The sequence below is a fragment of the Talpa europaea genome (assembly GCF_964194135.1).
Source record: "Talpa europaea genome assembly, chromosome: 6".
NCBI lineage: Eukaryota > Metazoa > Chordata > Mammalia > Eulipotyphla > Talpidae > Talpa > Talpa europaea.
Genome location: NC_140072.1, coordinates 32,266,523 through 32,410,701, shown reverse-complemented (window position 1 = coordinate 32,410,701; position 144,179 = coordinate 32,266,523).

The window sequence follows — 144,179 nt, the reverse complement described above, 5'->3', positions numbered from 1 at the left end:
TCTTAGTAAAGATGGTTTTGCCTCACAGTATTACTTATGTAAAAATATGTATGAGGGTTTATTTTCCATTATTTGAACAAGAGTCATGTTTGTTCTTGCATAAGATAAACATCTACTCCTAGATTATGAAAAACAAAACACAAACAAAAACATCAAACTAAATAGTAAATGTAGTTTAAGTTCACATTGGATGTATACTTTTTGTAGAAAATTGACTAAGAATCTGCACAGAATAATAATCTAATCCCTTTGTACCCATGTTGCAAGAAGTATGTCAATGTAATATAGTTTCCTCTTATATGAGTATTTTACTTGGGCTCATGATATAAATGGGGTGAAAGGTATTTCCAGTTAAAATTTTACATTTAATTTTTAATTTAATACTAATATTAAATTTATTTAACTTTTTAAAAACTTTACTTACTGACATACTGACAGCGATTTGTATATTGACACACAATATCAATCTTTACTGGAGTGTTGACTCCAGAAAACTTAAAATACATTATTATTATTCTCAGGATAATCACAGGGCACAAACTGTTCTGTGGATGTGAATGATGCAAAGAAACCATTTTTGTATGGAGTCCATCATCTTCATTTCAAAACCAACTAATTCTCAACATTGAAATAATTACTAGTAATATTATTACTATTATACTAGGTCAAAAGAGATCCCTGGCTGATGGTAGAAAACATTTCAAACTTACAAGGTTTCAGAAAGTTAGTTACAGCTCAATTTCTGGCTCATTATCTCAAAGCTATAAGAAATCAAATTATTCTTAAAGAAATCATTAATTAAAAAAAAAGAAATCATTAATTCTATTCAAGATCATGTTGCTAGAGACTCCTGACACTGTGCCTCTTTGGAACTCTGAATTTTAGAAGTTTATTCCTGTATGTGTATTACGGAATTTCTTATCTCATTTGTGTGGCTGAACTTACACTTATTATCCTGCCCTTGGATGCTACAGCTGAGAGAATGTTTCCTTTTGGCAAATTGTCACCTCACTTAGTCTGAAGAGGCCTTGACTGGTAGCATAGCTGACATTCTGATCTGATCCCAGCAGGGAAAGACAGACAAGCTGTCACCCTCTCTGTAAAACGGCTGCTATGCAGAACAATTCTGTCTGGTGGGAAAATGCTAGATTTCCCTGGAGAGAGACTACTGCATGTGGGTTTATATTTATTGCAGATTCACTTGATTTGGTAGATAGATTTGGATGGAAATTCTTATTATTAGTCAGCCTGATGTTTCTTTAATGTTCCTCGGTGGTATTCCCCCGTAGCTATGTCTTGGCTGTGCAAACACAAAATCTCAGTTTAATGATTGGTAACCTCCCTGGAGATTTGCATTCTCCTCCCTACCCTGCTCCTGGAATTATCTATAACCTTGTGGAGCAAACCAAGTCAGCACTTAGAGTACGTATGTACGTATGCTCTCAAGAGTTTCAGATAGCTTACAATAATATTATCAATTGGAGGCAAAAGAATATTTGAATATTCAAAAGAATTTAGGTATCACAGTTGTTTGATTTCAAAAGTGGACATGCTTTGCTAGAAGCATCAAAGTATGTTTCACATTGAACCAGTTATGGGACAGAGGACTTAGAAGACTTAGGTGCACATCAAAAGGCAGTAGTGTACAGGTCAGGAGGCAAATTCTCACCAGGAACCAAATCTGCTGATGCCTCATTTTTTGACTTCTCAGGCTTCAAAACTGTATAAACAAATGCCACCAAGCTCATGCAATCTTGTTACTGTAGCAATAGTTGACTAAAACAGTTACCTTTATTTCCTTAAGCACCTTGCTGAACTATAACTGGCTCCATGTGTTTTCTGAGATAATAAATTCCTAGGGAGTAGAGAATGTGTTTAATCATTCTTTTGTATTACTAATTTTGGCAAAGTGTTTACCAAAACAAAAATTTCATTTTATAACAGTAGTTACAGTTATAACCTCTATAATTACATTATTTGTCTTGAAATCCTGACCTTGCCACTTCTTACCTATATGACCTTGGGCATATTACTTTCCTGTTTCTCAGCCTTATCATCTGTATAAAAGGACAAGGAGTGCTGCATTATCACCACCATCATCATTGTGGTGAATCACTCGTAGATTGTTCTGAAGGTCAAATGTATTAATTATTGCAAAGTACAAGGAACAGTATCTGGAGCATTGTATGTACTCATTTCATATAAACTATTGTTTTTATTAGTGTTATTATTATTATTTTACATTATGTACCGAAAGAATGCTATAACATACTCAGACTTTAAGAGGTATACATAAAATTACCTTGAGACTGAAATTTAAAAACATCCAATTATATTACATTTAGCTAATAGAATTATGTAATTATAGATTTGGAAGGAATCTTATAAAATGCCTCATTCAAAGTCCACAAACTTAGAAAAAATGTAAAGGATATATTTTTTAAATGACCCAAATCAAGTGATTAGTTTGTGGCAGGAGAATCTAATTTGACATTTGTTTTTTTTTATTTTAAAACTGGGCATTTGGATTAACTATAAATCCATTATTTTTCCATATCAACTCATAATAATAAATGAGGTAATTATCTCACTTTGCGCACAGTGAAATAGTTATGTACTAATAAAAAATGTTAAATGTGATTACACAGAAGATATAGAATATACCTAATAAACTTTGAATTTGGTGAAGAATTTGAAGCAAAAATATTTTCAGTCCCAAATGACTCCTTTCAGTTGTTTATGATAAGCAGAGGCAAATAGATATTCTGGCAGAATATAAGGAACTATACAATAGCTCTAGCCAGCAAGTTTCTCAAAGTAAGAAATGCCTTGGGACAAAGATCAGTCTGACACAGTGTCAGTAAAACGTGGCCACAAGGTCAAGATCAAATCCATGGTGGGTCTGCAAGATTTTGACAAGGTTAAGGCAGAGACTCATAGACCTCCTCAGCAAATCAGGCTTTCTAAGACTCTTAGGGAAGTTGCTCAAAGCACCCTGACTAGCAGCCCAAATAGACAGGAGTCTCTCTCAAAGAGGACTTTTGTACATGTGGCTTTACTTAATGGAGTAGGTCATAAGTTCACATATATAAAACCCACTGAGTTTTTTAAAGGATTGTATCCACTTGGAGTAAAACTGATAAGAGAAAATTCAAAATGAAAGGAAGAATGCTGAGACTCTGACTCAGCTATAAACATAACACAGAGTGGAGTCAAGAGCCATTGAGAAATACTCTCAGTGACCAAAACAGCATCATCCAGTAACATTTCCTATCCCCAGAGCAAAAGAAATTGGTGCCAAATGCCCAGTTGGATTTCACAGTTGATGTAAACTAGTGGCTACTCTGTGCCTCCCTTTCCCCCATACTTGAACAGTAGTATCTATCATGGTTATCCTGTCACCATCTTCTCACTGAGTGCTGCTGTATCCTTTGAGGGATGGGTGCAGTCTCATGTCCATTTAGTTTCTAAGTCTTCAGAATGAGAAGAACCATAGGGGTGGATGACACCTCAGGACATAAACGAAAGAATCTGGATCTGATCTATGTAATCCTTAGTATTGAGCCTGAGTCTGATATTGGAATGGAATCAGACAGTGGAGGATTGTTATCATGCATGGAGAGATGGGTTATAGGTAGTATTGTGTCCCAAAAAAAATATGACATTGCAATCCTAAACACCAGTAGCTCAGAATGTGACCTTATATGGAAATAGGGCTGTTGCAGATGTAACTATAGTTAAGATGAAGTGGCACTGGAGTAGGATGGGTGGGCAGATAACCCAATACTTTTTTGAAGAGAAACACAGAAAAAAGATATCCATCTGATGATAAGGGCAGAGATTAAAGTACCTAATATCTGAGGATCGCCAAAGATTTCTAGCAAACTCCACAAAGTAGAAGAGGCACTAAAGGATATTCCTTTATAGGTTTCAGGGGAAGCATGGCCCTGCTGACACCTTGACTTCTTGTATCTAGCCTCTATGATTATGAGATCACACATCTCTGTTGTTTTAAGACACTCAGATCGTGGTACTTTTTTTTATGTCATCCCTAGGAAACTGATAAAGCATGCATGTATTTTTGCCTGTGTGAATGATATAAATAATTTTTAGCCAGAGGGAGAACTATGGTCTACTAAAAGTGGCACACCTTTCAGTGGGGGTGTAGTTTATCCTTTCCTTGAATCTAGGCTGACCTTATGATTATATTTGAACAATAAAGAACAAAATGATTCTGCATAATTCAAGAATTTGACCTTAAAGAGATTATCAGTTTGTTTTTGTACACTGTGGATATATTTTTTTGAAGATTTATTTATTTTTATACAAGAAATGGGGTATAGGCCAGATGCGGGGAGGGTGAGAGGATTCACCAGAGACAGAGTGGGGAACAGAACAGGCAGAGTGACAAAATACACTGCTAAGGGGAGCAGCAGGTGAGACAGGAGAGGTCTGTTTAACCATGTGGGATTCTTGCCAGCCGGCCGGGATCGAACCTACGCTACAGAGGCTGAGGACAGCTTCACAGCGCAGCGCTCAACCACTTGTGCCACCAGGGAGGCCCTGGATATTTTCTTTTAACATGTCAAACAAGCTCAAGTCACATAGAAAGACCATAGGTGTTCCGGTTGACAACCCCAGATGAGTTCCAGACTGACACACTAGTATTAACTATACAGCAATCCAACAAACAAGGGATCTAGGATGTTCCAACCAACCAAAGCACAAGAGGACTTAAAAGCATGCAGACAGGGACTCCCGGGTGGTGCAGCGGGTTGAACACAGTGCTGTGAAGCTGTCCGCAACCTCTGCAGCGTGGGTTCGATTCCTGACTAGCCAGGAAGATTCCCACATGGTGCCACAGACCTCTCCTGTCGTGCCCGCTGCTTCCCTCAGCAGTGCTTTCAGTCTGTCTGCCTGTTCTGTTCCCCACTCTGTCTCTGGTGAATCCCCTCACCCTCTCATGCCACTGGCCTGTACTCTAGCTATTGTATAAATAAAAAATAAATCTTAAAAAAAAAAAGATTGGAGTCCTTAAAAAAAAAAAAGCATGCAGATACCTGAAAGTTGATAAGTGATTATTTTGTAAGGTATTGATTTGGAGCGCGTTGTTATAGAACAAGAGCAACCAAAATATTTCCATTTATTGAGTGCTCATTAAGTACCAGATAATATGCTAGAAATTTGGCATACTATGCTGGAATTTATCATGCTAAAACTTCACCAAAATTTATGGTTTAGATATTAATACCATTTTAGATATGAAGAAATTGAAACTCACTGAGGTTAAGTAAGAACATCTTCCAGCTACAAAGGAACTGAGAAAGGAATCTGACAGAGAGATGTCAGAATAACCTGTGTACATACATAGGTTAATATAATTTTATTAAGTGACTGAATGACCTGGTGAATCATTGACTCACATTGTGAACATATTTCTCATTATATTAGGATATAAAGTACCTTGTGTATACTAAAATCTGACATACATAGCTATGACACTACTATTTAAGTTATGTATCTTAGTGATATGTTTAAAGCATAAGAACTTTGGTTTTAAAAGGGAAATGAGGTATCTCCTATTGTAATGTTTTCATTCATGCACTCATTATTCCTTTAATTTTGTGTATATATTTTGTCATTGGTATTGGTGAGAAGACTTACATCTAAAGAACAATTTCTTTAGTTATATCTAAAGAACAAAATAATCCTCCAATCGAAGGCAAAGACAAACTCAGAGGCATCGGAAATGCTTTAATTTGTTTTTTATTGCCTGTTTGTATATTCACAATATGCATTAACTTTCAGGTTGTATTTTTAACCACAACCAATGGATATTGTGTGTTAGCTTGATTTTTACGGAATTCATTTCTTCAAACCACATCCCTGTTTTTTTCTAGAGCCAAACCACCAGAGATAAAGGCATTTTTGTGGTAATAAACCCCCCCACACACATCCACATAACTACACAGCATTAGGGAGATGGAAAGGAGCATAATTCAGAGTAGAATGTGTCAGATAGCCAACTGAAACCTGGTGCTAAGGATATGGTTTCTCCGTGTGTTCCCAGGAGACAGGTAGTTACTGAAATGTATTCACCCAAGGAGTATTTGTTTTTTCAGGAAAGCAGTCAGCTTAAAAAGGCATAGTTTTTACAGTTTCCAATTGCAACAATATAAGACAATATACTAACATGTTGAAAACCAATTATTTTTAGTACCTCTTTGGTGCCATGGTTCAGTTTCATAAAAATAGAACATCATCATACATTAGACCAAACAGGTTATATTTAATGGAGTAAATAGGTTAAAATATACAAATATGTGTATATTTGTAGGTACAGAGATATGTACAGACATTAGGATAGATACAGAGATAATGAAATGGATGACATAATCAGAGACAAATCACTATAATAATATCCTCTCACTAGTGCATTATACTAGTTTTTTTTTTTTTTTCTCCCAAACTGGCTCTTCACACTGATAAGCCCTTAACCAAAACTTGCTCCTCTTGTCAAAGTTTAGGATCAACCTAATCACATTGATGGAGAGTGTCTTGTTCAGTCAAGCTTCAAGTTGACCTCCTTATATTTCCTACAAATATCACCTGTGCCAATCTAAATAGATTTCTCATTGTCCCTCAGAAAAATCATGTATGATTTTACCTATGTGAGTTTGTTCCCTTCAGTGTATTCTCCTTACCTGGAATGACCTATTTGCAACTCTGTAATTGTGCAAGACAAACTGAATTCAAGCTCCATAAAGCCTGCAATAAATGTTCTCTCTGTGAGTTTTTTGCTTCTCTGAAATACTGTAGCATTCGTTGCCTCAACTATTTTCTTGGCATTTTGCCCTGCACTTTCACTTATCATTTTATGTATGGATCCTGTCACACCAAAGAGCTTGTCAGGCCTTTAAAAGCAGAAACCATGTCTCAAAACTATTTATCTTCATTGTCTAATATAGAAAGCCCTGTGGGTAGTGTACTCATGATTAATACTTGACGCTGATGATTTTAATAAATTTTAGTTATGCACAGATCATATGTTATACTTAACTTCCTGGTCTGTCACAGTCTTGGCATTAGGAAGAGTTCTTATTTGTCATGATTGTGTGCTAACTTAGGCAAAGCAACTGTAGACACATTGGTCCAAAATAATATTTCTTATAATAAACTATTAAAAAAAAAGTCAAACGGAAGAATTATTGACTAAACAAGACAACGTTTTCAGAAATGGCATAGCTTCATTGAATTCAAGTCAGAGAGCAGTTGTCTAAAAGAAAGAAACTGGGGCTAGAAATGCTATGGAAATAAACCTCTCATTTGCTTTTATAGCTCACCTTAAGTGGCCTTTCCTAGAAGGACTAAACACTAGAGAGTTTGTGATGTGTCAGACAACACCGCACTGTCAAAGAAATGGGCGTTGTGGAGCAAGCTGTTACAGCAGGATGCAGCCGAGAAGGCAAAACCTGGCCTTTTTATTGATTGAATGATTTTATAAAATCAATTACTCGGGGCAGGCAAACAAAGAGAAAAAAGTTAGAAGGAAGCAAATGTATGCTTAGGCTAGTTAGGAGATGAGTGTGCAGATCTGGAATAGTTTTATGGCCCTTGTTTAAAGGTCGAAATCAAGCTTCCGAACCCACTCGTTGTTCCGATCTTATTAACAAAGCATTCTGCTGATCTCAGTCCCTGGGACGAAAAGTTTCATAAAAGTTGACGGCTCCCCATGTGTTCCTGGTCGTGCCTCGTGGTGTATATGCATGGTCCCAGGGTATTAAGCATCCTGCTTTTGTTTAACTTGAGGGGAACCTTTGCAGAGTTGGTGGTTTGCATTCTTTAAGTTTAGGTAATTGATTGGGCCAAATGAACTTTGTGCTGGAAAGGTAGAACTGTGTGGCCAGAATGGTGGCTTAAGCAGCCATGTAAGCATAATAGGCCCACAAATTTGACTTTTCTGTGTAGATTGACCTAGAACCCACGGGAAAATGACTGTGTCCTTTTCCTCTTAAGACAAACACACAATCATACATGTTCTTCCTCGAAGCACCAAAATTTTTGCTGCAATTTCACTCCTATCCATGACTGCCTACATAAGAATTCTTTAAAACACCATTCTAGTGTGATATAATATGCAGAATGATAATCCAAAGATTTTTACTTCCTAATTCCCAGTATTTGAGAATTTATTAGATAATAGGGCATCAGAGCTAGAGGTAAGTTTGCTAATCAGCTAATTTTCAGATGGAAATTTGATGCTGGATTATCTGGTTAGGTTCAATAAAATCAAAGTACTTATATGTGGGAAACAGAGGCAGAAGACAGAGCCAGACTGATAGCAAAATGGAAAAGACTCAGTCTCATGCTACTGGCTTTGAACATGGAAAAAATAGAACCCTGAGCTAAGGAATGCAGGAAACTTCTAGGAGCTAGAAAAGGCATGGAAATAAGATCTCCCTTAGTGCCTCCAGAAGGAACGCAGCCCTGCCAACACATTGATTTTAGCTCTGTGAAATCCATTTGTGACTTCTAACCTCCATAACTGTTAGAAAATAAATTTTTGTTGTGTTGTTTTAGGTCACTAAATTTGTCGTAATCTGTTATAGCAGCATTGGGAAACTAATACCGGTGGTGATTTCACTGATCCTAACGGAAGGAGAAAGAACCTAGTTCCCATTTCACAGAAGGTCTTACATAGCTTAGCATTTTTCATTAAATTCCAGCTCCTCACTGTATGTCTAGTACTTCTGTTCTATAAAAATTTTTCATATCTCTTATCTCACCTCATGGCTGCCTAGTTGCTATTACAGGGATTATTATCTGCTATTAACTGCTAAAGAAACTGAAGGTATAGAGGATCAATAACTATTTTCATGATATAGTAAAGGAAACATACTGCAATCTAAAACCAAAAGCAGGGGTAAATGAAACAGAATATCAAATATTATTTGCTCTTCATTCTTGAGTCACATCCAAATGTAGGTAAACCTTGGTCATTTTTATACCAATGAATAATTCATAAAATTGGAGTTACGATTTATATTTAGAAGCTATGAGAGAGATTATTTCTATAAAGAATCTTAAAAGCTACAAAGGGAAATGAGTAATTTGACATGATCTCTAGTCATTTTAGAAGTCATACAGGGACCATCTTTCTCTTCCTCTTAAACCACATTTCCTACTCTTCTTTCTTGTCTGTTATGATTTCTTCCACACCGGTCTTCTATGTTTTGACCCACTTTTACTGACCTCAGTGATTATACACTTAAAGCTCCTTCTGTTCAGATGTTTTTACCCCTATTTTTCCATACCCAATTTTTCTTACATTTTAGCTTAAATTTCACCACTTGGGACCTTCCTGATCACCCAGTCTAGAATGGACAATACTTTTTCCATACATGTTTGATTTTCTTCTTAGTGCTTACGATGCATTGCCATTTATTCCTTTGTTTTTATTTTTTATCTCCCCTTTTTAGTCTATGGAAGCAAGAATCTCATTTATGCTGTTGACCATTATCTTCTCAATACCTAAAATATTTCCAGAAAGATATTTATTCTTGTTGAAGTAATAAATAGTTGTCACCATTCCTGATACTTCTACTACTATCATCAAATCCACCAGACTGAGCTGAGGAGCAGGATTCTAGGGAATAAAGACAATCAGCTGAGAAAAGTCCAATATTAGGAACCGAGTACTGTGACAAAAGCTTGGGCATTAGAAACAGTCACTCACTTCTTTGCATTTTGTTTTTGTTATAATCTGAACATTGAATTTACTTTTACATACTAAGTGTATAAGGGACTCAAAACTTTTGAGTGCTATCCAGCACAAACATGAAGGATGTTGCTTCAGAAACATTGATTTGTATATGGTGATTTACCTGTCTCTACCATATTTTGAAATCATTTCAAAATAGTAACTTCCTTCGTGTTGCAAAAATAAGACATTATTTTGGAGAGAAGTCATAAAATACAATTATTTGGAGAACATAGTCGTACTCATTTACATTACTGAGTGAAAACTGACATCATTTTGATGCAAAATCTGGCAATCTGTATTCTCTTTAGATATGCACATGCATACACAAGTACATTTATGTATTCCTAAAATGTAATAATAGATACATTTTAGAATTTTTCTGTATTAATTAATGAAGGAAAAATGACTACTGGTGAGCCCAATCTCAAACTAAGACTACAGATTGCTGCAAAGACAAGTCATTTGTTTCATTTAAACTGCTGTACTATTTCATTACTCCTTTCAGTCTCATTTTCTTTGGCTACTCCAACAAGTCCTAGGCTTTTGATTTTTCGGTTTAGTTCTACTTAAATGCGAGAAGTTCCAAAACACAATCTGGAAAAACTAAAGCCTATTGAAATATGACACAAAATAATAGAGCTGGATTTCTCATCACATCTTTTCTAAGGAAAGTATTCATTTTAATTAAAAAAAATCTTATCTCAGTAAATGCAAAATAAGTATTTTAAAAAATCAACATTATTCATACACTTTCTGAAATAACTAGGAGTAGAAATGAATTTCCACAAAATAAAATGGAACATCTTTGGAAAGCTTTCAGTTAGCATAGAAATAATTGGTGAAAAACTTAAAATTTTCCTCTAAACTTGGAAAATTTATAAACAAGCAAGATTGGTCACTTATCACTTTTATTCATCATTGTGCTGGTGGTACAATGTAAGTAAAATAAATAGAAGGCATAGAGATTACAAAAGGAGAAGTAAAAGCCAATTCTACATGCAGATGGTTATCTATAAAAATCATTTTCTCTAAATTAATTTACAGTTATAATTAATCCAAGTAAGAGGACCAAACCGCATTTTTCTTGGTAGAAATTGACACGGTGATTCTCAAATTTATATGGAAAAGCAAAGAACTTGTAGAGGGAAAAAAATCTTAAAAATAAAGATCAAGGGTAAAAACTCTACCTGATATCAAGATATAGCACAAAACTATACCAATTAAGACAGTGTGTCACTGATGCAAAAATAGACTAATTGATACATGGAACAGAATGAAGAAACTAAAATTTAAGTTGCATACATTTTATTTTTTTATTATTTTTTTTTTTAGAGGCATGTTTTATTTATTTGTTTGTTTGTTTGTTTTGGTTTATACATGCACTAGGTACAGTCAGAAGCGCGGGAGGGTGAGAGAATTCACCAGAGCCAGAGCAGGGAGCAGAGCAGGCAGAAGGACCGAAGTACACTGCTGAGGGGAGCAGCGGGCGGCAGGAGAGGTCTGCGCGCCATGTGGGACCCTCCTCCGGTGGCCGGGGTGCAGCCGGGGATCGAACCGGTGCCGCAGGGCCGCGGGCAGCTTCGCAACCCAACACTCAACCGCTGAGCCACCGGGAAGGCCCTAAGTTGCATACATTTTAGGCAATTCATCTTTGACAAAGATATAAAGATGATTCAAGGACAGGGTGGGGGAAAGAAAGTCTCTTAAATAAGTTATACTGGATCAATTGCATATCTGTATCTATATGATGTCTGCCTTGCATCATACAAAAAATAAATTAATTTGGGATAGTTCCATGACCCAAAGGAGTTAAAGTACTAATCTTTTAGACAAAGACATAAAACAATGTTTTCATCATATGTAATTAAGAAGTTTCTTAAACTTAAAAAACCAGGGAGTAATAACTAGAAGTAAAAAATAATTGCTGAAATGATACTGATCAAAATTTTTAAGTTTTTGCTATTAAAATAAAAATCATCAAGAAGAACAACAATAATAAAAAGAATAGAACAGTTCAATCACAGACAAGGAGAAAACATTCACAAACATAACTAACAAAGAATTCATTTGCAGGATATATAATAACTGCTACAAATAAACAATAAAAAGACCATTAACCCAATCACACAGAGCAAAGGACTTGAACAGACCCTTCAAAAGAAAAGAGTACAAGTGGCCAATAAACAAATACAAAAATGCTCAACATGATCTTTAACCTGAGAAATACAAATTAAAATGATAAAGAAACATTGCTATATACTCTCCAGAATGAATGATATTCAGTGACTGATAATACCAAATGTTGGAATTGATATGGAATAATCTGAACTTTCATATAATTCTAACAGAGTAAAATAATTCAATCATATTGGAAAATGTTTTGGTATTCTTTTATAGTTAAACATATGCAAGGTATATAACCTAGCATTCCACTCTTAGCTATTTACCTAAGAGAAATGTAAACATATGTCCACAAAAACACTGTTACACATTTATTCATAGCAGCTGTAGTCACAGTGGCAAAGCAAAAAGAAAAAGAAAAAAAATGAAATTAAAAAAAAAAACAAATGTTCATTAACAGGTAAATAGATAAACAGACTATATTTATACACAAGAAGAAGAGGTTGCCTGCTTCGGGTGCAAGGCAAAGACTCAGCAGTAAGTTACATGACGGAATTTCTTGGGATGATGACAAATTTCTGGGTGTCAATCAAGGTAAGGATGTATGCATTTGTTATAAACTCATCAAACTATACATTTAGCATTAGAGCATTTCACTATATTCAAATTATATCTCAATTTATAAAAAAAATTAAATGGAGGCCAGTATTTTAAATGAAGAGGTTCATATTGTCTCTATTGATATATTTCATGACACATAATTGAATTATATACTTTCAAGATAGTAAACGGAATAACAATAGAGTTCAACAATATTGTCTTCGTGTGTATCAGGGTTGCTTTGGGCACAAATAACAGAGAACTTAATAAGGAACTTTTAACAGTGAAATGGGGGTAATCAGTTCAAGTATGATTCAGTTTAAAATCTCAGATTCTCTCAGTTTCAAAATATGGTTGGTGCTCCTCCAGGCAGCAACATCAAAAAGGAAAGAATTAAGAGCAAAAATTCTGCTATAGAAGTCTTTGTTTTTATCAGAGAGAGGAACACCTCAGTGAAAAAATTTCCCTCTGACTAGGAGATGTTTGCCCATACCTAGACCAATTTCAAATTAAACAGACTAGGATTATTACAACTGAGTTGAACCATGCTTTCAGCCCTCTGTAGGTACTTCCCTTTCTGATCAAGGCATTTCTCATCTTACCTATAAATCAGGGTTTATTTCATAGGAAAGAATTGAAGATGGGAATAGCTGTTGGTTGACAATGAACAGTGCTTGACTCACATATTCCTTTCCTTATTTCTGTTAAAATGAGATAATTATTTTTCACTTCTGATATATTTTTCCCCACATGGAAAGAAATTATCTGATATAATATCTTCATAATCCCTCTTCACCATGTAGTGTGAAGTGATTTAGTTGTTGGGTAAGGCTGGGAAATATAAACAGGCCAGAGAAAGGACATGGCCTGCTGCTCCAACAGAGGAAGACTCTGGCACAGTGAAGAAGGGGTTTAAAAATAGAAAGTTCTTTTCAGTGTTCTGGTATCAATACTGTTTAACTACACCCAATTCTGGGGTTCAGTGAGAAAGTCAACTGAGCTCTTAGACCCATGCTAATGTTTCTAACCTGGCACTTACAAAAAACGAAGTTGTTAGCTACTCTTTATATTAATTTTCAATGTGTTTAGAACTTGAGAATGGAACTGAGAAGCTGTTTAATTAAATCTCCTAAGAGGCCTCAGCATTTGGTGGATTGGCAAGTGGAAAAGAGAATCAGCCAAGAAGTAGATTTGTGGGGTGGGGGGAAGGGAAGGGTGTTGAAAAGTAGACTGGAGAATGTTCTGATGGGACCATGACTACAGTATGTCATTGGACCTTGGGCTTTTTTTGCTTTGCCACAGTGTTCTGACCTTAGAAATTTTAAAGGCTTATAATAAATGTTTAACTCTCACATCTTGACCTCACATTGCAGGCTAGACTGAAATTGGTGGAATTTACAAGGTCATAGAGGCCATAAGGAAGGACACAAGAAAGTCTGGCAAAAAGAGTCCTATAGTAGTATTACAGCTCACATGGGTGTTCTCAGCAAAGGTGCAAGGGGATCACAAAGTTGACTGGGCCAAGGTTCTTAGCTGTGTGACAAGGGTCCTGGATGGGCTTCTAACAGGTGTGTGTGTGACCACAGTTTCATTCATAGACTGGGTTTTTCATTATAGACATACCTGTGGCAAAGATTATATAACAGGAAAATTAATCTTTATATGTTTCCTTGGTATCAGCAGGCATAAAATATTTGCTCCATTTAAACATTAAGGAAGCCAAGTTCCTATAGTTTATGATTTACAGTTCACAAAATCTAGTTTAAAGTCTCAGTGCCAGGCAAAGATAGGCATTGCCAGATAACTGTTTCAAATTCTATCATATATTCAGAGCCAAGGAGATACTGCTAGAGAAATTAATCTCATCTTAAATGCATCTTGTTTTTATAGACGTAAGAATGAATAATTCTAAAAGAATTAGTGATGTTTGAATTATTATGGGCCTGTACCCTGAGAAGATATTTCATAAGTATGTAGAATTGAAAAGTGCAAGTATCTTAAAGAACATAAGGCAGAAGTATATTCTATTCTAATTCCCTAGGACAGGGATCATTAAACTATAGCCAACAGGCCAAATCAGGTTGTCAACTATTTTTGTAAATAAAGTTTTATTGGAACATGGCCATACTTATTAGCCTAAAATGACTATCTCCAAGGAGGCAGAATTGAGTAGTTGTAGTAAAGACTCACAGACTTTTTAAAGAAAAAGTTTGCCAATATCTCCTAAGGGAGAATGAGTCTCAAGGGTAAGCGTGCATCAGAATAACCTGGAGAATTTGTTAAACAGATTGTCAGGCCTCGTTTTCAAAGTTTATGATTCAGATATTTCCATTGGGCCATGATTTTCGTTTCTAGCAAATTCCCAGTGGTACTGATGATGCTGATCTGACCACACTTTGAGAACCCCTTCCCTAAGGCAAGCTTCAGAAGCAACAACAGCAGTGTCTATAGTTGTTAAAGGGTGATTTGCGGTTACACCAAATGAAGAAATGTGGTGAAAGTCTTTATTCTCAGTATTTATATCAAGAACTAGTGGCAATAACTGAAAAGGAAAGAGAAGAAAAGGACAAAAAAGTGAAAAATGTAGATAAATAAATAACAGTATGCCATTAGTCTTCACCCTTTCTCAAGTACAAGGAGTCAAAACTCATACAGCACCATGGGGAAACAACAGTAGAAAATTTAATAAATATTAATTGCATGAAAAAGAAAGGCTCCCCTAATTCTTTCTCTCCCTATTTCCCCAAAATATAACCTGTATAAAGAGTCAAGAATGAATCACAGCCTGGAAGATTTTGCTGAGTTGTTTGTTTTAGTTTGGAGAGGGGCTGCCAAATTATTTCATTTGAAAGAACAGTACAAATGCAGAACATAGGTAGGTAAGTAGACACTCTAGTACAACTAACAGAAATACTTACATTTATAGAAAAGATAAAATAATCCAGATATGCAAGGACAACATCAGTGTCCACGTACACCTTCCTCAGCTGAGCTCTAGATATCATTTGTCACAGACATTGGGTCAAGCCAGGAGGGCGGCTCAGGGGATCACGTGGGAGGGGGAGGGGATTTGGACCAGAATCTGGAGGGGACAGTTCCTTCCGTTGCGCGCAGGCTGGTTACAGGGTCCTCCAATTCTTCGATGGCTTTTACCTCCCTGTTCCTGCAGGGCATGAGTCTCAAGGAAGTCACACACGTGGAAGTCCTTCGTGTCAGTGGCCAGTTTGTGCAGTTCCAGTAGTGACTGATTCACACTAGTTTCCAAGCATCGGGGGAGCTCAGTCGCCTTCAGCTACTGTCCACTCTGCTCCTCCGTATCTCCAGGGAAGAGTCCTCTACCTCCGTGGGTCTACAGCTTCTTCCGTTTCTCAGCAAATTCCTGTTCCTCAGGAGTCGAAGAAAACAATTACTGGGCAAAGTTCTTCAAATCCACAGCTTCTGGGTCAAAGTAGTAGGCCATCGACAGGAACCGTTGGGTTGCCGCTGACTGGCGGTTGGAGGCGCCTCGAAGTCTGGAGGGAGAAGCGGATGGTGCAGGTGGCCCCGTTGGGCACCAGCACGGTGCGCTCAGACAGCAGCCCTCTCCCGTGCCGCGGCCGCCTGCGAGCCAGGAGCATCTGGCCTCTCCAGCATTTTTGCGTCCTTCAGTTGGGATTTCTAGACATTTTAGCTTCACCAGCAACGGCATCTCAGCAAGGCTGAAAGTGTCCAGACCTCCGCCTCCCTTCCCTATGGCCATCTCAGCACAAAGTACTGGCTTCTGGCCACGTGGTTTTGCCCGCCCATCCCTAGTAGTTATGTATGTCCGATTCACTCACTGGAATGTTTAAAATTGAAATATATCAGAGAAGCTAGGTGATCATTTATAATCCCAAAGGAATGAAGTCCTTTTTCTGAAACTGCTTAAAGAATCCCATTTCCTCATGACCAGGCTTTTGTTGAAAAGGATCAGGTTTGGATTTAAGGATGTGGGGATTTGTACTTTACACTCCAAAGAACAAAATAATTTGAGCCCTCATATTTAGGCATTTGAACTTCAATACTTTGGGTTTTTGTTTGTCTCTTCTTGCCAGAGGACTAAGCTGTTCTCCCTTGTAATTTGATGAGTTGAGAATGTTGTTACTCATTTTGGGATGTCCCTATGTTTGTGGCCTTATTCATTATTGAAATGTATTTAATGTCAATACAGAATTTCTGGAATGCTCTGTGAATGGTGTGTTTGGTTATCATTTGGAATGGCAAAATGACACAAAATGACAAGAAATGGATTTTTACTCTTGGGTACAGAGGTGGCCTTGGAGCTGGTTTAGATAATATGTTAATCCTCCCAATTTTAGCAAAATCTAAAATGACTAGTAGTGATTCTAGGATGATTCCCAAAGAGCAGTAGTTTGTAATGGAGAGGCAGCCTGATGAAGATGGGACAAGGTTTCCTCCAGGAACACTCCTGCTTGACCGTGGGTTTTAGGAAACAACTTAATGGATTTTGAAGAATAAAGGGAGGGAATTTTATAGGGAATACATAATCCTCACTCTTATGGTTTGTAAAAGGAAGTCAATCTTTCCCTTCAGGGGCGGTGGTATGATATATCTAACTGATAAAACTGGGAAGAAAAAATAGGCATATCTGCTATCTATCTGCTCAGTTCAGAGCTACCACTTCTTCCTCTTTGAAGGAAGCTGTCTGCCAGGAACACACGTTGTTTGGTTTTTCAAGGTAGTTTTTTTTTTTTCCCTCTGACCATGAGAGACACTGGGTAGGTAAGTGCCAAAATAAGTGGTGAAGAAGGATGCTAATTAATTGGGTAATGTGTTAGAGGTTCTCCCTCAGAAAGTACTGCAGTTTCTACCCTTACTCTTATAGTTGCACACAACAGTTGTTAAAATAATGGATAGACTTTGTCAATTAAAAAAAAATAAAAAAGTGTGGGCTACTGATATCTGTGGATATTTACTTTTTTTCCACAATAAGTGAAAGTGACAGCATCACTGAGAACAGGTGTATACATTTACATTAAATAAATTATTCATTTACTAATATTGTGGAATTGTTTTATAGCAGATGAAAGTAAAAGAAAGCCAAAATAACACTGTTCCTCGCATTATGCATTGCAACATTCAGAAACTTTTTTTTTTTTTTTCAGGAAATACTCAACAAACAGATTCTCTTTTCAGTCCCTAAGGTACTGTAGTGAGTAACAGAATAAAATCCAACAACAAAAAAAAATGTTGAGTTTATTTTCGTTCTTTGCCGTCACCTTTAGTTAATGGTGTATAGGTTTCAATTTCTAAGCACATGGAATATGGTTTGGCTGGATTGAATTTATTATTTTGATTTCCTTTGCTAAGTTAGAGTATGCTGCCTTCCCTTTTGTTCATTTTAAGAAAACTTTGTACACTTTTTCTTAGAGTTTGAAAACTCCCCTATGTAGTGGGTGTTTTGGGATTTTACTCATATAAGAATAACTCCTTGGAACCTCTGCTGTTCTGCATTCCAAACTCATTGATTTACCCTCCTAAATAATATCAATGTATACTTACTGCCTGTACCATTCAGTTCACTTATTTTAATTATTATTTTTATTCCCAGTGTGCATTTACATGAATTTAAATTTAATGCAGGCTTCTTAAGATAAAGACCAACTTTATTACTTTGTGCATCAGTCCATATATTGTGTTTTGCAACTCTTGGGCCCTCAATAATTTATGAATGTAACCAACTTTTCTAATGGAAGAAAGCATTGTCTTTTACTTTTTTTGTTTTAAAGATTTATTTATGTATACAAGAACTGGGGTATAGGCGAGAGGTTTGGAGGGTGAGAGGATTCACCAGAGACAGAGTGGAGAGCAGAACAGGCAGATCCACTGAAATACACTGCTGAGGGGAGCAGCGGGCCAAACAGGAGCGGTCTGCTGCATCAAATATGGGCTAACTCCCTGGCTGCTCCCTGGCCAGGGATGAAATTCATGCCACAGTGGCTGGTGACAGCTTGATAGTGCTAAGACTTTAACCCCTGCACCACCAAGGAGGCCCGGAAGAAAGCATTTACAAGGAAGATGACACCTTTAGAGCTCCTACTAAGGATGCAAAGCAATTTATTGTTTCTTTTCTAAAATCTATAATATTAATAACTGAAATTGTGTCTAAAATTTGAACAACTTGTTCACAAATAAGAAGCTTAGGTGTTATTTTTCACATGTATGAAATTAATAAACTGTTTAGTCACAACTCAATTTTATCGAGGTATACTTAGCATATAATAAAATGCATGCATTTAAGAGTACAGCTCAAAGAGCTTGGAATTATATCCAAATAACACCAGTGCATTCAACATACAGAACTTGAACTTTTCCTTAAAACAAGTACAAGTTGTTTGTGAAACTTCATTCTAAAGCCCACATTCTAGGTACTTTTTTTCTGAATGTTATCTTTTTCAGAACCTTCAAATGTTCACTCCAATGCCTGGTACCAGTTTCCTATCTTGTGCATTACTTGTTTTCTTGGTGAAGGAAAATGAAATACACTTATTGTCTTCACCTTTCCTGGGAAAGCTTGTTGAAAAGCTGAAGCTTCAATATAGGATTCCTATTTCCAAAACCAATTTGCTTTCCATCATGTGAAATTGATGAGAGACTAGGAACTATACCTCCAACCATCTCTGCATGACTAAATCCTAAATTATGCATTGCAGTATAACTCTAATTCCATTAAGCATTTCCCTTTCTTCTATCAGAGCGCAGGCTCTAGAAGTAAACAAAAGCACATTATGTCCTGGCTTTTCCCTGACCAACGATGCAACTTTGGATAAGTAACTTAACATTTCTGAACCGCAGTGTCCCCATCTGTCAAATGAAAATAAAGGAACCACCCTCTCATAGGGTTGTTGCAGTAAAGCTAGTAATAATTCTGTGAACATTAGTTCCTCTGCAAGGATCTCAATCAGCCTTTTATCATGGCTAAAATAATATGGTTCCCTTATACAATTATAGAGGTCAAGGACATTTAGATATTATCGTTATAATTTTTCAGGTAAAAACCCTGAAGTTCTGAGGCTCAGTGATTTTTCCACAGAGCACTGATATAGCTAGTATGGTAGGAATTAGCCAGGCCTTAATGAAGCGATGATCTTTAAGGGTGAATGTCATAATATTCCAAGTGGGTAAGAGGGTAAGCTCAGCAGCTCATCTGGCCAGGAAGACTTAATTCACTACTTGATTTTAGTTTACCTGCTTACTTTCTGCCTAAAGACAAGGCAGGAGAGAAGGGGAATCAGAGCCATAGTGAGAACAATGGCAGCTGGGCTGATGTCACGTGAAATACTCAGGAGACTGTCCTTAATTCTTATCTAGGATAGGCTGCTAGATAAAAGATGTGAATTATTTTAGTGTTAATAAGAAGACAGGCATAAGATATATTAAATCCCCACAGTCCATCTTTGCCCTTCCCTTCCAAATGCCAATTTGCTCTACCTTAGTGACCTATTTTCTAATACTTAATACATTGATGCTAATACAGAGATCTTCTTAAACTTCTTCTGGTCTTTGGGTTGAGACAAAGTGTTCATTCTGATTCTGTGATGTTCAGGCAGAATTGAATAGGCAGTGGAATGGATTTGCCATGCACTGCTGCTACTCTGCTTATTGAACATGCAGTCAGCCTCTTGGCTTTCTTGGGTGCTCATTTTCAGAGATAGGGCTCCAATTCACCATTTTTTTTCTTTTTTGCTTTTAATAAATTAACTGCAAATAAAACTGCTGAAACTTGATTTTTCCCTGCCCCCGACCACTTCTTTCTTTTTTTTTTAATTTATATCTTTGATTTCTTTCATTAGTTTTGTTTTTGTTTTTTGTTTTTTTATTTTTTTGGTTTCTTTTTTTTAAGATTTGATCTATATTTGCATAGAAGAACTGGAGTCTAGCCAGAGGTGTGGGTGAGAGGACTCACCAGAGGCAGAGTGGGGAGCAGAACAGGCAGATCGACTGACATACACTGCTGAGGGAAGCAGTGGGCAAGACAGGAATGGTCTGTTGTGCCATATGTGGGTTAGCTCCCTGGTCAGGGATCACTCAGGCCATTGTGGTGGTAGCCCTGAGACTAAACCCTTAGGCAACCAGGGACCAACTTGGTAAAAATTTTTCTTTTCTTTTTCTTTTTTTTTAAAGATTTTTTTTATTTATTTATACAAGCACTGGGTACAGTCAGAAGCATGGGAGGGTAAGAGAATTCACCAGAGCCAGAGCAGGAAACAGAACAGGCAGACTGATAAAGTACACTGCTGAGGGGAGCAGCGGGCGGCAGGAGAGGTCTGCGCGCCATGTGGGACCCTCGCCGGCGGCCGGGGATAGAACCATAGAACTGGTGCTGCAGAGGCTATGGGCAGCTTCGCAGCCTAGTGCTCAACCTCTGCACCACCGGGGAGGCCCTAAAAATTTTTCTTACATAATTTATTGTCTTAACTTTTATTGTAACAGGATAACTTTTAAATTTCTTGCAGATATTTTGTTGTTAGTGTCTAGAAATATCATGTTGTTTTTGATATCTATTTTTATTAAGTAATGGTATTTTTAAAAAGATTTATTTATACAAGCATGGGGGTACAGGCCAGATGTGTGGGAGGGTGAGAGTATTCACCAGAGACAGAGCAGGGAGCAGGACAGGCAGACGGACCAAAGACACTGCTGAGGGGAGCAGTGGGCGAGACAGGAGAGGTCTTCCACGCCATGTGGGGATCTCCCTGGCCAGCTGGGATCTCCCTGGCCAGCTATGGACAACTTCACAGCACTGCAGCCAACACGCTGCACCACTGGGGAGGCCCAATAATGGTATTTTTTTTAAATAATAAATTTTATTTTTATATTCCCCATACAATTGCAACCCCCCATTCTGACCCCAATCCCTCCCCTCCGGCCCCCCACCCCCCAAAGAGTGTCTCTATTTCATAGCTTTTTGTTGATTTTGATTTTCACTTTCTTATAGTTATTCATTTTCCTGGTCCCTTATTTAAGTTTTCTAGATTCCTGCTATGAGTGAGACCATCCGGTATTTTTCTTTTTATTTTTGGCTTATTTCGCTGAGCATGATCCCTTCCAGTGCCATCCATGTTGCTGCAAATTGCATGTGTCTATCTTTTTTGAATGCTGAGTAATATTCCATGGTATGTATGTAGCACATCTTCTTGATCCAGTCATCTATTTTTGGGCATTTGGGCTGTTTCCAAAGCTTAGCTATTGTAAATAGTGCTGCTATAAACATAGGGGTGCAGGTGTTCTTTGGAATTGATGTTTCTGTGTCCTTTGGGTAAATACCTAGGAGTGGAATTGCTGGATCATATGGAAGCTCTATGTTTAGTAGGTCCAGAAATCTCCACACAGCTCTCCATAGTGGTTGGACCAGTTTGCACTCCCACCAACAGTGCAGAAGAGTTCCTTTTTCTCCACACCCTCGCCAAGAAAGCTTTAGACAAAGCGCAACACGCATTCATTATAAAAGCCCTTGAAATTCTTGGGATACAAGGAACATACCTCAACATCATAAAGGCCATCTATGACAAGCCAACAGCCAGTATCATTCTCAATGGTGAAAAGCTGAAAGCAATTCCATTACGCTCTGGAACAAGACAAGGATGTCCACTCTCACCACTGCTTTTCAATATAATACTGGAAGTCCTAGCCAGAGCAATAAGACAAGAGAAAGACATCCAAGGAATCCAAATAGGAAAAGAAGAAGTCAAACTAGCACCATTTGCAGATGAAATAATGGTATTTTTTTAATGATCCTATCATTCCAGAAATGTTGGGAAGTCAATCCCTTAATTCCTTATAATGGATATTAAAACTCCTAAGGTAATAGTATCAAACCATTTCCCTTTTCAAGTGTTTTTATAAATATGAGCAAGCATATGATATAATCTGGGGCATATGTCATAAAGAGTGACTTTCCATGTGTGTCCCAATTCCCATACAGTTCTGGATGTTGCCTTTGAAGCTGGTACAGTTCTTTATTTTTTTTTTCCTTTAAAAAATTTATTTATTTATGCAGACAAGAACTGGGGTACCAGCAGGAGGTGTGGGGGTGAGAGGATTAACCAGAGACAGAATGGGGAGCAGAACAGGTAGATCTACTAAAATACACTGCTGAGAAGAGCAGAGGGTGAGTCAGGAAAGGTCTGCTGCACCATGTGGGTAGCTCTCTGCCCAGGGATTGAACCGCTGCAGTGGTTGCAGATTGCTTCATAGAGCTGCGTCTTAATCCCTTGTGCCACCAGGGAGGATTGTTACAGTTATTTCTTTACAATGAAGGAAAGCACAATACTGAATTCATGGACATGAATGGCATGGCAGAAAGAGAATATCCTGAGTGTGTGTTCACACCATTGACTCACTGAATAAAGCAATCTCGGAATTGCCTTTTCTACGAGCTTCTTTTAATTTGAGATAATATGTTCTAAATGTAAAGACCATCTTTAATTAGGTTTTATATTGTATAGTATCTAAAGAGCCCTGACTAATTACGAAGAAGTAGAGTAAGAATCTAACTTATCATAGGCCACACCTCACAAGGATTACTAATGTAATTCCTTCAACAAGAGAAAGATGAGAAAGAAAATAGGCAGTGGGAGTATTTATCAGGTGAGCAAAAGTACACGTAAGAACTTATCTGGAATAATGCACAACTCATGACAATCATAACCAGATGGTTGACAGGCTTGGGATAATTTTAAATTTGGGTGTGTGAAAATTCTCTGGTTATATTTTTTCTTCCACCACCATCCCTTATTTCCTTCTCCTCCTTCTCAACCTCAGAAATTTCACTTGTGTTTTTGGTCATGCACTTCTTCCATAGGATACTTCTGCATCAGAGGCACGAGGGTCTCCAAGGAGGATAGCGTTGGCCTTTTTTTTTAAGGAACCGTAGTTCTGCTCCTGGCATTTCAAAAGTAGTTCTATGAACAAAACATCTGCTGCAAAAACTACTTTTGGATTTTTTCTTTTAAATGAATATATCAGGAGGGCAAGGACTGGGAAAAGATGCTGCTGAAGATATTAGGGAATGGAATCAAGCCTGTGTCTATTCAAAATTTTTGAGTGAATGAAGACAATCTTCACATCATCAGCCTTCTTATACATTATACTTCTAAACCTCATTAACCAAGTATCCTATAAATTACCATATTCCCTACAAAATCTCAGGAAAGAATCTAAGAAATGAAATCACATTCAGCTTGAAATGACTAATCAAACTTTCAATATTAACCCTAAATGGTGTGGCTGAACTTAGATACATTCTCAAGCTAAATTAATGATGCTCCAGTGATATATTCAGAATTACAGTTTTAATCCTTATTTGGAAAAAAATCCTAAGCTAATTAATACATATCTAGTTTTGTGTAAAACTGTATTAAATATGGATCACTGCTTACTTTGACAGCTCTTTCTAATGAAATCTTCCTCATTCATTTCAGAAACCAATGAATGATCCTACTCTACTCACTATGTCCACAGTCAATTGGACCCTGAGAAGGAAATGCTCCAAGATCTCATTTATTAAGTTGGCTGTATTGACGGATTATATAACTTGGCATACTAGGATGATCTGGGCCGAAGAGATTCCTCTCTGGGCAAGGAACTTCATTGTTTCTCTCCCTTCCCCCAACAATACTGACTCATGGTCTAGAGAGGTAGGGTCCTGGATCTTATTATCATTGCCTCCACTCATTGATTTCTTTTGCTAAGATGTCCTCATGGCAACAGTACATGCTGTTTAGGTTAAGGAGCTCAAAAAGAGCAATGAAACTAAAGGGGATCCATTTTGTTTTTGTCAGTACTTGGCATCATATCCAAATTCTACCCACTGCCTCATAAGTCACCATTTTTGAATCCCCAGGATATCTTTGATGAATTTTAAGATCATTTTTATTTCTTTCCCTATTAAGAAAGGGCACTTCGTTTTCCCTAACAGAGAAAATACATCTACTTATTCAAACACTTATTTCACATGCTGTGTTTCATAATTCTCAGTCATAAAATCTGGGAGAATGAACAAGAAGAACAAGATTTCCCTCAAATGCATCATTTCCTTTGTGGGGTCTTTGCACGGACCATTTCCCCTGCCTAGCCAGCTCCTCCTCTGTCCAGCCCTGTCCTCCTCCTCCTTCCTTTAACCCAGTCAATTCACACTGATTGTTTCTCTCTCAGCTCAAATATTACTTCCTCAGAGGAATGTCTATCAGCCACTGAGACTGGATTAGACCCCACTGCTTTTCATTTTCACAGTTCCTTTTAGATCTTCAATATATTTATCATAGCTGATGATTACATGTTTTTGTTTGTTTATTTATTTATTTATTTATTTATTTACTTATTTATTTATTTATTTATTTATTTATTTTTGTGGGACCCTTGCCGGCAGCTGGAGAATGAACCAGCGCTGCAGAGGCTGCAGGCAGCCTCTCAGCCCAGCACTCAACCACTGCACCACCAGGGGAGGCCCCTGTTTTTGTTATTTAAATAATGCCTTTTTTCCCACAGAGGCTTTGAGTTACCAAAGGCAGGGAACCTGGTTCTTTGGTTTATTATTGAAATCTTAACAAGGCCTTCCCCTGGCACAGTGGGTTGGGTTGAGCGCAGCACTGTGGGGCTGTCTGCAGCACGGGTTCAATTTCTGGCCAGCCAGGGAGATACCCACATGGCGTGGAAGACCTCTCCTGTCTCACCTGCTGCTCCCCTCAGCAGTGTTTTCAGTCTGTCTGCCTGTTCTGCTCCCTGCTCTGTGTCTGGTGAATCCTCTTACCCTCCCATGTCTCTGTCCGTACCCTAGCTCTTGTATAAATAAATAAATCTTAAAAAAAAAAAAAAGAAATTTTAACAACAAATAGGTTTGATAAATATTCATTCATTGACTGGATACCAATGTTTAATTTCGCCCTTCTTTTTCTTTCTTTCTTTCTTTATTTTTAATAGAGGCATGTTTTATTTATTTATTTGTTTGTTTGTTTTTGTTTATACATGCACTGGGTACAGTCAGAAGTGCAGGAGGGTGAGAGAATTCACCAGAGCCAGAGCGGGGAGCAGAGCAGGCAGAAGGACTGAAGTACACTGCTGAGGGGAGCAGCGGGCGGCAGGAGAGGTCTGCGCGCCATGTGGGACCCTCCTCTGGTGGCAGGGGAGCAGCCGGGGATCGAACCTGCGCTGCAGAGGCCGCGGGAAGCTTTGCAACCCAGCGCTCAGCCGCTGCGCCACCTGGGAGGCCCAACCTTCTTTTTATTTTTTTAAAGGTGTTTATTAATACTGTGTAGAAGAACTGGGCTATAGGTTACAGATGTGGAGGGTGAGAGGATTCACCAGGGACAGAGTGGGAAGCAAAACAGGAAGATCTACTGAAATACACTGCTGAGGGGAGCAGTGGGCAAGACAGGTTAGCTCTCTGGCCAGGGATCATACTCATGTTGGCAGTGGCTAGTGATAGTTTGTTAGCACTGTGACTTTAACACCTGTGCCACCAGGGAGGCCCAATTTCTCCCTTCTTAAATCTAGAATCAAGATGACAGTTTACCTGGAATGTATTGGTCAGTGTAGGATGTCCTAACAAAGTTCCAGATGACTGGGTAGCTTAAAACAGAAATTTATGTCTCATAGTTCTGGGTGCTGAGAGATTACAACAATCAAAGGGTGACCATTGATTCAGTTCCTGGAGGGGACTCTCCTTGGTTTGCAGATGGCCACCTTTCCCTTTGCCTCAGAATCCACTACTGATATATATATATATATATTATTTATTTATTTACTTTTAAAGATTTATTTATTCATTTATACAAGCACTGGGTACAGTCAGAAGCGCGGGAGGGTGAGAGAATTCACCAGAGCCAGATTGGGGAACAGAACAGGCAGACTGATGAAACACACTGCTGAGGGGAGCAGCGGGCATGTCAGGAGAGGTCTGTCGTGCCATGCAAGACCCTCGCCAGCGGCCGGGGATCGAACCGGCACTGCAGAGGCTGCAGGCATCTTCGCAGCCCAGCGCTCAATTGCTGCGCCACCAGGGGAGGCCCCTACTGATATTTTAATACAGTAAACATATTTCCAGTTAAACCTTGTTTATGCTACTGAATATGGCTAGGCTTTCATTTTCTTTTCTCTTGCTTTTGTTTTTCTCCTGCTCATATCCTTGACGGAAAGTGAACCCTGATCTTAATAATCTGCCTTCACAGAAAAGTCTGGTATTTGTCTGCAAGTGCACTATTTAATTTTTAAAATCATTTTTATTACTCTGTATACAGGAGTCATCCAGAAATAGCATTCCTTAATAAACTGCCCTTGACAAATATTATTTTTTCTTGTGAGAAAAGATACTTTTCCTATTTTTCTTCTTCAAATAGCCATTGGCAGTACTCTGAGAATACAGAGCTACTAGAGGAGCAGTTCTTGTCTAGTGAAAGTGTTTATTTTTAAAAAATTCTTCTTGCTTTTATGTTATATTTAATCGAAAGTGCACCATTTTTTCTTCCCTTTTCTCTAAATTTTTGTCCAAATTCCTTTTCTATAATTGATTTTCAGTTTTCATTGAACTTGCAAATGAATGCAAATATCTGTTAAAAGAAAAAGAAGCTCTTAGTTTATTAATTCCCTGCTGGGTTAGCTGGTCATTTCTGAGAAACTAAGAAAGTTGCATCAGGTGCAAACCAGGTGTGTGAACAAGCTACTTGAATACTGATTTTTGAAGGTCCGTAGTGAATAACATTCCTTTTGAAAAAGCAGTTTCAGGCTAACTTAATGCATTAATGAGACTGTCATATTGATTAGACTTGTGAAACAAGAAATAAGCCTCTTTCATTGCCACTTTACCCTATTTGAATTTCATGACAGTCCAGACTCTTAGATGTCCATTTTCAATGGAGGGGTTTTACATTTTTCTAATCCACTCAGAGTAGAGCCAGGGGCATTTATGACAAAGGTGACCAAGTAAATGGCAATAATGTAAAACAGGGTAAAATTCCATCACCTAGCTGTGCTGATTTATTTCCTGCCCATGTGAATCCATTTATTAACTTAGACAGCATCAAGGACCAATTTATCTATTAAAGTGTTAGCAGTAAAATGTTATTTTTTTTAAGCTTAGAGTATTGAGTATCTATTTATGCTTCAGAAGATGATGGGAAAATGCAGTCAATAGATTATAGCTTTTGCCTTCAACGATGTTATAGTCTACTAAAATAAAACACACAGAAAGAGAGAGGGAGGAGAGAAAAAGAGAGGGAGGGAGGAAGGGAGAGAGTTTGCATGATATGTTATTATGGGAGAATCCTGAGATTCAGAGGAGGGAGTGATGGTTGTCATATGTGGAAATGCTTGAGGGCTTTTCAACCTAGAGGTATTGGTACTGCCATCTAATGGATTGATGATAACTGGACAAATTGCAAAGCTGAAAGTGGGTATTTTGGGCAGAGGAAGGACAAAGACACAGATATAAGAAATAACACAATCATTTGCTTCCTAAATAGATTGAGAGGCTGAACTGGAAGAAAAAAAAGAAAGCAATGTAAGTCATATTTTAGACAATATTCTGAAGATCTTGGGGGGATTTGAAATAGAGTAGCATAAAAAGAGAGGAAGAGTTTGCAGAAAGCTATATTGTATAGGTACAACTGATTAGTCTTGACAGCATGTTAAATGGCAAAAAACTAACAGTCAAACTCGAATCTGTAGTTTTAATCCTGGATAACTGGGGGAATGATATCCATCATTTTTTTTTTAAGATTTATTTATTTATGCAAACAAGAGCTGGGATACAGGCCAGAGGTGGGGGGTGGTGAGAGGATTCACCAGAGACAGAGTGGGGAGCAGAACAGGCAGACTGACTGAAATACACTGCTGAGGGGAGCAGCGGGTGAGTCAGGAGAGGTCTGCTGTGCCATATGGATTGCCCTGAGGATCGAACTTGTGCTGCAGAGGTTGCAGATAGCTTCATAGGTTGTGTCTTAACCCCTTGTGCCAACAGGTGAGGCCCATGATATCCTTCATTGAAAGAGAAACTTTCAACTTTTTAGAAGCAAAGTTTTTTGGGTATATATTTGATTTTGAGGGACATATTTGATTTCAGAAGTAAAAGAATGTTCCTGTAGGATCTCCCCAAGTCCCAATACATAGGAATATATAGCTTTTGAGGAAGGTATATACATAATGCTTCTGAATACAATTTTCAGAACTTCATCTTTGAGACAAATTTGTAAAATTACTTTGGTGCCAGTGGATATCCTTTGTTGTCTTCTATTTTGTTAAATGAGATTATATGATAATTTACTATTTGTATATATTTTGTTTTCACCCAATATGCAATCAAAATAGAAACAGTTGAGTCTGAGTAAAGAATTTTTTTTTTTTTTACTTTTAACTAATTTTAATTTTACAAAGAGCTTTTACATACCCTTTTTCCAGTTTCTCCTAATGTTAATGTTTTTGTTTTTCTTTTATGTTTTACAAGTCTTTGTCCCCTTTTCTAGTTTTTTTTTTTTTTCAGGTTTCCCAGTTTTCTTTTTTAAATAAAATTTATTTTTATATTCCCCATACAATTGCAATCCCCTTATTTTGACCCCAATCCCTCCCCTCCCTGCACCCCCACCCCCCATAGAGTGTGTAAAGAATTTTTTTTAAAAGACCATAAAACAAAAGTCAGAAAAACTTAATTACAAAAATGAAAGGGGGCGGGCCTCCCTGGAGGCACAAGGAGTTAAGCACTGCACTATGAAGCAATCTGCAGCCTCTGCAGCACAAGTCTGATCCCCGGCCGGCCAGGAGGCAACCCACATGGTGCAGCAGTCCTCTCCTGCCTCATCCACTGCTCCCTCAACAGTGTACTTCAGTCAGTCTGCCTGTTCCATTTCCCTTTCTGTCTCTGGTAAATCCTCTCACCCCCTGCTTGTCTGGCCTGTATCCCAGCTCTTGTATGCAAAAATAAATAAATCTTAAAAAAAAAAAAATAAAAGGGGGGCCTCCATGGCGGTGCAAGGGGTCTGAAGCTATTCAGTCACTGCAGCATGAGTTAGAGTCCCAGCCAGGGAGCTACCTATATGGTGCAGCAGACCTCTCCCGACTCACCTGCTGCTCCCCTCAGCAGTGTATTTCAGTGGATCTGCCTGTTCTGTTTCCTACTCTGTCTCTGGTGAATCCTCTCCCCACCCCCCACACCTCTGGCCTGTACCCCAGTTCTTGTATGCATAAATAAAATCTTAAAAAAAATGAAAGGGGAGTGTAGCTCAATAATAGAGCATTTGACTGCAACGTGAAAGAAAACATGTTGGGAAGCAAATGGAAACTCAATTGAAGATAGGAGGTGATAATGGTAGAAAACATTGATAATCTAATTGGATCTATTTGATGATGCGGGTCTCTGAAACATAAGACTTAGCACTTTGAACACAGTCTCTACAGGACCATTTTTACAGACCTAGAGAGCTCTTTTAACTGATGTCCAAGCTCTACATTTTTTGAAGCGTCTGAGTAATAACATATGGTAGTATGTCATTTCTGCAATATATGGAAACTTCACTGGAAAAGGCTGTGTTTGGGGTGTGAAAATGGTTGCATGGAAGAGTCTCAATGTTTTTCTTAATATGGAAGGAGAGGGGTGTGTATGTGTGTGTGTGTGTGTGTTTAACAATTATTTTTTTAAAAGAGAAGGAAAAAAAAAACACTTTGTTCCAATTTCTCAATTTATTTAGCTTTTGACCTAAATCCCAGTGAGATATTCTGTCTTTTAATCACAAAACCATTAAAGAGTACTTGAGCTCTGTTCAGCAAGATTTTTTAAAAGTGAATTTCAATTGCCTTTAAGAAAGTAATAACAACAGAGAATCAAATAGCACTCTCTCCTTTGCTCATATAACATGATTAGTGGGCTAGTTATTTATGGTATTGTATAGGCACAATAGCTATAAGTTGTTTCAGGCATGTTTGAATCTCTTATTTTCTTTAAATTCTCAAGTTCAGATAAGACATATTAATATCTACGTTCATGTTTTCCCAGTTCATGTTTAAAAATCTCCACTTTTATTTTGAATTTTGTTGTAAATATATGGAAATCTAATGAAACAATATGGTGAAGTACTGGTTGGTAAGCCTCCTTTTTCCTTTCTTACATCTAGTAAGTAGTGTGAATCTTGAATTTCTTTGAAAGTAGAATCAAATCCAAGTAGATTGGAATATTCAGAAAAATCTTATGAAACAGTTTAGATGAGTAGGACTCTAAATCCCAGGCAAGCAAATTGAGGAATAATGAGCTAGAAACAACTAGAGACTGGTTAATGAGAAATTATAGGAAAATCAAGTAGGAACTACACACAACAAAGGAATTTGATTAGTCAATGTATCTGTCTAGGTTAGGAGTTTCTTATATATTTCATGTCAGAGAAGTATAGTTCTTTCAGGACTGAAATTTGAGGGGAGTGAAGTGGACAAGAAATGCAGATGCAAAGTTATTGCTACTAGTGAAATGATGCTTTCTTTTAAAAAATTAAATAAAATTGTGTATTTCAAGGTGTATAACATGATTTCTGACATGCATATATGTAGTGAAATGATTAATAAAGTCAAGCTAATTAATAAAGGTTGTTCTTATGCCGTTACCATTGTGATTGTGTATGTGTGTGCGTAGGGCACTAAAAATCAACTATATTAGTATATTTCCAGTACTCAATTATTTGTTATCTATACATTAAATGTCTAGATTTATCCATCCTATGAAACTATAAATTTTACCCTTGACCAACATTCTCGATTTTCCCTACCTCCCGAACCTCTATTAATTTATCTTTCTAGTTTTGCTTTGAGGCATGAAATTTTTTTAGATCACATATTTAAGCAGTTAAGTGAGACCATGCAGTTTTCTATGTCCAGCTTATCTGACTTAAAATAATGTCTTCCAGGTTCAGTCATGTTACAAATAGCAGAATTGCCCTCTTTTTTAAGAATAATAGTTCATTTTATATATATATATGTATATATATATATAGTGTGTGTGTGTTTCCTATATTTATATGTTATATATCATCACAATTGCCTCATTTATCTGTATATTAGATTATTTCCATATCCAGTTTTCTGTGAATATTGCTTTAATGAATGTGAGAGCATAGCTATCACTGAAAAGTATGATTTTGTTTTATTGGAGTATGTACCTACGAATAGGATCCTGAGTCATATGGCAGTTCTACTTTTAGTTTTCTGAGGAACATCTAAGTTATTTCCCATAGTGCCTGCACCAAGTTACATTTCACCCACACTATATTAGGTTTCCTTTTTTCCGTTTTCCATATCCTCATCAACAATTTTGTAATACAGTAACCATCCTGACAAATTTGAGGTAGTTTTGATTCATTTGCATTTTCCTGATGATTAATGGTACTGAGAATATGTCTGTTGGTCAATTGTATGTCTTTTTTGGAGAAACATCTATTCAGGACCTTTGCCCATTCTTTAATCAAGGTGTTTGATATAATACTTTCTGTGCTAGCCATCCACATAATTTTTTATCCATGAAAAAAAGATATCATGTAAAACATTAGCAATTCATGTTGTAGCTTACTGATCAACTGAATTCTAATAATTATTCTCATTTGGCAATCACTTCTTTAGCATGATCTCTTTGAAACAATTAAATTACACATAAAGCCATAGAAACATAAGAGCTTCTCATCTATTCATTATAAGTGACTAGGGAGACATATTCCCTGGGAGATACATGCTTCTTGTTCTTAGTATTAATGTCTCAGTAGTAGGGATATTTTGCTAATTCTAGACCATTCTATGTTTGCTTATTCTAACTAATTGGTTGGATCTAATATCAGTTGATATTGCAAATGATGACAGCAACCAATTCCAGCTTTTCCCTACTGTGATCCAACTAGTAGCTGATATCACCACTCCATTACTTGCTAGTAGTGGCAAAACAATTATCAGGTACTTGGAGTGAATAGTAAACATTTGGTCCAGAACTGAAAGTAGGAGGATCCTTCCACTCTATAAAAATCATAAGGTTAATCCAAACAAATAAATTATGGAAGTTGACAGGGTCATTTCTTCAGATCTATATGTAACCTCCTGAAATCAATATTTTGACACTATCCTGAAATTTTAGAAGCCAGATTTTTGACTACTGACTGGAATGGCAGGAAATAAGATTAAGGATTTCCCCCTTGCTATCTCATGACATAACTAAAAACTGGTGCCTATATTTATTGTTTAATATATTATTTCCTTTCTATGGTAGCTTTTTGAATTGAAAATAATGAAGTTCCTCATATTTCAATACTGATGTCTGACTAAATTAATTTTGATTTTGGTAGTTCAATGAGGTAGTACCTCAAGTGTTGTCATTAGTTCATTATTAATACTGGAAAAAAAATTCTTAGTACTTGCCTCTTAATATCTAGTCCCTTATTATATTATAGAAAGTTGAACTATTTTAATATGTGCCTGAAAGTCTCTCTAGGTTGAACAATTAGGATTCTGACTGTGAAATAAGCTTTAGCCCATGGACTGAGGAGAAAATCTCTTAAATCAGTCTTAGAGTGAAGAGGAAGATGAATCATCTCTCCAAATAGTATGCTGGAACTCATAAAACAAGAATAAGTCACAAAGGTCCGAGGGATGAGAAATGTAAACTTCTTTAAATTGCTCAGAAAATTCTAGGAGGGTAAAGATTACTCTTTTCTATTGCACAACAAAGTAGAAGGTCTTTTCCACCTATCAGAGTGTGTTTGGCCTTTGAAAATCACATTTTTTAAAAATAAAACTAGCAAGCAACTATAAATCAGAGACATTCTGCAGGGGAGGGGGAAGAAAGATCAAAACAGGGGAAGGAAGAGCACAAGGGACTATAGTGATGGTTCATGAGTGAATTGGTGGTGGGAGTTTCATGGGGACTACACCTGAGAGGAGAAAGCAAACATTGTGCAAAAAATGAACAATGATGTAAAATATATGTATATGTACACACACATACACACACACACATATAAAATAAAGATACTTCAAGTACAAAATAAAAAAAAATAGTAAAACTTCTTCAACTTTTGAAAATAGAAAAAAGAAAATCACATTTTTTTATCTTTTGGTGTTTTCCAGGGTATAGGAAAAAAATTCCCACTGACACAATGGTGTAAAGATCTTTTGACTCCAGCCTTCAACCCTTCAACTCAGCAGGCCTTGAGTGTGATATGCCACATACCTTCCTGCTATAGAAATGGCCAACCCTCACCCATATGAATGCTAGTAACATTAGTCACCAGCATTGAAAGCTGACTAGAACTTTCAGTCCATTTCCTCCCTTGTTTCCTATCTATAGAACTTATTTTAAGTCAGGCTATAAATTAAAAGCAGAGTTAACTCCTAGAAACCAAAAACTAGAAAAAAAAAAAACCCTAATAGTTTGATACTCAAAATAAGTTCAATGATCCCAAGTGAGAGGTGTTAAGACTAAATATTCCTAAATTCACATTAGAAAATATTTTTGAATATATTGTGGCTTTGGTTATATAACTTTCCCATATCTAAACTTCTTCTTTCATCTAAGGAATATTAACATTCACTTGAATTCTTCCGGAATCATTAAGTTCACAACATGCTTCAAAATTCTTCTGTAAGAACTGAGATGAGGTTTTAATATAAAAGTCAAAGTCATAAAATAAAAATACTGTTTAGCCACTTTACATTTTATCGGAGATAGTGGCATCTTGCATATTGAACTCTTTGATGAAAGCATTGAGTCCTTCTATCTTAACAGTCTTAAAATACTGAACTTATATTACACAGCCAGCAATTATTTAGAATACATTTTTTTCACACAACTGGCAATCATATCATTGTTGCATGAGTAAATCCAAAGGACAAAATGTCAGGAGTGAGGTAAGACTACTTATACTAAGTCACATTTGTGATTTTTGTCTTCATAGAACTGTACTTTCTCTTTTAAGACGAATTCTTGGAGCCAGGAGCACAATACAAAAAGGAATATGGCTAATGCTCATATCACTGCTGTCCACTCAGTCTGTCTTTCCTCTTCTATTAAAGCTATAGAAACAGTCCTTATTAGTGTCCTCTGTCCTCTGTACTGGCCCCATTGTGGTTCAGAATGAGAAAATGTGTAAAAGGGTGAAAACAATTTATTTGACTTACTGAGCAACTCATTCCTCAGGGATTCATCCCTGACCTTTTCAAGGTCAATATTTCCATAAATAAATTGGGGCTTTGTTTTTCCCCTTGAGGATAGTTAATCCAAACTCTGAAGACATTTGAATGCTAAAATCACTTTACTGTTCTTTTGTTTTAATGATTTAGATTGAATGACATTGTGCAGTCAAGCTTAGCAGGTAATTGAGCAAATATGTGCTTTATTTGATGATATAGTCATGGCTCCTTAAATATCAATGACCATGGTTTGGAGTATAAAATAATAGTTGGCAAATAATGTAGTCATTATGAATATGAAACACAACACTATAAAAATTTGTTATTTTGAAATTAATGGGTAAATTAATGGTTTACTTAGAGTAAGTTATGTTTCTTAAAAGTTAGTTTTACAATTATGAATTTTAGGTTTCTCTTAGAGAGCAAGTAATGTATTAGGACCATGGGTTTAAAAATTTTTCTTTTTTTCTTTTTTTTAAAAGATTTATTTATTTATTTATACAAGCACTGGTTACAGTCAGAAGTGCAGGAGGGTGAGAGAATTCACCAGAGCCAGAGCAGGGAACAGAACAGGCAGAGTAACGAAATATACTGCTGAGGGGAGCAGTGGGCACGGCAGGAGAGGTCTGCGAGCCATGTGGGACCCTCGGCCGTGGCTTGGGATCAAACCAGCGCTGCAGAGGCTACAGGCGGCTTCGCAGTCCAGCGCTCAACCGCTGCGCCACCAGGGGAGGCCCTAAAAAAATTTTATTAAGGTAACATTGGTTTGCAATACTGTATGTGATTGAGAGGTGTAAGCTCACTCATCCTCCATGCATGTAACGATGGCCGGGAAAAGTAACTATCATAAAAATAATTGTTTCACTTCTTCACTGAGGTTTCTATTTGGAATTCAGTGGTCATCATGACATATTCATAACCTCTTTCTGTTTATTTTTCTGTGTATCCATTATGTGTACTGTTATGGAGCGAATTGTCTTCAGTAAGACACACATTTTTGGTTTTGCATGTATGTGTGAATCAGATTTGGTTTAGCTGATGAATTTTCAACTTGTCATCCAAAGTTTCTAGTGGCTCCTGTACTTGTGCAGTAGCTGGCCAGATAGGCAGTATATCTTTTATCATTTATCAATGAGAAAAAGAAGGGAAGTAAATTGAATTGAATGATTTTACTTCTGTGTAGGTGGTGATAGAACACTGACTATGTGTGCCATACTCAGTACTCTAAATACATTATATCATCTCATATTTACAACTACTCTTTGAAATAGACATTAAAACCATCATTTCACAATTGAGGAACTCAATGGATTGACACATCATTAAATAGATCAGTAACTGGAACAGACCTGTGTTTCCCTGAATATGTTTTGCAGAACAGAGTCAAATGAGATGAATCCAGAACAAAAGTACACACACAAATACAAGTGCTGAATAAATAGAAAAATGGGAACTCACTTTTGTTTAAATTCAACTAATATTTAACATGTGCTTAGTTTTTCGGTCTGTACTGATTTGTTTTCACATATGTTATTCATTCACTTTATTATCTGATGACATTTAATTATTCTCATTTTATCTATAAAAGTTAGAGACACAGAAAAAGTCCAAGTAAATTTACCAAGGTGAAACTAAGTAAACTAAGGAACAGGTGCCCTCTATCAGTTTCTCTCATGCAGTAGCCACACTTCACATAGCTTCCCTGACCCCAATTCTCACATTTTGCCTGAAAGTTCTGTATCATTTTATTTTTTAAAATATGAAGTATTTTTTTCTGTACAGATAGAACGTGGTATTTTTCATAAACTGATAAAACTCCTGATATGTTACTTCATTTTGAAGTCTGGCTTTTGAAAGAGTTTGGAAACTGAGGTCTTCTTAAATTATTCTCTCAATTAAGAAGTACTATAGAAAATATTATATTATTTAAAGACCAGTTAAAATGCATTTTGTAACATATCTGAAAAGGTGTGATCCTATACTTCTGAATCATATATAGTATTGTAAAACAACATGTTACCACAATAAAAAAAAAGAAATGAAAAATATAAAGTTCTTTTTTATGGAATTATAAAACAGATTTTGATTCAAAAATTGTACAGAATGGGACAAATATCAGACGATTCCATTTACATTTAGAATATAGTTAAAGTAAACCAAAAAACAGAAAATCAAATCCTAGAAATGTAACCATAGTGTCTCGATACGACATGTGGCGGCAGAATGAAAATGAATTACTCGGAGTCCATGTCTAGAATGAGAAACCTAGAGGGACTACACTGAAAAGTGCAGCCCAGCTCCAAGGGCAGTCTCATTTTTATTTAGAATCAGAAAATAAAAAGATCAAAGAAGCAAGAAGGCAAATGGGGAATGCCAAGTGTATAGGGGATGTGTAACCAGCTGCACCAGCCAAGGTTGAGAAGTAAAGAGAAAGCCAAGGAAAGTCTCAAAGTCTTAGTGTTTATGCTACTCTAGCCATAACACCTACTGCTGTTTCTGGACATGCTGTTTTCAGCATGTATAGACCCTCACACTGGGACTTTTGCCCTGAGAGGTTCCCTATCTTAAACTGTCCCTGTCTCTGCACATGCTGTTTTCAGCATGTATGGATTCTCATACCAGGACTTTTGTTCTGGGAGATTTCTTTTCCCAAACTCTCCCTGTTTCTGCACATGCTGTTTTCAGCATGTATAATTCCTCATACCAGGACTTTTGCCTGGAGAGGTTCCCTACCAACTTTCCCTGTTTCTGCACACTGAGAGGCACAGAACAGTCAAAGCAAAGGATAATCAAGGCAAAGACACAGAATGGTTGAGGCACTTAATTATACAAGTTCCCATACCATAGAATTGAAGCTACTAGAGGGGGTATGGGAAAGGAGTGGAGCAAAGTGGAGAGAAGACCTATGAATTATGGTAGAGGATCATGGGTGTTTTGGTGGTGGTTATGATATTGTTATATACATCTGAAGAAATGTGAATCAATACCCCAATTCATATACAATACCATAAACCACTGTTATTTCAATAAAAATACAAATTTTAAAATTTGTACAGAGTAGGAAACAGGCTACATTATTGACCCCTACATTTATTCCCTCAGATTATTTTTCTGTCCAATATATTTAGGCCCTATAGGAAATAGTATTGTAAAAGCTGAGGATTTTTTTTTCTTTTATGCCTTATGTTAAATAGACTTTAAAGACTTTAAATACTCAGTGGTGGCAATGGTGTGGGAAAATGATCACTATTTTACACAATAGCTGGAGAAATATATTGGCACTGTGATTCTGCAAGGCATTTTGAAAAAAAGTGTCAAATTTAATAAAGTCATGTTCTTTTCTTGAAATGAATCTATGTAAGAATTTCTAACAGTATTGTTTATAGTTGTGACCACACTGAAACAGTCTAGATACCCTAAAAATAAGGTGTTTGGTTAAATATATTATAGTACATGTATGTATTTCATTATTCTGATGTGGTAAATCTATTTTCCAGATTTACATATGATGAAAGAAGTTATAATATAACATAAAATGGAGGAAGAAGTCACAAATAGTCTATAATTATTAATCATTTAGTAATATACAACTATAAAAAAAATACATTCACCAAAATATTCACATTTGTTAGTTCTAGGTAGGAGTATTACATTTTGCCTTACTTTTACTTTCTACACTTTTTTTGTATAATATTTAAAAAATAGAAATACACATATCTAAATTACTATTTTCAAAATAATATAGCCAAATGTATTTTGGAATTGAAAGAAATTTTTAAAATTTTGGATGTGTGCATAGTATATACTGCCAATGTGTCTGAGGCAGATCCTGTATTCAAGAAGAGAAATATTTTGTGGAAAACGGTGGCTATTCACAATAAGCAACACTAATAACAGCCTTATGTCAACTCAAGTCATGTTGACTCTTTTTACTGCTCTTTTTTACTACTTTTTGAAATTTCATATAATAAATTGTATACCCTTATTAGTTTTATAATCAGTGAAGAACATACTAGAAATATTTATTTACAAAAAGATGTGGAACCTGTCATCCTAGGTGTAAGCCATGTGCCTCCACTGCCAATGTTAACATGTCTGTTGATAGGCAGGTGGGTATGTGAAAAATGAATTCCTCTTAAGAGGCTTCTTCCCCTTTCTCTCTAACTGCAGGATGCAAAATTGATATTAAAGTTTTTAGATCCTAATGAAAAATTACTTAGACTGAGTTAAATCAGCTCCTGACAGCTGTCTAACACTAGCTTAAAATGGAGGGAGAAATAGTGTTAACTAAGTATGGGCTATTAAAAAGAAGACGGTATGAGTGATTTTGGAAAATTGTCTTCTGCAACTGACATGTCAACAAATTGTCTCCTGGAAAGAAAGCAGTTTTCCAGGCTCTTCCCCAGTCTAACTGCATGCTTAGCTAGGTGGGGGGTTAATAGACAACATCTGACAGTGGCAAAAGTATTCTGCCACACATCCTACCATTCATTTCAAGATTGCAAGCATCTGTTTTCACTGGGATCATTTTGGTAATTTACTTTTCAAAATGGGCCTGGGTCTATAAACAGAAGCCACTTTTTCACATAGATAGAGTTTCAGAATGATTTTTATGTCACCTGCTATGTGTTCTAGAATAAATCCAAATTGGTTACTCAGGCTCAAACTGCCCCTCAATCTATGGAAACAAGATTGAATAGCATGTTTCTCTTTGTTTTGCTTCTTAATAACTCCTTCTGAGACATTTCTTTACATACACTAACATTTTTGGGTTTCCTGTGGAATAAGGGGAAAACATAAGAGAAAAATTTAAACGAATATCAAGATCACCCATTATATTTTTGCTCAAAAGTTTTACACTTACTTTTGTGTTCTTTGGTATTTGTATGTTGTCTGTGTGTGTATGGGGTGAGGGGCCTAGCAGTTACATAAATTTTACATATTCTGCTTTAAACCTATTTCATATATTAACACATGTAATCTGTCCAACAGCCTTGTGAATTTGGTATTTTTGTTATTCCTATTTTATAACTGATGAACATATAATTTGAACCTGCTGTACATAGCTACACATAGTATTTTAAAATCTTTCCCTATTCTTAAGACTATGATAACTTCAATTTCTATATCATTCATCACTTTTTGGAAACTACACTGTTTTGCATAATGTAATATGCAAATTGGCTACATAATATTCATGATATTAATGTACCATAATTTAACAAGTTAACAATTATTTTATATCAGAGGTACATTCAAATTTTTCATTTCTATAATATAATCACTGCATATTAATATTTCTGTATTTGATTATTTCCTTCCACAACATTCCTGAAAGTGGAATTATGGGTAATCTCTGATAAAAATGTTTAAGGAGGTGGAGTACAGAGATATAGAAATCAGTTTCTAGAGACAGGCATTTAAAGCCTAGCAACTCCACTTTTGAATTCAGGGTAATACACCATGTTATTTCAATTTTCCAGTGATCATAGTGAATAAACCTCTTAAAATTCTGTCTCAAAATTATAGCAACAATACATCAAAAATACTTAGCAATAGAAGAATGTGTAAAAAAGTGCACTATATGCAATGGAATATTATTCAGGCATGCAAAGGAATGAAGTACTGATGCATGCTACCACATGGATGAACTTTGAAAACATATTACAAAGACCATGCTATGCATAATATCATTTCCAGAATAAGGATATCTATGGGGACAGAAAGCAGATACTTGGTTGCATAAATCTTGAAAACAGTATGCTAAATGAAAGAAGTCAATCACAAAGACCAGTACTGCCTGATACCATTCACATGAAAGTCCAGAATAGGGAAACAAATAGAGACAGAAGGCAGGTTAGTTTTTGCATAAGTCTGGGAGGTGGGAAAAGGAGTGATGAGGGTACAGGACTTTTCTTAGAGATAATAAAATTGTTCTCAAATTTACTGCAGTAATAGTCACAAATTTCTGAATTTATTAAGAATGATTTACTTTTATAATTTAAGTAGGAAGATTTTAAGGAACATAAATTATAAGTAAAGTGGCAATGAGGTCTAGAGGAATCAATCACTTTTATTGCTGGGTTGAAATCTGACTATCTGTTCAGATATAGCTGTTTAACTTTAAGTTGTACATTTCTAGCCTTGGAGAAGATGTAAAGGTTATCATGAGCAAATCAAACAGGCATCTAAAAAATATTTTCATTACTATTCATTTTTCATTAAAGAATTTTAGGAAGAATAATGTCCAAATCATCATGGAAGATACAGACAATGTCAGATTCTGATTTTAGGCTTGTACCCAAAATCTGGAATAAAATCCTCCCCAAATTGTCATGTTATGGTAACAGAGATTAGTCACTGGAATATATCAGACTGTGTGTTATTTCAGTTTTCATCTTTATTCTCTCTTCATGTTGATTGTTCTGGAACAATCTGGGTGGTTAACAAAATTATTTTTCCATTTAATCTTAGGCATTCTCATTTTATTTTTTTAAGATTTATTTATTTATTTATACAAGCACTGGGTACAGTCAGAAGCACAGGAGGGTGAGAGAGAGAATTCACCCGAGCCAGAGCGGGAAACAGAACAGGCAGACCGACAAAATACACTGCTGAGGGGAGCAGCGGGCGGCAGGAGAGGTCTGCAGGCCATGCGGGACCCTCACCCGGTGGCCGGGGATTGAGCCAGCGCTGCAGAAGCTGCGGGCAGCTTTGCAACCCAGTGCTCAACCGCTGCGCCACCGGGGAGGCCCCCACATGCATTCTCATTTTTTTTTTTATTTTTTTTTATAAATTTTATTTTTATATTCCCCATACAATTGCAATCCCCCCATTCTGACCCCAATTAACTGGAGATAATGTGAAGAAAGGTTATTTTGTCCATTTAATGAGCCTTTGATTTCAGTGCTAAAGTTAATCACTTCTGAGTATGGTTTTCCAGTAATGTAAAACATGTGGAAGAAATGGATATTTGCTTTGGCAATTATCAACTATTTTTTAAATCAGATATATTGAGATATATTTGCCATAGAATTCACCCATTTATAATGAACGATTCAATGATTTTTTAAAAAATATATTCCCAGAATTGTACAATTTTAGGACTTTTTATCATACTTAAAGGAAATCCCATAACCACTAGCTGTCACTTCCTATTTCCCCTTAAGTCTTCTAGTTCTGAGCAGCCACTAATCTGCTTTTTGTCCTTATTGAATTGCCCATTCTGGACTTTCATATAAACAGAATCATATAATACGTGTAGGTCTATCATCCATTATTTTAATCACAGAAATTTTATTTAATTTTATTTTTTTAAGATTTATTTATTTATTTATACAAGCACTGGGTACAGTCAGAAGCACGGGAGGGTGAGAGAATTCACCAGAGCCAGAGCAGGAAACAGAACAGGCAGACCAACGAGACGAAATTCACTGCTGAGGGGAGCAGCAGGTGTGGCAGGAGAGGTCTGTCGCGCCATGTGGGACCCTTGCCGGTGGCCGGGGATCGAACCAGCACTGCAGAGGCTGTGGGCAGCTTCGCAGCCTAGTGTTCAACCGCTGCACCACTGGGGAGGCCCATCACAGTAATTTTATTAAGCATAATTGTCAGTAAATATTGTTTTAACTTTTGAATTTTTTAAAATTTTCAAAATAGTAATTTTATATGAAAGAAATAATATTAGGAAGCCATGGTTTTTTTGGGTTTTTTTGTTTGTTTGTTTTTTTAAAGATTTATTTATTTATATAAGCACTGGGTACAGTCAGAAGCGAGGGTGGGTGAGAAAATTCACCAGAGCCAGAACAGGGAGTAGAACAGGCAGAAGGACCTAAGTACACTGCTGAGGGGAGCAGTGGGCGCTGAAGGAGAGGTCTGCGCGCCATGTGGGACCCTCGCCCAGTGGCCGGGGATGGAACAGGTGCTACAGAGGCTATGGGCAGCTTCGCAATCCAGCGCTCAACCACTGCGCCACCGGGGAGGCCCAGGAAGCCATGGTTTTGCACATATATTTTGAGCCAATTTTTTATTAAGATATTATTTTTTTTAGATTTAAAATATTTGGATAGTTTTGATGATGTGAAGAAATAAGAAGAAATAATCAGTATTCAGAATCTATACTCTTTTTTTTAAAGATATATTTATGCACATAAGAGCTGGAGTACAGGCCAGAGGTGTGGGGGGTGAGAGACAGAGTGGGGAACAGAACAGGCAGATTGACCAAAGTACACTGCTGAGGGGAGCAGCAGGCAAGACAGGAGAGTTCTGCCTTGCCATGTGGGTTGCTCCCTGGCTGGCCGGGGATTGAACTTGTGCTGCAGAGGCTGCGGATAGCTTCATAGTGCTGTGCTTAACCCCTTGTGCCACCAGGGAGGCCCCAGAATCTATACTTTAGATACTAGCATCTTCTCAGAATCTACTTTATTCATTTGAGAGGCATCTTTTCACCCTGTTCTGGTAGTGAGCTTGAGGTAAGTTAACAAAGTGTATATATTCCCAGGAGAAAGACATAATATTAACACATAAGACAAGTCAGCCACAGAACAATTATAGAATATGCTTTTTTCTTTACAAGTGCTGTGTTAAAATGTATGTTTTGAACAAAAGATATGGGTATTCCTTGGCTTATCTAAACTGATTGATTAGTTCCTTGGTTAAATGTTTCTATTTATCTCTCAAATCTGTATAGATTTCTATTGGAGTTATACATTGATTTTTAATGTGTGTGTGTGTGTGTGTGTGTGTGTATATATATATATATCTTATTATCAATGGCATTAGCTTTAAACTGATTAATGCCCATGACTATTCAGGAGTTTGGTGGTCTAGACTTGAAATATTACTTCCTTTCTAATTATATATGAATTTACTTGTATTTATCATAAGAACAATGCAGAAGTAATAATTAGACATAGAAGCAAGAGAGCAAGCTTTAATTATTGTTTAAAATAGCTGTTTGGGGGCCCCCCTGGTGGCGCAAGGGATTAAGACGCAACCTATGAAGCTCACAGTAGCCACTACAGCATAAGTTCCAACCCCAGCCAGGCAGGAGACCCACATGGCGCAGCAGACCTCTCCTGACTTGCCCACTGCTCCTCTCAGCAGTGTATTTCAGTTGATCTGCCTGTTCTGTTCCCCATTCTGTCTCTGGTGAATCCTCTCACCCCCAAAAAATTCTGGCCTGTACCCCAGTTCTTGTATGTATAAATAAATAAATCTTTAAAAATAAATAAATAAAACAGCTCTTAGTTGGTTTTTCCAAACATGCTCAATAGTCCTCAGGATGGCAGGTTCTACCCACTAACCACAGTTGGTATAATGAGTTATTATTGATAAAAATTTATAATTGTCCATGTAATCGATTTTAGGGCCACAACTCTTCAAAGAGGGACAGAAGTGGTTATGAAATGTTACATTTTGTTTTATTAATCTTGGAATGTCATGACAAACTGGGAGACATATAGATATTTTATAGAATTTGCCAGCTTTGATCTGAGAAGGATTTGATTTTGATTTTACAAACTCCATTTTTTTTTTTTTTTAATCAAGGAACCACCTCACAACCTGAGAAATGTCTTTGGCAACAGAAAGCTGTCAATAGCTATAGGCCAAGGGTCACTTCAGCATCACCTTTCATGCAAAGTGAGCAGAGTGAGAGAGTGGGACATCCATAAAAAGGGTGAGAACAGAGATTGAAAGCATCATCTGTATGCATCAACTAGAGACCACGCTGTGGTGATGGCTTTTAAACCAAGTTCCCAGTGTATGAAGCACTCTAAGATATTTCTGAAGCCCACTATAAGAAGAGACAATTGGTGACGGTCAAGGCTTCCCATTTCTGCTCACACTAGTGCAGTTCTTAAATCTGCGAAATATTTGGGGCTCCTATATAAGAAACAGTTACATGACTTAATGTTATTTGAATATTCTTATATATTATTAATGTAAAACAACAAATCTTTAAGTCAGTCTCCTCTTGCATACTGTTTTGTCATAGTCAAAACACTAAGCACTACAGAAAGCAGCAGAAAAACAACTTGACATACTACTGAACCATAACTAATAGCTATATATTTACATAGGAAAAAATATTGGAGCAAATATATACCCAAAATGTTGTTCATATCTAAGAGACGTGAGTATCACCAGCTTATATTTTGTTTTATTTTTAAAATAATTTTTAAATCTCTAAAGTAAAAAGAAACATGATTAACTTTGAATATGAGAGAAATGTCATTAGAATAAGAAGAGTCCCATTATCCACAAATATTAAGAAGGTTGAGTTGCTAATTTTGCATCTTTTACTAACAATTTGCAAATTTTATTCTAGTCACTACCTGTGATCTTCAGACTCTTAAAATAAAAAAGTGGAAAAACAGATAATGAGTCTAAACAATTTGTAAGTACTTTCTAGATCTAAATTCTGAAAACTATAATAGGATAAATTTCTACAAATATTTACATTGAATTACATCAAGTATTTGTTCTTCACAAAGTAGCACTTAGGAGAGAAATAGCCTCTTTAAAGCAGAGCAGGTATTGTTAGGGGGAAAAGGCGGTCCCAAAGCTATTTCCATACAGGCTTTGTGGACTCCACCCCCACCCCAGGTCAAAGCCAAAGACACTGGGAACTCCAAATCCCATCACCACCAAAGGGAAGGTGGCTGGGACCTGAGGGTGGGGTTAAGCAGCCAGGTGGATACAAAAGGCAGACACGTGGGCTTTGGGGGGGCTCTCTCCATTTTGGGCTCTTGGCCAGCAGCAGCGTCCGGTCAGCTCTGAGAGTGACTTTGGGGTTTCCAGGTCGTCGGATCGGGTAGGACGCATTAAAGACTTTATTTCCCTATTTTCTCCCTGAGTTGTACATTTTCCTTATTTCCTTTCCTCTTGTAAATAAACCTTTTATTAACCCTTTTGTGTGTGTCTGTAGTAGAGTATTCATAAGTCCCTTTAAAGCGCGCGGGTGAGGACCCACAGCCAGGAACCCGTTTAATATCGGGGTTGCTCTATAACAGTATGATCCCTTAGCTCTAGATTTTGAGCACAAATCACATAAACCAATGTACACATTTTATGGATTCAGCATGGTACTGCATATTTGGTGGTACAAAATAATGTAAAATGAATTTCCCTATAAAGAATGAATAATACTGCTATATGAATGGGGAGGTATTTGTGAAATAATAGAATTTAAAATGGCATTCTGTATCATTATAGCCAATAGGATACTAGATAATATTATCACAATCAATAAGCAAAAGTGAAATAGAAACATGTAATAGAAACACATACTGGTAAGCCCAAGGACAGATATCCACTAAGCCTTAGGAGGAAATCTTGAAGAAAAAAAAAAAAAGGTGGGAACTTTTCATGTTTGTTGTTTTTACTGCAAGTGTTTGAAAGCTGAGGGCAACAGAACCAGCACTTGCATGAATCTGCCAGAGAAAATCTGCCTATCCAGAAAGCTGAGAGAAGAGAACTCTGTAAGAGAAAGGACATTTTCACAAAGAAAATCCTCAGTGGTATTCTTCTCTTTAAATAATTCTCTTTCTCCAGGGTTATTCTGTTGTTGTTCATTATTTTTATCTTTTGCCTTCTTCACAAGCATCATATATAGTATTGTGAAATTTTCCTGAATGACGTGCTTGTCACATTTCCTTAAGAATGCTTTTCTTTTCTTTTTTTTTTTAGAATCAGGAATGCTAGTTGACTTCTTATTTATTTAGGTTTATTCTTGTATAAAAAGTTATTAAGAGAATGTACAAACTGAAATTAAGGATGTTACAAGGAAATTTCACATATTCTATGTCTGCCAGTGTCCCATGCCATATATGATGGTAATGGGTGAATTTCAGAGTTCCTATTATAGCAAATGTGTAGTTTGTGTTTGGGTAGAGTAATAAACTGGCTCTGTCTCATTACATGACTAACTTCATAATAGCAAAACTATACACACGGTTTCTGTCAATTAAATCCTCATTTACTTGCTCAGACACTAATTAAGAAGTCCTTATCATTCAGGTAAGGATAAATAATAGAAACAATTACTGTCAGATATAGACATATTTAATAAGCTTGGACAACCCACCTGTCTACTTTTGGAGACAACCTTTTACTTTCAGCCTCAGAGTCAGAGGTTCATGTTTTCATTTGAGTGAAGGCTGGCATCAAGAATTAAGTAAGCTGCTGCTTTCTGCCAAATTCTTCATTAGCTAAGCAACTTTGTTGACCTATTCCTCTGTGCATTGAAGAGGACTACATAGAAACTCCTGAAATGTCATAGAGGAAGTAAAGTCCCTATGTGCTCTAATATTATTAAGTTGGCAGATAGTAAAACTGCATTTTGGCAATTCAACGTTATAGTCTGTCAAGGTTTCCTCAGAAATAAGTCAAGAGACAAGGTGGACAGCTGGGTTGCTAGTATCATTGCTTCTTGAATTGATGTAAGCATCTTGTCCACACGCAGTCCTCTGTAGTCTCTCAGAATTTCCTTCATATTCAAATACCCTTACGTTTGCTTTGAGGCCAGCCTGCAAATTTTTTTTCCCGACTGCTGCTTGACAAAATTGCTGGGCATTACTCAGCCGTTCATAATTCTCTTTCTTGCCTCTTTAGCCCAATTGGTTGAAAATGAGTATGTTAGGCCAATCTATTGTGAATTAGGACTGGACACATTGAGTGTGTAATGAGAGATTTTGTGCCTCTGTGGTAAGATTATTTTTCATAATCCTCTGCCATTTCTCTTCATTATACACTATTTTTGGCCTTAAAAAATACCACTAGACTAGAAACTGCCCACTCAAAAGTAAGATGGATGTTCTGATTGTCAAGAAATTTGATCCAATTGGGAACTCTAAGTATACAGAGAAAATTCAATGAATGACCTCAATAAGATTTTGGAATTACTTAACAATTTTTTGGTTAAACTTGAAATGTCATACTTTGAAAATCTTCAACTATAAAGAATTCCATTAAAATATACCCATGATTTTTTTCCATATTGGTGGGTGAGGGGAGGAGGTAGGGTTTTATTTGAAAAGTGGAAAAGTTACTTATTGTAAGAAATATTTATTCACATAAATAGATGTTGGCATATTCCTAAGATATTATTTTTTTAAATTTATTAATTTTTTTTTTAAGATTTATTTATTTATACAAGCAGTGGGTACAGTCAGAAGTGCGGGAGGGTGAGAGAATTCACCAGAGCCAGAGCGGGGAGCAGAGCAGGCAGAAGGACCGAAGTACACTGCTGAGGGGAGCAGAGGGCGGCAGGAGAGGTCTGCACGCCATGTGGGACCCTCCTCCGGTGGCCGGGGAGCAGCCGGGGATCGAACCGGCGCTGCAGAGGCGGCGGGCAGCTTCGCAACCCAGTTCTCAACATATATTATTATATATGTTTAAACATATATTAAACATATATTATTATATATGTTTAAAAATTGTATTAATGTTATTCTGATAATGTTGGTTTATAACACTGTATAAGATTCAAGGATATAGGTTCCCACCTCTTCAGATGTTTGTTACCACAGTACATGCACCACCATAACACCAACAATCCTCCACCATAGACCAATGGGCTCCCTTCCCTCTTTATTCCTCACCCCAAACCCTCGCCATTTGGTGGCCTTAAGTCTGCAGATTCCTAGGTTTTTTGTTTAGTTCCTTCTCTTCCTTTGTTTCGTTTCTTTATATTTCTCATAGGAATGAAAACATCTGGTATTTGTCTTTCTCCTTCTGACTTATTTCACTTAGCATAATCCCCTCCAGTCCTAACCATATTGTTGCAAATGACAAGATTTTGTCTCCTTTTAGAGCTGGATAGTATTCCATAACATAAGGAATCTTCTTTACCTACTCATCTGTCCTTGGATACATAGGTTTTTTCCTACTGTAATACTGCTGTGATGAGCATAGGAGTGCATATATCACTCTGAATTAATATCTTTGTATTCTTTGGGTAGATATCTAGGAGAAGAATTATTGGATCACAATTTTTAATATTTTGAGAAAACTCTACATCATGCACCTGACAGGTAGCCAATATCCAAGATCTCCAAAGAACTCACACAACTCAACAAAAAGAAAATTTAAAAAAAATAAAAAAATAGAAGTAAGCAGACATTTCACCCAAGACAAACCAAAAGGCACATGAAAAAATGTTCATCCTCACTTATCATCAAGGAAATGCAAATGAAAACTACTATGAGATACTATCTCACTTCTGTGACAATGGCCCACAGCAAAAAGCCCAGAAACAAGTGTCACTGGGGTGTGGAATAAATGGAACCCTCATTCAATGCGAATGCAGTACAGATTGGCCCAGCCCCCATGCAAAACATTATGGAGGTTTCCTAGAATATTAAGAATGGAATAATTTTACAAATATATAAATAGTCCATATAAAGTTAGATATAACTTTAGTGATGGTCTCAATCAATTCTTAAAATACGGTTGTAAATATGTGATTATATATAGATACTAAGAAAGGACAACACTGATTAAGGAGTATGCAAGAAAGAATTTTACAATGTGAAATGGTGGACATTAGTTTCTTATATGTAAAAATGATATAGTTGAAGAGATCTTAGCTTCTCTGTCCTGTGCTTTTTAATTCATTAGTGTTCCATTTTAATAAATAGCTTTTAGGAACAAAATACAGAGTTGGAACTCTACAGAGTTCTACACTACAATTAGAGCACTACAGAGTACTACAATTAGCTTGATATGGTTTCAAATTTGAGCTCTGCCATTTGCCAACTGTGAGCACTTCTTGAGAAATATATTTAAATTTTCTGAGTCTCAGTTCCTGCATCTATAAAAATTAAGATAAATTAAGTGGTTACTTTGGGTGGCTTATAGTGAGAATACCAATTAATCCTTATCAGTCATGTTTTATGTGCTGGGCATTCTTGTAAGCATATTACATTAATGTATTGAATTTTCACAATAATTCTATAAGGCAGGAGCTAGTAAAATTCTTATTTTTTAGATGAGAAAAGTGAAGGAGAAAGGGGTTATACAATTTACCCAAATTATAGAAAACATAATGTTTAAGATTGGTTTTTGTTTTTTAAATGTGATTCTGATCACATTTTTAAAAAAGATATATTTATTTATGCATATAAGAGACTGGGTGCAGGCCAGAGGTGGGGGGGTGAGAGGACTCACATGAGACAGAGTAGGGAGCAGAATGGGCGGATTCTGAAACACACTGCTGAGGGTGATGGAGGACAGAAATAGAAAAAAAATTGAAAGGAGGCATGGTAAGAACAGAAACCTGGTTCACACAAGGAGGTGGGGGTAGAAAAGATTAGCATAGCCATTGACACAGCTATGGAAACAAAGTTCCTCAGGTGCCAATGCCCAGATTACAAAAAATAAAATCCAAGCAGGTATCAGACTGCTGTAGGGAGTGTCTAGAGAACAGGCCCAAGGGTAAAGATATGGAGATTGAGCCCAACAGACCCCAAAGGTAAAGTTATGGAGATTAAGCCAATTGAGGAATCCCTGGCCCCTTTCAGAGTCTACATAGTTATCCAAAATCAGCAAAGAACCTGGAAGGCTCACAAGGAGTGAGACCCTCTCAGCAGAAGACTTTATCAGTGCAGTCTCTGCACAGGCTCAGGGCAGCACTTTGTCTGCCCACTTGTGACTATGCAGGTGCTTCTTTACACTAATTTTCCTCTGCAGGGCAGCAGATTTCTGCCTGCTGGTGACCTGTACCATGCCGGGACATCTCTTCACTGACCTCCCTCAGCGGAGGCAGCTCTCCTCAATGCCGCCCATCTGCAACCATGCAGCCCTTTCTCAGCAAAACTGTCCCTTTCGGGGCAGTTCTTTCTGCCCACTTGTGTATATGCAAGTGTCTTTTACTCTTCTGTCCCTTTCCCTAATAAACCACCCTTTAAATATAACCAATGTCTCTGTCTTGTGGAGAAACTTGCCTTGGAAACTCGCCGCATGTCACTGAAAGGGGAGCTCTGGTGAAACTGTAATAGGGTGGGCCCCAGGAAAAGGGGAGGTTCCAGGTTCCCTGCCCCACCCAAATGGAAGGTGGAGCTGAGCAGGGAGAGGAGAAGCTGAAGAGGAGACTAAGGAAGGAAGCAGGATGGAGACAGAAAGAGACCTGGAGGAGGCACACGGAGCCTAGAGACACGTGAAGAAACTGTGCTTGCCTTTTGGTCATGGACTGGGTGACACAGATGTGGGTGAGACCCGTGGGGAGGTGACAATGGAAGCTTTTATCTTGATGTTGATTTTGCTCTTTTCCTTCCAGGCTTGTTGGGTTGTTTGTGACCCTTTTTTGTGGGTCCCCACTGGAAGATGCTTTAGACTTGTGGCAGGCTTTGGGGCCTTGCTCTGGGCCAATTCCATATGGATGGACTTTTACCCACGAGGGGACGGGTAACTTTGGGTGCTTTATTTAGAAACTAGATTCTTTGCCTTTCCTGTATTGTTTCCTAGTTTTATTAAAGTTCCTTCCCGTTAAAGTCTCACAAGTTTTTGTTTTGATGTGGCGGATGCAGAACCCATTTAGAATAGGCAGGTTTGCAGGGTTTGGACTGCCCCTCTCCCTGTCCTGTAACAAAACCTTTCCCAGCATGAACCCAAGTGTTAACAGGGCAGGGAGAGGGGCACCCCAGACCCTGCAAACCTGCCTGCTCTAAAAAGGTCCTGCCATCCACCCCATCAACACAAAACAAATGAGACTTTAGTGAAAAAGAACTTTAATACAATTAGTAAACAATACAGGAAAGGCAAAGAATATAGTTTCTAAATCAAACACCCAAAATCACCCATCCCTTTGTGGGTAAAAGTCCACCCAAGCAGGATTGACCCAGAACAAGGCCCCAGAGCCTGCCACAAGTCTAAAATATTTTCCAGCGGAGACCCACAGAAAAGGATCAGAAACAACCTTTTCCTTCCTCTGGTAGGAAAAGAGCAAAATCAAAATCAAGACAAAAACCGCCACTGTCACCTCCCACAAGTCTCACCCACATCTGTGTCAATGAGTCCACGACCAAAAGGCAAGCATAGTTGCTTCACGTCTCTCTGCTCCATGTGCCTCCTCCAGGTCTCCTCCTGGCTCTCCATCCTACTTGCTTCCTTCCTCAGTCTCCTCTACAGCTTCTTCTCTCCCTGCTCAGCTCCACCCGCCTTTTGGGTGGTGCAGGAAACCTGGAAACTCCCCCTTTCATGGGGACCACCCTGTTACACAAGGACCCTGCACTCCAAACCCACAGACTCCAAAAACGACATCAAGTGAAGCAGTGGGCAAGACAGGAGAAGACTGCTGCACCATGTGGGCAGCTTCCTGGCTGGCCGGATATTGAACTCGTGCCGCAGTGGCTGAGGATCGCTTCATAGTGCTGTGACTTAACCCCTTTTGTCACCAGGGAGGCCCCTAAGATTTGAATCCAGGCTTTCTGCTTCCAGAATCTGGGCAATTGGCAACCAAACTATAATACTAAGTATTTCATATAGTATCTAGGCCCATAAATGTTATCTTTGGTTGCTATCAGTGGTAAGTCGTTAGAGGCCTATAAATAACACTGGTGTTCCTTTCATGAGTTCAAAATCAGTGAAAAGATAAACATAAAGGTCAAATGGAAACCTGAATGTTATTGAAAACATCACTGGAAAACATGACTTTAGAGCTCTAGCTAAGTAAATGTGATACTATTTTATTCTTGGATTAATAATGATTCTTCACCTGGATAATAAAGGGCTGCCAGATGAGGTAGTTTCCTACCACACAGCAGAAAGGGAACCAGAATGCATTGGCTCTGTGAATAGGTAGGAGGCTCTAGGTGATCTCACTAGGAATGAGGAAGGCTGGGAGTTCTCCTGCTTCACATTCCTCCTTTATCACAGAAGGACACAAGGGACTCTCTGGAGTGCTGTCAGAGTAAACAGGAGAAGAGGAAAATTGTTCTTCAATCCATGAAAAGTATAGTAGAGAAAAAAAAAAAAGACAGCTCCCTGTGCTTTTGTTAGTCTCCTTTCATTTAATTTAAAGCTGTGACTTATCAGGAAACCATTTAGTGCTCTCAGACTAAATGGAAAATTCAAGCCCCTAGCACCCTGATAAAGTTCATTGTTTCAAATAAGTAAGTGCATCCTTTCAGTGGCAATTTTACCACTCTTGAGACCAAGTTACACAAGTCTGCTGTTTTTAGACTTCCCTCAAGGATGAGGTTAAAGGGTAGGTATGGGTTGACTAGACTTTTAGCCTCTAGCTCTTAGCAGAATCCACAATTCACACTGAGTCCTTTCCTTGAGGACTCAGCAGCTCAAATTCCTTTCTTTCAAGGGTTTACAGCAGCACCTCAGAGGCATTGTGATAATTTTTTCCCCATGAGGTTTGCTGTATTATTACTTCCATCTTAGATGTCTTTAATGCTATGCATCTGCATGCATAATTGTTTTAGAGGATAATCAATTGTTTTGACAATTATAGGGCAAGACTTTCAATACAGAGCAGCATTAAATTTGGGGTTAGTAAAACAACTAGAGCTAGGCTTTGAAAGTGCATATAATATCTAGGTCTACCACTTGCTTAGTGGCTTATTGTTTTAAAGATTGGACTTGAGATCCAATCACCTTTTGGTTCACATCCTCAATATAATGGCATCATCTAGCACACCATTGCAGACTTCCTGGCTTCATGTCTCTAGGTTCACTGCCAGACTTTCTGTGAAACAAAAATCACTTAATTTGATGAAATGTTGCAGTTGTGAACATATCCATCTGACTCTTGTGTAAATGTATCTCAGGGAAACAGATAAGAATCAACTCTAAGGAGAAGATATTTTACCCCATAATTATGGCCTTATGCCATAATTATGGTACTTCCAAAGACAGCTGTGTTGATGTGATCAATAGAGCAATTCCTCTGTTAATGAAGGTGGTTTATAGTTATTCATTCTAATAGATATAATCTTACATGAGCTAGAAGATAGAAGTCTAGTGATGGTATCTAGAACAAGATTATCACTCCTTCCATTTTTCCCTCCAGGTAGGGCTAGTGGCTCCACCCCCGCCCCACACTCTACCCCCAATATATGCAGTCCTATAAAGGCAGTGCCCCTGCCTCACAGCCATCCACAGCTCTTTCATCAGTTGGGCTAGTAGCAGCATAAATTACTCCATTTCAGTTATACCCATTTCCTTCCAATGTAATGTATTATTACATTATCAATACATCTAATAAAAACTCCAAGAAGTTACATCATTTGGCCAAGATTACATGTATTCTGTGGTAAAATTGAGAATAAAACCCACAGGTGTGGGACCCACTATGCCAGGAATTTATCTTGAACTAACTATATCCAACTTGTCACATATAAAACTTGCCTCAGGATATTAAATCACAATCCTGGTGCAGAGATTGAACATTAATATACAGAAACCCTAATTCAATGAGGTCAAGTGGGCTAGAGAGTTCTGGCACCCTCTCTAGCCCACTTGATGTATAAACAAGCAAGGTACAGGGCCTAACACGCTTTGCACCTCCCACAGGAGGTAGTTTATGTTCCCATCTGGCAGAACTGAGAGGGAGCTCTTCCAGAGAATCTACAAGGTGATGCTAGCATTGGATTTGGGGAAGTGTACATGGGTCTCTCATGAATGCGGATTCTATTCTGTCCTGTTGTTTGTTTCCAAATAAACACAGCATATTGTTGAAATAACTGATTGCTTTTGTTTGAGGTAAACAAATGCTCATAAACTTTGTAAAATAAAAACTCATTGACTTGAGAAAGGTAGAAGCTAACTTTCTATAGCTTAGTTGAATGTGTGACTTGAGTTAGTTGAGAGAGAATGGGAAAGAATGGTTCTTTTTTTCTAAATCATGCCTATACCTTGTATTAGAGCTCTCAAGTCAAAAGAACATTGGTCTTCCAAATTATAATTTCTTAGAAACTCTCAAATTTCATCTTACCCCATCTAATAGAAAGTAATAGTTTCTTGAGAAGAAGAAATTTAGGGCCTCTCTGGAGGTGCAAGTGTTAAAGTCTCAGCACTATCAAATTATCATTAGCCACTGTGGCTTGAGTTCTACACCCTGCCACAGAGCTTTCCCACATGGTACTGAAGACCACTCCCGTCTTGCCCTCTGCTCCCCTCAGCAGTGTATTTCAGTAGATCTGCTTATTCTGCTCCCCACTCTGTCTCTGATGAATCCTCTCCCTAACCCCTGCACCTCTGGCCTACATCTAGTTCTTGTTTGCATAAATAAATAAAATGAATCTTTGTTTAAAAAGAAGAAATTTAATGCAGTCTAGATATAGTCTACAAATTATATTTTTTCCAGTTGCTTCATGAACTATTTTTTCCATTAAGAATTTCTTGTGAATTTGAATATATTCCTCTGCACAAATGATTGGTAAATATGTATTGCTCCACTTTAATAAGTATTTACTTCTTGGACATCTTTAATAAATGAATACTTTTACATACTTGATTCCAAGTGTTAAAATTGTGAATGAGGAATTGCAGCACACCATGATACAGCAGAGAAGGTCATAAAGCATATGGCTTGCTAAACAATTAGTCTGGCTCCAGCACACTTTCTGAAATTCGTTTGTTTAGTTGTACAATTGAGATTTTTCTCTCTCTTTCTCTATCTTTGCAAATATTGCTCACTCTACGTGGACAAACAGGACAGATTTCACAAGGGTGTTGAGGTAAAACAACAGTTTGGGGGGCACAGCAGAAAGGATCTAAATGCCTAGTCAACAGGAATTGGAAATGGCAGATTTTTGTGGCTTCTAGTGATACAGTGGTTTAATAGCTGGACTCTCTGGAGAGAGGGCAAAACTGTTGAGAAGTGAATTGATGTCTGATTGTGAGTAAGTTGTACTCAACTTGAAACCAGGATAGAGGAGAGGACATAGAGAAGAGACCAACAAGGAGAAAGTAAGAAATAGGAACATTTGAGAGGGGTTTGGAACTGAGCAAAGGATGGAATAGAGAGATAATACTTAAGAATCTACAAGTCCAACATACACAAATGAACTCAGTGTCAAGTTTTGACTCCCCAGAAAGGCTATTAGCTGCTCAAAAGCAGTGAACAGTATCTCACAGTTCTCTTCTATTCTTCATAGTACGTACCTTGGCACAAGGCATAATTATTTTACAAATAATTGCTGCTTTATTGAGTATCTTCCCAGGAAAATGTAAAAGAGTTTACCAATGAGAACTTAAATGACTGACTCTTTTTGAAAAACATTTTTCAGATTATAAAATGAAAATATTCATAGTTTAGTCACCAAGCGCTTTCCTTCTCTCTAATTATTATAAATCATAGCCCGAACATTTGAATTATTCAAGTTTTCAGTTTTTTTCCTAACTTCCTCCAGCATGAAATCCAATCAAGCATTTACTTGCTGCTGTTTTCTACATCCGCCTCCAAGCACCAATTGTAACATATATACTAATTATGATTATTTCTAATGATTGCTTCAAGTACACAGTTGTTTTAGTACAAGTTGTTTTTAATACAAAGCTCTAGATTAGCATGGCATATCCCATTATTTATAATTGCATCAGTTATGTTTCTACCAGCTTCCAAAAATAATTAAACATTCTTTTTGATAGGTAGTCAGGCAGTATTAACCTATTGTAGCAATTGACAGCTAATGGTCCTCTCTCACTTAACCTTGTCCAGAATCCAGTTAGCCTCTTCCCTAACACTTAGAAAACACAAAATTCTTTGTAATTTTTTTATCTCGTGCTTCCCACTACTGTATGAACTCCATGCTCCTCTTTCTCCAAGGCTCTATCATTTTGACTTTGGGCAGTGACAAGACCCCTCTGCTAGTTGTCTGGATGGGAAACCTGACTACAGGGATCATTTGTTTTATCTGGTGTTATACATTTTTCAAAATCATTTTGTCTGGGTCACCTGTCTTCAATTCCTTCCCCAAACTAACAAATTTCCAGTGTCCCAAACTTTTGCTCAAAATATATATTTTGGAAGGTCTTAGCCTGTGAGTTGAGGATGAGCTTTAAATTTCTCTGATACATTGTCCCTCTAGCTATAAATTTTGTGTCTGAAAGACTTTCTGGAAGGTTGAAATCATCTGCCATTAACTCAGATGCTTTGCCTATGACCTCTATTTTTTCTCAGTTAACCTCATATGCTGAACAATATCACTTGCTCCTGGCTATCTCTTATTTCCCAGGTTGATCCACATTTTTATTAAACTCAGGATTTGAGAATTCTTTTTTGGACTGTAATTATTTCTGCATGATTGTTTCTCTATCCCCAGTGTAGGTCACTTTTTACTTTGCACTGGAGCTACCTGAATAAAACAATTTTGCTTTTTAGGCCTTTGAATGGAAAATATCTTTCATTATCAATTTCAAAATGTAGTCTGAGCATTAAGTAAGACATTCATGGCTATTCAATATGGAGGTTAGATTTTTGTCAACTTCAGACTTTTGGAGAGAACTTTGAAGTTAAGAATAAAGATATTAGGACAAAAAAAAAACAAACCAAAAACCTATAGAGTTATTAAACATTGTAGTGTCATAGCTTTAGAGCATGCAAAATCAATTATCTCAAGCCATCACAAAAATTCTGTATATGGTCCAGTATATTTGCTTTAAGAAGGCAATAAAGTACTTAATGTACTTTAAAATGCTCCCATTGTTAATGTTTACAAAACTTTAAAGTTGTGTTAACATGTGAATAATAATAGCTACTCTTCTTCAGATCCTACTATTAGACAGTTACTTAAGTATATTGTCCCATTAAATCCAGTCAACAAGGTAGATGTTACTTTCTTGAATTCGTAAATGAGGAGATGGCTCTGTGAAAAATAAGTATTTGCGCCTCTCTGGTTGCAAAAGGGGTTAAGATGTAACCTATGAAGCTGTCTGCAGCTGCTGCAAAGCGAGTTCGACAGGCCAGGGAGATAACCACATGGTGCAGCAGACCTTTCCTGACTCACCCATTTCTCCCTTCAGCAGTGTATTTCAGTCAATCTGCCTGTTCTGTTCCCCACTCTGTCTCTGGCAAATCCTCTTACCCCCCACACCTCTGGCCTGTACCCCAGTTCTTGTATGCATGAATAAATAAATCATTAAAAAGAAAAAAAAAAGAAAAAGAAGTATTTGTCTTTCTTATCTGCAGAGCTAGTTGGAAGTCTTTGTATAGATATCCAAGCTCCTTGGGAAAAGATTGTTCAGAAAAATTTTGAATGTGTTCTAATAGTGTTTATTTTTATTTTTATTTTTTAAATTTTTACTTTCTTTTCTTTTCTTTTTTTTTTTTAAATTTATTTATTTATTCATACAAGCTCTGAATTCATACAAGCACAGAATTCACCAGAGCCAGAGTGGGGAACAGAACAGGCAGACTGACAAAGTACACTGCTGAGGGGAGCAGCGGGCGGCAGGAGAGGTCTGTGCGCCATGTGGGACCCTCGCCCGGCAGCCGAGGATCGAACCGGCGCTGTAGAGGCTGCGGGCAGCTTCGCAACCCAGCACTCAACTGCTGCGCCACTGGGGAGGCCCTCGTGTTTCTTTTTAAATGTCTGGGCTTATTAAAGTCCTTTGCAGAATTCTTTAGCAGTTAGACCATTTTTCATAATTCTGATAAGACAAAGAACTTTGTTCTCTAAATAGAAATAAAAGATCCCTCATCAGCTTGTACTAGCGTTTCTCCATGTCTACCAAGAGCCAGATAGGTTGGTAAAGATAAGATGTGGGGAGGACCAGCTTTCTCTCAGTTTGTTTTTTCTTTTGAGATCATGTAACCCCATTCTGGACCTTCAAACTATACGTCATTTTTCTTGATGATAGTGGGTAAATGAACCACCAAGGAAAGGGCACATGTTTTCTATAGTTAATCAAACCCCACTATTGAGATGTAGAAATTTAGTGTGTGTGTGTGTGTGTGTGTACATGCATATGCAGCCAGTATGAGAGAGACCTACTCTTAATATATAACTCATACATTACAGCTTAAAATCAATAACTTGACATTCAGAATATTTCTCTCATAGAATTTGATTTGCTGGAAATAATTCAGCTATATGAATCCACAAGTTGGGAGAAGTATATAGTTGCAAGTATATAGTTGTCCCTAGGCATCCAGGTTATTGAAACAGAGACTTTTCTCTGTAGAAGAGAATTTTCTTTATAACTTTAGTTTAAATGTCATATGCACACTGTAATTTCATATGCAGATTGTAATTTCTTACATACATAAATAATAGAATTTATCTTAAAACTTTGTTCTGAATTAATACTAAAATTAGGAAAAGAGGATGGGGTGGAAGGGAGAAGTCAAAGATAAGACCTTTGAATAACAATGTTTAGGAATATAAGAGCAAGTCAGAAGAACTAGGATATCAACCAACTGAAAACACTGATTGCATGAGGCTTAATTTCAAAATATTTGTTTGTGGCCTGCCTTGTTCATTTGCAGGTTTTCTGCAGTTTAGTTTCTAAATTACTCCAAGAAAAAAAAAGAATAAGGTAGTTCTCTCAAGATACTCATGTGTTGGTCATCTAGTATTTTAAAGTTTTTTTTTTTTTCTTAGTAAATCATTAAAGAGCAAGAAGAGCAAGGTTGTACTTTTCCTCCATTATCAGTGCAAAGAAAGAAGATGAGGAAGAAAAAGAAAATAAGAATGTGACTTGATTGCTAAAATTGTTCTTCTTTTGCCATTTAGTTTTGATTGGATTGCCATAAAGAATAAGATACTGATAGAAATCATATATAAAATATTAACTTATAAATGAGACTTTAGTTGGTTAAGAAAAAACTCAATTTAAAAACCAAGTGTATTCTAACAGGGTATATGGATTATTAACTTCATAAACATGAAACTGAAGAAGGCATGTTTGACCAGTTTAGTCAATCTGGCATTAAATGTTCTTCCAAAAATATAATCCAAAGAGCTGCTGAATTAACATGATGCTTGTGACAAAGGAAGCAGGAAAGTCAACACCAGTGATAAGAACAAATATGATCTTAGAATCAATATATCTATAAATGTTGATCATTTTTAGATTAAATCCAAGGATTCCATGACCAGTCATTGACTTCCACTAATTAATTGATAATTAGATAGAGTCCTTCAGCTATTATGATTTGGGAAATAATTATATTATACTTCATAGTCTAGGAAGATAGCAAGAATGTCCAGAAGGAAAGTGTAGGTTACACGACAATCCATAAACTTATGCCATGTCTTTATCTATCTTTGGAGTAGTGAAATTCTTTTTGACTTTATTGCAACTTTTTGCATGATGAGAACATAGTTGGATGGCTCTTGGTATGAATCATTTACTGCCACTTCATCTATTACCATTAATTCACTAGATAAACTCTGAAGAACAGATTTATGATTTGATTTTTGTCTTCATATGTTAAAATTGATCTATTTCTGGCAGGTTATATCCAGACATAAGTGTTATGGATCAACTAGGCTCAATCCCCAATACAATACAAAGAGAACATCTCATCACTCTGCATGTCTGCCCAGGTACAGTGTTGAGACAGTTACTCTCAACAAAACAAACACATATCTATTGCAAATAGAGTAACATTTTCCCCTGAAGTATCATTTCATATTCATATTTATTTTATTAATACAAATATATTTTTTCCCAATTGTATGTTCATGCCAGACAGTTTGAGGATTAACTTTTTTTAGGGTATGAAAATTCAGTTATGCACACTAAAAATAAGCATGATTTAGTCCCGAATGTAATAAAATAGTTTGTCACCTTTCTGAGACTTTTTAAGAGTTGAAGTCCTGTATGGCTGAGAAGACATTGCAGGCATTAGACAAAAATGTTTAAGAATTCCTTCTTACTATGAATAACATTTTGCTGCTCTTATGTCCATAAGATGTGTAGTGGAGGGAATATTTTTGCTCTACCTTTTTCTACTCTTTAACTGTCTAATAATTAAGTTGAAATAAGACACATTAACAGGAGGAAAAAAATTGATTTCATATGTATATTAAAGCCCATAAAAACCTGTGTCTCCCTCGCAGGTAATTGCAGTTTATATGGCATCCTGAGCTAAGGAGTAGAGGAATAAGGCCTGGTGCTTCAGGATAAAGGAAGACAATAAGAAGATAGGAAGAGCAAATGATTGGTAATCAAATATTTTTCATGCCATGCAGAGAAAAAGGAGCACAGAGAGGATTTTAAACAAACCTTGCTAAGTTCTCTCCTGTCTACCACAATTAGCTCAAATTCTTTGTAGCTAATTCTAGTGATAGAGTGCTTCAAGAAACAGACCCTCTACATAAATTACTTTACATAGCTAAAAGAAAGGTAAGAAAAAAATATTCCTGAGTTTGCCAGGTCTTAATTGCCTTCACCTCAAAACAGTCCACATACCGAAAATGCCCATTTTGGGATGGCCTATTTGCTCCTCTGCAATTCAAAGCATAGGCTTTTATAATGGTTATGGATAATTTTACAAAATACATAATAAGAATGATGTAATCAACTGCTAGCATACTGAAAGCTGGACATTTTATAAAGCATTATATATAGAAACTTTTGAAATAGGTGCTACTCTAATAGAAAATTGAGAGTTAGAAAGGTCTCATGTAGAAAAATCAAGGTAACTATCTGACTTCAGAGTTCAAATTCTGAATCTTTATGAAATGACAATATTAGCTAACACTTACAGAGCTAATATTATGTGCTGCTTTTAATCTATGTTATTTTTATGTATTTATTCATGATTTACTTATAATCCTTACAACAACTCTATGGAGATAGGTAGTAGTATTTCTATTTTATAGATAAGAAATTTAAGTTAAAGGGAGTTATATAGCTTTCCCAATTCCAGGCACTAAGCAAGTTGTGGTTTCAGAATTAGATCTATGCAGTCTGATTCTAGAGGCCCCATAATTAACCACTATGTTTCACCACCTGGAATTTTCTAAATTCACTGGAGCTTGATGACTAAAAATTTTGACCCAGCAAGAATGTGCATTGTTGTGTGTTGACTGTGTCCTTGCATTTTCTTGCAGAACAAGAGAGCTGTGCTTATCAAACCCCACCCACTGGAGTGCAGAAATTCAAGTGGTTCAAGTAATTTAATTTCTCAAAACTTCATTTAAAGCAATAAGTAATTCATAAGTGCCACTGACAATGGTCCTATGAAACTCCTCAAATGAAAAGACAAAATGACTTCTTTGAACCCTGGTTAGCACTCTTATGTCTCTTTCCCATTTCTAGGACAACTTAATTGACTATTATAGGCAGTCAAACTTGTCTAACAGAAAGGGAAAACCTTTATCATATGTTGGTCTAGCAATGAAGAAGCCCTAGTCTTGTCATAGCTGACCTTTTTATGATCTTGCAGTCTCCATAAGTCCTATTATCTAGCAAATCTTCCAAATATATATTGAATCGCTGTCTCTAGGTTTTGTAATAAAAATTAACCAAAAAAATCCATGAATTTTCTCCTCCCTTGATTTACATGTTTGAGTACTTGTTCCTTAAAGTCAAATGCCTCCTCTATGGAGCTAATTCACAGGTTTGACCCATACTACTTACTGTTTGTGCTACAGTCTTGACATTTGTATCACTTCACAATGTTCTTTTTTCCAAGGAATCTTAGTACTTTTCTATTCTGGAAAGCTAGTACATTTCCTAGAAGGTAAAACACACATTAAAAAAAAACAAGATAGTTGATCAAGAAACTTTCCTTTCCTGAGTGTTTTTAATCAGATCTCCAGTTTTCATTTCAATTTTCAAACAAATGATTATCATTTTCTATATACCTTAGAGGATGGTAATTCCTTTGATTACTAGAGGCATTTTTGAAGTGTTTCTGCATAATCCAAACTGAATGTAGTATTCAGAAACTGGCATTATCAGGGTATATGTATTAATTATTCATATGCAAATTAAGAATCATGGGACCTAGCACCACTGGAATATGTAACTTTTGCTGCCTTTTCTAAAGTAGTAGATTTCTTATACCTCTGTGTTAAAATTTCTTTGTATAACATTTTCCAGTTTACCCAAACAAATGGCTAATCATATTAAAATCTTAACTTCTGCATTAGCGAAGGCAATTACAAATATAAGAATGTGGAAATTGTTAATGTAAAATGATTAGACTTTATGGTTCATCTTTTTCAGTTCCCAGAAGCAGAAGTATATGTCTTTTTGGGTGTTTTTCCTTTGTGAATTATATATTTCAAACATTTCACCTCTAAGGCTACTTTTCTCATACTTGAACATTTTCTATTTATACCCATTGATTTTTCCCTAAAGTAATATACAGAGAAACATAATTCGAACCTAAAGATACAATAAGTGTTCACCTGATCATCACTTCCAACCTTACAATCCTCATTTCTACTGTGTGACCTCTTCACTGATGGAGATCAAGGGAATATAGATAAAGACAGAGGAGTAATCATTAAAAGCAGCAGTCTCAGGATACATTACATTTTAAATATCAAAAGCAGACTTTGAAGTAGATTTAGAGGTGAAACTCTTCACTTGAACTTTGGAACCAGAACGATGTCTCATTCTTTACATAATGAGTCATCATAGACCATGAGTCCCGGAGACAGGGAATAATAACAGGAGATGCTTTAGCCTGTATCCCTGGAAGACTTACATGACAATCTCCAACTCTAAGTCAAGGATAACAAGAAGGGAAAGAATGTTAGAATATCAGCTTGTGAACCTTCTGTTTCAAGCAGATATATTTACAGAAATGCTGGATAGTAACTGGACTCACTGTTCACCTATATGGAGTTTACCTAAATAGAAGTTGGTCTTTGACGTCAATATAACTGTTGTTCTACTTTGTATACGCATTCCCTCTCCCCTTAAGGTGCCATGCCAATTCCCCAAATCTTTAGCCACATTAACTTCCCTTCTTTCACCACCATTCTCCTATGAAAACCTATACTTCAAAAAGATTCATATTTAGACATTTAGAGTAAAAATCAGATTGAACACATAATAAAAAAGAAAATATCTTCAAAAATAAAAAAGGAAGGGAAGAGGTAAAAATGTGTTGTTTTTATTGTATGAAGGCCTTAAGTTATCAGATTCTCATCAACAGATCACAATTTCCTTCCTGAGGTTTTGGAGTTAAAGGTTAACTTTAACAATTGAAAAGTGCACCCCAAACACTCCAAACATGAGGTGCTCTGACATGATTTTTGTTGTGTGTTGTTTCCAGTATTATATCTTGCATTTTCCCTGAGATTTTGTGGAGATTGCATTAGTTTAATTTTTTTTTAATATCGCCGATATCAAAAGTACAGCTGTGCTTTGATTTACCCCATAACTAGACACAATGTCTACAAGCAATGTGAACTGGAGAGAGGAACAATTAGCTACTGCATATTATCCCTGAAGCTACTTTTCTCCTAGTTGTTTCTTGTATCATGGTTATCAGAGAAATTACTTCCTCCTCTCTAGTGTATAGCTGCCATATCTTGGTCCCTGTGGCACAAATGTGTAATAAAATGGTCTTGGGGTGTTAGGATTTTATAGGTAGGAAAACAAAGCATTTGATTAGATCCCTAAAATAAAGGCATTAATTTTATGTATATGATATCTTGTCTGAAAGCTACCACAGTGGATATTTGCAATTTCTGACAGGACTTTTCAAATGATGTCTTTGAATGTATTTTCAGTGGTGAGATGAAAAAGTTTGAATTTGTGTTTCAGTCACTATTTTAAAATGGGATAGAATCCTCATCATGTAAAATGTGGTTCAGATGTCAATACTGATGATACTACACACATACCAAATAGGTACAAAGAGGTTTACTACTACATAATGAGTTCTCTAGGGAGAACAGGGTGACTTCTAAGCAAGTCAAAAGTTTCTAGAAAGAGCAGCAAAGGAGACTGTCTTGGGATTTATGATGGCAGTTAAGAAGGATGGTTTGGGATGAAGAAATGGGGTGAGTGCCAGCAGGGCTTGTGTGGTTTAAACTTCTTGTAAGAGGAGCACTGGTTTTCCTTATCCACACTCAGTGTAGGGCAGAAGGCGGAGGCAGGGCTACAGCTTAATGACTGCAAGAGTCAGGCATCTAAAATGAAATAAGACTTTATCGTAATTTGCATATAATATTCTCTTTGTAATGAGTATTTGGTATCAACTTACTGATCATAATTTGCAAGGTTTCTAGAATTCATTCATTTTCATTAGTCTTCTTACCTAGCTGTTGACTAAGACTGATTTTTTTTAATAGATGGGGTATTTATTAATATAGCTTATCAAATAGAAATAAATGATATGGAAGTTGTTCTCCATAATAATGATTAGCTTACTGTACTATTTTTATTTTTTAGACTGTCTATTTTTGCCTATGTTAATATAAAGCATTGCTTTTTAAACTTTGGTGTGCCTAAAAATCACCTAAAATTATTGTTAAAAAACAGAATGCTGCCCCCCCCCCCCTTAGCATAAGGGTTAAGTCTCAGAGCTATCACCACCAAGCACTGAGTTTGATCCCTGGCCAGGGAGCTAACCCACATAAGGTACAGCAGACCCCTCCTGTCTCAACCACTGTTCCTGTTAGCAGTGTATTTCAATAGATCCACCTGTTCTGCTCCCCACATTGTCTATGGTGAATTCTCTCACCCCTACACCTTTAGCCAACACCCCAGTTCTTCTATGCATAAATAAACAAAATCCTTAAAAATAAAAAAAAAAAAAACAGAATGCTTGACCCCATCCCCAGAGGTTCTAACTTAACAGGTCTAAGGTAGGGCTTAAGATTTCTAGCAAGTTCCTTGATGATGTTGACTCTGCTGATGTAGAGCCCACACTTCAAGAGGGAGGTTGAATAATATCTTTAATGACTAAACTACTGTTTAAATAGTCTGGGGATGAATAACAATTACAAGTAACAAATAACAAAATTGGAACCCATGCTTCAGGGCCCATGTCCACATGTGTAGATTTATTGAGAGGGCATACCCTTGTCAACTTTCACCAAGGAAGTGGATTCACAGACAATACAGAGACAAGTATTTAGAACAAAAGAACTGGAACAACATTTCAGGTGAGTTATAGTTGGAGAGTGGAGAGTGAACTGAGGAACTGAGATACAACTGTTAGATTTTTTACAGAAGTTGCCTTCTGTCTACTCATAATGGTTTTTAGGCTTATACTTCAGAGGGCACATAAGGGTTAATGTTGTAACATTCTGTAAATGTTAAATTCTGTAACATTCTGTTAATGTTGTAACATTCTGTAAATGTTCATATACAGAAGGCAATGACCCAGAGACAATGATCCAGGCAGAGGAGGTCCTGGGAGGTTAAAGAACAGTAAGGTACTCTAGGGAGTCATCACAATTTTTATAACACCACGTTGATTCTCTTCTCCACTCTTAGGTTGTCTTATTATTTTTCCTCAGTCTTCCTTCAATCATACACGAAAATGTATTTTTCCTTTGAATTATCTCTCCTTACAGAACTTGGGTTCTTTGTATGTGTGGTGAAGGTCAACAATATGTCTTAAAGATTTTCTTGTAACTATATACCTGTACTAACATGAAAATCAGTACTCAGTAAATGATAAATACCTTAGTAAATATTTTTAAATAATCATAATAGTCTAGTGAATTAAAGTAAATTGAAAGATGCATGTTTTCCTCAGTCCAACATTTTCAATTTTCGCTTTAATTTTGGTCTAGACCTAATATTAGTATTACGACCTCCATGAAATCATGAGGCCAGAAGTCTAATTTGTTATCCTCTAGGGACTCTTCCTCCATTCACAAGAATTAGATATCTACTGCAGTATTTCTAGTACAGGACATAAGCTGAAAGGGAAGGCTTTTAATCTGACATTACAGTTAAATTCAAAGTAGGACATGTTTTTCACGTTGTATAATAGGATTCTTATTTGAGTTTTTAAGTATATTTTTGCACAAAGGGCCAAAATGTGATATTTATATTATATTTTAAATCTTGAATTTGCTATGCATATCCATTTCTACTAAAATATGAGATAATTATATGTAATTAACTTTTCCACATAAATGTCCCTAATTTTAGATCCTGACACAATGTACATTATTAGTGTAAGAACTGTTTTGATTCATCAGAGGCATGTCAAGATCTAAGAATGTTTGTTGTCTCCCTAAATATAATCTACATAAATAACAATACAAAGGCAATTGAGTGTCAAATTATTGAAGATTTTAAATATTATTGGTCATAAGAGATATTCTTTCCAGTCTTTCTATCTTGATTTCCTCAGTATTTTTGTCTCAGTAAGTTTATCCTAACCTGAAACTGTGATCCTTTTCCTTGACTAATATTTTTCAGTGTTTATATATTGCCAAAAAAGTGACATCCAAATAAATTTCACATCATCCAATGCCCTTCACAATATAGCTTTTACCACTGTATTCATTCTTATCCCCCACCATTACTGTCTCCTTATACTTCATAACTGAAAAACATTGAATTGAACTGCTTTACATTAAAAAAAAATGCTATTTCCAAATTCCTTTCCAATGAGTATATTATTACTTCCACTTGAAATTATTTTCATACTGAGCAACTACATATTTCTGAACCTTTCTTTCCATTTTTGTTCAAATGTTTTGCCTTCTTTGAAACATTATGCCACCTCTTATTCAATAAATGGTGCTGGGAAAACAGGGTCACTACATGCAAAAGAATGAAGCTTGACTACTACCTAACACCATGCACAAAAACCAACTCAAAATGGATTAAAGAACTAGACATAAAACCTGAAACCATAAAATATATAGAAGGAAATATAGGCGAAACACTCCATGATATGCACATCAAAGACATCTTTACAGACACATCACCCAAAGCAGGGATAGTGAAGGCAAAGATAAACAGCTGGGACTACATCAAATTAAAGAGCTTCTGCACAGCAAAAGAGACAATAACAAAAACAAAGAGAAACCCCACTGACTGGGAGAACATTTTTGCACACAACACTAATGATAAAAATCACAAAAATCTACAAAGAGCTGATGAGACTCAACAAAAACAAAGAAAATAATCCAGTCAAAAAATGGGCACAAGAGCTAAAAAGAAACTTCTCTGAAGAGGAAATGCAAATGGCCAAAAGGCATATGAAAAAATGTTCAACATCACTTGTAATCAGGGAAATGCAAATCAAAACTACAATGATACCATCTGACACCAGTGAGAATGGCACATATTAAAAGAACGAGCAACAACAAATGTTGGCAAGGTTGTGGAGAAAAAGTAACTCTCCTGCACTGTTGGTGGGAGTGCAAACTGGTTCAACACTATGGAGAGCTGTGTGGAGATTTCTGGACCTACTAAACATAGAGCTCCCATATGATCCAGCAATTCCACTCCTAGGTATTTACCCAAAGGACACAGAAACATCAATTTCAAAGAGCACCTGTACCCCTATGTTTACAGCAGCACTGTTTACAATAGCTAAGCTTTGGAAACAACCCAAATGCCCAAAATTGGATGACTGGATCAAGAAGATGTGGTACATATACACCATGGAATATTACTCAGCATTCAAAAAAGATAAACACATGCAATTTGCAGCAACATGGATGGCGCTGGGAGGGATCATGCTCAGCGAAATAAGCCAGAAATAAAAAGAAAAATACCGGATGGTCTCACTCATAGCAGGAATCTAGAAAACTTAAATAAGGGACCAAGAAAAAGAATAACTATAAGAAAGAAAATATCAAAATCAACAAACAACTATGAACCAGAGACACTCTATGGGGGGTGGAGGGCAGGGAAAGGAGGGGATGGGGTCAAAATAAGGGGGTTGTATTTGTATGGGGAATATAAAAATAAAATTTAAATAAAAAAAGAAACATTATGTCACCTCAACTGATAGATTAGTTTTTCTTTGTTTCCATGATTTTAGAATAAGTTCAATTTTTTCAAATAAGTATTTCAAATTTCAATAATTTCAGAAATTGAAAAATTTGAAAACATTTCTTTCACAATTTATATTGTGAAAAAGTTTTCTATGGTTTTATCAGATTTCTGCATGGTGTAGAACTTCTGAGCAAAGGGCATTGTAAAGATGTTTGTATAACAGACAGCCCTGAAAGCTTGATATTGTGCCCTTAAAAAGATAAAATCTCACTCTCTAGAGATGACTTCTTGCTCTCTGTCTGAGAAGATTTGTTTAATGAGTAATCTCTCTCTGTAGGAAAGTATGGGCAGGTGTGCCAACAGCCTTCAAGCGCTGAGTCACCTAATTTAGGTATCCTTCCCTATAATGCAAATCCACTTCAGGCACAGATAAACATTGACCTTCACTGCATTGCCCTGTTATATAGAGGCTTTGGAAACCAGAATTGATATTGTCCTTATTGCTGATTTTTGCTGAAAGTAATAAATTATGTGTGTTTCTGACCCAATGAATGGTGTACGTATAAGCACATGATACTGACAAGCTAACTCCTTAACTTTACAGTTTCTAACTTTATAAATTTGAGATCTGGCACAGTGCCTAAAATGCAGTAAATTTTTAATAAATATGTACTAACTGAATGGTTAGGCTTGTCAGTGAAGGCTAGAAAAAAAGACTTTCAGTGATATACCCAATATTATTTAAAAATGTGAATGATAGTGAAAGTAACCATAAAGATTACTGATATCCCATCTAATTCAGCATACTGGGATATTCACACCTTTCATTGTCTGAGGAGAATGCAAATGAAATTGGTCCTGTGGATATTGACCAGTTTTACATCTGTGATATGTATTTCCAGTATACATTATTACATATATATTACAATATACAAATATTATATACATTATTATCATTGTGCTTTAATACAAATGACATATCCTTAACATCCTTAACATCATGAAGTTTTGTATAGTTTGTCTGTGTGTGCATGAAAGAACCATCCCATTTTGTTGTTTTTTTCTTTTCTTGGCATTTTTTGAATCTATACATCAGATAATGTCTATAATGATAGCAATATTTATTTCACCCTGTGTTTTTAGTATTGGCTACAGAATTGGTAACATTGAAATGGTCCTGGAAAAAATGTATACATGATCAAGTAGACAAAAGAACCTTCAATCCTGGGCAACCATTTGCATTGTAAATCTGAATAATACAGGTTGTAAGTTTGTAACATAAATAAATGAACATTTGTTTTTATACTTTTTAAAGGAAGTCTAAATATACTCAGCTTTGGAAATATCTTAGTAGAATTAGTCATACCCTTGTATGACATGCCCAGGCACCCAGAAGGCATGAACATTTGCACAGCTGCTGAGAAGATTCATACTACCGACTTCAAATCTTGCCAAAAGGAAACTTACTTCAGGAAACTGTGAATTTCTTTATTCCAAGTTCCTTTAAGTGTAAAAATGGAAAATAATTTTTTCCACAGACGGTTTTTTTCAGAACATGAGATTAGAGTGAGAAAGTCCTTAATCACTGTTACTATACAGATTTATCCTTCTGTTAATGATAAATCAATCCAACAAAAATGGAAACTGAAATATGCAGAAAATGTGTTACATTGTAAAATAACAGCAATAAAAAATAACCACTTTAAAAAAAACTAGTGACTATTCATATTTCATCAGTTTTTCACTAAAAATTTATCTATTACAGGATCCAATTCAGAATCACAAATTGCGTTTAGAAATCTGTCTTCTGAGTCTTCTCTAGAATGTAACAGTTCCTTAATCTTTCATTGTCTTTCATGACCTTGATATTTTTGAAGAGTACTAGTCTGATATTTTGTAGAATATTCTTCATTTGGTATTACTGTGTGATGTTTTCCATGATTAGACTGACTGATATGCATATATCTGTACATGCCATATATTACTGGAAAGAATACCACAGACGTGATATGACCTCATTTCATCATATCATGTAGTAGATCATGATAATGTGTTTTTTACTAGTGATTTTTAATCTTGAATGTTTATAGTAGAGTCATCTAGGTTTCTTCACTCAATCATTAGTATTATACCTTTTATAATTAGGGAGATCCATATTTTAAGAAACATAATTTGAATTGATACAAATATCCCATTTCCTTATAAAACTTTGATCTACTATTTTTTAGCATCTCTTGGTTGATTTTGCCTGTAGTCCACATTGCTGAAAATTTTACTTGTGATTTTATATTTTCCTTGTTTCTTCTATAAATATTAAATGGAATTCTTAAACTTTGTCCCATTCCATCTCTTATTTGTTTGTTTATTTATGCAGTTACTTATGGATATTTTATTTTTTGAGGTGTAATCCAGTATTATAAAGTGCATTTTATTGCTCAAATGGTTCCATACTTTCCATTTGTATTTCCTTCAAGTCGATCCCTGTGCCTTTCAACCCTTGGCCTTTTTTCTTAGTACCAGAATAAGCTCTGGGATCATCTTATAGTTTCCCTGACTGGGTCTGAAATCAATTACTTCTCCAAAGAGTCCAGATTCTTTTATTAGAGTATGGCAAATATCTTTTTAAAAATTAACTGATTTCATAAATATTTCACTTCAAGACTTTCTATAAGAATTTCCAAATGTTTCATTAAGTGAATGTGATTTTATTAAGATGTCTCATATGTTTCCATTAGAAAAAACATAAATAGATTAACATAAATGAGGAGGTATCTGATATTGTGTTCTGTGAGACAATGTACTCTTCAAGAACCAAAGCAATAGGGAAAAAGAAAGATTATGATTTTCCAGAAGGGCAGCCAGTACTTCTTGAATTGTAACTTATAAAGCATACTGTGGGAAGTGCTACAATAAGTAAAAGATGTGACCACTGCCCTTAAGATGCTGTGCTGTCACAGTGAGATCAGGATAAACATTTAACAAATGAATAAGAATTCGGGTACCATGGGATCACATAGATCACACACTACATTTTACTTCCATGTCTCAACATCATACATCTCCTTCCATTATTTTTATTGAATCTCCTCTATGGTCAAAGAAAGCCCAAGCTTTTGAGCAACATCTTAAATCCAATTTCCTCAAGAATTTTTCTTTCATGATTTGTTTATTCCTTCAATATTTATTGAATATCAACCATGGTAGCAACAAGGCAACTAATATATCTTCCTTGATTTTATGAAAATTTTAGGCCACAGAAACCCTACCTCCCTGACTAATCTAGCTCACACTGTCTTGTTTTGTTTTTGTATGTGTTTCATTTTTTAAATTCTGAAAATACCTATGTGAAGAAATAAACTTATGAGAATATGTGTAGTATTTTCTGTTTGCATTGTTTTCTGGTTAGTTCATGTTTGTTTACCTCAGCTAATCACCTTAGAAGCTTAATTTGTTTCAGTAAAAGGTCTGTATCATTATTTCTTGTATCCTCACAACACTGACCATATCAAATGCATCTACTACACAGATTATAAGTCTCTTGGCTTCAAAAATCTGCTCTACCTTTCTAATTGCTAAAAACTGATCGTACTTCATACTGGTATTGTGAGGATGAAATAAGCTTCCACATACGAGTAGCATTTTGAAAGGAACTTGGAACATAGTACATTTAATGTTATTCATTTTAAAGTGAATTTATGTGTAACATTGATATTATATATCACACAGAGCATGTATGATGTTATGGGTAGCACTGAAAAGGAGAGTTATGCAATCAGATTTGGATAACTGAATCTTAATTATGGACCAAATGCCAACATTACCCTTTGACTGACAACACTTCTGTCTTTGTTCAATATTCTCAAACAAATTTAATTTTCTTTCTGCAAAAGCACTTGAAGAAATATATTTTTAAATATAATTATTTTAAGTTGCTTATCATCCTTGAGTTCTACCTAATTAGTGAGAAATCAGTGCTGTTAGGCTCCAAAGGCAACAGGGAATGCCTTCATCCTTCTAGTTGCCTCCCTCCATAGGGTTTGGGCTGTCTGTCCAACTGAGAGTTTCAAAGATGCACAAAAATGGCATTAAATATTAAATGTCTTTTAATTATTGCTATTGAGTTTTTTAATATACCAAAATATTTATAAAATATACTCAGAGTATGAAGAACAATCACATATTGCCTAATTTAAGCAAGCAAGAAATACCATGAATTTAAAGTCATTTGTGTGCCCTATCTTCATGCCATTGTTTTCCTTCTCTACCCAAAATACCATTTCCCCAATTTGTGATTTCATTATTTCACTATTTTCCTCATAGATTTAGAAATCATATTGTGTTCTTCAATTTGTCAAGTACTTCATAGTCTGTAACCTTGGATAAATGAAAAACATTCTGAATGTGTACTGTTGACTTCTTTTGTTCCCTAAAATAAAAATGTCAAAATTTATCCATTTTGCTATCTGCAACTATATTTTATTCATATTACTGCTATGAAAAAAATCTAATATATGGCTATACCCTGGCTTATTTTTCCAATATATTAGTCATAGGAATTTTCTGTTCTTTTGAATTTGCTTTTGGTTTATCAGTCATCCTGTATGATTTTAGTACCAATGGATAAGGGCTTTATGGTGAACGAGTAGAAGTAGTATTATAAGAATAAGTTATCCATCTCTATAACATACTGTGTTATACCATGTCTTTTATGACATGTAAAGTCTCTCATACTTTGCAAATGTAAAAAATTTACTAAATTGGACAGGCTGATATTATAAGGTGTTAAGTTGTACCAGCTTCAATGTTTAGCTGAAGTCAGCCTCATATTCAGAACCTGGGGTTGGGCAGTATGGACTGGATCCCCCTCCCTGGAAAAAAGGATATATGCAATTCCTTTCACTGAGAATTCTGATTGTCTTATCAAATAGAAATTTCAAACCAAGATTTTAATATGGGACTAGTTTCACATCTACCCAGTTGTCAATTTCTTTAATTATTTTTATTTTTTTAAATGAATCTCTTTATTGCCTGAATTGGTTTTGTATCTTGTCACTATCTTTTTCTTCAATCACTACCCTGTAATCACTTTAATTTTAATTTGTAGTCAGCAGTGGTTTGCAAATCATTCCTTGGTAGGGATGTCAAATAAAATACTAGTCAGTTAAATGAAAATTCGAGATTAACAACAAATAATTTATTAATTATTTTTTAGTAAATATTTGGAACAGAAAAATTAATCATTGTCTCTCTGGAATTCAAATTTAACTGGATCTACTTTATTTTTATTTGATGAATCTGGAAACCTAATCTTTGACATAGATTTCCAGAAACTATTGTGTAAGTTTTGCTTTTCTTAATAATCAGTTTTACTCCCATTTTTATAGACTCAAGTTTTTTTAATTTAAATTTTATTTTTATATTCCTCATACAATTACAACCCCCTTATTTTGACCCCAGTCCCTCCTTTCCCCACCCCACACACCCCATAGAGTGTCACTGGTTCATAGTTGTTTGTTGATTTTGATATTTTCTTTCTTATAGTTATTCTTTTTCCTGGTCCCTTACTTAAGTTTTCTAGATTCCTGCTAGACTCATTAAGTTTAAAACACAGTTATTCTTACCCTTTTTTCCTCTGGCACAGTACACATCCTTGTGAAGGTGTTCAAGGAATATTCATTTTCTGAAATTTCGATATGAGAACTTAAACGATGTCAGCCTCCATATCAGTTTGGAAAGTGTACAGTTGTTGCACTGGTTGATGTGAGACTCTAGGAAAATAAAGAATGAAAACAATACAAGAATTCACTGGAAGGTAAATCATACCTCTAAGTCTTTCATGACATAACATAATGTCACATGGAAGATAGGTACCTCTCACTATTTCACCAAAAGTGACTAGTTGGAGAGTGACTGTTACTACTTTCTTTCTAATGGTAAGATATTCATATTCCTATATTACATTTGGTTTATGCAATATTTCTACTGAGGGAGCATTTTGGACCTATGTTGAGCAAGCCTTCTGTTAAGATGTTCAGAAGCTGTTGCTTCTCCATTCTAGGCAGGTCATGCTCTGCTGGGTGCGGATTGCAAGGCCCCTCATCAGGGGTTAAAAGCCATGCTTCATTAGTAGGCTCACCCCGCCAGGGTTCTCACCTCTGCTCTCCCCAGTTTAAAATGCATGCAGACTATCTAGTGGCTCTGATTCCTGAGTAGCATTTATATGCTTGATTTAAGAGAGTAATGACAAGGAGAGTGATCTTTAGAATACATTACAGACAAAATACAGGACAGTCAAGGAGACAGACCCCAGAACCAAAACAACTTTAGAAATGGAATCTGAGATTTGAGGAATTTACTGATATTACCTCTGTGAAGCCTGAAACTCTTCAAATAATCCCAGAGTTACTTCTCTTGGGATTTCAGATAAGCGTTGGAGGGATGGTCTAGGAATCAATATTCTTTCTAGAAGCAAGTGAAATCACCTTCAAATGACTGAGTGGGTGTGGGTGTGCAAAGCTATTACTAAGAATGGTGGAGATGTAAGGGGCTTTTATGAAATTCCCACTATTAGGGAACTTAAGAGAAATAAAAAATATAAATTAAAAAGAGTACCTAATTATAAAAATGTTTTTTCTCATTGTCTGAATAGAACATAATTATTGTGGAATAATAATTGAATCTAGGGCAGGGAAGGAACTGAAATTACTCAAACCCCATGAAAATATAAGCAGTATAACAATTTTAGTGCATTCGTATTTGCATTTGTGTATATGTATATACATTTATATATAATAATTAAAAAATGAGACAATCTAACATGTACTGTTATATAACTAATGCACTGCTTTATAAATATACTTAACATTTATATTTAAAATTCATTTTTATATAAATGAATTTAAATATATACTATGTTATCTCATGAACTGTTGTATAATATCCATTTTCTAGTTTTCCGAAATTTATTTAACCAATTCTATGATGTTCGACATTAGAATTATTTTGTTTTTTCTTAATTCTTAACATTTCAATTAATACCTTTGTGCATACATCTTTGAACACATTTCATCTATTTTTAAAGACAAATCCCTGTTATATATACTCAAGTTTTTTCATACCTATTTCTAAATTGAGTAGCTTAAAGATAGCTCTGGGGAATGTTGTAACCAGAATTAAGATGCCGGTCTCCACAGAGGAAGATTATAAGGCAGAAAAGAGAGAGAAGACTGTCTGTGTGGGGATAATAAAAATTTTTGTGGGGAAATATGGAAGTTAATCTGGGATTAAAGAATAAGCATTTCATGGTAAAAGAAATAAACCATAGATAATGTTTTGATACTATTGTTATTATTTTAAATCAATTGAAGTTGAAAGGATTTCCATGAGCCACCTGGATAGAAAACTATCCCAGTTACAGTTTCTGTACCAAAAAGTTTTCTCCTATCGAGATACAAAGAATTTGTCTCTGGTGGTGTTTGATTAGTAGGATGATCCTGTATAATTTTTAAACCTAAATAAATTTGCCTTTACAAGTTCTCTTTTTTGTACCAAAAATGCTATTACTGCTGAGTTGGTAAACAGCTTCTCTTTCCACTTTCAGTATATTCAGAGAAAGTAGAACAATAGACAACCTTTGCTGCTCTTTTACAATTTTAACAAATTGCCATTTGTGTGTGTCCAGGCAAATACAAAACTCCTCCTTTTGCAGTGATCAAAACCTAACAACAAAGGCCTGTTGATTGACTAAGTTTTTCAATTTCTAATTAGCAAATTTTGTTCTTACCTTTATAGACACCAAAAATAAGCCCCTTTTACTTGGAAGCTAAAAGGCAAAGAGCCTTTGAATATCTAAGTTATGACACATACGAAACAAAGTCAGGCTAGGTTTTGATGTTTTCTTTGGTTTAAATTTGTGCTGCAAACAAGAAAAAATAACACCACAATCATCAATTTCTGAGTATTACAAAAGGAAATTAACCTCTCTAAAGAAGGATTACCATTTCTTCCAGTGTCGGCTTTTCTTTGTGGAGAAATAAGATTTTTTTTAAAGCATGTTAACAAACAACACAAAGAGGAAATAGTAATATGAGCTTTTATTTAATATTTTCAAATCATTATATCAGATATATATTTATAGAAAGATAATTTTTTCTTCACAGAACACTGACAACAGTTCACTTGTATTAACCCTCAATTCACAAAGAATAAACTGAACATTATGAAACTGAGGGTAAAAATAAAAAACAAAAAACCAGAAACTTGCTCATGGTCACATAGTAAGTGATAAAACCATCATTTGAACCCAGATAGATTTCATTCTAATATTTGTGTTCTTCCTATTATTCACATTGTACTATTATAATGTTGAGTATGAGATGGGGACTTCAACCTTTAGTAACTAAATGGATTCATTTTCCTTTGAGAAAATTTTTTTAAAGATTTATTTATTTATGTATACAAGAACTGGGGTACAGGCCAGAGGTGTAGGGGGGTGAGAGGATTCACCAAAGACAGAGTGTGGAACAAAACAGGCAGATTGACCGAAATGCATTGCGGAAGGGAGCAGTGGCCGAGTCAGGAGAGGTCTGCTGCGCCATATGGGCTGCTCCCTGGCTGGCTGGGGAATCAAAGTCATGCTGCAGAGGCTTCAGAGGCTGTGGACAACTTCATAGGTTGCATCATAACCCCAGCGCCACCAGGGAGGCCCTCCTTTGGGAAATTTTTAAGTATAGCAAGTAAGTGTTACAAGAAGAGGTTGAGAAATTTTAATTTTCTCTACATAGCAAAAAAGCATCTTACTAGGCTTAGAATTATTTTACCAATGATATAGAACAATGATATATATTCCTGAAAAAGAAAATATGGCCAAATTTGCATTTTAAAATGTTGACTCTTATTCTTTGCTGCATGAATGTAGTATGTCTGAAAAAGCAATAAAAAGATTCTGGATGTGGTCTTGGTAATGGGAAACAACTGGGTAATATAGGAGATATTCTTAGGAAAAATAATGGGATTTGATCGTACATTAATTTGTGGGAGTAACAAGGATACTAGACATAATTAACCATAAGTTTTCTACCTCAAAAATCTAAAAGGATTAGTGGTAGGTGTTACTATTAGCAATCAGGAGGTGACAGACAAATCAATGCACACACCCATCCAGCACAGTCCTTGGCAGGGAAGAGCTTAGTCCTTTACCCATAAAGGCATATTATTAGGAAATATTTAATATTTCAGTATTTGAAATTTGGAGATTATGAGATTATTATCAAGGATCTGAAGTTTATTCATCCTAGAATGAAAAACAAAAATTACAGTGTCCTCATTCATAAAAATGCTCATTTCAAGGACTGCATCAAAAAATCCTGGTGAGGCCTCACCGGTGGTGCAGCAGCGGGTTGAGTATAGCACTGTGAAGCTGTCCGCAGCCTCCGTAGCACGGGTTCGATTCCTGGCCGGCCGGGGAGATTCCCACATGGCATGGCAGACCTCTCCTGTCTCGCCTGTTGCTCCCCTCAGCAGTGTCTTTGGTCCACCTGCCTGTTTCGCTCCCCGCTCTCTCTGGTAAATTTTCTCACCCTCCCATGCCTCTGACCTGTACCCCAGTTCTTGTATAAATAAATAAGTCTTAAAAAAAATCCTGGTGATATGTGAAAGTAAATTTGCTTGGAAGTAAAAGTCATTTCCTCATCATAGACACAAGTCAATACATTTTACTAAAACTTCATAAGATGAGGACTTTAAATTTAATCAACTAGAGAAACCAACCTGCATCAGTCAGCGTCCTAACTTTCTTCTCCATTAGCAATTTTAACTTGCTCTCATTTATATAATGTATCCATCCTGGTTAACTGCTTGACTTAGGTTGGGTTTAGAAAGCCACAAACTCACCTCGCTCTGTATTTTCCTTTTTAATACATATTGTTGGGTAAATTGACTGTAAGGTAAAGGCTTCACCATATTTGAATCATATAAAATGAAATAAAAGAATAAAGGAAAATATTCTGATGTGCAGGTCACCTCTCTGATGCATTAAATCAGAATCTTTGCCCATGACATCAGGATATTGGAATTTAAAAAACACTCCCCAGGAGATACTGATCTATAGGCAGAGCTGAAAACTAGTGCTCTAAGGAACTGTCATTCTAGAATAATATATACTTCTTTCTTTCCTTTAATCTCCTCTCCTAATTAGTCAGAAACTGATGCTCTGCGTATTAAGGATGATAACATAATGCAGCATTTATGTTCATGATCCTGGTGGATGATACACATTTTCTCTGTATACGCTACTTCTCAAATAAAATTTCTACCATTAAAACAAACAAAAATAGAACATTTATGACTGTGTGGTTAATTCATCTTTATTTACATTTCAATATTGGGTCACCACATTTTGTTTTAGAAAATATTTATCACAGAGTTTTATGTTTTACAGAATTAAATCTGCAATGTGGATCCATCAGCAGGTTGTTACCACCTCCTGGGGTTTGATTGGCAGGAACATGTTTTCCCGTGGAGTTTTGCCAGTAGCATTTGTGTACAACAAACAAGGCCAAGTTTCAGGAAGGGTTTGGGCTGGACGATATGACAAACACTTTGGCAGAAACTTTCATTATTAAGCATGCCATTGTGAATTATTAATAATACTGCATTAAGAGGTCCTCGAAACATTGAAATGGTACTGTGAGTCTTGCAAATGCTTACACTTAATGTATTATTAATTATATCATTAAAAATATAATATGCAAATGTTATATTGGAAATAGTCAGCCAAGGCCAAGTGTGGTGAGCTTTGCTTGATAATTTGCATGTTGTACACCAGGTGTAAAAAGTGATACATCAGGAGCAGTTGGCCTTGCTACATAAGAGAAGATTTGAGCAACACACATTCTAAGAAAAAAATAGATTTTACTCCTAGAGCTAAAGTATGAATTCATAGGGAATATTTTTTAAAAAGATGTCATAGTAGGTTGATAAGCCTATATGGATTTCTTATTTAGTAACTATGCATTTCTGATTTTCTCATTGTTCCCTTTTAAAGCAAGGAACAAAATCTGTCTCAACTCAAGATTTCCTTCTGTGATAATATTTTCAAATCCAATCCTGTTCCAACTTCACTTGAAAACATTAAAAAAGCATGAAACTGAAAGTCTTGAGGTGTACGGTTTTGGCACTGATAAATTAATATCGTGAGCCTCCATTTTTCTCATGTGGCTAGATATATTACTTTTCCCCCTCCACCGTTGTATAATGTAGTATAAATACGAAAGCAGTCAAAATGTGCAAACATGCTATTCTTAGAATATATATGGCCTTAATTCAGGTTATATTCCCTGTTGGCACTTTCAGACCATGGATCTCCTGTACATTTATGTGAATTCTCTTACTGGCTTTCAGATAGTCTGCATCTTCCCAAACTAAACCAAACCACATATCACACTAAGACTTGTTGAAAACCTGCTTCCTCCTGTATCTATTGCCTTTAACCCTCATTCCTATTTACAGTCAACTTTCTTAGAAATTATTCTTAGGTAGTTAACTCATACCTCATATAGCCTGGCCTCTGTTTCCACAACTTTGTTGACACAGCTCTTCTTACTAAGGTCACTAGTGATTTTCTTTTTGTCATTAGATCAAAAAAGAAATATTTTCTTCTCTTTATCTTAATTCTAAGAAGATAACACTGTTGTCCACATTTGCTTCTTGATATTCTCTCTTTGAATATACTTCCTGAATGCTTCCTGTCTGTTTGAAAAATTATTTTCATTCAAACTTATAGGTCCATTCTCTTTAACCTAGCAATTAGCTGTTGGTACAGTGACAAGTTTGAACCTAATCTATTTTCTTATCCATACTATTATATTACACTAGATATTGCCTACCTTCCCTTCCAAATCATCAGCCATAAAACTTTCATTATATACTTCTGTGTATTCCCAGTTAAGATATTCCCTCTCATAACTAACCAAAATGGTCCTCAAAATAAGCATGTCCAATTTATAATCATACTATTTCCACTAAAACTTTTTTTAAAAAATTTTAATTACACATTTACATTGGAAACTAAGTATATATTACAGAAATCTGAGGTCATTTATTTATTTATTTATTTTAAGATTTATTTATTTTATTTATACAAGCACTGGGTACAGTCAGAAGCGTGGGAGGGTGAGAGAATTCACCAGAGCCAGAGCGGAGAGTAGAACAAGCAGAGTGAGGAAGTACACTGCTGAGGGGAGCAGCAGGAGGCAGGAGAGGTCTGCACACCATGTAAGACCCTCTCCTGGCAGCCAGGGATCCAATCGGAGCTGCAGAGGCTGAGGGCAGCTTCGCAACCCAGGGCTCAACTGCTGCACCACTGGGGAGGCCCTCCACTAAAACCTTTTAATAGACTCCTGACTCTATAAATGGAACGCTACCTGTTCAGAAATTAGTCATCTCTCCTATCCGTTTCCTTTGTATTCTATGTTTAATTCATTTTGTACCTTTTAGCTCCCTAACTGTCCAGATTTCAACCAACTCTCGGTATTTTCATGGCCTATATACAAGTCCAGATATTTTCTTCTCTTATCTGCACTAACAGTCTTCAAATTATTCCCCCAAACTTGCTCTGCAAACCTGTAACTGAATTTCTATACTACAGCAAGACTGATTTTATCAAGATAGAACTGTCCAATTATTTTCTTATGTGCTTAAAATATCTTAATAATTTCACATTGAAGGGCCTCCCCTGGTGGCGCAGTGGTTGAGCACTGGGCTGCAAAGCTGCCTGCAGCCTCTGCAGTGCCGGTTTGATCCCAGGCCTCCACCGGCGAGGGTCCCACATGGCATGATAGACTTCTCTTGTCTTGCCCGCTGCTCCCCTCAGCAGTGTATTTCGTCAGTCTGTCTGTTTCCCGCTCTGGCTCTGGTGAATTCTCTCACCCCCCCCCCGTACTTCTGACTGTACCCAGTGCTTGCATAAATAAATAAATAAATAAATAAATAAATAAATAAATAAATAAATAAATAAAAATCATTTTTTTTTAAAAAAGGATAGTTTAAAAAAAATAATTTCACATTGAACTAAAAATAAAGATGACAATTCTTAACATGACTTAAGAGGAAAATATAATCAACCAACTCTTGTTTTTCCAGTGTCATTTGATATCATCCTCACCTTAATTTACTGCCCATGATGCCAGCTTCATTCAATTATTAAAAAGACTTTATTTTGTGGGGGCCTCCCTGGTGGCCAAGGGGTTAACTCTCAGTGCTTCCACTGCCATTTCCTGAGTTTGATCCCCAGCCAGGGAGCTAACCTACATGGTACAACAGACCTTGCCTGTTTTGCACGCTGCTCCCCTCAGCAGTGTATCTCAGTCCACCTGCCTGTTCTCCTCCCCACTCTGTCTCTGGTGAATCCTCTCAAACACCTCCCCGACCCCTGCTGAACTTCTGGCATATACTCCAATTCTTAGATGCATACATAAAAAATACTAAAAAAAATAAAACTACTTTATTTTTAAGAGTTTTGATTTCATAACAAAATTAAGCAGAGTATACAGAGATTTTCTAATACTCTTGCTAAGTCATAGGCACAGCTTCTTCCGTTACCAATATCCCCCAACAGAGTGATACCTTTTTTTATGATTGATGAACCTATATTGACCTACCCTCATCACCCACATCAATAGTTTATAGTAGGGTTCACGTTTGGTGGTGTACATTCTTTGTGTTTGAACAAATTTACAATGATATATGTCCACCATTATAGTATTATACGAAAAGTTTTACTGTCCTAAAAATCTTCTGTGTCCTGCCCCTTCATTCTTTCTTTCCCATAACTTCTGGCAATCACTGACCTATTTATTCTTCTGGAGTGTCATGTAGTTGGAAATGTATTATGTAACCATTTCTGCTTGGCTTGTCCATTTAGTAATATGCATTTACAATTTCTACATGGTTTTTCATGACTTGATAGCTCATATCTTTTCAGCATTGAATAATATTCCACTGTTTGTGTGCACTGCAGTTTACATATCCATTTACCTATTGAAGCAAATCTTAACTGCTGCCACGTTTTAGCAACTACCAATAAATCTGGTACAAATATCCATGTATGTGCTTTTTTTGTGTGACCCTAAGTTTTTAAGTCATTTGCTTAAATACTAAGAAGTATAACTGTTGGATTGAATGGTTAAAAGATGTGTAGTTTTGTATAAAAATAGCCATACTGCCTTACAAAGTAATTGACAAGTTTGCATTCCCAATAGTAATGAATGAGCACACCTATTTTTCCACATTGACTAAGTCCCTGTTGTTTTTTTTTTTTTTTTTTAGATTTATTTATTTATATACACAAGAGTTGGGATACAGACCAGAGATGCAGGGAGTGAGAGGACTCACCAGAGACAGAGTGGGGAACAGAACAGGCAGACTGACTGAAATACACTGCTGAGGGGAGCAGTGGGCGAGACAGGAGAGGTCAGCTGCACCATGTGGGTTTCTCCCTGGGTGGCCAGGGATTGAACTCCTGCTGCAGAGCCTGTATATTGCTTCATAGTGTGGTGCTTAGCTCCTTGCACCACCAGGGAAGCCCTAAGTCCCTGTATTTAAGACACAAAATTATTTGGCTTTGACAACATGAGCTATAGTTACACAGAATGACAATATCAGTCAGCATATCCTATGTGACTCACTATGCATCAAGCACTATGCACTTGCTTAACTTTCTTCACTCATTTTTAAGTGTCATAACCAATTTCATGAGTGTTATTATTGTTAACTCCATTTTGCAGGTAAGGACATTGTGTCATTGGAAAATTAAAAGAGTTTTCCAAAGTCAAAAAGCTAGTTAAGAATCAGAATCTCTATATAGGTACCTGAGATTGGAATCCAGAAACTAGGTTCGGGAAAATCCTGTCGTATTTCCTCAGCAATGTAAATGAATTTGAAAACACTTTAAGGTATTTGTTCTAAATACTCATATTCAGTTGACATCTATTGATTTAGGATATATTTGCATGTCACCTTTATTTTATTTTTTTGCCTTTGAAATTTTTGTTTCCTACTACTCCATGCTTCTTAAAATATTGACCTCCCCAAGGAAGCCACTCATAGTTAACCTTAGCTCTCTTTACTATAAATTCTCCCATCTCTCTCCTGCTGTCCTCATAAAATCATAACATCTTTGATCCTCGGAGATCTTAAACTTCATAGATCCTGAGGTACTTTGGAAGTCATGTGTGAGATGAAAATGAAGGCCATAGTTCAGCATTTTGTTCACATAGCTATTTATGGATGAAAGTTAGACTAAAATATATTTCTTATGATCCCCTTACTTGGACTATTTTCCATATCATATTCAATCTAAACATATTTTGTTGTTCTTTTTTCCGGACTTACATAATTGTTTCATCACACAAATGAATTATAATTGTAGTAGACTTTATTTTCTATTTCCTTTTTAAATTACCAATCTTTTTCTTTAAATTCTCCCTAAAACAAATATATGCCCAGGTTGCAAAATTTGGGGTTCAGTCTAGTGTTGTAACATCCTATGGAGTGCTTAGCACAGTACAAATAAAAACTAAGGAATGTTAACATAGTTTTTTTTTTTTATATATAGAAGTACAGAAGTTCACTGTGAAGGTCAAAGACTTGGGCTTATAACATTTTGATGATTGGGTTAGGAGCAACCCACATGGCCCAGCAGACCTCTCCAGTCTCTCTCTACTGCAGATTTCGGTAGATCTGCCTGTTCTGCTCCCCTCTCTGTCTCTGGTGAATCCTCTCATCCCTTGCACCTCTGGCCTACACCCCAGTTCTTTATGCATAAATAAATAAAAATACATCTTTAAAAAAACAAAACAGAATTTAAATTACAGGAGCCCTAATTGCATATTGATAGTACTAGCTTTTTTTCATAGATCAAAATTATTATATAGCTATAATCACCTTATCTTTGTTTTCTTTCTTTCCAATGACCCTCTTTGAAATAATTCCTTTGTTCTTGACACTTCAAATATCAGAATAAAGCAGATAAGGCATTTTATAGTGAGCATATAATGCAATAAAATCTGATATTCAGGATTTTATCAAACAGAAATAGAAAACCTCAGATCTTATCTATAGTGAAAAAGATATTCCTCTAATGTAAATTTTGAAAATAAACATTTTTAAAATGAGATAAATTTACTTTACTATTCAATTCCTTTCAACCAAAAAAAAAAAAACACCAAAAAACCAAAAAGACAATAATTACTTGATAGTATTTAATTTCATCACAAAATTCACATACATTTCAAATGGGCTGAAATAAATTGATCATATTTTCAGAAGTTCTCCAAATGTTAGAATCCTTTCCAGCTCTATCTATTGGAAGTGTGCTATTATGGCCACCTATTAGTATTGGTCTTTGTCTCCTGGCACAGCTAGGGTTTTGTTTTGTTTTGTTTTTGTTTTATCTACTCTTGCCTTACGTTCCTGTTTATCAATGACATGTGGTCTCATTAATTTAAAATTGCTAAGTCACTCCAGTTCAGATACACCCATTTCTGTCAATCAGGATCATTACAATATCAATACACATTATGCAGGGAAGTGGGGTCATTAAAATGGTCATTTCTACTTGGAGCATATTATGTATTTGTTGAGAAAAAGGAAAATGAAAATGAAAGTGTTCCACAAAAGAATTTAGAGAAACACAGTCACTTCAGAGGGAATTAGAGGAAAAGACACCAATACACAAAACTTATATCCATAATAATTAAAATATGATGTGGGTTTTGACTAAATCTATATATTATATTAAACTCCCCAGTTGTGTGCTTTTGAACATCCAGCTGTTTGTCATTTTCCCTATCTTACTGTTTAGTTCTTAAACTGCCCCCTGCCTGCACCATGTACATTTTCAGTATGCCCCATGGATGTTCATAACCAACTGCCATAATATTCTACATACAGAGAGTGTAATTTAGCTTTTTTTTTTCCTCCAGTGATCTGTTAATGGATTAGTTTTACTTATGTCCATATAAGGCACAATCTTTGCTGCACAGTAGAAGAAAAAAGTAAACGGAAAAATACAACAAATGCTTGATTTTGCTGTATTCTTTGTACCATTACCATAGAGAACTAAATAGCCTCAGGGAGAAAATATTGAACAGGGAAATGATTGAACAGTAAGTGTTCAAAAAGAACTCTTAGATTTAGAGTGAGAATTTACTATCCATTACTCTGGGTAGAAGCATGCCAAGGAAGACTGCCTTGGTCTTAAATAGAATGCCCTTCTCTATAGTATTACACCCACTGTGGCCTCCAGTATTCTACCCTCCCCCAGCAAATATGGATGGACAAAGTTAATCAAATAGGAAAGCTAATACATTTAAACCTGGAAGAATGAAAAAAGAAATTAACAATATTTGAGAGAAAACTCCATTGTCCAGTTAGAAAATCCCTAGGGAAGTTCTTTAGTTAGTCTCCAGCTGTTTATTTTGATAGGACAAGTTTACAGGGTATAAACTATAAAATTCAGTTGCAGGTCTGTTAGAGAGTGAAGCTAAATGTTTTCATCCTATTTCTGAGCTGCTTCACAAAGAACAGAAAGAGAAATTGCAAATCTACTAATAGAGTTTGATCACTTAGTAGTAAACTAAAAGTCCTTAAAATGATGAAATATCCAGACACTGTGACCTAAACTACACATGCTGGGTGACATAAAGAATTGTAACAATTTTTTTAATCACTTAAGTGAAAACAGTTCTCTTATAATCATTAAAATTATGTGTTCAAAGAAAATTTAATGGCATGGGAAATATTCACTGCATATTTTTTTTAAAAAAGTAATGTTAAAACTCTTACTATGGTTTCAGTTTTGAGAGGTAAACACAAGGATAAATAAAGATAAGAAAAATCCACCAATGTGTTATATTTTGGTGAAGATTTAAGGATCATTTTAATTTTATCCCTTCTAATTACTGTGTCTTTCAAATACTGTGTATTTCTTAGTAAAATGGTTAAAAGTTTGGGCTCAGGAGTTAGATTGCTATGTTTAAATCCTGATTTAGGCACACACTGGAAAGACTATATTTAGCATGTTGCATTTTCCTCATTTTTAGAATGGCAATAATATTGAAACACTACAATAATCATAGCTGTGAGAAACTGAAATAATGTATATAAAGTACTTAACACAATTTCTGGTGCACAGAATGCTCAATAAATGTTAGCTATCTCTGTCAAAATTGTTATGAAAGTTATTTTTTCTTTAATAAACACATGTATATTGCCCAGTGTAAAAGGAATTATTGTCTTAAAATTAAGGGAAATTCAATATTAACATTTATTAAGATTCAATAACTTTAACAGCTATTCAAAGGAATGTAAAGTCTTCATTTCTGTGTAAAGTGAAGGTGTAGTTGGAACCTTCAATTTACTTGGTGATATTTATGGTGGGTTCTCACTGGAAAATAAACAGCTGATTGAAGGCTATTCTTACAAGGAGCAACATGCCCTGTGAAGATGGTGTTCTGGGGTTTCACTTGTTTCAGAAAGAAGAAAAAAAGACACTTATTATATTACTAAAGAACATAAGGTAGTTTGACACTCATTTATATAATGAATTTCAGATTCGCAAGACACAATGTCCTAATGAAGGAAATGGAAAAAGTTAGAGATAACCTTAGTTCTGGAGTGAAGAATAATTCATACTTTCGTGAGGCTCACCTCTGAAATCAGGCTGTCTGAATGATTTATAATCTTTTGTGTCTGAAAATGACTAAGGAGAAGATATTGATACATTCCTATTTGTGGGCCATACCCCAATTAGCACTTTTACAATGTTTTTATTTCAAATCCAATAATAAAATGGGATTCTGACAATGACCTTCTTTAATAACCTTTTTTTAAATCTTAATTTGTGTGTGCATGAAAGGTAAAATTGCTTCTAATAAGATGGTTGCTTATTACTGTGGGAATATGAGAAAAAATTAGTATTTCTTTAAAAAGTCTTTATTTTAAAGAAAATCATATTGCTCTGTGACTTATTTCCCAATCATATACCACTACCATACAATACTGACCAAAGGCAAATACTTATCTGGTATTGGGTCAAGTTTCATGAATGTGTTAAAATTATTTGGTAGTTGACCATTTAATTTCTTCTTTTATTTCTGATTAAATAGTTATGATTCTTTTATTATGTTCCAAAAGATAACTTTATCAGATGTTTTGTTTCGTTCTATTTTCTTACCGCTAGATTAAGTAAATGTTTGAGTAGTAAAACTGTGCCTCAGAAGGACTGCAGTGTTCATCTATGTTGATCAAGATTATCTATTAATTACTTTTGCCTTTTAATATGCATCATAAATTATTTTTGAAAGCCAGACATGATGTAGTAGGCAGAAAGGACCTCTGGCAAATAGGAATTTAGTATTGTGGTGCTACAGTGTGTGAGTGTGTGGTGGGGGAACATACTAGGTCTCAGTCTTTGTATGAGTCTGTGTCCCCATACTGTGAACTTCACAGGTGCTTCTCACTCCTCCCATAGATGTGACAGGCTGGATAGGGTGGGCTGGAGTTAAGTATTTCCCTTCCCTTGGGTTGGTTAGGTTTAGGTTCTGGTTAATTAGGTTCTCCCTGTGGTAGACCTGTTAAGAACAGAAAGCTCTAATATATTTCAAAATGGTTATATTTCCCCTCCTTTTGCTGGAAGCACAAAAGGAATTTTCTCTTATCTTCATGTTGAGACTCTGGAAGTGCTCCGGAAGTTTAATCACACAGAAGTGTTCCCTCTTCTTCCTCACTTTTATGGCTGTCCTCTTCTGGAGATTTCATTTCTCAGACTTGTCTCCACTGAGCTTCCAGCAATTTTTTCAGTTACAGTTTAGGTTTTCCTAAACTAATATTGCTTATTGCAGAGATTTTAGCTGGTGGGTTTCTACTCCAGTAGGCTGTAATTCTCTAGTCACTATTTATCTCTCTTTTCAATATTTGTGCTAGTGGTTTGCCTTGTGATCTCACTTCTTTGACAGCTAAAAAGGGATGTTGATTTTTCAGTTTGATTTTTTTTTTCTTTCTTGTTAGGACAGAGTGATGACTTGCAAGTTCCTTACACGTGGGCCAGAAATCAAAGGTGCATTCTCATTACTTTTTTGTTATCAAAGTGATACATATACATTGTGTAGAGTAAAATGATATTCAAGGCTTATAGTGAAAACCAACAATGTCTTTTTCTATCCCTCTTGCTTTTGAGCTCTCCAGATTCTAAATTCCCCCCCAAAATAATTTTCTATTCTTGAAAATTTTTTTTCCTTTTTAAAAAAAGATTTATTTATTTAGGGCATCCCCTAGTGACGCAGGCAGTTGGGTGCAGCTCTGTGAAGCTGCCCGCAGCCTCTGCAGCGCTGGTTCTATCCCGGACAGCGAGAATCCCACATGGCGAAGCAGACCTCTCCTGTCTTGCCCGCTGCCCCCCTCAGCAGTGTATTTCGTCAGTCTGCCTGTTCTGCTCCCCACTCTATCTCAGGTGAATCCTCTCACCCTCCCGCGCCTCTGGCCTGTACCCCGGTTCTTGTATAAATAAATAAATAAATCTTTAAAAAAATATTTATTTATACAAGAACTGGCGTACAGGTCAGAGGCACAGGAGGGTGAGAGAATTCACCAAAGAGAGTGGGGAACAGAACAGGCACATGGACCAAAGCCATTGCTGAGGGGAGCAGCGGGCGAGGCAGGGGAGGTCGGCATGCCATGTGGGTTGCTCCCTGGCCACCCGGGAACCTAACATTCACTGCAGAGGCTGCAGACAGCTTCACAGCGAGGCACTCAAACTGCTGCACCACTGGGGAAGCGCGAAAATGTTTTCTTTTTGAATTTACTGTCATTCTTTGAATTATTTTTCAACTATATATATTTAGCTTTTAAAAAAAAAATAATTAATTTATTTATACAAGCACTGGGTACAGTCAGAAGCGCGGGAGGGTGAGAGAATTCACCAGAGCCAGAGCGGGGAGCAGAGCAGGCAGAAGGACCGAAGTACACTGCTGAGGGGAGCAGCTGGTGTGGCAGGAGAAGTCTGTAGCACCATGTGGGACCCTCGCTGGTGGCCGGGGAATGAACCCGTGATGCAGAGGCTGCGGGAAGCTTTGCAGCCCAGCGCTCAATCGCTGCACCACCAGCGAAGGCCCTATATTTAGCTTTTAAATTTATAGTTTATTTATTGAATTTGGAAGTCTTGAGCTATCTTTTGGGTAATGGAAAAATAGGTTTAGCTCTCACAACCCCAACACTAACACCTTTCCAATCCTTACCCCGCCCATTAGGACTAATACAGTTATACAGTAGATACTTTAATAACTCTGGTTTGAACTGTTCAGGACCACCTATACTTACTTTTTTTTTTTTTCCTAGAGTTCTGCCTTCACAAATTCAATCAATATTAATGTCAGTTGGTTGAATCCAAGGATGCAGAACCTGAGGAAATGGAGCATCAACTATAAGTGGCTTGAGTATCCTCAGATATTGTTACCTAAGAGTGTCTTAAAACTTATCTCCCATGGATACCAAAGGAGGACTGCAGTTGTTTTGAGGTGGTCAATAGTTGTACACAAATTTTTGACCACATAGGAGTTCTTGCCTGGGGGAGTTGTCATCTCAACCCCTGAGCTGTTCAAGTGTCAACTGTATTTGTTCAAATTAATTATCTTTAGTCTATTGTAATTGTATAGATATGGTTCAGAACAGGACTGTACAGTGAACTATGATTGTGGTTCCTTTTGGAGTTTTTTTTTGACACTTTTTCTCTTTCAGAATAGAATTTTGCCTCATTTTTCCTTAATTATTTACTCTAGTTTCTATACTTAGACCCATGGTGATCTTGACGTATCAGTTCATATTTAAGAATAGTATAAACAGATGATTAGGAGTTCTGTATGAAAGGTTTGGGTTTTGAATTTTAGATTTTATTGGTGAGTTATTTGACGACTCAGCTGCTTTTTGTCTGACCTCCAAGTTTTAATCTCCATGGATATTTTTCTCTTGGTCTAGTTTCTTCTGAGAAAATCTGGCAGCTGGTATTTTGAGAGACACATTGTAGAAGATGCCTTAGAGACTCACTATTTAGCATTTGTACTTTCAAACAAATCCCCTGTTTCCAGTAAAATGCCTTGCCTTTTTCATTCTTGTCTTTCACTGTATCTGGTATCTTGGAGTTTCTTTTCCTGGTGATTTATTTACTAATTTTCTCCCTTTCACTGATTTGAAATTATTAGAATAACTTGATTTTATCCATTCTCCCTCCCTCCCTCCTTTCTTTCTAAATGCAATTTTTCCTTATGCTCTATCATCAAATGGTTAAAACTCCAAGACAAATTAAGACCATTAATTGGCTTGAAAATATCACAAAGAGTAAAAATAATTTATGCTGATCATGTAATTCAAAAGCAACAATATCAATAAAAGATCTAAGATTCTCCTTTGAAAAATAATGAAACCTCTATTAATGCAGCAATTTTAATTTTAGATTTCTAATTAACTCTTAATTCTAAAGGTGGTGAAGTGCCTGAAGCTTCAAAGAGTACGGATACTGTAATTGTATTTTTTTTAAATATAATAACTTTTAATTCATTAATGCATTTCTGTGGCAGAGCTATTCTACTTGATATTCAGCATATATTTAGAATCTTTTCTTCTCTCTCTCTCTCACACACACAAATGTTGCAAATAAATTAATGTCACATGCTTTATTTTAAAATTAAGACTTAGTTCATACTATTAGAATAAATTCTCACTGGGTAATTTAAGAGGTTAAGTTTATAATTTCTCTTTCTTTAGAATTTGAAATATTTGATTGCTTCTTTTAAAGGAGAAAACCCAAGTTCCACTCCCACCATTCTGGGGCTGATAAAATCCTGAATTGCAGTGAAGAAGCTATTTTTAAATTGAGCCACTTCTTTAATAAAATTTCACTCACTCTTAGACTCAGTCTTGTCATTAACAACCAAGATAATATTCCTTAGTGAGGAAGTATGAATGAAGTAGCAGATATTGATTGTCATGTCCCCCAGAAAAAAAAAATTGTAAATGAAATAGTTCTTGGCATTCACAGGCTCCAAGGATTGTGGGTCTCCATTTACTCCTTAGGTCCTCTTTTCTTCTAGAGCCCAGTAGTGTGTGACTCCAAAATATCTGGTATCAGAGTCCTGCTAACTATCAATAATTACCATGAACCAAGTCATACAGGCAGTGAACTACTCCACTTGTAACTATAAGTCTATGCACATAGATGTAAGTAAAACATTGAAGTAAAAGAACCTTAACATACTTTGCCCTAGAATATATTGTAGCAAAATTAAGGTTGAGAAGATGAGACAGAAACATATTTATTTGAGACCAAAAAAAAAAAAAGAAGAAGAAGAATAGAGAAAATATTTATTGGGATATTTTCAGGATTCTCTTTTTCCTTCATGAAAATAACACATTAGATTGCAGTTTAATTGGTTTGGAGATAGAAAAAGTTCAGGACATGCCACCCCAAAACATGCTGCTTTGGTATATTGACTGTTTTGAACTGAAGGCACTTGAAAAACAGTAAATGAAAGCAAAGGCTTTCTCTGAACTCTCTTGATTTGCCTAGGAACAAAGCTTCCAACCATCATAATCTTCCATTGGTCATAAAGCCTCCAAAGGAGTTTCACCAGTCAAGGAAAATTGATTCTTATCACAGTAATGAGTCTAGAAATTTATACCACACCTACACACACTTTCTCACAAACTATCATATCTCCCTTTTATTTTTCTGAAGACTTACAAATTCTTCCAAAAATTACTTACTCTCTCCCAAATTGCCTACCTATATCTTCTTTCTCTTTCTCCTCCTATACCATCATACATAAATTCTCAAATCTCACTGTTACAAAAAATACCCAAATACTCAAAATGCACATTTACTCTTTTTCAGTGATGTGCCATGTATCCAATAGTAAGAATTAATGCAATATCTTTGTATTAATCTGCTTGTTACCTAATTCCATAGATCTAGGTATCAAGCCTAGGAGGGCTCTTTGCAGTATCAATTAACTAAAATTAAATTAAATTTATAGTAGTTTTTCATTTGCACTAGCCATAGAATCAAATACTCAATAGCCACATGAATTTAGCAGCCTCTACATAGATAAAGGACATTTCCATCCTGTCATGTCACAAAAATCTTTTGAACAGAGCTGTGTTTCTTTACCATGGCTACAACATAGAATCAGCTGAGAAGTTTAAAAATCACAGATGTCCTTATTTAGACTTAATCAGGATGTCTCAGGACAGGCTAAAGAACTGGAAATTTTTGGAAGTACTCTGCATCTGTTTGATAGAATTGATATTTAATTCTATAAAGTAAAATATATCTTTCTTGAATCAACCACTTCTTTAAGTGTACATTTTTGATCATTATTTACATATTAAAAAATAATCTTTTCCCCTGAATAACACCAATGGCAGAAACAATTTCACCTCCTCTTGATTCCAGACCCCATTTTCTGCTTTACTTAACTTTCTTATTACCTATAAGGTCAGACCCTCTAAATGTGTGCCATAATCCAGCATGGTAACTTTCTCACTTCCTGCTTAACCCTCACTCTGAGTAACTGGTTTCCATCTCTGTTACACCACCAAGGTGACTCCTAGTTAATTGACCAATGACTTCCACTACACTAAACGCAGGGCAGCATTTTCCAATATTCATTTTAGTAGAGTTTCAGGAGCCATTAATAATTTTGGCAATTTTTTTTCCTGGAAAATCTCTCTTCCTTATCCCCACCAATGCTTAGTCTCCTTGTGTTTTTTCATTATCTCCAAACTCTCCACTACTTTTTCATTCAAGAGTTTTTAAAAATTTCATTATGGGCTCTCATTATTTCTTACTTTAGTCTGTCTTCTTATTGCAATTACTATAGTACGAGCATATTACTATCTGTATAATAATCTTCAATTAAATTTAAGCCAAATCTTTTCCCTGAGCCAATATCTATCTGAGGAAGATATCTACTAAGATATTTTAAATGAATATAAAGTGAATATTTCAAGAACATATTGTCCACTGCATCTCATATTTTCTATCTCATTTCATGTCACTGAAATTCATCCATTGTATGAACCAAGATGCTAAATTGACCTTAACATCTCTCACAATTATCCCCTGCAGGTTCACGAGATAACCTCCAAATACCTCTTAAATTTATATTTTTCTTTCTCTTTCAGCTACTTCAATCTTAGTTCAAGCTACTACGAATTATTTTCCTAAGTGCCTTACCTACAACAATTCTAACCACGCCCAACCCAAGCCAGCATATTGCAACTACAGTGATTTAAAAATGCAAGAAGAGGGCCTCCCTGGTGGCACAGACCATTGAGCACAGCGCTGTGAAGCTGTAAGCAGCCTCTGCTTGGCAGTTTTGATCCGGGCCATCTGGGGAAGAGACACACATGGCGCAGCAGACCTTTCTGGTCTCGCCCTGCTCCCCTCAGCAGTGTATTTCAGTCAGTCTGCCTATTCTGTTCCCCACTCTGTCTCTGGTGAATCCTCTCACTCGCCTGCACATCTAGCCTGCATCCCAGTTCTTGTATAAATAAATAAATCTTTAAAAAAAATGCAAGAAGAGTTACATTACTCACACACATAAATTGTTTCAACAATTTTACTTTTAGTATTTAGATCAAAATCCATTACTTTGGTTTGCAAAGCTCTCCAGGTTCACTTCCTCATTCTATATACCTTAGCCATGTGGACTTTTTTCCTATCAATTTCCACCTACCCCAAGATACTTATATAAGTCATTTTCTCTGGAAAATTCAGGTTTTCCTTTACTAATTAAATACTTCATGTTTTAAACTGCAACTGAAATAGCATTCTTAGGAGAGTTTTCCTTAATATGATGAATAAATTTAGGTTTTCTTGTTATTCATTCTCATGACCCCCATAACTTTATTCAACACAATTTTAATCACAGTTTAAAAAATACATTAATATGTTTAATGATTTGATTAATATCTGTCTCCTTCATTCAATGTTTCTGGAAAGCAGGACTGTATCTAACTCAAGATTTTACATCTAGTACCTTAGCACAGTGTATGACATGTATTAAGTATAGAGTAAATAATTATTAAATAAATGACAGAATAATAATTGAGGACAGTAAAAACTTGTTTTTTTAAAAATGAGAAAAATAGTTGAGTAATAAGCACATATTAGATACATGAATCTAATGATATTCTTAGGAAAATAATGACTCATCATTAAAGGTAATTTTTTTAAATGATATCATTTAAAAGTGAATAATTCAGAACAAAGCTATTACAGAAGTTAATTTCCTATAAGTCTACTCTTTGTGTCTGAATGAAAATGGAGTTATGTACAGTACAAAGTGTATGTTGGAAGGAAATATGCTGCAGAAGGAAAAAATGAGCATGATCCTTACTTATATGGATCAATTGTCTGAGTATTCAAACCATTTCCCTCTTAACCACTCTGGCATTTACACAGAAATGACACTAAATTAACACCAACTAAATTAAAAAAAATCTAAAAGTATAGAGTGGTAAATCATTTTTTTTGGTTTCCAAGAGCATAGTAGGGCAGCGATTTCTTCTGGCAATAAGAACAAGCAAACAAAAACAAATGAAAAGAAACAAACAAACTGAAATCTTGCCCTGAAAAATATTATTGTTTAATATATGAACATTAGTTTAGTCAGCAAAAAAATATGAATAAAATCTAAAGCTTTTCTTTATCATTAAAATAATAATAAAAATGTTCATTCCTGTTCAGAGGGCCAGGTTTTGGCAATATGGTCATTATAAATGTTCTCTTAGCAGAGGTAATAAACAGATGAATAACAAGCTGTAGCCTGAGGTGACAGAGGTAAGAAAAGTCAGGCATAATTCAGAGTCAGATTAGGGACCTTATTACATTAATTTTTATGCCAAGGAACTGATTTTGTGCTTCATTGAATTAAAGGTACCTATACATTCTTGCTTGGATGAAGTCATGATAGAAATATGGCCCAGTCCTAGAGTAATCTAAAACTGTATGGTAAGAACGAACTATTTCTAAATCAGTGTCTGGTACCAATTCCATATATCAACATAACAACAGAATTCCATTTCTTAATGATGTCTTTGAATGGATGTTTGCTTATTTTTTTGAATGAGCTCTGAAGATCAAAGTTATCATAAATGAACTCTTGTGATAAAAATCAGTGAAGAAGTCAGCAACATTTACATATGGACAAGGATTCCTTTTGGTTCATTTTTATCATGTAAAAGGAGAGGCCTGCATTTATGGAAATAGATATATTTAAAATAGCTCTACTGTAGGGCCAGCTGGTATATTACACAGTAAAGACATTTTAGTTTTCAGAATAGTCATTATCTTTTAATACTTTCAAAGAAGTAGAGATTGCGTCCTTGGAGAAATATATCTATATGGCTGTTCGATTTTTTCTTTTTGTGGTTTCCAAATTCATTGAAAATAAATTTCCTTTCTTTAAAAAGTCATTTCCATCTATACAAGCATTTTTGTGGTGAATCTCAATGAAGTTACCAAACCGAAAATGATATATCTTAAATATCAAAGAGTGCATACCATTTCTTTGAGCTAGAACTCCTATATTTTTGAATAAATAAATCTTACTTTCTATCTTTCCACTAAGGACCACTTGATAATATTGTAAAGCTATCTCTGTAAACATTTTTTTATCAAAGTGTAATATTACTTTGAGTCTACATCTCTTCATTTTAATGCTTTGACCATTTTCATGGAATAGACTACAATCTCAGAAGAGGGAACTTAGGAGAGTGGTGAGCTCTATCTCAATTAAAAAAAATACTGGGAAAGATTTTGTTGTTGTTGACTTTGGCCAAAATTTTTATTTGAATGAGGGAGTTAGAAGATGCAGGAAGAGAGTCAAGCTAAAGACATCTGATGATGAGACAGAGAACCCAGTGGAAGACAAAAAATTATGGATTCTGGTTCATTCAATGATCATCTTGAAGAGCTGCCTTAAAAGGAAGCTAAGAAAAATAGCCTATATATTCAGAAAGTATATAAGAATGCTGTATTGGGAAGAGAGTTAGTGCGATATGAGCTGGCTGATAAAGTGTTCTTTTGATATCTGTTGGCATGAACAATAATCATTTTCTCTTCATATCCCATTTTTATTAAGTATTATAGTTGGGGTAAATCCCCAGGAGATAAATTATAGCAAAATAAGACTGGATCAAAGAAAATAAACCTCAGTAGCATTCTACACAGACTTTGACCTTGGGTTCTAATTCCAATTGTTCTATTTTCCATGAGATGTATCCTTAAGTAAGTCACTTCCACTCTCTCTGTACTAATTTTATATATAGAATAAGTGAGTAGTTTCAATGAAAGCTAGAATACTTTTCAGCTTTAATTTTTTAATAATGCATGTATATTTTCCTAGTGTCTAACCAGGAAGCTGGTGAATTACTTCGCTTTGGAATACTCTTTCATATTTCAGCAAGTGACCACTTTAGTTTTGGCTCATATACCATAATTCCTTAGTGCTGTATTAACATTTACATTCAATAGATATTTATATCTACTCACACTTAGACCACAGGTTAAACACTGTTCAAGAAATAAGATAATCCCACCTTAAAATATCTCTCCATACCATTATAGACATGAGAATGCATAGTACTGAGTAAACATTAACTGATTTACATGATTATAAGGAGACACAACCATGACTATGAAGTTAGGACAAAATCTCATACAATGAGAGAGGAGGGAAAAGTAATTTATGATCTTGAGAAATTAATGACTGTATCTCCCTACCATCTCCTGTACTTCTCATAAGGAACTCCTGAGTCCTCCAGGTAAGTTTTGACATGTCTTGAAGTTATTTGACCCACAACTTTAGACATATCTCTACATTGTAAAAACTGGAAAGTAGGCTTGATCTCTAGAAAGATTTTTTTTCTATTTCAAAGGTCATCATAAAGAGTCAAATTTATTACATTTTCAAGGAAACACAAACAAAAGAATAGGGAGGCTGATACACTTGTCCTTCATAATGCAGAAAACTTTTTTTATTTACCATTAAAATATAAACATCCTCAAATGAGTATAATTATACGGACATAATCAACCTCCCTCCCGACCCAGATTCCTGTTTTGCCACAGGTCCTGTTTTGCCACATGGAAACACTACGTATAATTATAATGAGTAAAGTGTAAGAGAATACAGCATAACCCCAAATAGAAACTTCAATAATATAGGAATCAGTTATAGGCATTATATAGTGCCTCTAATTACCAGAGTCATTGTTTCATCCTCTAAGTTTTAATTTAATTTTAATTTAATTATATTTGCCCAAACTTTCCAGGTCTTGGCATTTTGCACAGCTTAGGACAGAATAGCACTTTTCCCATTGTTTAAACCAACTGCTGTCCAATGAAAATAAAACATAAGCTATCTGCCAAAGTTTGAATTTTCTAGTAGTTACTTTTAAAAAATAAGAAATATGTAAAGATAACTTTGACAATACATTTTATTATTTTTTATTTTTTTTTGAGGCATTTTTTTTTTATTTAGTTATTTGTTTGTTTGTTTGTTTTGTTTATACATGCACTGGGTACAGTCAGAAGCGCGGGAGGGTGAGAGAATTCACCAGAGCCAGAGCGGGGAGCAGAGCAGGCAGAAGGACCGAAGTACACTGCTGAGGGGAGCAGCGGGTGGCAGGAGAGGTCTGCGCGCCATGTGGGACCCTCCTCCGGTGCCCGGGGAGCAGCCGGGGATCGAACCGGCGCCGCAGAGGCCGCGGGCAGCTTCGCAACCCAGCGCTCAACCGCTGCGCCACCGGGGAGGCCCGACAATACATTTTAGCTAATCCAATATTTCTAACATATTTCCACATCAACATGTAATCATTGTAAAATTTATTGAGACATTATTTAAAAACAAATTTTTGTAATCCAGTATATATTTTACATTTACCTCTTAATTCAGATCACTTACATGTCAATGCCCAGGAACCTTGTGTGACTCATGGCTACTATTTTGGGTGTCACAGTTCTACTGAAATTCATAAGGAACATGTGATGTTTGTTCTCTGTGATGGAGGTACACATAAAACTTTATTCTGGGAATAAAAGTTATAGGCTGAAAGTGCTCAGAGAAGACCACCCCAATATTCTCAGAGCTTGTCTCCATAGGACATGTAGGCTATTTTGAGTGAAGACCAATTGAAGCCTGGAAGCTAGGGAGAAGCTCTTACATTACCCCCAAATTGAAGAAGTGCTCCCTTTAACTTCCTAGAAAAATGAAGATTTGGGGGTATTATCCAGCTATACTATTTTATGTAAAATGTCCTGACAAACCCATCTTTATTTGCAAAGTAATCCATAAAGTCACACCCTCTTAATCTTGTAAAGTCTCAATCCTGCCTCTTTGGCACTCTGGACCTGTACCCCATTCCTTAGTTCAGGATTTGAGCACTATTCTCTCCGGCTAAGATGGGGGTCCACATAATCACTGAAAATTTATATTTTTCCTCTGCTAACTGGTATAATGCTGTTTTGATTATTCTACCAGTCAAAGAAACCAGAGGGCTGAGGGAATTTGCCCCTGTGCTCTGATAAGATCAAGGGGAATCTTTTTCCTCCCAAATTCTACTGTGTAGTTTGTGGGTAATAATTATAAAGATCCCTTCTTAGGGCCTCCCTAGTGGCGCAGCAGTTGAGCACTGGGCTGCGAAGCTGTCCACAGCCTCTGCAGCGCAGGTTCCATGCCTGGCCACCTGCGAGGGTCCCATATGGCATGACAGACCTCTCCTGCCGTGCCCGCTGCTCCTGTCAGCAGTGTATTTCGTCAGTCTGCCTGTTCTCTTCCCTGCTCTGGTGCTGGTGAATTCTCTCACCCTCCCGTGCTTCTGACTGTATCCACTGCTTGAATAAATAAATAAATAAATCTTAAAAAAAAAAAAAAAAGATCCCTTCTTAGACCTGAGTTCCAAATTGATTGACAACTAGACAAAATGTTTCAAATACATACAAATAAAAATTAATTTAATTAAAAATATAGTTGCATTGTGTAACATGACTTAGATCTGTGTCTTCATTAACTTGCTAATCCTGTTTCCTAGGTCTAGTTTTGGGGCTGCCTGTCTGTGTGTGGGTGTATAGAGCAAACTGAACTCTTATTCAAATATTTGTCCCTTGAATAAAAAGTTGAGTTTTGCCTCCACACAAGGAGAACCCTAAAATGTTTTTCCATTTGTAATAGTTAGATAAACAAATTTCCATTTTGCTTTGTTTTGTTTTTTGAGGCAGGAGGGGAAAAATTCTTTCAATTCTATTTCATCTTGGCAAAAGAGTGGACAGGGAAATAGTAAATCTGTAAAGTTACACCTCAATTACCAAGAGGAATAAGGTTTTAATTATACTAAGGAAAACTAAATAGCACTGTGTCAGAAGGAAGTATGCTAAAAAGTTTTTAATTAGAATTATGGCTGATTTATTTTTTGCAGAAGAAAGGAAAATCTGCAGATCTACGTTACGAAGTATGCTAAAAAAGCTTTTAACTAAAATTATGGGTAAGTTTATTTGCAGATTTATCATATCATGCTAATTAAAGAGGAAGCAACAATGTCAAATAACCTATCTTTCTTGTACAACTTTCCAGTTCCCTATTACACACAGCCTTCAGGAATCTGTTAAAATCCAACTGATTAGACTATGAAAATAAATGCCTAGGTAAGATATATGCAACTGGTTGACTTAATCTATTGTCGACTACATCGCAGAAAAAAATGGTGAAAATTTCATGCCCCCCAAATGGAAGTGGTCCTATCTAAGATTGATTGATCGATTAATTATGCTGAACAATTACTGACCAACTAAGATGACTTAACAAACATTTGTTTCTCCCACTTGCCCTCCTTCTACGGTTTTCCATGTATTAAAATCAACTATTTAACTGGAAGTTTACCTTAGTGTAAGTTCCCCCCTAAATAATAATAAATGATTTGCAGGTACAGTTATCAAAAAATTGAAGTGTGTTGGGGGGTATATGCGTTTGTTTACTATTTACATTTTCTAGAGTTTTCAAGATTTACTCCTTTTTAAATTAAGAAGAAATATTGTCTTACTTTTAGATACACCAAGAAAGAGAATAAGACCCATTATGTTATCAAATATGAGGTATACATTTGAAGATTCATAAGCTGTTGAGAATAGGAAAACTGTAGATTCCACAGAGAATCTAGAAAATAATTTATTAGGGCACTGTATCTCTTAAGCACTAATATCTGACGGGAAGGTGGCCTGAGAGACCATGGAGGAATCCTGGAAATAAAGCGTGACAGCACAATTTTTGTAGTGGATGATCTTTACAACATTATGTATTTCTTCTTTCATTACTTGATACCATTATGTAATACCTTTTCTCATCTTTATTAAATGCCATATATTAATTAATCAATAACTGTTAGCATTTTCCCTGAAATGGGAATAAAAATGCAAGTTGAGGGGCCTCCCTAGTGGCGCAAAGGGTTAAGCACTGCACTATGAAGCAATCCGCAACCTCTGCCGCATGAGTTTGATCACCGGCTGGCCAGGAAGCAACCCACATTGTGTAGCAGATGCTCCTGTCTGGCCCGCTGCTCCCCTTAGCAGTGTATTTCTGTCAGTCTGCCTGTTCTGTTCCTCACTCTGTCTCTGGTGTATCCTCTCACCCCCTGCATCTCTGGCCTGTGCCCCAGCTCTTGTATGCATAAATAAATAATTCTTTAAAAAAATGCAATTTAAGATAATATGACTAAGTCTGAAATAATGGCATTGAGCTCTCTAAATTTGAGAAGTTAGAGTGATCTTCAAAGAGCAGATTAGGATACTAGTCAAAGATTGACAGGGAACCAGTCTTCTCTCCCCAGTTCATTTTGATGTTATGATGGAACACTACATTGATTACTTTTTCTCTCCTGAACATCCACTAGTGATGGAGATGATTAAAAATTCATGCAATGCTTTGATATAATTTTAAGGATACTGAATTATTTTAATAGCCTTATTTTCTTCTTACTATGTGATTACATTCACTGCTAGAAACACTTTTGCTATCTACTCATAACTTCAAGCATCTCAAATTGTTTCAGCTAGACTATAATCGATATGTAGAGAAAATATCAATATTATCTTAGTACAAATGTTGGAGAATGTTCTTTTTATAAAATATCTTCAGAAACTTCCTTTGGAAAGTTGGAGAAATAAGATTTTAGTGCTGCAGTGTGGCACAGACAGAATGAAGTCCTGAGTAAATCTCTGGAAAGAAAAGTATGATTAGAAGCTTTCAAGAAATCCCTCACATAATCTGCCTAAATATTTGACTAATTTAATGAAAGAAACACATCCTCATCTGTTCTTTGGCATGACATAGACCAAAACTTAAATATCTGATAAACTCAGTGTCTACAAATTACTGATGCCTGACAAATTGATGAAAAATATATTCCAATATTTGACATTATTCCAAAAATTTCCTGCATAGATAACTGATTTATACATTTGTTGACTGGGCCAAGGGAGAGGTTACTAAGGAATGAAATGAGATGTGGAAGGTAAGATGGTAAAAGGGAGGGACAGAGTTAAATAGGATCCCTGTTCAATGATCACATCCAAACATGTGCCAGGCTGATAATAGGACACTCTCAACATAGGGACTTATTAACACACATTTGAAGAAAATTTAAAAAAACAGGATTTGTATTATACTAGCTCAGAATAGTGGTATAGATATTAATTTGTATTTGTGGGGGTGTGGGAGGCAGTGATTTTTTGCTACTATGGTATAGTTACTGAAGAATAACTCATACCAGAAATTTGTTTTTGAGGAACATGAAAGTTAAGCTAACCATGCTTTTCCTCTGCTTTATCATTCTTTCCCGGCATCCCTGTCTATATCACAGTATAATAAAATTCTTCAAGCAGAACATTATAGAACATAAGTATATTGATTCTACTTTCAAAAATTATTTTTAGCCCAAACTGGTTGTAGATACTGGATGCTAGGCCTTCATATTAATTTGAGGACATATTACTATAAAGGCATTAACTCATTTTTATAAAGAGGACTGTAATTTAATTTTACTAATACATGACTCCAGAAATATCCATAGTACCACAGTCTATTTAATTTTTGCTTGCAACTTATTCTTTATATACAAGTGAATCTACATATAAAGTAATATCCTTGTACCAATACTAGACAGTGCATATTAAACCAACATATCATCATGGAAAAGGACTTACTGTTTGCCGACTACAGGCAGCAGTATCTTGATTTGTGGGAATATCTTACTTGTGGATAGTACTTGATCAGATGCAATTTACTAAAGTAAGATTGTTTTTATTGCTTTCTTAATTTTCCTGAGTGGGAGGGTATCAAGTCACATGTGAGTTAATTTTTAGCTTCTTCCTGGTGCACTTAAATCAATGGATATCAAAATTTCCACTTCAGAAAAGTTCCTGAGACTAGTTGGACTGAGAAGGGAGCTTTCAGGGACCTAGAAAATCTGCAGGAAACAACTGACAATTCCATCATTCCAGCAGTTTGGTTCCAAAGTTTAAAACCTTTACCCCTAGTATTTGCCCCATATTCCACATCAAGTCTATGTTGACATCTTCTTGCATCCCACCATTTTTGGCTAAATTGATAAGGAATCTGCTTTAGTTCCATGGTCTCATTTTCTCTTTTTTTCATAACACATATCACCACTTAATACAACATGAATGCCTTTTAAAAAATAATTCTTTTTTCTTTTTTCCTCACTACTAGAATATAAGTTTTGTCAGGGCAGGGACATTTGTCTACTTCCTGATTCATTTTAAGTTCCAGAATAATATTATATATGTATGTATTATTGATTGAATAAATTAAGTTGATATCTGAGAATAGACATAAATGTGGCAAGGCAGTAAATCATGTGGATATCTGCAGAGATCTAGTTCTGGAAGGAGGGAATAGAAAGTACAAAGAGGTCGCCAATGTGGCTAGCAGCAATGAGTGATAGGGAAAGTATAGGCAATAAAGCTCTATAGCAGTAAGTGATGTAGTATTAATTTAAATACAAACAAGTTTGGTTTAGAGCCTGTTCTCCTAATTCTTAAAATTAGATCAATATCCAACTCATCACTTAATAGCTATATGATTTGAAACAAATTTCATGTATATACTCAACTTCAGTGCCCTCATGAATAAGACAGGGCTAATTATGTCATCATGTTGTAAAATACTTTAGAAATGGATTAATTAGTATAGACCCTATCTCACCCAAATCTGTCTCCTATAGTTATTTGGGTCAGAGAAGAACTCTTAAGAAAACAAACAGCCTGTAGGTAAGTACATTACCTGCTCTTCAGTTGTCATGTTTAAACCTGAGAACCATTAGCAAATCTAACTCACCAAAATCATATCACATAATACTCTGAAAGACTAGGAGGAAAGAAGTAATTATCAAGTAAGTTCAGTTCAAAACTCCCTGGTGCTTGATAACTATCTAATCCAGGGAATAACCCAGTGTGGATGAAAATTTTTGAGTAGTGACTTAGGTCTGTTGTCAGTACCTCAGAAAGTTTCGTGTTTAAGAAGAGTCTGTGGTGAGAGATAAGGACCCAGGACAAAGATAATCCTAATTATAATAATAGAACCTCCACTTTTAACCGGGTGGTCAGTGTCAGTTGTATTCCTTGTGGCTCTTTTCAGTTCACAAGGAGGAAATGAACTGGCTCTCATGTACCTAGGTTTCTTTATTTAAAACTAAAATTAATTTACTGGCTTTTTTACATTGCAAATTTGTATTTTTGAGTCAGAGATGTGATCCTTGGTAGGAAAATAAAACCTCATTCTCAGAAATTTCTTATTAGAGAAGTTGTATACTATATGGCCCTGAGTTAACCACCAAACCACATCAGTTTTGCAGTAGTGGGTTATGCTTCAAATGAGAGTGTGAGGGGAAAATATCCTCCAAAATGGGTGCAATTCTTACTATAAAACCTCTCTGCTTTAATCCCAAAGCTCACAAAATTTCCATGTATCTTTCACCAGGGGAGAGATTAGGATATAATGTTATTCCTAATTGTCCATTTTTTATGATAATAATTTTTTAATTTTAGCCCTTGCTTTGCATCTGTGAATAAAGGGTGACTATATAGTACTAGCTTAACATTTTTTTCTTGTAATAAACATAAAGATGAGGTTCGAAAAGGCTAATTCTGGGAAGTATGCACTTTTAAATTGATTCATTCTTTGGTTCATTCAATTGAATATTTAGAAAAAATATTTAAAGTATATTATATATCAAAAATGTCACACATTCCTTTCATTTCTTCTGTGTGATGTTGGCCCTGTATATAAAGTATCCATTTCTTTTGAATGATTGATACTTTACACCATGATGTTATACTAAATATATTTGATAAGTAAGAAAATTGGGTTTCATAAATCTGAGAGGGAGGTTCATGTGTATTTGACAGGCATTACAAGAAAAATCTATCTTCTCTTTCTGTGCACACTAATCCTATTAAATTTCTTTCAGCTAAGAGAATGCTTGGTCTTTATGTGGCTCATGGCAGCACCTATTTAGAGTGTGCAAGTTTGTTGGTCCCAGGGTGTTCTTAAGTCAACCTGATAAGACCTCTTTCCCTGTTTCTCTGGGATGGAGTCAGGATGCCTGTGATGGTCTGTATTGAAGGATCAACAATGAGGCCATTAGGTGAGGGTCTAGAAGTAGGTATTCAGAGAAGAAAATTCAAGATAGTATAAATAAGTCAAATAAATATAAGATAAAGATTAGGTAAGTAGGCCCTTTATCAACCCTTCAAACTTATATGTGGTTTTTCAATGTTTCCAGGGAGAGAACAATGGTTAATAAACATGATTACTGCTATCATTATCCAGGATAGGACACATTATAAAATCTCTGTGCTGGTCATTGAAGAGGAAAGAGAAACTGGAAAAGTTTCTAGGTTTTTTCATAAACTCATTCTGAGACTGACACACTATGTTTATTAAAATTTCTAAGAATTGGTTACTTGCCCTATTGTTTCTGGGTTGGAGAGTGATACATTTTTATAATCAGCGTAGAGTAGCCAGATTTCATATATATATGTGTGTATATATTATATATTATATTTACATATATGTATATTTATAAATACACATGACATCTAGTTGAATTTGAATTTCAAACAATAATTGACTTATACATTAAATTGTTTTTCTTTAATAAAATTGAAATTTAACTGAACATCTTATATTTTAGCTGGAAACCCTTACATGAAGGCAAGAGACCCTGGTGAGTATTAGTAATAGCTATTTTTATTCTCTAAAGTATTTGTTTTTGTCTGGGAAAACATTTCTCCTCCAACAACAACTCCCTTCCTCCCTTCCACTCCCCCCGAGGAATACTCTGGCAACTGTCAAAAGATGTCACCTTGGTCTTGTCTTCTGTGACTGAAGAGTTATTTATTATCTTTACTCTGTAACTTCTGTTCTTCTTTTCTTTTCTAATACCTTATTTTTGTTGCAAAACCATGGTTTACAAACTTGCAATGCAGTTATCTATATGGTGGTAGAGTAAATTCAGCTTGCTAAAGTTATGTCCTGAGGTGTCTGCAGATAGTACCTATTGACATTTGTTGAAGGACAGAGTTTGACTCATAGAAATAGCACAACTTGCCCCTAAGGCTATATTCCATGAACAGAGCAAAGTTTAGAATGGATGAGCAGCTTTTAAGTTACACCAGAACAGAAGCAATAGTCCAGGGAATCAAACTTTTAGAAATCAGCTTAAAAACTTGGTCCAAGGAGATGTGCATAAATGTGAATTTTAGGGGAAATGGTTTATGCACAGAGGAAGAAATATTTGGGGGAAGGAGGTAAAAGGACAGGTCATGTATTAAGGAAAGTGCTTACAAAGACCATTTCTGTGGTTTGCCAGAGGATTAATTCTTAAACTCCACTAACTAGATGAGAGAAAAAAATGAACAAACTGAAGAAGACAAAGGTATGTGGTGTACCACATTAATTGAGATAGTAGTACATACAAAGAGCTTAGTTCAGTCCCTAACTTAAAAAACAGAATATATTTATATTTATTGACCATTATTATTCACTCTAATAGATTTCAAGGGAGATTTTTGGACAATTAAGTCTTTGAAAGTTTCATAGGCTTAAAACTGATGAAGGTTTTAAATTATCTGTTACCTGGTGATAGTTGTGACTTAGTGGAATAAAAACTGATAACCAAAACAGCCAACATATTCTTATATACACAAGCACCTGTTTGTTTACTAGTGCCATATCTTTCATTTAATGTGTTAAATTAGTAAACACTGTCAATGTTCTGGGAAGATACTCTGTATTTTCCTCCTCCCCAGCAGGCAAGAAAGCAAAGCCATCTGCCTGGGCTTGAAGTAAAAACGGCACTTTCTGTTCTGTGGAAAAATCAGGCAAGAATATTCTTCCTGAGGGCAAACCAGTTTTCAACTCCCAGTTAAGTATTTAAATAATGAATACCTAGCTTTGACAACTCTACCACAGAATCTTTAGAAGTTTAGGAAGAGATTAAACCATGGCAGTTGCCCTCCTCTGCATATAGAAAACATCAGCATGTCTTTAGGTCAAGGTGAATAAAAGAGCCAAGTCTACCAGAAGCACCCTGCACCATTGTCAAGCATAATTATATTTTTCAGATGTTGATGATTCAATTTTCTAATCTATATAAAGTAAAATCAAATTTATGATTGTTGGAACAGGTCTCACAGAATAAAATCTGTTGGGCTTCTTACTGGGTTTGAATCTTCACTTTGATTATCTAATAAATTTTTTGTCTATTACTGAGACTTATTTCAGTCAACAAGTCAATATTTGAAAAATCTATTGATTTAAAATGCGTTACATGGTTAGGCATCTTTGTGGTGATAGAATTGTTCTCTATCTTTATTGTATAAACATCAATATTCTGGTTGTGTACTGTCCTATAATTCTGTAAAATGTTGCCTGTAGGGAAAACTGGTGAAAGATTATTTTTTAAAGCTGTATTTGAATCCACAACTATCTCCAAATATAAAGCTGAATTTAAAACATATTGCATGTCAATTATACTAGTTTGATGTTTCTGTTGTAGCAGTGTCTTCGTTTTGAAGTTGCATATAAAATTAAATTTAATAAAATAATTGAAAAAGAATGAAGCAAAAATTGTTTAAAGTACTGATCCATGTAAGTACATTTGCCTCCTTGTTTAAACAATTAAAACCATTTAAGTCATCTAAAATGTTGGGCGCTTGGGAGTTGTATATATCAGTGACTCCAGTTAATTTGTGTTTTTTTAATTTTCACTTCCTTTGCCAATTTAATGCCTTATTTGCCATTGCCAGTACCTCTCCTCAGGAGTCATTTCACCTTCTCAAGCATTTTATCACCTTGCACACAACCATCTGTGTTGATTCAGGCCAATTGTAGCAGAAGAGAGTCCTGCCAAGTCCTCTGTGGATTCAGGCACCTTCCTCTGCCCTTTAGCACCTGGGCCTTTTGGAAATGACTTTATCTGTCATATTTTTTTTTCCTGAATTAAGTACAAAATAGTTATTGTCTTCAAGTACTGAATATTTAAACAAAAGAAGTCAAAGTAATTAGGTGTCCATTTTATCAAGATCTTGACTATTGCTCCCCACAGCCAGGGAGAAGACCCTAACTAGAATTCAAACCTGGGAAATGCCCCTCTAGGGTTGGGGTTGCTGTCTCTGGGAGAAAAAAAAGGATCAGGTTTTATAACCTCAGCTCAAATTCTTTGACATTTCTAGTACTCTACTGTATTATTATTTGAAGAGTGTATAACCACAACTTCCAAGGGAAATTCAATCACTAGTTAATGCCTTATGTGTTTGGATACATACGCAGGGACTGGTGGTTTTAAAATTTGGGTTCAGATTTCACTACTTAGCTAAAGGTATGCTTCTTCCAGTAAATTTGGAATTGTAACAGGATTGTGACCTATCTTCCTTGGAGAATAGTAATCCCACAAATAATAACAATAGCAACAACAATAAAAAAATGAATAGCAAACATTGCCATATTCTATAATGGGATCAGTCTCTCAAAAAGGATCAGACAAACTTCTCAATACCTCAGTGTAAGCCTTTTGTCACCTAGTTTGGGTACTGGGTGTCAACTAAGGGCCTGTGTGCTGCAGGAAGCCACTATTATTTATTTATTTATAATTATTATTTTTTTTAAAGATTTATTTATTTATGCATACAAGAACTGGGGTACAGGGCAGAGGTGCAGGGGATGAGAGGATTCATCAGAGACAGAGTAGGGAACAGAATAGGCAGATTTACTGAAATACACTGCTGAGGGGAGCAGCAGGCAAGACAGGGGAGGTCTGCTGTGCCATGTGCGTCACCTCCCTGGCTGGGGATCTAATTTGTGCCACAGTGGCTGCGGACAGCTTCATAGTGCTGATGCTTAGCCCCTTGTGCCATCATTGATCCATTACGGCTTTTGTTTTAAATTTTTTTATTAAATTTTTTAATTTTATATATTTTTACATCATTTTTAATTTTTGCACAATGTATGCATTTTCATTTTGGTTATATTCCCCAAACAATTCCCACCCCTTTTATTTTGACCCTAAACCCTCTCCCCTCCCCCCACTCTGTGTCTCTGGTTTATAGTTGCTTGTTAATTTTGATTTTTACTTTACTATGTTTTTTCCTGGTCCCTTATTTAGGTTTTCTAAATTCCAGATGGTCTCGTTCATAGCAGGAATTTAGAAAACCATTATTGTTATTTTTAAGAATGTAGACAGTTTTAAGTTGAATGTAGTAAGGGCCCTAGAAGATGAAGAGAAGCTTTTCTCCTGCCTGATTCCCTTGTTTTCTCCATAACTGAAGATATAATCACTCCTTCCCTTTTTATGGGTTAGAAGAATGTAGTTTGGTGGGACCTCATCCCACTGTTGGTTTATCAGAGAAAATGTTCCCTCTCTCTGAGGTCTCACCTTAACTCTCAGAGTGAAAATGAGTTAACCCCCTTTTTATCTGTCATTTGAAGCCCCTTCTCTCTCTTGATAAATAAAGTTCCTAAATACAGTATAAATATCCCTGGTCTATCCCTTTATTTTTTAGAATTGAGAACCATGTATATTCTACAATCATGTTATTAAATAAATTTTTCCTTTGCCAACTTGAATGATGCTATTTTGATTACTCATTCAGCCTGAGAGGAATCCAGTGTTGTATAAGAGGATTTTCTGTCTGCCCAGATACTATCTATTTTGGAAGCATTTTTATCCCCAGGATATTCCATATTAAAGTTGAAATTGGCCTTCTGGAGACTATCTTACTAGAACTTTATAAAGGTAGGGAACTAGAAAAAGGATGAGGGGGAAAGAAATACAAACATCAACCTCTTTCCTTTCCAACTCAACTACCCTTACCACTGGGAAGCTAAAGCACAACATTTTCCATACTCCCACATTGGAAACTACACAACATCCCTCTTAGCTTATTTTCCTCCTCATTGAACTGTGTGTTATGTTTCACTTAGATAAACTTGGATAAAATAAAGGATGTGGCTGTGTGCACAATCTGAAGTGCCCCAGGCTGATTTTTCTTTAGGTGACCTGGATAATGGAAAGAATATTTGAGTGGACATAAATGTTCATGTGGTTAGCACATAGGAGGAATTTTGGAAGGATATAAACAATATAAGAACTTTAGAGTGTGGTGGTCAGGGAACTGAAACTGGGGGGAGGAGGCTAGAGGGTATTTTAGTTTCCTTTATTTATAAGAAGAAAGAAGATATGGATAATAATGAAATAAACAAAATGAAGGCTATTTCCAAGGTAGTCTCACTCTGAAATATCAGGCTTGCTCTCTGCCTGAGGATAGATAGCCCCAGAATGCACTTCTGCAGAGGGGCACACTTGGGAAATACTAATAATGCAGTTAAGTGATCACCTTCTCCTTCTTTCCCTCAAATCCTAGATCCTAGCAATGACTTTAGAACTGCTTATAGATATTGAGACAAATGAGTTGATAAAGGCAATTGATGTCATTTAGTTCTCTGAGTGTTTAAAGGTTTTTAAATGTTTTTGTGATAGTCTTTTTATTCTGTCCAGCTAATTCCATTGTCCCAAACTGAATAGATTACATCTATAAATAAGTGAATAAACGCCACTATATCTTACTACCTCTATGATAATGAGGGCTTCTATTACTCCATCACATTAAATGACTACAACATTGTCAAAAGGAAAAAAACAGCTGTGGTTATTATTAGGCAATTTATTTCCTACAAAGGGGTGTGTGTGTGTGTGTTTTAGTTTTCACTGTTTCTGTAACCTTCTTGAAGACAAAATAACATAAGTGATTGGCGGTAGAAAGAGAGCAGAAATTTGAAAACGTAGAATCATCATTTCAGCTCTTTAAAATATGGGGAATTACAGAAACATAGTCAAAATAATTCAGAAATTTATTTTCTGACCATTTGTATTTTCTTAAGTTTTGTAGAGGTTTTAATTATTTTATCTGCCTCTAAAGTAAGGCTATCCATAATATTCTGAATAGATAACTTTAAAAGTTACCTTGACCCTTCAGTTATTATTGCCACTTATTTAAACACAGCCATGATAAAGAAAATGGAGGCATGTTGGAAAAATATTATGCTTCCCTATATTGTTTATATTTTGATATTATTACTGATGACTGACGTTACAGCTTATGAAAAACCTGAAATGATCTACCGCAAGAATTATGTGGTTAGAACCGGGTAGGACATACAATAGCTCAAATTCTCTTTTCCCTTCATAGTTTTTGGTCTTCACTGCACTCCCTAATAAGCTTCCCACAGATCAATTTCTATCTCAGTCTTTATCTGCTTCCTGAGGAGCTCATCTGCAGGATACAAATATAAATAACAATAACAACCTAGAAGGTAATTTTAAACATCTATCACAGATAAAAGGCTAATATGCCATTTTAAAGAAATATTTAAAACATGGGGGGAAAGAACAAAATCAAACAGCAAAAGACATAAAGAGATAATTTATACAAAGCATAAATGACTTAAACCTATGGCAAGATTTTCAACTTTACTCATTACAAGAAAAATTTATATTAAAACTATCCCAAGAGGGGCCTCCCTGGTGGTGCAAGGGGTTAAGATGCAATCTATGAAACTATCCAAAACCACTGCAGCACAAGTTCGATTCCTGACCAGCCAGGGAGCCACCCACATGGCACAGCAGACTCTCTTGACTCATCTGCTGCTCCCCTTAGCAGTATATTTCAGTTAATCTGCCTGTTCTGTTCCCCACTCTGTCCCTGGTGAATCCTCTCACCCCCCACATCTCTGTACTCCAGTTCTTGTATGCATAAATTAACTTTTTTTTTTTTTAAATAAAACAATCCCAAGAGATAATTTGTAAAGTTTCATATTGACCCAAACCAATAAGCTTTGTAACACATTATTTTGGTGATTCTACAAGAATGCAAATTGGTGTAACCACTATAGAAAGGAGTTTTGCAGTATCTAAATAAAACTAAATATATGTTTACTTCTTGATCTTTACTACGGAGATATAATGCCAACAATATGAAAATGCATATGCAAAAGTTATTTTTTTTCTAGCAATGTTTATAATTTCAGCACAATGTAGACAGCCTAAATACCTACATATGGGATATTAGCTAAATAAGTTACAGTATATTCAAAAACTTCAGTAAAATGCTTTTGTGTAAGGAATGGGAGGTACCCCAATGAATTGCTATGAGGGATTTCCTGTTTTAAACACAAAGACAAAGTCAAAGGAGTACATGAGGTATGCTACCTTATGTATAAGAAAGAAAAGAAAATGTACATATATTGGCCTATTTGTGAGAAAGAAAGTATATATTAATGAAATTGATTAACTACAGGGCTGAGCAGAAGTGAATTTGAAAGGCTTGAGGGGTAAGTTTGTCATAGGACCGCTGGAACCTGATCCTTGTTTGCTACCTTCTTGTTATTGAGCCCCTAGGCTAATAGGAATTCAATCAGTCACCAGTGAGAAGCAGATCCTCTACCCCGCACAGGCTTCCTGCTTTAGGCAATAGCTCCAGACCCAGAAGATAGGATGCAGATAGCTGAAGACCTGACCCACAAGTGACCTACATCTCATTAGCATGCTAAAACTACACACCCCTGGCTGAATACCTAAAATGCTAATGAGACATGCAAGGTATGAGGAAACATATAACTTGTCTGGTCTGCACATAGCCCAAAAGAGCCTGCTCTAATGATGATATGATGCTATTCCCCACAATCCCACCCTGGAAAGCAACTCCATAAAACCCTTACTGCTCTCAGGGAAGAGCATAGTTCAAGGCACTTGTAGCATCTCTCCCATTATGTGATCCACAAGAAATATTCCTCACACAAAATCCACTGGCTCTTTCAAAATTTGTTGGAGATGAATTGAGTGAAAGTCAAAGACCCTTGGGAATCTATACCTGTATTATACTTCTTTGTAAGCCTTTTCATATAGCACTGAATTTTGGAACAATGGATATTTTACATTCTCAAAAATAAACTTTGCAAGAAAAGGAACAATCAGAATGGAAATACAAATAGATGGACTTAACTGTATTTCAATTGAATATATAACCACATCTAAGGGAAGTAATAATTAGCTCAAATAACTTTTGGGAAGTTTTGACTTGTTGGGGTAATATAATTTAAAGCAAAATCTTTTCTCAATCTAGAAACCTCTCTGCAAAAGTAGTGGAGAAAGAAAACATTAGACCAGGATGTGATGTGCCTCACAGGTAATCTTCCAAAAGAAATCTCACCCTTTTAGACATTTCAAGCAGCTAAAACCTGTTATAAGGTAGGAGGAGGGGCATCCTGGAACCCCCAAACCTACCTGCTCTACACAGGTAACTGTCATCTGCCACATCAAGACAAAATATACTCTAGTGCATGGGACCTTCAACTGAAAGGAATTTTAATACAAATAATGTGCAATAGCAAGAAGAAAAGGGAAAGAATATAGTTTCCAAATCAAGCACCCAAAGTTTCACATCCCCTTGTGGGTAAATGCCAAGTCAAACAGGGCTGAACCAAAGCGGGACCACTGATGCCAAAAAATTTGCCACAAGTGTAAGGCACCTTCTGGTGGGGACATAGAGAAAAAGGGTAGACGAGGTCAGACAAACCTGTAAGGAAAAGAGCAAAATTAAAATCAAGATAAAGTTTGCTATTGTCAACCCCCTCACCCACACCTGTTTCAAGTGTCTCCTTCTGTGTTCCTCAAGTCCTGGTACAAGTTCAAGGCAAAGAAGCAAGTGCATCTTCTTTACATGTCTCTCGGCTCCATGTGTCACCTCTGGGTCTCCTTCTTGATCTCCTCTTCCTTTTTTCTCCCAATCTTCTCTCCAGCTTCTTCTCTCTCCTCACCTCTACCCTTCCTTGGGTGGGACTGGGAGCCTGGAACCACCGCTTTCCCAGGGGACTACCCTATTACAAACCCATTCCATACATACTCATCAGATAGATAATAATTGGTCCTCGAATAAGAGGAATTGACAGCAACCATTTATTACAGTAGTTTATCCTTAATTTACTGGCAACTGGGGTGACCATCTGTGTTAGATAATTAGCTTTACAAAAGAAAAATAAGCTTCTCATATTTTTTAGGAAAGGAAGTAGTCTTGCAAAGTGGAGCCAGGTCCCACAGAAATTGGGAGATAAAAGTATTATCTCCCAAGAAGCTTAAGTTTCAAAGGGAGGGCTTCCAAGTATTTGAAAAAAACTTTCCTGTATTACAAAACTGGCAAGAAGTCCTTAAAAACATCTTACATACATTTACAACTATAAGTTGACTCAAAAAAAAAAAAAAAAAACTCTGAGAAATGGGGGGTGGAGGCTATTTCTGTCCTTATTTTTATCAGGGAGATTTAGCCTCTTATTTAAATTTTTACTTGTCCTTATATATTCTCATTCTAAGGACATAAAAATCATAAATAAATATTGAACTATAGTTAATAAGTTTGTTTTTCACTGGAATGGAACAGCAATTCTGAATCTATTTTTCTCTATTTTCTATGATGGAGAGAAAAAGCACATATATTAAGGCTAATGGGAGCCAGGTTTCTTCCAATTTGGGAAGGGAGTTACATATATGGAAAGGACCAATGCTAAAGTGCACCGTATGATTTTGGATTGGAAATGGAGGTATCAGTATTAATTCACGGTTTTAGCACAAAAAGGCATATAGATAAGACATACATATGCACACACAAATATGTATATTCATGCAAAGATAGAAGTAATTCCTAGCTCTGCCATTTAGAAAGTCTATATGAAAGAGTGAAATAGTGATCATTTTATTTTAAAAGTTGCCTGATCTCCTTGGAAAAACTGCTGATTCCAGAGCTGGTTCAGAAAAGCACAAAATAAGACAGAAACATATTTTTGATTCAGAATGAAAGGAAGTAGTCAATATGGGAATACATCAAGAACACAGTAGCCAGCTTGAAGAAGTTCACACTGGCCAAATTTTAGACAATCTGAGAATCAAAATCAATACAGAGTAACAGATTACAACTAATAGAATAACATAAAAATGTATTAAAGTGAAAAGTTACAAAAATATATTTGGATAAATAGAATGTGGTTAATATTCTAGGTCTGTGCTTTCTAGGATTCAATTTTTGTTTAGTAACAAATGAGGTAATGCTATCATAGTTGTCTTTTCCCAAGAACCGTTAAGAATAATAAAAATAGGGCCTCCCTGGTGGTGCAAGGGGTTAAGCACTGCACTATGAAGCAATCCACAGCCTCTGCAGCACGAGTTTGATTCCCAGCTCGCCAGAGATCAACCCATATGCCAACCAGACCTCTTTTGTCTTCCCCTCTGCTCCCCTCAGCAGTGTATCTCAGTCAGTCTGCCTGTTCTGTTCCCCATTCTGTCTCTGGTGAATCCTCTCACCTCCTGCTGGGCCTGTACTCCAGCTCTTGTATGCATAAATAAATAAATCTTTAAATATATATATATATATATAACTAATATGCATTAAGCCCCTACAACATAGCAGTTGCAACATTCTCTTTATTTGCATCTCATAATTCCACAACATCTTTTTGAGATAGGTACTAGTATCTTCATTTACAGAAGGATTTTAATAGAGTATAAATGATTTTCCTTAGGTCACTAAACCAGATTGACACAAAGAAGATTTAAATTTTAAGGTCCCAGGTCATAATTATGGTGCTTCATTCTTTGTTTCTAGAATTGACATATTTCTTCCACTATTGTAGAATCTGCTTAAGACAGAAAGAATAATTTATAGATCAAATAGATGTAGGGGTTAAGTGGAATATATTATTTTTTAGGTTTATCTTGGAATTTAGCTGAGGAAAAAGTATTCTAATAGCTAAAAACAAAACTATAGTATGAAATTAAAGTTGTATAGAAAGATCCACTTAATGAAGGAGAGGTTAGATGGGAAGACAAAGGTTCATACATGCTACTATCATTTATATTTGATTTGTACTATATTTTTAAAATTGTTTTGAATTACATTTTAGAGGAATTATACTCTGATGACAATAAGAATCACATCATTCATTCACTCACTCATTCATTCATCTTAATATTCTATAAAGTGATTCTAATTATGCCTTCATTTCTCCTCTGGGTTTAACTCTGTTTTGGTTTCATCTAATACATATAAAAGAAACAAACTTTAAGAATTGTCCTATCTAGTTCTTTTATTTCTCCCATGTCTCCCTAATGTTTTTGTCTCATACTTTTCTCCTCTGGATGCAATTCAAGCTCACCTGATTTTGCCTGATGACACTTCATGACCAGACACAAAGGCTGAGTCCTGAGGGCTTCACAAACTGATTGAGGATATTTATGTCAAAACATATATTACAACATTGTATTGAATTAGTTTGCTGTGATTTAGAAGTGATACAGAGTATAGAGGAGACAAAAGGGAATAATTCAGCTTGTAAACTGTCATGTCTGAGTCTAGGTTTAATGCTGAGTAGACATTAAGAAATAGAGATGGAGATAAAAAATGCCAAAAGAAGATACTTATAACCTGATGGAGTTATGAGTTATGCAGTTAATGTCCAAACAAGATTCCAGCTCAGGGAAGCAGAAAGAGACCTTTGAAGGTCTGGGTCTCAAAAACAGCCACATTCAGACACGAATCAGGAAGTTAACCAGGGCAGCAAACTGGATGTTATCTGGTAGAACAAGAAATAAAATCCACCTTAGAACAAAGACGACTAGAGTGGAAGCCTCTGGTTGACAGAGACAAAGGTAAACAGAAAAACCCTAGTTTTGGCATAGGCATTCAGATTTTTGCAGAAATTCCCAGTGATGAAGGCTTTGTCACTTTCTAGGCAGTGCTGAGTGTAAAGATGCACAAGTCTATTTACACATCAAACTTGCTAATGACTGAGACCTAATCAATTAAATGACCAATTTTTTTTGGACCTACAAGGTGCCTAATATTGTATTGAGGTGTTAGAAAGGATGAAAAAGAAAGGACAAAAATTCATTCTGTTTTCTATACTACTAAGAACTAGCTGCAAATTTTGGAACTTGCCAAGTGTTTCTCAAAATAACAAGGAAGGAATACTATCATACAACATGTAAGTCTTGGAGATCAGGAGTATGTATGCTAAATTATATGTTTGCTTTCCTACAAAGATACCATATTTTGAAAAAAAAAAGTCAGAATGAATACATCAATTTACAATCACTTTTTATTCATGTATTTCTCACAAATTTAGTATCTTGAAGAAGCAAGTCTCTTATAAATGTAACATTTTGGAATGGGGAAAATTGAATTAGAAATTTCTTGAGCCCAGTATGGCATATTGTGGTTTTCATTATGATGATGAATGCTTCTAATCCAATCACATTAAATTAGTTATGCTTCATTTTCATCTATAACTCTTCAAATATCTTTCAGTTAGGGGCTAGGAGAATTCAACACCAAATGGTTCAAATGACAAATGGTCTAAAGCAAAATATTTTATGATATGAGAAACCACTTAGGACAGCAAAATTAACTTTTTAAATGCAACCTTTTAGTTTTCAGCCTACAAGTTCTAAAATGTTTCTGAATATTATATTGAAATAATGACATAATTATAATAACTCTCCTAGTACTTATAGTGACAAATTTATTCCTAGTTAATTCATTTGTTTTTATGTAGGCACTTCTATAGCACTGTGTTTTAATTCAGTATTAACCAGGCTATTATTTGAAAGTGTTTCCAACTTGGCAATAAATGGTGGTGATTTAGTTATAATTAAATAGAAATGAGTATATAACTTCATAATGAAGTTCAGAGAAGTATTCATTATGTTTCAATACATTTTATTATCTACTTGCCCAATAAATTGTTATACCTCTGTTGTAATTAACTAGGAATTAACTCATTTAATTTTTTTTAAAAAATAATTTCTGATCTTAGAATTCTTACTTTGTTACATAGCCATTGAAAACCTAATTGAGAGTGCAGGGAACATATCTTTTAATATATTGAAACAAAAAAATTAGTGTAGCATTGCAGGTGAATAATAATTGATTAAACTGTTTATGGAATCATGATGGTTCTGAAGCATCCAATATTTTTCCTGCATTGCATTTCTCTGGTACTAAATATCATTACATATTTTAGAGTTCAATGTTTTATCAAATAGCATATACAGTCTATTTCTCTACTAACTAATTATCTGATATGAAGGTATTATCGTATTAGCTCTATCATTGAGTCATTTTTAATTTCTAAAGGATCAGAATTTTCACTTATTTCATATTGTTGTGGTTTAAAACATTTGTCTAGCTGGGCAGGATGTGTCTTTATTCCCCTCCTATTCTTCCCACCCTCCTCCAAGTCTGTGGGAAATATTAGGAGTTAAGTGGCTGCGGGTTATTCTTTTCTTTTTTTGAGCAAAAATATTCATATACCCTATATATTCATATACCCTCTATATATTCATATACCCTATAATTCAGTTGCTAAAATAGACTCAATGTTTTTTAGTGCAAATAAATAAAACATCACCATAGTCAAGATGAACTCATATTCATCATTTCAAAAGATACCACAAAGTCTCTAGATATCATACTCTCTATCACTCCATCCCTATATTTATCATACTCCCTAATACCCCATCCCTTTCTGCCCCTGCCAACCTCTTAGCCTAAGAAACCACTAATCTTTCTATCTCTATACATTTTTCTATTCTACACATTCCATATGAATGGAATTACATGATACAGGGTCCTTTTGTTCTGGTTTAGCTCTAAAAATTACATCTCAAGTTCAGGTTTAAATCAGATAGATTGGCATAAGATGTGAGTCAAGAAGACACATGCAGTTTTTTTGCAAAATGAAATCCAATAGATGGAAACTTAGTGTGCTAAACTATAATAATAGGTGTATATATTGGTACACATGAGGAAATACTATTAAAACTGAAAATGAGGGCCTCCCCGGTGGCGCAGTGGTTGAGCGCTGGGTTGCGAAGCTGCCCTCAGTCTCTGCAGTGCCGGTTCGATCCCTGGCCACCGGGTGAGGGTCCCAATTGGTGTGCAGACCTCTCCTGCCGCCCGCTGCTCCCCTCAGCAGTGTACTTAGGTCCTTCTGCCTGCTCTGCTCCCCACTCTGGCTCTGGTGAATTCTCTCACCCTCCTGCGCTTGTGACTGTCCCCAGTGCTTGTATAAATAAATAAATATTAAAAAAAAAAACTAAAAATGAGTCCTTTATCTCCTAGGATTGTTGAAAATAAGCATTGACATTCAAAATATCTCCTGAAATTTCTGTGAACTTGTTTACTTCACAATTTGTTGCTGCTACTACTATGCCATTTGAACAAAAAGAGTTTACCAAGTTTCTCTGCTGACTAACCTTCTTTTTGCCTTGTTATTGATTCCACAGTGATGAAATTTAGCTTCCTTCAGGCCATTTCCTCTAGGCTACCCTTTACTTCCTAAGGCAATAACCATTTTTAATCTTGCCAAGCTAGCAAGAGAGGGCTTGCTGACAAGAACCCAGCTGCCAACCCCCTAGCACTCTGTCTGTTCTTCAATTCCCCTCAAAGACTTGTGTGTCAGATAAATAGCAAACTTCTCGTCTCATTTAGACATTGACCTGCTATTAATATTTCAGGGAAAGAGAAACAGATTCAGATTTGAAAAAGGGAGTATAGAAACTTTGTCTTAGATAATTTAGGTAACTTCTCCAGGAGTCAATTTTTGTAAACGATTCATTTTTCTCCCTCAATATATAACACCCTTAAATATTTTTCTCCTTCAGTCCTCACTACCTATGCTTCCTTATACTGTCTCCAACAATGAAGGTTTGATAGGTCTTGCTATATTATGAATGTTTGTGTCAGTCCCAAATTCATATGTTGACATCCTAATGCCGAAGCTGATGTTATTAGGAAGTGGGGCTTTTGGGAAGTGATTAGGAATGGTATTAGTGCCCATATAAAGAGGGGTTCAAAGAGATCTCTAGCATCTTCCACCACAGAAGAACACAGGAAGAAGTTAGCAGTATCCCAGAAGGTCAATGCCAGCACCCAACCATCTGAGCACCCTTATCTTAGACTTTCACTGTACAGAATTGTGTGTAACAAGCATTCAGTCTATTTTGTTATAGCAGCCCAAACATACTAAGACAGGTTGTTATAATTATCTTCCTTTTCTTATTAGAAAATGACACAAATTGAGAATCTTTTAAGTGAAGTAATCCATGGAGATAACTTGGAGTTAATTTTGAACAATGTAAGTTTAAAAATCAGGAAAAACATTTCATTATAAATTTAATCAAAATGTTTTGATTTTTGCATAATTCCTCATATAACATGGGGCAATATTTGTTGAAATGATTACTTAAGAGACTGTAGGTACCTGATAAATTATAAGGAAATAAGGACATGTACTAAAAAAAAAGTCTGTAAAGCAGTTTACAAGATTTCAATATCATAAAAATAATTAATTAATATCAATTGAATCTTCACTACAATTAACCTACATACATTATGATGCAGTCAACTTTTTAAAATATTTTTTCAAACACTTATAGATTCCCAGAAAATGGACCCTTGCATTCCTTTCTACTTTTTCCCATTGTTAACAATTTGTATAACTATAGTATAATATAGTATATTAATATAATATATAACATAATATAATAAAGTATGATATGACAAAAACCAGCTAATTACACTGATAATATTCCAGAGTTTACTTTCATTTTACTAGTTTTAAATGTACTCATTTGTGTATACATAGAGTTCTATGCAGTTTTTTTTTTTTTAAAGATTGATTTATTTATACAAGCTGGGGTACGGGCCAGATGTGCCGGATGGTGAGAGGATTCAGCAGAGACAGAGTGGGGAGCAGAACAGGCAGAAGGACCGAAATACACTGCTGAGGCGAGCAGCAGGTGCGACAGGGGAGATCTGCCAAGCTATGTGGTCAGCTCCGGCAAACAAACTCGTCCTGCAGAGACTGCGGACAGCTTCACAGCGCGGCTCTCAACCTGCTGCGCCACCGGGGGAGGTCCCGAGTTCTATGCAGTTTTATTTTAGGCAGCTTGGTGTAACTAACATACATGTTCTCTACCTACTCTAATCGTCTTTCTATCTCTATAATTTGTTATCCCAAGACTGTTGTTGAAATAGAATCATAGAATGAGCTTTTGATATTACCTTTTGTACTCAGCATAATTTCTTTGGGATTTAGCCACTTTTTTTGATGAGTGTGCCTATAGTCTGTTTCTTGTCTTTTCTAGATTTCTAGTTCATGGTATGTATGCACATTGCAGTTTGTTTAAACATTTATCCATTAAAGGACATTAAGTAAATTCCAGGTTTTGGGCTATAACGAATAAGTTGCTATGAACGTCACATACACTTCTGTATGGACATAGTTTTTTATTTCTTTGGAATATATGCCCTAGAGGACTACAGTCAGGAAAATCCATTTTTAGTTTTGGAGAGCCTTACACAATGGTTGGGATGGTTTACATTCTTACAATCAGCAAAAAAGCAATGCAATTTCTCTGCATTCTTTAATAGTATGGCTTTTTTTTAATTTTTTTCATTATTACAGGTTTGTAGTGACATCTGATTGTAGTTTAGTTTGCATTTCCCTAATGACTAATGATGCTGACCATATTTTCATGTGTATGTTCATGTGCTTAAATGTTTCTTCATGTATTCTGCCCATTTTTTTCTGATTGGATTATTTGTTTTTATAATATTGACTTTTGAGAATGCTCCAGAGTTGTTTCATCTTTTAGACATGTTTGCAAATATTTTCCCCAGCCTTTAGCTTTTCTTTTCATTTTTTGCATAGGAATTTTCACAGTGTGAATTTTTAAATTTTGATGAGGTCCAATCTGTCACTTTAAAAAATGAATTGTAGCTTTTGGTTTCAAGTCTAAAATTTTTTCCTAGTCCTGAGTTTTGAAGAATTCCACTTATCTATTCCCAAAAGTTTTATATTTATGTTACATTTAAGTCTGTGAGCCATTTCCAGTTACATTTGTTTTTTTTTTTTTTTGGACTAAGTATGTCCAATTGCTACAAGACCATTTGTTAATTAAGCTATGCCTTCTCCATTGGATTTTTTTTGTATCCATGTCAGAAATCAATTTTATTTATTTCTTGTGAGTTTGAGTTCTTTATTCTTTTTGTTGATCTATGTTTATCTATCAATACTACACTATCTTGATTATTGTAGATATAGAGAAATTTTTAGTACCAACAAGTGCAATAAATTCCTCTCACATTCTCATTTAAAAATGTTTAAGTCATTCCATGGGCTTTTGCATTTTCAAATAAATTTTAGAAATTAATGATTTTTTAAGATGCTGGGATTTATTAGGAATGCTCTAAAATTCTATACCAATTTAAAGAAAATTAACATTTTTCTAGGTTGAGTCTACTCATCTGTGAACATAGCAAATATCTCCAGTTATTTGATTTTCTTTGAATTTTCAAAGAACACTGATGACTGAGTGCATTAAGCTATCCTTGCATAACTGAAATCAACTGTATTTGGTCATAATGTTGAACTCCTTTTATACATTGATGGATTTAATTAGATAAAAATTTGTTGAGAAACTTGGCTTCTATATTCATGAAAGATACTTCTCTGTTATTTTCTGCTTTTGTAGTCTTTTTGTGTGGTTTTGATATCAGGAATTACTGGTCTCAAAATGAGTGGGAAGTGTTCTCTCAGCTTATATATACTGACAAAGATTGTGTGAATTTGTTTCGATTCCTAAAATTCTCCAGTGAAAGTATCTAAGTCTAGGTTTTTTTTTTTCCTGGGTTGGGGGGTGGGATTTAAAATCACATTCTGTTTAATGTTAATAGGACTATAGGCATATTAACCTCTACTGCTAGTAAGTGTGTAGCAGGCATGAGTTGATCTGAATGGAGTTTATGATATTATTCCTACAGGCAGGTTAATTATACAATAAACTTTCAAATGTACATCATATCCAGGAAAATTTAATAAACATTAAAATTTTAATAATTTTTTTTTCAAATCACCTACATTTAAATTCTCATGAACCCTTGGCCATACATGCCTTGGTGATTCTCCCTGATTTGTATTGATGCAAAATTTTCTTTTCCTATTTTTCTACACGCAATTTTTCTGATTCTTTTCTACATGCCACGGATGTTAGTCTTTATGGCCTGCATTGGGCAAGTCACACCTTTGAATATAAACTTTTTTACTGTTTTCTTAATGGCTATGGTCTTATTGAATGTTTTCACTTATATGTGGAATATGGAGAAACAGAACAAAGGGTCAGGAGAAAGACAAAACTTGCAAGCTCTCCTTAGATCTGAGGCATATACCAGGGGAGAGGGAAAGAGAGGGTTCAAAACAGAGGAGCTAAGAGCACAAGGGACTATGGTGATGGACTGAGGGTGCTATGATGGGGGGGGTGTACTATGGGACAACACCTGAGGGGAGAAATCAGAACTGTACAAAAATTAACAACTATATAAGAAAATTAAAAAAATAAAAAATAAAAGTAAATTTAACAATTCTCATAAAGATTCGTGAAAAAAGATAATTTAAAATGTTATCTTTATCCACTGTATTAACCAGAAAGCTATGCATCTCTTAAAATTCTTCAAATGCCTACTATAATTTACTATTATTTTCCTAAGTGTAAAGGTATAGACTTTATTCTGTGCCTTGATATCAGTCATGGTCTATCCATTGTTTACTAGCAGAGGGGATATTTTATGTGAAAAGAACTTCTTGGTTGTGGTCAAAAAGTGACTATCACATCTTAGCAGAAATAAGGATGCCACTGCATCTTATCTTTTATCACTTAAAATATCTTATGGAACAGGAGATGAAAACATATTACAGTGGGGTTATTTTAAACCCAATAAGAAAGTGGACTCAATAGCATATAATGTGTATAAATAGATGACCAGATAAACATGACTGCATATGACTACCATTTTGCCTTCCTCTATGTTTCTGTGAGTATACAAAACTCATTTTAAGGGCCTCCCTGGTAGTGCAGGGGTTAAGTCTCAGTGCTATCAGGCTATCACCAGCCACTGTTGCCTGAATTCGATCCCAGTCCAAGGAACTGACCCACATAGCTCAGCAGACCTCCTGTCTTGCCCTCTGCTCCCCTCAGCAGTGTATTTCAGTAGATCTGCCTGTTCTGCTCCCCACTCTTTCTCTGGTGAATCCTCTCATTTCCTGTACCTCTGGAAGAGGCCTATACCCTAGTTCTTGTATGTATAAATAAATAAAATAAATCTTTAAAAACAAAACAAAACTCACTTTAAGTGTTTGTGTTCCTTATTTCACCAGAAGCAATTTAAGCTATGAAAAATTTACGCTCAATTATCTGACATTTTACTTCATTTTTAAAATCTAACTTAGTAATAAATGGATGAAAGACTGTTCTATATTTAATTATCTATATGACACATCAAGCTTATACTTTTTATCAGTAATTTAGGGAAAATGCTATTCCAGGTCACTATATAAAATGACAGAGATAATTAAATCATAAATCAACTCAGTATTTTCCTAAAATAAAAGGACATTTTATGATCACTTTTTCTAATATCATAACACTATTTTTCAAATTGCTTAATCAGACCAGTAATTAAAAGGAGAAACGCTTAAGTGTGAGACCATGAAGTCAATAAATATGTACATTTTGTTTTTAAAAATTATTTAAGAAGATAAATACAGAGGAGAAATTGCATTAAATATATTAAAATAGAGAACTGATATTTTCTGTATAGAAATATAATCTGGAAAATACGGACTCTCTCATCAAGATGGCAAGAGAGGATGTTTCTTGCTTCACTCCTGAGAGGGGCATCTAACAGTTTCCCAAGAGGTCACTATTAAGAATGTTCCATGGCTTGGGGTAAAATTTAAACACCTCTTGGGCATCAGAGACCATCGCAGACCATGTGAGAGGAGATGAAGTGGGTTCTGATCAATATCTCTTCAACCCCAGTAGGTTCCTCGACAATCTCAAGGAACCTAGATACCATTACAGAGTTTGCAGTTTTCTTACAGAAATGAGAAAGAAAGTTTTGCCTACCTTCTCTCCCAGCAACAGGATTCTTTATCTCTACTTATTTATTTGCTTTCTATCTCAGCTATAGATTGAAAGAGTAAAGCTGATAAGAATCTGTGACGTACTCAGGCCTCCATCACCTTAAATTCAGGACCTCTAAAGATATCATCTGGTTTCCCATCAATCAGAAAAACCACTGTTTATTAAGCAAGTCACACACTTCAGATGATGCATACTCACTGACCTTCTGTTTACGGTATAACCCATTTTACTCTTTATCTCAATATCATACTTTTGGGGGCAAAACCACCAGTAAAATATATTTCAATGACAATATATGATAATGCTGCTCTCTGCACTCAATCTCATTACAGAAACCTTGTCTTTCTAAAATGGAAAATGGATTTACATCTTTTAGTATTATTTCTTCCATATATTGATTCAGTGAAACAGCATTTGGTTGCTTCAAGTAAATTTGATTTTCTTTGGTGGCTTCATGAAATGTGAGTCACTCTCTAGCAAATGATGTCACTATCAAACATTTTTGGGGGTTATGAAGGGCATGTGACTAACTTTTTTTCTTTTTTTACTATGGACTGGATATCATCTGACATTTTCATAGCTCTTAAAAGTCATTTCACTGTATAACTCCCACTGAAGATTTAAAAAAAAAAAAAAAACTTCAAAAGGTGTTCTAGTATATTTCCCTGCCTTTAGCTAGCTTAAGCTCATGTAGAAAATAATCATTTCTATTGTTAAAGAAAAAAGTGTGCCATATGAAATTAAATAGCCAAGGAAGACATAATTCAAGACTATTGAAATGGAAGTCAAGACTACTGCAATAGAAGAAACTGAACTCAACATCCCTGAAAGATGGAACATTTTTAAGCACAGCAATGAGTGAGTGAGAAAGTACTGGAGAATTTCAGATGGGAAGTGGGTCAATGTGATTAACTATATGTGTTTGTGAATTATCTCTTATGGAAGTTAATTTCCTACTGTCCTTCAGACTGGGGCCTATATTTCTTGATGTAAAGGGATGGCACATAAGATCTTGAGAAAGACATTCCTCTCATGTTGAAAAGGCATGTTTTAATGAGGAGATGTTGGGAAAAATCTATACTTTCATGGGACAGAAGAAGAATTTACAATGGCAAGTTTCCTAAGGTAAATAGTCTAAAATAAGGGGGATCAAGTGCTTGTAATCAGGAAGAAACCTATCTAAAGTTTAGATAAGTAAACTAGAGAACATCAAGGCAGTCTTGGTCATTGTCCTTTGTGAAATACTATAATAATCCTTTGCATTGTGGGGTCAGTCTCACTAAAAGAGTCAGATAGGCTTTACTCAATATGTTCAGGGTCATCTTGATATGGGAACTAAAGGTCATTTAAGGACCATGAGTCTTGAAAAGTCTATCCCCATTACTTAAAAAAAATGTAGACTCTTTTGAGTTAAGAGCAATGAAGTCCCTAAAGATTAAGGAGATTTTTCCTTTCCCTAATGAAAGAAGTAATCACTACTTTACCTAAAATAATGTAGTTGGTCTTTTTTTGGGGGGGCGGGGAGGTGGCAGGTGTTATCATTCAGGTTTATCAGTGAACAAGTCCTCTCTATCCAAGAATCTCATTTTTACTTTCAGATGAGAATAGTCTTCTTGTCAGTCATGTGACATCTCCCCCTCTCCCTCCTTGAAACCCCAAGTCCTTAAACACAGGGTATATCTCTTTGGTCCATGGCCTTTTTCTTTGGAATTTACAACCATAACAAGAGACAGGAGAGCTCTGCCTAGCTATGTGGGTTTGTCCCTGGCTGGGTATCAAACTCATGCTGCAGTGGCTGGTGGTAACTTGATAGCACTGAGGAGAGACCCGATTCCTTATTTCTTTTAAGAGACTTTATACATTCCCACCTTTTGTTATGTGATTTTCAGTATCTTTGGTGGCACAGTCTTTCTCTTTGATATTATTCTTGGACCTTAACAAGTGACTAGATTTGGACAATATGAATGGGAGTGACACGTGCCACATCTGAGAAGCGACTTTTAAAGCCAATATGTTTTCCAGTAGGCTGCTTGCTCACTTCCCTTTGCTGTAGGAATATTTTACTCCAAATAGGGAATGTTCCTCTATGCTGGATTGAAAAAACACATGAGTCAGAACTCTAGCAGATGATTCACAGGCACCACTGTGTAATAGGACCAGAAATAAAATGTTAAAGGTTTGGGGGTTGTTTGGCAGCAAACTGACAAGTACAAAATACATATTTGATTAATAAATGTAGTACGGTACTGATTTATCTGCCCATGCATAGCAAAAATCCAAATGTTACAGCAAGCTCTGTGTTGTGACACGTTTTTGCACTCATATAATTTTATTATGCAGAATGTAATTTCATTTAAAATGAATTATGAGGGAATTTACACACGTGTAAGTTTCTTACACACATGTGAGTTTTAACATAAGAATCCCTGTTGGAATATATTGGTCATTTTCACTTCTTGCTATGTACTCAGTTGTTACATTTTCACTGTGTATAATAAGGTCCATTTGTTGACATGCTATTTTGTGAAGGGTAACTTCAAATATCTTCAAGGAAGAGACACACTGTCTTCACACTGATAGATATTGGATAGTAACAGAAATGGGGGGGCCATAACAAATGCATCTCAACTGGTTCTCTCTAGTGTGAGACACAGATACATTTAGTCCCTCCTGTTAAATTCCTGCTTGCTAAAATTTATGACTTTTCCATCCTTTTGGTTTGTTGGAGTCTAGGTACTAGTCATATTCCCCAAAGCAGAAATTATTCTCAGAAGCTCTGATTGCTGCCAGATACACCATTATCCTTTGTTGAGATGCCTGCCAAACTGATTATAGCTTGAATCCTTGCAGAAGTGGATCAAAAGGGAAACCCAGTGGGTAACATGTTTATTCTTCCTCACAAGTCATGTTCCTGGAGTAGGTTACTGTTTTTCTTCTGTGACTAACCACCCTCATATTAAACAAATCTATACTATTTCCTAAATTCAAAACCAGAGGTATATGGAATGTGAGGGTGACCTTAAAATGTTTCACAAGACATGAAGCTCCTGTATTTTAGGACTCCCTACTATTGATGGTCTTGCCACCCACCTTGCACCCTTTGTAGTTCCATATTGCATTTAAGAATAGAGCACAATGCAATAAAAATAAAACATATATATGAGAATGATGCTTTAATAATTGGAAAAAATTGAGATATAACATCTAAGCTGGATATGTAAGTGGATTTGAGTGCTCTCTCTATAGGTACTGAGCATGGAAGCAAATCTGCAAATGTGTGATGAATTTTGTAAAGCTTTTAAGGTATTGATTTTGAAAGTCAAATTATTTGATTATTTTTTTCCCTCCCTCCCTCTCTCCCCCCTCTCTCCCTCCCTTCTCTTTTCTTTCTTTCTCTTCCAGTCTTCTTAAAGTAAGGTCCATTACTGCTCTTTGTTACATTTTATTCTCTGATATAGGCCCAGTACTGTGCAATTTTGGGGATATTTTATCTCTTTACTCTCAGCGTATGTAGTAGGTATAATTGGAGAAATGTAGCTCAGACCCAATTTACCCAGTCATACACACAATAACAATAGTGGAACCAAATTTAGAGAAGTTCAGTAATTTCTCTCCATTCCCTGGTTCTTGCTATTTCAGACTCTAAAAAAGGATTATGTTGGGTTAAGCACTTAGATGTCATAGATTATAAGGTTTTATTCTTTTTTTTTTAAATCCCACTTATGGTATTGAGGCCTCAGGATAATCATCTTTCCTTTTTTCAACTTTAAATCTGAAACTGTCACTTATACTTTGAGTAACAACATTAAAAACTGGAAAGTAAAAATAGCACTAATTCTGTGCCAGAGAAGTATCACAACGCTACTTGATTGGATTATAAGTGCATGTAATTACAGTTTACCCAAGGTTAGAAAATATTGCTCTAATTGCCTAAAACACACTTACACTGGCAAACCCAATATAAAACTCCCTCTCGCCTTTCCACTTGTTTAACCCCATAAGCAGACAGTAATAAAAGTCCTGTCTCAAAGTTTTAATGTCATTTAAGTTTTTCTATATAATGAATGTTTCTTTCTAGCCTAGCTTCCAGACTTCTGCTTATTCACACTCATAAATCTAACCTTCTAGGAAATTTCCTTTTCTATACAAACTGCTTTTCATTTGAGGCTGACAGGATTCTGCCTAATACAAATTATTAGCAAGCAGCCACTATTTCAAGCTCATTCCAATAATAGGAGTAAAAACTGATATGGTCAATATATGTGTCAGAAAATTCTTCAGCTACTTAGAATAAATGATTTCATATAACTCTTAAAACAAATAAATGAAGTAGTTACTGCTATGATTCCCATTTTATAGAGGAGGGAATTGAAACACGGACATTAACAAGTTTGTCCAAGGTCATATAGTTAGTAAATGTCTGAATTAGTATTTGAACCATGGCATTTGACTACAGAGTCCATAAATCTAGTGAAATTTCTGTTCTTATCCACAAATTTCCCATACAATATTTTCAATAGATGCTTGCTGAACGTTGGCCTCATGTTACGAATAATTATTTAAAACTTATTTGAATTGAACCCAGGCAGAACCTTAGATGAACATCATATTGAAAATCATTGTGTGTACTTATTCTGAATGACTCTTGAACCTTTAAATCTATTTAGAAATGTTCACTGGCCCTTTACTCAATGTAATACAACATGCTGACTCCAACAATGTATAAGCTTTTAGGAATTTTAAAATGCTAAGAGCTATTGCCAGCTACATCTATTTTGTTTTAAAGCACACATTGATATACTTTAATCCATTACCATTCCTTTTCCTCTTTCTTCTATCTCACTCCTCTATCTCACACCTTCTTTTTGGTTTTCCTTCTTTGTTTTTTCCTCACTTCACTTTCTGAAAAGATCAGTCAAAAGTCAATAGGTGGATTCCATGCAGGACAATGGTGACCTCCACCACCTATAATGAGGAATGAGCAAGGTGAAGACAGCAGTAATGGTTTTTCAGCTTTGGACACTGGAACTTGAATAGGGTAAAAAGTGTTCAGGCACGTCAAAGTAAAGGGGTAGTCATAAATGGGCAGCAATGGAAATCTGGTATAGGGTGGGGTATTCAAGAAGGATGAGGAGAGTGTCCAAGCAAGAAAGCAGTGGCAATGATAGCCCAGCATAGGGTGTTGGATTCAGAATAGGGTGAAAAGAGATCTCCATGGGGGCTAGGGATGAGGTTGAGCAAAAGTAGTAATGTGTGACTGGTTATACTTAGGAAGACACAGATTCTGATTTAAAGAAGCTTCCAGAAGCAAAATCTTGAATTAGGCATCACAATTACATAATTAACTATATAACAGGTTATAACTCTTTGTAATAGTATCTCATGAGTTGATAATGATGTTAATATAAATAAATCAATGAATAATTTTAAAAAAATAATGGAAAACACATATTTTCACAAGATAGTCCTTTCGATTATAATTACTTATTAGTAAAAAGAAGGAAGGAAAGAATAACTTTATTGTAGTTAAAGATACAGGCCTATCTTAACCAAATGACCAACGTTAACTTTATCAATAATAGCACAAATTGTAATTATCTGGTTAGTGATAGAATAACATGAAAATACATCATTTCTGTGCTAGTCTACCTTGGATGCATAACTGGAATCTCTTCATGAGGAAAGATCAGAGAAAATTACATTGAGGGACATTATACAAAATAATTTTCTTTCTAGTCTACACAACTGTCCAAGTTATAAAATTTGAGGAAAGACTGGTGAAACTGAAAAGACATGGCAACTAAACATAATACAAGATCTTGTGCTGATTTTTATTTTTAAGGACACTATTGAGACAGTTGGCAAACAGCTGAATTATAGCTGCAGAGTAGATAGTACTGATGCATCAATGCTAATTTCTGATTGTGTCATGGTTAGATAGAAAGAAGAATGTACCCATTTATAGGAAATACACTCTAAGGTATTTGAAAATGATAGAACATCATGTCAGCAATATACACTTGAATGGTTGAGGAAAATGGCTTTTGACTTTTCATGCAAATATTCTGTAGTTTATGATAGTTTCAGAATAAAGTGAAAAAGTCTTTATATGCTTCATAAAATAGAATTTCAAGGCCTACTTATAGTCATTTTGACAAACAGTGACCTTTTTTATCTGAGATATCTCTTTATTTTAGAGTCACATACCTTAAATAAATATAAACCAGATGTTAATTCTAGGGAAATAATTAGTGTCTCAAGCATCATAGACTTCATTGATTGTGAAAATTCATTTTTCACTTTGGTGAGATGTTTAGATAAGCCCATCAAAGCAGACAATCACTCTGAATTTTTTAGTTTATAGAACCCATTTTGGTGCAAAGTCATCTTGGAAGGAGGTCTAATTAATACATTCCAGTTCTGCTGCTGTGTTAAACTGAAGAGAAAACCCTATGTATTAATACTTGCTCAGTATTGGCCTATGTATTTCACATGTAAGAGTTCTCAACTGATCACAATCAATCACTATTTACTAAACAAAATAAGTGAAGCATTAATGTATTGTTTCATATCAGCACATCTATATGTCTATATCACTCATAATCTTCCTTCTTTGATTTTTTACAAAATCAAAGGTCATACAGCATAGGATTAGAATAAAGTCATAATAAACTGAGAATTTTGATTTTTCTCAAGATATTTATTAATTTCATCACTCGATTAACCTACTGTCATATATTTGCTCCCTCTAATTCCATATGTATTCTTACATAATGAATTTGTAGCTTTTGTAGACTGCTCTGAATGATTACTTCTGACTGGTGTTAATACCAAATACATTTTCAGTGGGTTAGTGATGCTCCAGTCCAAGAAAACATAGTTTAAAACACTTAAAAATTTTGTGAGCTAAATCATTGTGCTCAAATTGTAAATACGTTGCTGAACCTGAAATGAAAATGTGAGATCCTTAAGCTTTTTTAGTTCCAAAAAATATGTATTCTATAGGTAATTTTGCTTTCTCATAAATATTTGCAAATATATATACTCATATATTTTATTTAAAAATCACATATTTTTCTTTTATTTACCCAAGTTTTTTACCCAATTTTTTTAATACATAAGCTTTTGTTTCCATATTTCTAATAATTAATATAAAACAATAGTGTGCTTTATCAGTAAAGAAATTGCTATTTCACCACAGCACATACTATAACTTACCTCTGATTTTGTTTTTGTTCATTGCAGCTCATCTTATAAATAGAAATAGTTCAGTTAAAAAAAAAAACAGTATCTCTTTGGGGGAGAGATATGCAAAAATTTACTAACAATATCAATTCTTACAAGTAAATAACATTTTTTTTTTTTACAATTTAATTACTGTGGGTACATTTTCATAGATGTGAGATTATATTAGAGGCTGTTTTGGCTATACAGGTATTTTAAAAAGTAGTTACACTAGGAGCAAATAATTAAGTAGCAGCCCAGCCAACAAGGTAAATATGTTTCTAAATTGTTTGGGACAGCCACATATTCCACTATAGAGATGAAAGGACCTATGGACTGTGAACTTTCAGTTAGAAAAATATAATGTATATATCATTTTAGAGAGTCTTTTGGACTCTCTAAAATGCTCATTCGTTGTCATTTCTCCATACTCAGATGCTCTGGATAGTATGCCCTGAGATGTATAGACAAACGCTCGCACAGAACCTAAGTTATGCTGATATTAGAAGATAAAGTAGAAAAGTTTTAAAAGTAGCCTGGCAGGCCTTGAATGTGGGGAGGATAAAACAAGGTTCCAACAGATAAACTCTCAAGGAGCATTCACTAGTCAAAAAGCTGAGTTCAGAGAATCAGCAAAAAAAAAAAAACAGAAGCTTAAACACAAAAGATAAATAAAATTCTGTCCTTAAGATGCCTTTTGGAAAATCAAGTAAAGATTTCTTTTTTTGCTTCCTATTTGGCTCTGCTTCATTTAGGTATAGCTATAGAAGATACAGACTTTTTCCTATTCATAGACATACAGAAGTAGAGTATGCTTATTATGAATAATAGGAATAGTTACCTCAATAAAAGTCAAGTGGGACTAAGGGAGTTATGCAGTTTTAATAAAGAGTGATTAACATTGATTTTAGGCCACAACACATTAATATGGCTTCTTCCTTAACCATAGTTTTTATTTTGAAGGCAGTGCAATAATTCAGATCATCCTAAACAGCAATTAATTCATTCATCAATTCACATTCTAGGCCAGACACATTGCTGATTGAGTATAGAGATGAATGAAATAGGTTCTTTTCCCTTAGGAATCCATGGTCTAATTAGAGAACCAAATAAAATAGCAAATGACAGGATGAGACCTGTTTTCCTATCTCACCTCATGAAGTTCAATTAGCATTCTCTCTCCCAGAAACCTTAAAACCAAATCTCTAGACATTGTAAATAAAGAGGTAAGCATACTTGTTATGGGTATGTGATATAGTAGAGTTGACCCCTGTTAAACACAAATCCGAACAACAAAAGCACAAATCCAAAACACAAAAGCACAAATCTTTGGCAGGTAATTGATTAGAACTAAGAATTTTTCTCTTTGACCTAAAAATAATGACTCTACCAGGACTGAAAACCTTTTGTCTGATAATATTATGAACATCTGATTTACATCAAACAGGGATTTTTAAATGTCATAATTTATAACCAAATATAAGAGATTGAGCTCGATGAAATATTATAGAATTGTCCAATACAAATTAAATAGAGCAAGAAATTTTATGGGGAAAAGTGCTAAAAATGAAACTTGGTTCTAGAAGTAGCATGTCATTTTGAACTAAAGTAAATAATTTTGTGATTGAAGAAGAGATTGATTCTAACATGGCTGATTCTTCAATCTTATATCTAATATCACATTAGGTTAGTATTAATTTTAAAAGAATAATATTTGGCTGGAGAATGAAAGACAGCTAACATTCTTTTTTTTTGGAAGTATTTGTTACTTTATTTAATCTTTCTTGGTTATCACTTTGGCATAATGAAGGAAAGAGAATGGCATGAATAAAGGAGATATAGAAAGAAAAGAAAAAGAAATAATATAAAAAATCAGTGTTTGTATAGCAATTCTGTTCATCTCCATCATTTCATTAATCCTCAAGGTATTTTTAATATAGGTTCGTATTATATCAAATGGAACTGATTCCATTTTACAAATAAAGGAAAGCATAGTGCTTGTGTAGCTTGCTGAAATACACCCTGAAACGAGTGGAATACAGTTTCCCTAAATTCTTTTCAATTTTGTTATTCATTCCAGCATGTAACAAACACGAAAGCAAGGAGCAAGGCAAAGTGGTTATCTAACAAAATTGGGCAAGAGACTAGTAATTGAAAATTTGTTATTTTTAAGTAGTTCTTAATTAGAAACTAAGAGTTATAAAAAAGAAATCAAATTTATATCCACTTCTTTAGCATTCACTTTCAAAATAGAGACTTGGGAAAATTTAACAAATACATTCAATTTTACCTTATTTCCATATTTATAAAATTGAGCTTCTACTCCATGTATGGTTATGAACCTTTATTTTGTTTATTATACTAGCATTCTCCAATGAGAGAGAAACAGATGATTAGATAGATGATACATAGATATACAGATATAGATATAAAGTCATATGTATCTAAATGTTACTCTTTAATTTTTATATTATTTAAAATTTTTATTTTACATCATTGTTCATTATTAAACAATATTTGCTTTCCCCAACCCCCTCGGACACCTAACATTCTTAAGATTTTTTACTGTGGTCATTTTCCATGATAAAATTTCTTCTTTACATTATCTGCATTTAATTCATGCAAACTCTTGTTTGGTACATGAATTTATGTAAGTTGAAACCATCTATAGAAAGAAGAACAAAACTGTAGGCATCATGCTTCAAACTATATTACAAAGCTAGTTTGCTCAAAGCAGTATTGTATGGCATAAAAACAGATTCATGTACCAGTGGAATAGAATAAAGTTCCTAGAAATAAGCCAATGCATTTTTTTTATAAAGATTTTATTTTATTTGTACAAGAGCCAGGGTACAGGTTAGATGCGCAGGAGGGTGAGATGATTCACCAGAGACAGAGTGGGGAACAGAAGAGACAGATTGATGAAATACACTGCTGAGGGAGCAGCGGGTGAGACAAGAGAGGTCTGCTCACTAGATGGGATGCTCCGAGGCCAGAGAGAATTGAACCGCCGGCACTGCCAAGGCTGCGGACAGCTTCATAGCGCTGTGCTCAACCACCTGTGCCACCAGGGAGGCCCCACCAATGTATATGAATTTAACTAAATTTTGACAAGAATGCCAAAAATAAATGTCACTGGCATATCAAGGTGTGAATCTGAATTTATTTTTGTAAATATTAGAGAGCTAGAACAATAATATTCTATTTAAAAAGAAACAAATGGAAACTCCATTAAAATCCCACTTTTCAGTAGCCATGTTAAAGAAAAAATAGAATCTTCTCTTTATAGAAAATGATTACACAAAATTATTATCATAGGAGGAGATAATTAACAAACAGAAAATATAGGGATAAATAAAAATATGTATAAAAATCAATTATTTTTGTGTTAAATATATTTATTTCAGCATCCAAAACTCATAATTCAATGTGATTTATTTTCTCATTTAAAAATAAATGTGCCTTTCAAAATATAAATAAGTGTTGAGAAAACTAGATCTCTACATGCAAAAAAATGAACTTGGATGTCTTTCTATCATACTCAGAAATTAACTCAAAGTGGATTAAATACTTAGATATAAATTGTGATGCCATAAAACTACTAGAAGAAAATACAATGAAAAATATCTTGACATTAATTTTGGCAGTAATTATTTCAGATGTTATATGCTAAAAGCACATATAACAAAAGCAAAAATAAACAAGTGAAGCCACATCAAACTAAGAAGCTTTTGTACTCAAAAGGAACCAATCAGGGGCTCCCCCGTGACATAGTGGGTTGAGCAGTCAGCCTGGAAAACAATATGGAAGTTTCTCAAAAAATTAAAAATAGAACTATCATATAATCTAATTATTTTACTTCTGGCTATATATTAAAGGAAATGAAATATTCATTGCCCCAGTATTCCTGAGTGTCAAGATATGGAAACAATCTAAGCATGTTTGACAGAGGAATGGATAAAGAAAATGTGACAATATATGTCTCATACACACACACACACACACACACACACACACACTGGGATATTAGTTAGCCATTAAAAAATAAGGAAATTGTGCCATTTATGAGAACATGGTTGAAACTGGAGGTCACTATGCTAAGTGAAATAAATCAGACAGATAAAGACAAATACTGTATTATCACTTATATATGTAATCTATAGAAGAAGAGAATAGAATGCTAGTTCCCGGGGAATGGAGGACAGGAGAAAAGGGATGTTTTGGTGAAAAGGGACAAACTATTAATTATAGGATGAACAAGTTTGGAGGATCTAATATGCATCATGGTGACTATAGCTAGTAACACAGTATTATATACTGTATTGAAATTTACTAAGAAAACAGATCTAAGCATTCTTACCAAAAAATAATAGGTAACTATGAGGTGATGGATGTGTTAATTAACTCAATTGTGGTATTCACTTCACAATGTCTATATACTAACTTATCACACAATTATTGATTTTATTTGTAATCTTTTCCTCAATATCAATCAATCAATCACCAGAGAACACAAAACATTCTTTAGGTAGTTGGGGAAAAGTTAACAAAACAGAAGCATAATGCTGAGAAGAGAGGCCACCTAAAGTCAGAATGAGAGGGTGCCGTATCATACCTTTCTAGGGCTCTTGGTTAGTATCAAGAATTGTAATTCTAGGCTCCTTCAGTGAAGCCAAGATTTGACATAAAATCATTTAAGTGGCCTGGAGATATAGGCCACAGAGTCAGAGGATAGTCAGGCTTATGACTTCTAACAGAAGGAAAGTCTGTGCAGCAGCTAACCAGAGGGAGAAGACCCAGGTCTTAGCAGCCGCTACTGTTGCAGAGGCATTTTGAGACTGAATCAGGCCCTAAGTAATTACCTTGCCATTCTGTGGAACTTATTTAATAATTTAATAAATAATCAACATGACTATGTAATTAAAATTAGTTACATGATATTCCTTTTCATTGTTGGTAACTAAAATTAGTATTGCAGTCAATTGTTTATTATTATTATTATCATTATTATTATTATTGTGTGTGTTTGTGTATGTGTGTATTTTTCAATTGTTACTTTTCAAAAGCCAATTTTTCTTAATTATATCACTATTGACATTATATCATTAGGAAACCAAGAGACCTATGACATCATTTAGTACTGGTTCCAATTCCCAATTTCTGGCCCTGTTCTACTTTATCATTGAGTCCCAAGGAATAAGTGATGTTCACATGGTCTTATGGGTAACTAAACTAGTTTTGTGAGCAATTATTATAATTTGAGGTCTACATTCCTGTTAAAGGAAGAGCTGGGTAGTCAGTGAACTATAATTAAGAAATCTAGCAATTCTGCAGTAAATACTATTCTTCCTGTAAAAGGGAATTAGATGATGTATAGCATTAATGAGCAAAAAAGGACAGTGATAATCTGATGGATATCAATCTAAGCATGTCTCACAATAATGTAGTGATATATGTCAATTAAAATTCATAATTCATAAAGTTGAAAAATGCAATATTTTTCCTATCCTGAGAGAATATTCTCATTATTCTTTTTTCCAATTTAAATCACATGTTCTAAACTTTATTATCATTATTATTATTATTATTAATTTTGGGGGGGAATGCACAATATCTCCAAGCCACAGGGGCTTCCTTTAATCAGAGAGGCAACTGAAACTAGGGTTTTTTTTCTTAGAAAGAAAATACAGATATGGAAAAGACAACACATTAAGAAATATGTAAACACTGCAGCTGCTTAATTATAAGTTCGACTGCTTGGCTTAGTACTTATGCACCCCCACATATGGGACCTTTAAGAGGAGGCACAAGAGCTCCCCTCTTCCTTTACTAGAAAGAGAAATGGGAACAGAGTAAGAAAAAACAGAAGACCTGGCTTGTGCACAGCTCCTGAGAGAATTAATGCAAATTCTAGCAATTGCTAGGAAACCTTCACTTTCTTACCTTCCATGAAGATGCTGAGTGTTCTATCTTTTCAGAGAGCCCTGTTTCAAAATATTACTTAATTTAAATAAATGCCTTGTTTCAGAACTCTGGCACATTGCTAAGTGAGAATTTAAAAATGTTTTGCTGTTTACATGAAATGAAACTAAGTCACACCACTTGCCCTTTATAACTAAGAAAACAAATCCTATATGTTATATGTAGCCATTTGGATACAGCAAGATATAGAACATTAGCTGACCACTCATCCTCACAGAGACTGCTTTCCTAAATAATTGGTGACTACATAAAACCAAGCTAAATATCATCACACAAATAAAAACTACTAAATGCCAATGGGGAAAATAACTAGGTTTCTTGGATTCATCATAGTATTTTTCTTGTTAAAATAATAATTACTATAGGGAATTAAAGAAATTTCTCCCCTATGTTTCTGAGTTCTTCTAGGGCTGGCCAAGCAATCAAATTAAAACCAGGCAGATTACTAAGAAAAAAGAATATATTTAATTATGTACACATGGAGAATCTACATGGATGTAGATTCTAAAAGGAAATTGCGGCAAAATGAGGGTATGTATCTTGAGCTAAGCAATGGGATAAAGGCTTGTGACTTCCAGGAGGGAGGAGGGGTATTCACATGATGAGGAGGGGGTGACTCATGAAATAGATCAGTTGCTCTCAATTAGATATTATTTGCCCTGACATATACATAGGTTTCTCTGATAGAAATATTATTTCTGTTAAAAATCCTATTTCCAGGTAATATCCACAATTTTCACACTTCTAGGATGTTTGTGGAGTGGTAAAAGTTTCTCATGAGCCAAAAGGGCCTCAACTGAATTAACTCAGAATAATACACATACTAAAGTGACATGTCTTAGAAAGGCCTGTTCTGGACATCAGTGCACAGGTTATCTGAACATCTGGGGGGACTATCCTTTGTTATAAAATAAATCTTTTCAGGTTCTTCGCACACACCATTTGCATTTTATTCAACTGATTATAGTAAATGGCCCAGCCCATTAATTTGGGCACTGTCTTCATATTTTGGTAAATATTGGTAAAGATACAATAAAATGAATGTCCTAGATTTTTGCTATACAAAGTATGATCCATGGAACATCATTGGCATCATCTCTGAGCTTGGCTTAGAGATCACAAGTTCTAATCCAGATTTATATTTTCCACATGCATTTCAACATGATCCCCAGATGATTTGTATGCACTTCAAAGTTAAAGAAGCAACATCTTAGAAGACCTGAATAATACATACTCCATTTCTTGTCAATTTCCTCTACTACAAATCTCTGATTAGTCTCTATATCCACCACTGTAGCCTCAAGTTTATCATATCAATCTCCTTTTACAAAAATTTTCTGGGTCCATTTACTTCTTATAATTTTTCTTTCAGTTGACCGGGTTCACTGACCAATTGCCCTATCTGTTCTGAGTCCATAACCATTTTCTGCTTCTCTTCTCATGCCTTATAGGCTTCCCTAGGGTCCCCTTCTCTGTCCCCTGACTCTTCGTGGGTTCCCCACCCCTGAAACATACACGTATATTTAATTTAATTTGCCTTTTTGTCCTACACAAGATAATAATTTTAATTATGCCTAAATTTATTAATTTATTCACTTCATAATTAGAAAAACACATGTGTGAATTTTTTAAAAAAAGCACCATTTGCTTTTATGTAAACCTACAAGTTGAAGAAAAACTAAGGTTTCTTTGCCATACCAAGAATTTTCAATTAACACTTTAAAAGCTCAAGTTCAAATATAATTCTTTAATGCCCAAATAATGTTTAAAACCAAGAAGAATTACCACAGAATTCAATAGTGATGTTAAGTGTCAATTCCAAAAGACAGTATTGACTGCTCAGACATGCTATGTGCTCTGTCTGGCATTTGAAAGCTTGACAGACCAGTACAGTATAGAGCAAAGTCAGCATACATACTGATTCAAAGTTATTTATCAATAGCTACTAAATAATCAAAATAACAAATAATTCATTCTATGGGGATAAAAGAGTTTAAATGATTGGTGAATTGTTTTATTTCAATATCTAGAATTAAAAAAAATTCACATTAAAGGGACATATATATACCAAATATATTTATTTTATATTATGGCAAAATGCAATGAAAAAAGATATTTCTACCTATTAGTAGATTTTTGGATATTATTTTTTCATTTGTGAATCTATGTTAGTTACCTCTGTTGAAGTCTCCATCTTTTCCCAGTTATTTTGTCTGTCTACATCCTGGTAAGGAATTGTATTGAAAGCTCATGTATGGAGAACACAGAGCCACAGATAACATTTTTGTCTGTGCAGGAGATACCTTGAATAGCATTCAGGAAACCTGAATTATAGTTCAGATCTTGAGCTCTGGAAAGTATGAGATGATGTTTCTGATCATCAATTCCATAATTGCTAAATTAAAGGATTGATAGAGACATTACACAGGAATCTTTCTGTCTCCTGTTTTCCTATCACAGCTAAGATGTTCAATCCTCTTTCAATTTGGGAGAAATTATTTTCAAAGCACTTTTTTTGGTGTGTGTCTGAGAACTATTCCTTTTTGGCAATATTTTCCTGTTGTACTTAGTTTATTGCTCTGGATTTCTGGGCATAGAGCCTACTTTGGTTTTATTTTTGTTTATGTTCATCTCTATTTCTATTTTTGAAGCTAAAGCTTCATAAATATATTATTACACACTGTAAAATTGGATAATAATACTATAAAATTGATTTTCTATATTTGCACATTCCTTGAGAACCTTGGGTGTTTACTGCAATTAGTCTAATTCTTCAAATCTGAGCTGTCACCTCCTCCCTTGCCTGAAGCAAAGCAACAGGAAGTACAAATCACACTTAACAGCTTGACACCAGGAGGAGGAAACAAATACCTCTGCATAGAATTTACACATCTGACAGTGTGTCACCCATGCAGAAATGGGAAAAAAGAAGCTTTTTTTCCTTTTTTTTAAGAGAATCTTGGCAGTCTTTCTAATATAGAACAGCAAAATATCAGCATCTACTTTACCAGTGGAAAGGTATTCTGAGATACACAGCCATTACATTCAGTACAATGCCAGGCAGAGTGAGGGGCTGATTTAATTGTTTGCTGTGCACATGAATTAATGTTGTTTTGAATAAATGTATATTGTTAAAAATCACTAACAACTCCATGTAAGGAATCTGGAAGTTATCACCCCCATCCTTGCAATAACAACAAAAATAACAAAAGTCTGTACAAACTAAAAATTGAAGCATTTTACTGTATTCATCAGATAAATGATTTTGTAGTGTGAATAGCCATCTTGACATTTGTTGAAACAGAAGAATCCAAACAATCACAGCTGAGACCTGCTTAACTGGAGCAGGAACTTCTAGAGCTACAAACTGGGAAGAACACGTAAAGGATAATTTTCAAGACTTCCTAGACACTGAGTGCGGATTAGAATTGTAAGAATAAGAAATAACTGGAGGCTGCAGTTTTAGGGTAACTCCTACACTTTTACTAGAAACTCCAACAGGTTGTCACTATGAATATTTGTAGATCCTCTCAGGTCTCTGGCAGAGAAAGGGGAAAGAATACTTGTAAAACGTGATTGTAAATAGTAATGGTTGTGAAATACGCCCAAAGTTTTCTCTATAGCAAGGGCTACCCAGGAATAAAGACCTTATCAAAGGCTTGTCCCAGAGTCTTGAGAGAATGTTTCACACTGCAGGCTTCTCCAGTCTTCCTATTTTATTTAATGGGCAATAAAGAAGAAATACTTATGGCCACAGGTCATAGTAACAGGTCCACTAAAAAACAGTTTAAATTGGGAGATGATAGAATAGTCCTTCACCACACTAACAGAGCTCCAGTATAATAGTAATGCATTACTGCTGAGGCATGATACAAATTATTTTTGAGGATTAGAAAGAAAAAGTCAAAGTCAGGAGGAGGTACAAATGCATACTAGATGAATTTGAAGCATCTGACACCTACAACTGCAGCAAACATTAAATAAAGTCCAACTCAGCTCCTATTACCTGATAAGGCATGTCTGGCTTTCAACAAAAAAATACTAGCTACAACAAAGTGTAAGAAAAAACCCAATCTCAAGAGATAAAGCAATCACCATAACCAGACTCAAACATAGCATAGATGTATAAAAGTTCTCAGGAAATTTAAAATGACTTTGATTAATGTGATAATATCCTGATGGAAATGTGGATAACATGTAAAAACAGTTGAGTAATATAAGAAGAGACATGGAAAGTCTGAAGAAGAATCAAAAATGAAAACTAGAAATAAAAAATCTATACCAGAATATTTTTTCCTTGAAGACTCATCAGACTAGACACAGCTGATTAAATAATCATTAAACATGAAAATACATCAATAGAAACTTCCCAAACCACAAAAATGAATTTAAAAAATTAAGACAAAGACAGACCAGGATACCCAAGAACTGCGGACAATTTTTAAAAGCTATAACATGCATAACTATGGCACTAGAAAGAGACAAAAGAAAGGAACAGAAGAAATATTTGAAATGATAATGCAAGTATTATTGAAATAAAATGGCAAGTAGAAAAAATAAAGGCCAAAAACTTTCCAAACAAATGGCAGATGCCAAAGCACAAATCCAGGAAGCTCAATAAACACTGAGTGGAATGAGCAGCAAAAAGTTATACCTGAGCATATTATATTCAAGTAGTAGAAAACAAAAGGCAAAATAACCTTGAAAGAATCCAGAAGAAGAGGCCTTGAAACCTAGTGAGAAACAAGGATAAGAATTAAAGCAGGCTTCTTGTAAATGGCCAAACCAGATCTTTCACTTGTATCCAAGATGCCAAACTCTGAACCACAAGAATATCTTTGCACAGAGGAGTTTATTATATGAGGTGACCACCAAAGGATTCAGCTTTTGGGTTAGCAACCTAATGAATGGCAGGGAAAGGGATGGGAGTGATGTGTGGGGCTCTGCATTTCCAGGTCCGAGGAGGTGCTGGGTAGTCTAGGTAACAGTCAAAGTATTTGGCTTCTAGGTGACATGAGTCAAGGTATTTGACTTTGCCAGCATGACATTTTTCTCAACAATCAGCAGATGTTTGTTTCTATAACACTGTCAAGCTCAAAGGGACACAGAGAACTGTATTAGGGATGTAACACAAACAATTTATAAGTTCCCAGGAATGCAGTTGGAGCTAGTTACTGCTTAATCATGAGGAGGGGTTAGGGGGAAGAGAGAACAAAGGATAGTTAGAATTTAATTCCACTTATTCCTAATTTTTAGTGTAGGTATAACAGTGAAATCTAAAACGGGGAGGGTCCATGTTCCCTGACCCACCTAGTGAAAGGTAGAGCTGAGCAGCTAAGGGAAGCTAAAAAGGACTTGGGAGAGAAGGCTGAAAAAGAAGAACTAGAGGAGTCACACTGAGCAGAGAGACATGTGAAGAAACCACACTTGCTTCTCTGCCTCACACTTGCCCAGGGACTTGGGGGACATGGAAGGAAACATTGGAAGATACATGGGTGAGAGACCTGAGGCTGTCAGTGGCAGCCTTTATTTTGACTTGTACTTTGATTTTGCCTCTTTCCTTTCAGACTTGCCTCAACCCATCTACCCCTTTCCTACACAAAAAGGTAGTTATAGATAGAAAGAGGGTGGGAGAAAGTATTTAATAAAGATTACTTCAAATGAAGTTACCTTACCTTAGCTGAAGGGCAGCACAGTGTCATGCATATTACCTCACTGGTATTGATCGGGAAACTCCAGATTGATTTGTTAGTAT